This window comes from Rhinolophus hipposideros (assembly GCF_964194185.1).
Source record: "Rhinolophus hipposideros genome assembly, chromosome: 7".
NCBI lineage: Eukaryota > Metazoa > Chordata > Mammalia > Chiroptera > Rhinolophidae > Rhinolophus > Rhinolophus hipposideros.
This window is the reverse complement of record NC_138053.1, coordinates 94,332,893-94,440,671: the sequence shown is the minus strand read 5'-3', so window position 1 is coordinate 94,440,671 and position 107,779 is coordinate 94,332,893. Positions and strand designations below refer to the sequence as shown.

The 107,779-nt window shown below is 46.9% G+C and overlaps 1 protein-coding gene across 5 annotated transcripts; it reads left to right on the top strand.

Annotated features, from left to right (window-relative positions):
* The first annotated feature begins 31,439 nt into the window (after nucleotides 1–31,439).
* ANKRD33B (ankyrin repeat domain 33B) lies at nucleotides 31,440–99,870 on the top strand. Of its 5 annotated transcripts, XM_081054359.1 has the most exons (4): nucleotides 31,453–32,395; nucleotides 70,537–70,666; nucleotides 85,086–85,226; nucleotides 93,038–99,870. In XM_081054359.1, exons 1-4 carry the CDS (start codon nucleotides 32,030–32,032, stop codon nucleotides 93,874–93,876), a joined length of 1,476 nt encoding a protein of 491 aa, XP_080910485.1. In that variant the 5' UTR covers nucleotides 31,453–32,029; the 3' UTR covers nucleotides 93,877–99,870. The 5 variants fall into 5 exon arrangements, 4 of the variants coding, with proteins under 4 accessions (XP_080910485.1, XP_080910486.1, XP_080910488.1 ...); XR_013993690.1 differs by lacking the exon at nucleotides 70,537–70,666 and having other exon boundaries at nucleotides 31,440–32,395; nucleotides 93,038–93,173; XM_081054360.1 differs by lacking the exon at nucleotides 70,537–70,666 and having other exon boundaries at nucleotides 32,256–32,395.
* The last annotated feature ends 7,909 nt before the right edge of the window (nucleotides 99,871–107,779 follow it).

The window sequence follows — 107,779 nt, the reverse complement described above, 5'->3', positions numbered from 1 at the left end:
TTCACACCAAATTGGAAAAAAAGACTGGTTTAGCCAGTTAGTGTTTTAGGAATATCTAAAATATTTAAATGTACTAGCTCAAGCTTTTGTGGCTTCCCATTTAAAAAATGGTGTCGCCAAACTTATTTGAGCATCATTTGGGAGGACATATTGTTCTGCCCAGGACCAGGGAAAGGAAGTTAGAGGGGGTTCTCCTTCTGGGGGGGTCATTTAAAGGCAAGTAGTCTTTTCGGAAATGCTCCAACCCTTTTTTTTGAGTTATTATAAACAATTATAGCCACACAATGAGCCTGCATCTTGGCCCTTCTCCTACCAGCCATCACGAAGGAACACAGTAGCTAAACAAATTGAATGTGCACTTTTTTTCCCAGCACAAACAGCTCCTTGTCCTGGGTCACTCCGCAAGTTACAATCTGGATGCCCACGTTCTTTAGAAAGAGGATGTTGTGTCCAGGAGCCAGTGACAGCATCACTCACCTACTTGACATCTGGAGATGGAAGGTAGTCTAGCCCACTGGTGAGAAAGGTCTTCATCTAAGTTGACTATGCATTGGTGAAAAACACCAATGCTGCCCGGCCCCAAACGAATTCAAGCAGACTCTACGCGTGCAGCCCCGGAAACCATGTTCTCAACAAGCTTCCCAAGCGATGGGCGGAGAATGGGTTTGAGTCAGAAACGCACAAAACTGATAAAAGACAGTGGCATTCGTGTCTCCTGTCATCCCACGACCAGGAAAGACTCCGAGACAACACCAAAAAGAGGCCACTGTCAGGAGCAGTTGGGTCTTCTCCGATGAGGACCCACTTTTGACCCCAGTAGTCCACCAGGAAATGCTCATATGTTACCCAGCACTGGTCATTTCTCATTCACAGGGACAACGAGATAAGAGAAGTGGGAAGTTCATACCTTGGGACCTGACGGTGAACTCTAATGGGGACAAGAAGTTTCTGAAGGAGGAAGGCCTGGGCTAGGCAGGTGTGTGGTAGGTTGTGTTTTCCAAAGATGGCCACAGGGCCCCCTCTCACCCCTCATGTTTTTCTGCAATGTGACCTTGTCACTCCCCTGTCAAGAAGTGGCATCCTGCCCGGCCCGGTGGCTCAGGCGGTTGGAGCTCCATGCTCCTAACTCCGAAGGCTGACGGTTCAATTCCCACATGGGCCAGTGGGCTCTCAACCACAAGGTTGCCAGTTCAATTCCTCGAGTCCCGCAAGGGATGGTGGGCAGCGCCCCCTGCAACTAAGATTGAACACGGCACCTTGAGCTGAGCTGCCGCTGAGCTCCCAGATGGCTCAGTTGGTTGGAGCGCATCCTCTCAACCACAAGGTTGCTGGTTTGACTCCCGCAAGGGATGGTGGGCTGTGCCCCCTGCAACTAGCAATGGCAACTGGACCTGGAGCTGAGCTGTGCCCTCCACAACTAAGATTGAAAGGACAACAACTTGACTTAGAAAAAAAAGAAAAAAGTCCTGGAAGTACACACTGTTCCCCAATAAAGTCCTGTTCCCCTTCCCCAATTAAAAAAAAAAAATCTTAAAAAAAAAGAAAAAAAAAAGAAGTGGCGTCCTCCTTTTCTCCATCCCCTGGAACCTGGGCTGCCTGTGGTTCACTTGTGACTAATAGGATGTGGCAGAAATGGTGCCACATGACTTCAGAGGCTAGATCACAACACATCTGAAGCATCTGCCTGGTTCCCTTGGCATATTTCCTCTCAAGACGCTGCTGCTTGGATCCCAGCGAGAAGCCCAAGCTACATGCAGGTGCTCCCTACACAGTCTAGCTAAACCGGCTTTCAAGCCAACCCAGCCCAGGTGCTGAGACCCGAGAAGCCTCCAGATGACTCCAGCCCCAAGCCATTCATGTCTTCCCAGCTAAGGCTGCAAACCTTTCTCAGTCTGCGTTGCCCAAACCTCAGAGCCACAGAATCCCTGGGCGTGACAAATGGTTCTTGTTTGATGCCATCATGGTGGGGATGGTTGTTACGCAGCATGGATGACTGGAACAGCAAAGCATATCCAGTGTCATGGTGTTTGTTAAGTGATGGAGGAGGCCTGGCGATGAGGACCCTTGGCAAAGTAAGGCCCTCCAGGCTCTGATGAAGAGACCAGGCTGTAGAGCTGTGTGGGTTCGAATCCAGTCTCTGCCACTTACCACCTCTGTGACCTCGGGAAAGTTGCTTAACCTCTCTGTGCCTCGCAGTTCTTCATCTGTATCACGGAGACAATTTTAGTACCCACATGAGTGGGTTATGAGGATTAAATGTGCTAATATAGGGACAACACCTGGTTTCCTGGAGCACTCCGTAGTGTTTGCAATCATTTCCAGTTTGCACAGTCCTCCACCTAGATCTGAAAATAGAGGGTTTAGTTCTGCTCTAGAGGGCACTTATTCTTGGAAAGCAGTCCTGTTTCTTTGTCTCAGAGCCTCCAGGGGGAAGACAGATAGGTTAACTGTCTCTCATTGTCTATGTGTTAGGAATGTGGGGCAAAAAGAAAGACGCTGTATTCAAATACAAAGAGTTGGAGGTTTTCCTAAGAAGAAGCAGGCTGGACTTGAGAATACAGCTAGCAGGACAGAGGCAGGTGAGACAGTTGGAGAGGAAGAGAGCCTGGCCTGGACCAGTGGTTGGTAGTGTTTTGGTGATGTGTCTATGTGGGGGTAGGGGGTGGGGGTAACCCCGGGACAAGGTGGGAGGTTCCTGCGGGGAAGTAAGCAGGTTTAGACAATGAAGGGCTGTGTAGAAGCCACTACACAGGTGTTAGGGATACAGCCTGACGTTTATGTGTAAAGGATTTGGAGCAAGGCTGTGGCAGGGATCATGGTTCAAAGTCTGTCTAGAACGGGTCTCTGGCAGCTGGGTGGAGGGGACAACAGAAAGGGCGCAGAATGAAGCAGAGGCAGGACAAGTGAGGTGCTTCCCAAGAGCGTGGTGACTTCCAGGTCTTCTGGCCACGCTGGGAGAACCCTTTCCGTGTCCTCTGAGACGGAGGGATGGAACCCATTCTCTACACATGAATAGACATGGACACATGACTCAGTTCCCAGGCTAATTTCTCTCGTGGCCTCTCTCTGCCAGGGTGAGTGAGCCGGCTTCACTTTTCCTGGTTACCCAATAATACCTGTCCCCTGTCGCCAGAGTCCCTTTAACACCTGCTCATGGCTGACTGCACTGGGCACCAAGCAAGTGTTATTCAGGCATGAGAACTGCCGGCCCAGGGGGCTGTTATAATAGTTTTAAAGACCTTGAAATTCCTTTGGTGAAAGTGCCACTTATGATAAATTCTTATCCAGCTGCAAATCTGTGTGCACTATCTGTCTTTGTTCAAGGTGATAGATTGATGGTCTTCCCACAAAGGGCCCCAGCTGTACTCTCAGGCTCGGCCAAAGAAAAGATGTATGTTAGAATCACTTTGGTTCCCAAATGGTTAAGTGTCATTTTGCCAGGAGCTGGTAGATAGTGGGTACTTCGTAGATGTTTGTGGGATGAGAGTTAATGAATAATTGAGTAAGAGGCACTGGCAGTTAATGAGGACCAATTAAAATCTTTCTCATTTGACTCCTAGCCTAGAGCAGCTGTGACTTCCATGCGAGGCGTTTGCTTGCCCAGTACCCAGATTTCACAAAAAGGAGGAAACAGACCATAACAAGGGACAGAGGCATGCTGCCTGCCCCCTTAGCAGCTGGACCTGCCACCCTCACCATCATTATGGGCAGGCCCCCATGTGTGGGCCAGGGGCTCCAAAAATCTCAGAATGTGTGGAGTAACAAGAAACTTGTGCTCCTGGGAAAAATCAGAGCGTGGCAGACGTGGCATCTTAGGGACACTACCATGGTTGACCTGATCTGGTCATTGGTCCCATGTGCTGGCAGCTCCCGACACCAAGTGGGCCGTCGTGCCCAGCCCCCGTGCTTGCACAGTGAACTCTCTTTGCTCATCATTTTCCACCTCTGCATCTGGACCCAGCCTGCTGACCAGGCTCACATTTCTTTCAGGTTTCATTTGGGAATTCTTTGAGCCTCAGTCATCGATTCACCCTCTGAATGCCTCACCTGTGGGCACGTGGGCCTCCCCTGCAGGGCCAGCCGCGGGCAGAGCTCCAGTCTCCTCCAGTCGGGACAAGCATTCTGGTTATGCAACAATTCTTCACAGCCTCCAGGACACCTAGGTCCCCGAAAGGAGTCACCTTGTAAAGCGAGTTGCATATTTCAGCGTCCCTAGCACTTTGAAATGCTTTCAAACCTCGTGGCAAATTGTTTTGAATATATTCCCATTTAAAAAAAAATCATAAAAAAACCTTTCCACTCTGGGGGTTGATTTGAATTCTAGAAAAAGCTGAGTCATTCAGAGCTGAGTCTGGGGAGCAAGGTGAATGATCAGATGTGGATAAGTAAGGCATTTTTAGGTGAAAAATGAGAGCTTCCTTTAAAGCAATCAAACTGGTTTTCATATATGATTCTTGGCCTGAATTTTGGAAGCACCACATAGATGTGTTAGGCAAAGACAGCTGTATTATTTAAAAGTATTCTTGCCAAGACAGCCATTATAACCTTCATTTACATGGGCAAAGCTAGGCATGTTCTTTTTTTTGTATTTTTTTAAAGCAAGTACTGGTTTAAAAAAATATGAATATGCCAGAATGACCAAGGTTCTGTCCCCCAAAAGACATCAGACTATTTTGTAAAGATGTCCTGGATTTATAAGGTGATAGATATTGTGTGGGTGTAGGCTGACCATTTCCCACTTTCACGAAGACACCAAATTAGGCTGTTTAGCAGCCTCTCTCCTAAATGGTATACTCGGGTCACTCTGAGTTTCTATGGCAGACCCACCTAACATCCATCCCTTCCCTCTGCCTTGTTAGCAGAAAACCACCATTTGACCCAGTTAAATATGTTCTCCTTGCAGCTGGAGGCCACAGAATGAATGCAGAAATCACCTGGGTTCTGCAAAATCTGTAGCTTTCCTGATAAAAAGCACAGATGTGGACACAGCCTCCTTTTCTCCCCCTTCTTGCTGTCTTGAGGGTATATGTGATGCCTGGAGCTTCAGCAGCCCTTTTGAAACCAAGAAGAAATAAGACTGAGGATGAAGAGCCAGACTGACAAGGGCAGGGATGAGCCTGCACCCCTGGTAGAATCATCCAGCACTGGAAGCAAGGCCAGAGAGCCCAGACTTCTGGGCTTTGAGGCACACAGGAACCACAAGACTGTTTGCTATGGTGGTCAGGTTCTCTGCTCCTAGCAGCGACACAGCGCAGCCTATGAGGTCGGATAATTACATTTACAAACTCGTCCTATAAAAGGTCCTACATACCTCATTACGGAATATCACTATGGTCACCTTCGAAGCACTCCCCTTGGGAAGCTATGCACCAACACCAGTGCCTAGTCCACCCTTCAAAGCAATTTTGGAACTCTTTTTCTGGAATGGCCATTAGAGCTGTTGTTGTATTACCCTTGATGTCCTCAATGTCATCAAAATGTCTTCCTTTAATATTTCCTTAATCTTTGGGTAAAAAAAGAAGTCATTGGGGACCAGATCAGGTGAGTAGGGAGGGTGTTCCAATACAGTTATTTGTTTTCTGGCTAAAGACACCCTCACAGACAGTGCTGTGAGAGCTGGTGCATTGTCGTGATGCAAGAGCCATGAATTGTGGGTGAAAAGTTCAAGTCATCTAACTTTTTCATGCAGCCTTTTCGTCACTTCCAAATAGTCAACTTGGTTAACTGTTTGTCCAGTTGGTACAAATTCATAATGAATAATCTCTCTGATATCAAAAAAAGTTAGCAACATCGTTGCAACAAGTTTACGAACTTAATTGTCAGAACTCATAACACACAGGCCATTCCTTTTTGTTCAGTAAACACATGGCAAGCACAGCCATGCAGCAGGAAGGGTAGAAAGAACCATGGAAGGAACTTTGGGGCTAGTATTTCTTGTCTTGAGAGAATTCTGGAATCAATAGTTGTACAATGTAATTTTTAGTTTCTTATGTAAAATACACTAAAGCAATTGCATATTAATAGTTTAAATTTGCTTGGGAGGCCATAATCTTCTCATGGGTAGTAGGGGAGAGGCTCAGATGCTTGTTAAGACCCCCACTCCGCAGAAGGGTGAAAAGAATCTGGTGTTTAGCCGGTGCCTGCTCTGTGCCCACGCTGTACAAGAGACTCCACCGACACTTCATTTAACTCCCACACCCACCTTGATCAGGATTCTATCCTCTCTCTTTTATACATTTTGAACACGAATCTCAGAGAGGTTGAGTAATTTTCTCAGAGACGCACAGCTGGTAGAGCTGCTCTCTCATACAGCCCCAACCGCATACCTCCTTCATGACTAGACTTGAGTCACTATTTTTTTTTTTTTTTTGGCATCACAATTTCTTGATGGAAATTTATCAGAGAAGAGCCCAGTCCCACGGTTGGAAGCATACGATTTTCTTTTGGGGGAGCAAGGGGCAAAATTCATAACTTTAGAGGCTCCTGGATGTCTCCTTTGATGTATTAGCTGAAGGAAATTGCTGTGTTGCTCTCGGGAATATTTCGGGAGACTGTGGATTAGGAATGGTTGAAAGAGGCATTAATAGATGTGAAATTTTCATCATGATAAAACTAATGCTGTGTTGATAAGAAACAGACTGAAGGGCCCATCTGTTTAATTCTCTCTCCTTGAGAGGCTACAGCAGAAATACGATTAAGTCACGTTAGGACAGTTCCACCACAGTCTTTCTTATGGCAAATGTGTGGAAAGATCACTGAAGGTCAGAGTCTCGGCTGTTGCATATAAATATCCATGAGTCTACGTCTTTCCAGTTAGCTTTACTTCTATTTTTTTTTTAAAAAGATCCTGAAAGCTGTCCTGTGGCTAAGTGAATGGATCTAGGTTGTCTGTAGGACAGTTGGTGAACAGGTAAGAGTGGAGCAAGTCTCAACTGGTATCTTCTTACATTGTTATCTCAAATGGCACATCCCAGAAGCAGCAGCCGAAGCCACAAGACTAGATCACGCCGTGATAAGGGGTGAATTGTATCTCCCCAAATTCATATGTTGAAGTCCAAACCCCCAGTACCTAGCCCCCAGAAAATGACCTTATTTGGAACTAGGGTTATTGTAAATGTCCTCCATTCACATGAGGTCCTATGGGAGTAGGGCGGGGCCCTCACCCAATAAGACAGGTGTCCTTACAAAAGGGAAATTTGCACCGAGCCGCAGACTGGGAGAATGTAATGTGAAGATGAAGACAGAGTTTGGGGTGGAGTGTCCACATGCCGAGGAACATCAGACACAGCCAGGAAAGCCCCAGAAGCTAGGAGAGAACGTGAAGAAATTCTCCCTCACCTCCCTCATGAGGAAAGAGCCCTTTGGAGAGTGTTTTCCGCTTCTTCACAAACCTTCCAATTTGTATGGAAAATGAATCCTTCCTAACCAACATGGCAGGGCGCCCTGATCCGAGGTGATCCTCTCAACTCACTGCACAAAGGAGGAAGAAAAGAAGCCGGAACCGAGAAGTGAGAGGCTGACCCAGCACGTCTTTCCCTGGGACAGGAGGGGCCCAGGTGGGCGGTGCCCACAGCCCCACGGCCATCCTTCCAGGCCTGGCCTTTCTCCCTCCCACTGGCCTCTCTGAGGCTCAGTCCCTCCTCCTCCTGGCTGAGCTCTCTCCCACACTCCAAACTCTTTCCTTCCACTCGCTGCTTGTCAGGGATGATTGGAGCGTTGATGTGAAGTCGTAACCCAGCAGCCTAACCGTCACTTCAGAATGAGACTGGTGGAAGATTAAGGGTTGCTAATTTGGAAGCAGGGACTGACATTCTATAAAAAGCGGAGGCTTTGGGATCTGTTTAGATTTTTAAGAGTAAGCCATTTTAGAAACTCTTCCTACACAAAATGATGAAGTCAGTGGAATTCGTCTGCTCTGCTCACTCATTTCTTCTTTGTGCAGCCTCTTTTCCTGCTTCCCCTCCCACCCCCTCCTCCAGATGCCACTGCCCTGAGCTCGGGGTGCAGAGGAGACAGCCACGTCACTTCCAGGCCCTTCGAAATGGGCTCAACGCCTTTAAGGAGATTGCCCATCCTTGCAGGAGTCTAGAGACCCAGAGAAGGAGGTGGGAGGAGATGACCCACCAGCTGTCAGGGGTGGGGTGCCCAGGGCTCCTGCCCGTGAGGGGTAGATGGTGACAAGAGGGGCATGTGACTGTCCCAAGAGCCCATGTGAGTCACAACGTCCTTGCCAGGAGTGTCTGCATTTCAGAAAATCGCTCCAGGGAGAAGGGCCTGGGGGATGAACTGCTGCTCATGCTGGAATCTGAGCCCAGGTGGAAAACCTATGAGTCAGGAGGCCTTCCTGGGACCCCTCACATTACGCTACGGAGGCCTGTGGAAATCAGGACGTGCATGGGATCTGTGCCCTTCTCCATGCTGGAGTAAGGGAGGCCGGCAGGCATGACAGCCCGGCCTCACTTTGCCTGCAACCAAAATCTGAAGAAGAGGCAGCTGTATGTTGCAAACACTGTGGAAGCTGGTTAGGAAAAGGAACTTTACTGACTTGCATATCTTTATTCACTAGGGAGCAAGTTAGCAAGCGAGGCAACTTGGAAAAGCAGCTGTGTGAACACACAAGCGTGTCTGCACACATACCATCCTAAGAGAAAATATCTGTCCTTCTCAGCTCCAAAGTGAGCAAGTTACGTAGAATCCAGAGCCTGGAGTGAACCAATTTCAGCTCCTCTCTGGTGGCAGAAAATATGTAAAATCATTTTTCTTTGCTTCTTATTTTTGAGATTCACCCGGAACTTGTTTTTCTGCCCCATCATAAGCCAACTAACTCATAAACCAAAACATGCCCCTGTTAAACTCGGCCACTGCGAAGAGGCCTCTGCTTTCTCAGTGCTAAATTCCAGGATGTTCTGCCGTGTAGCTATGGAGAGAAAACTTGAAATTATGAAAAGCCATCCGGGCAGGAGGAAACGAAGACCGAGGAGGAGGGAAACCGAGGCATAGAATTACCAACAGATCTTGGAGGGTTAGTGGTCAGCATCGGAACTAGAAGCAGGGACTCCTGGCTTGGGGTGGGGGCTCTTTGCTCACAGACCTCCTTGTGGTGGAAACACAGCCTCAGGGCAGCCCTGCCTCCTCCCCCCCCCTCCCGCCCCCAGCAGTGACTTGAGGCCACTCCCTCCTCTCTGACACAGGCCTGGAAATGTCCTCATCACAGGGTGGGGATAGGAGGCCACAGAAACAGATCAAGCACAGTGTTGGACTCTGGGAAAAGGCACCACCCTGAGACAATCCATCCTCTGTCTCTGATGTCTTGTTTTTCTAAGTCAGTTCATTGAAGTACAATTTAGGTATTCTTTATATAGTATAATAGAATTTATAGAATTATATGATAGTATAATAGAGTACTGTACGTAGTATAATAATTATATAGTGTAATATAATTTGTAGCATTATATAATTCAAGTCATGCAGTGGCCCATGATTTTTGACCAATGTGTCCAACGATGGAATCACCATCATAATCAGGATACGGAGCAGCTCCCTGCTCAGCCTCCCGACTAGTCACACCCACCCCAATCCCTCCAACCTCCATCCCGTTTGCTGCCCCAGCCCAAAGGCCTTGGGAATCTGGCAGCAAAGTTCCCCGCTGCTGGTGCAGGCACTGAGCGGTTCTGTTGTTGGGCCGCTGGCCTGGGGCTTTCTCAGTGAGCCTGTGCTCCCCTACTGATTTTTTTTAAGTTTGAATATATTATTTATACCCACACCAGATTTTATTTTAATTTTACTTTCCAGGCTTTAAGGGAAGCAAAGTTAGAGACAATATTTGAAAATGTACCTCTTAGCTTATCTCCTTTTCAACTGGGGGCGTTGCCACGTTTGACAATTTGCCATAACCTGGTGATGACCTTACAGAGTTGTTCATTTATTCTGGCTTACTAACATGGGTTTTGCAGGACCTCCTTGTGACTGGTATTGTTAAAACAAAACAAAGACCAAACACACACTGAAGTCCACTTCCAAATTTAGACCAGGTCACACTAAGCAAAATGCCTGAACTTTCTATTGTGTTTCCACCCCGGGCCTGAGGACCATGACCACGTGAGTACATCCATCTCGGTAAAGGTCACCGTTACTGAACAGGCCCCGCTTCCCCGAGAAAAGCCCCTCACCACGCGGCAGATGCCGGATGTCCCGCAGGGAGGAGGGCTGCATTACTGCTAATTAAAGAGTCCCCATGTCACATCAGCAAGGCACACTCATCCCCGCTGATGCTTCTCTCCGTGTCCTTTTTAAGCAAACCCTTATGTAACGCAGCTTGCTCTGCGTCCCGCCCTGCTCCCAGCTTTTCTCAGTTCGCTCATGAGTCCCCCTCAGAGGAGGGTGGCGACAGTTCCCCCGGGGCTCCAGGAGTGACAGAGGGAAGCAAACAGCCCCTGGGATTCTGAGTTTGCTGGGTCTCATACAGGGCCCCAGAGGGCAGGCTCTTAGTCCAGTGACAGTCTCCTGCTGCCCCCAGGCCTGGGAGGGGGCTGCCGGCTGCAGGGTGAAGCCGAGTCCTCCCCTCCCGGAGGGGCCAGACCGAGCCATCCTGGGGGCGCAGCGTGGGCGGTGGGGTGCTGCTGCTCTGGGTGAGGACACCCCCTCGGGGATCCTCGCCCGCGCCCCTCCGGTAGCTCCCCACCCGCAACGTGCCTGCGGGACCGCCTTCCTGCAGGGCCTCCTAGCAGCCTCCGCCTGTCCCCTCCATGCCCGTCCTGGGGCCTTGGGGCTGGGCTGACAGGGGGGTTGAATTTGGGGTGGTGAAGCCTAGAGGGAGAAAATTCCAGGTGGAGGGAATGTCAAACGGAGGGAGGAGGAGAAAAGACATGGAGTGTTCAGATGCTTGTGAGTCAGGACGTTTGGCTGGATGGAGCAGCATCGTGAGGGGAGGAGGAGGGCAGGAGAGGTGAGGGGAGCGGGAGAGACAAGGAAGGGAAGAGAATGAAGGGCAAGGGTGGGGAGGCCGGGGGAGGGAGAGGAGGCCAGTGCTGTGAGCTGGGCCCAGGTGCAGGGAGCTCAGCGGGGGCTGAAGAGAGAGTGTGGACCAGGTCTGACCCTATGGCTGTGCTTCCTTTTAGTCTCCATTGTCTAATGAACTAAGTGATAATTTCAAGAAGGGGAAGGGTTACAGGAGAAAGACCCTAGAAGTCCAGTACAGAAGGGCCCAGACCTGGTGCTGGTCATGAGAATGTTCTGTAAGGAGTAGTAAAGAAGAAGGAAGCTTTGATTGACCTGGTGACTGTCCTGCATAGACGGGTGTCAGCCGTGTGTGTGTGTGTGTGTGTGTGTGTGTGTGTGTGTGTGTGTGTGTGTATGTGTGTGTGAGAGAGAGAGAGAGAGAGAGAGAGAGAGAGAGAGAGAGAGAGAGAACACAGTGGACGGATTGTGAGTGGGGTTTTGGCACCTGGGGCAGGGTTAGGAGTTCTGCTGTCCCCACCTCCACCTGGGCAGGCCGGCTCCTCTCCAGGCACTTTCCACGGGGAGGGAGCAGAACGTGGGCACACTGACACCATCACCACACCCACAATGGTCCCAGTTCTAAGACGGGAATAAATTGCTTGATGGAAGAACAAGCTGTGCAAGGTGGAAAGGAACAAATAGCCACTCCCCCGCCTCCCACACTGCACCAGGGCTTGTGTCAAGGAGGGGGTGACGGAAGGCTCAGGCAGAGGCACAGACGCCCTGCTGAGCAGCCGCTCCACAACTGCACTGCCTGCTATTTAATTAATGTTATTACTTTCTGTGTTGTGCTGCCTCCAAGAAGTCACTGTAAACATTAGCTTCAGGACTGCTTTGTGTTCCTGTGTTCCCCCCGCCCCAACACACACACACATGCAAAACAACTCATTTAAAAATAGTCTGATAAAATCCAGTTTGGAAAGGACACAGTTGACAACTAGCTTCGGTTGATTTTATAAAAGCTTATTCTGGTGAAACAGGTTGACCCAAGTGTAAACTTTTACTGGGAAAACTGAGTGGGGACAGTGGGGCTGTGACTGAAGGTGAGGCATTTGAAAGTAGGACCTTGACAAAGTCCACCATGCTGGTTAGAGATTCGGAAACCTTCCTGGCCATGTTTCAGCTGCAAATTAGGCAAGTATGTTTCCAAGTCTTCGGGTTGTCAGGTAAACCCTGTTGCTGGGCATGCCACCGCCCCATCTCAGGAGCTTGCCTCACTACCAGGCCCTGTTGGCTGCTTTCTGGGCCTCAGCTCAGTTGGCCAGAGGTGGCTGGACGCCCAACCCAAGAGGAATCCATACGATAGTCTGCAAAAGAGACTGGCATGGCGAGTCCTGACCAATATGGAGAGGACTGCGCCAATTTGCCTCCTGGTTTCTAGAATTCATCAGGTAGGAGCAAAAGGTAAAGCTGAACTCGTAGTCAGCAGGCAGAGCAGAGCCATGGCAGTCAGTCACAGGCTCGTCAGAGTCCTGTGAGTGGAGGGTGTGGTGAGTTAGATTAAGGACGGGGTAGAAGTCCAGGTAGCCAGCGTGGGGGTCGGCGACAGAGAGACCGGACAGCGATGGGCTGACCTTCATCAGAGACCCCGCTGTCCAGATCATGATGCCTTACAGCTGTGGGACATCCAGTTCCAGGTTTGCCAGCGCCTGGCCCAGTCACATGTGGTTTTGGACTTTTAGGAGACTGTCACCCTAATACCTCAGTGACAATAAACACCCCGTTACTTGAAGGCCCTGGGAGAACCTCTGCTATATTAAGGGATATAAAAAGAAAAACCCACGTAACTCAGTCAACCTCTGTCAAGTAGGTTTTAAAAACGCGGATTAGGGCAAGGTCAAGATCAAGGGCCCGGTCACTCCTCTGGTGGGTGTTCACCAGCCAAGCCCCTCTGTTCCTGCAGCCCTTGCCCTCACTCTCCTACCAGCATCCCGGGGGGGTTTATTAACTACCAGGTGAAGTCCCATTCTATTCAAAGTCCTTAAAGATTTATCAAGTGCCTACTGTGTGCAGGGCGCTCTGTGGGGCCTGAGGAGGATGCCTACCTTCCATCAGAAGACGCACACACCGGAAGGAGGCAGCAGGGACAGCCAGGAGTCCCTGGGGCTGTGTTAGGGTCGCAGCACACTATTTCTAACAGTTCTCGGATCAGCCACTCTGGAATACAAACCCGGTGGTGCACAGTGGGAAGGCAGACGGGGAAGACTAACATTCCAGTGGAAAAACCTGACAAATGCAACCTCGACCAGACAATCAAGGTCAACATCAGCAGGGATAAACCATGTTGAAAATGTGGATACTTGACAGGATGTGGTGAAAAGAGAATTTACCTCTATGGTCCTCCCCAAACCAGTCGCCCTCATCTAATCATGAGAAAAACATCAGGCAAATTCTGACAGAAGAGCATTCTCCCACACACCTGACATGTCCCTCACCACTGTCAAGGTCATCAAAAACAAGGAGAGTCTGAAAAACTGTCATAGCCAAGAGGAGCCTAAGGGGACAAGACAATTAAATGCGATATGAAAGCCTGGAGGGGATCCTTCAACAGAAAATGAGTATTAGGTAAAAAGTGAAGAAATCTGAATAATCTGTGGGCTTCAGTTAATAACAATGTATCAATTTGGGGGTCATTATTTGTAACAAAGTACTATCTTAATGTTAGATATTAATAATAGGGAAAACTGGGTTCTAGACACATAGAAACTTTCTGTGCTATCTATCTGCTCAATATTTCTATAAGTCTAAAACTGTTCTAAAAATAAAGTCTATTTAGAAAAAGCCTGCAGCAAGGAGGTTTGGGGTAGCCAGCCCGAGAACCAGAATCTTTGGCTTTCCAGGCATTTTGGTGAGCTGTTCTCTATCTTTTAATAAACCCTTTTCCTGCTTAAACTAGCTGCAGGGGCAGTTCTGTTGTTTGCAAGCAAGAAACTAGACTAATGCACCGTATACATATTTACATACAATATTTAAAAACAGAACTGCAGGAGATTTGGTGTCATTTTCCATTTTGAGTTCCATTTTACAAACACAGGATAATGTGTGTAAAATATGTGGGGATAGACTCCAGACTAATGAGACAATCTCTGGAAAGTGCTTTGAGTTCCCTGGGGCCACTGAAAGGCAAGGTATGAGTATTATCATTATTAGAAAAAATACGCTTTGAAAACTATAGCAGGAAAGAGGATATAAGTGGAAAGCAGTTCAATTACTCTTGCCTTTCAACATAGACAAGTTCAATAAAAGTTAAAGTGATTTTTTTTTTTTTCTGTAAATCAAATGCCTCCTTACATCCTCTGTCAAATGATACTGTTCTGTGATCTTTCCATTATTTTCGGTTGGGCTCCCTTTGACAATACACCCCACCAGCTTCCAGATTCTCCAGCAGAATATTCTCAAACTTCAAAATCTATCCCCGTTTTGAGGGGAAAAAAATGATATACTTTCTTTAATGTTATTGGAAATTCAAATCAAATAACATGATTAAAAAAAAACAAACCAACAAATGGTAATACTAGATGAAAACGATATTTTTATCTTTGAAGATACATTTTAAAAAATTGCCAGCTCACAGAAACATTGAGTGAGCTTGGAGTTTATGTCCATTTCCTCCTGAAGAAGAGGCAGCATGGAGCTCACCATTGCCCTTTCAACATCTGGTCTGTTGCGCTGTTTCGTTTTCAAAATCCATAGTAAGGAGAAAATCAAATATATGTGGGTAAACACGGGCTAACAAAAAGAATGCTTTCTCCTTTGTGTTTTAAGGTGAGATATTTTACCTAGAAATTCTCCAAAGTGATTGTGTCAATTAAGACTGTCCTGTTCACAGGGGTTATTGGCGCTGGCCTCTCTTGGGCCACCTTAAACCCCAGTTGTTTTTCTGTTTTTGTTTTTTTTTCCTTTTAAACCCTTACAAAAGACTCTAGAAATTGGCCAACACATTCCAGAACATTTCCTACCACTTTTCCTAATACTGTCTTGGTAGACACATGGCCTGTCCCCTAAGATGTAATTGAAGACAGCTTAACGGTTTTGCAAGCAATGTAACAAGAATTTGCAGTTTCAAAACTGAGCAAAAGATGTCCTCACTGTTGTTCAGGCAGTTCAGCATTTTAGGGGTTTTTAATTTGCCACACCCATTCCTGGCACCAAGTTCAGTCAGCAAAGATTCCTGTGTGGCAAATAATTAGAAATCCAACTTCAGTGACAGAGGGGAGTCAGTGGCTCCCACAATGGAAGTCTGGAGGTGGACAGATTTCCCAGAAGGGAACTAACTCAGTTATGTGATGTAGGAACCTTGGCTGTCTTTTTTGTATGGAGAGTTTTAAGGATAAAACTCTCCATACAAAAAAGACAGGGGAACACAGATCTGTTCCCCTGTGGACTGGCAGAAGTCTAAACCATCTACTCCCTCCTTCACTTCTAGTGGGAGACAGAGAGTGGGTCTGTGTGCCAATCTCCAAGAAGTCTGAGGGTCATTTGACTGGACAGTTTCCATCATGTCACAGTGATGTGACCAGGATTTTGTGCTGTGCTGATGGGCAGAAGTCAACAATGGCCCAGCCCCTGGCCCCTGGAACTGGAGGTGGTATCACCTCCCTCCCCGCCAACACTGGGTTTCCCGAGGGCAGGGGGTATGCACCTCAAAGAAAATCTGCTTACTGTTAAGAAAGGGGAAAGGTCAAAGTCTGCCCCTAGCAGGCTCCCTACAGGGACCTCTGCAGTGATTTTCCGGGAGTTCTTTGGAGAAAGCCTGAACTGTAAAATTTCTTCTTGGAGATGTTTTCTGGCACAGATGGAATATTAGGGGAAAGGGAGTTTCTTGATAAGCTTTGAAATGAGGTTTTTCAGCCATGACATCTAGAAAACAGTTCCTAAATTCAGCCTATCTACACACTGGCTGCACATTTATTTTTTTCCATGAAATTGTTGTCAAAAACTTTGTCTTTGAAAATTTTAAGTTAAAAAATAAAAGATGCCAAAAGGCAATTTTAGCAATGATTTCCCATATCCATGGCTTGATTTGGACTCTGAATGTTTTGCTAAGAGGAAGTTTACAGTCCAACGTTCAAATATAGTTGTTGAACATCATAAGTTTTGCTCTTTTTAAAAAGAGCATTTTAAGAAGTTTATAGTTGTATGTCTTTTCTCTAGTTTCCAAACTAGGACACTTGTCTCTTGCCACAGGTAAAAACTGTTTATTTTCCTTTACCAATTAGCAAATCTCAGAGCAGCAGAACTTGCTGATGGGCGCTCAGATCTTCATACAGAGTCGAACGGGTCATCTGAAGGTTGACGTATAGCTTTGCCTTTTCCTATAATTGATTGCCATTAGTTGAGGTTTTTCTTATCAATGCCTGGACAGAGTTTTGAAAGGTACTGCTAATGAGGCATGAGTATTTTCCTTTGATTTTTCTTTCACTCAGTATCTGCAAAGCCCAGCATTTTGGAGTGCCACCCAGGGCATAATCCCATTGATGCTTTTCTCCTATTTGGCCAATTTACTTTAGAGGATTTTCACCCGGCTTCTAAAATATTGTGAGCTTTTTTGATGATCTCTAAGACCTGAGAAAAACTACATTTCTTTTCTTGGGCCATTGTGCCTAGTAAATTTTTAGGCTCAATCTCTTCAATTGGTTTATTTATCACAAGTAATAGGAAAAGAGGAGCATTAAATCAAAATTTTTTTTTTCAAAATTTGAAGTTTGATGCCCTAAGCTAATTCAGCTAATCACTACTTGTTTGAAAACTCAGACTGGCTTAAGAAAAATCTGATTTTTTTTTTTTTTTTTTTTGGATTCTTCTCCAAAAGAAACTTTGGCAGCTGGCAGAATGTAAATTTTCACATGAGTTTCTCCACCACAAAAGGTTGTCTTTTGTTGATGGTGTTTCACTCTTGGTGAGAGAAAAAGCTGAATCATACAAAACCTTCAGCACTTTGTAGATTTCCGGTATTCTGTCCAATCCTATATGCCCCAGAAAATTCTCCTTTGCAGGAAAAACAAATAAACATACAAAAAGTCCTCTTAAAATATTTTCACTAAAGTATCATTGAAATCAAGAATTTCGTCCTAGTTACATAACATTTTTTGGAACTCCAACATACTGGTAAAAATACTCCTTTTTGTTTGTTTTGCATGAATCCATATATGACATTGTCCAAAATTTTTGATGTCATCTTTAACTGCCCTCCCCAAAAGAAAAAAATAAGTAAAAATGAAAGATTTTGACATAAACACCTGGTCCCACACTTGTAGAATGATGAAGGCTGTGGTGGCTGGTGTAAATACCCACGCAGGTCTGAAACTCAGAAGGCTGAGATCACCTTCGGTTTCTAAGGACTGTGTCCTTGGCTTAATTCCATCACATCTAGTGATACTGTGGGAAGGTTGAAATCATCCATCTCTCTCAACAATAGTCTAATGTCACCCATCCAGGGTCAAGGGCAAATGCTAACCTCCTATACAGACAGAAGATGGTCCCAACTTCTATTTTTATCCTTTATTACAGTACATATAAAATTCAATGTTATTTTAAAAATGTATACATATTTATATTTAAATGGAAAGTTCATATACTGTGCAGTAAGACACAGCAGAACAAAATTCAATTTTACACACCAGGTGAACAAAACACATTTCCTTAACATATGCGTTTTGGCTGCAGGCTTTCTTGCTTTATTTTCTGCCTACCGCTACCATTCAGGAGACTTGTTACTGATCCTCTGTAGTTTGTATTATGAAATAAATACATGTTTTTAATTTTCCAAATATAAAATTAGATTAAGATGACTAATATGTTTCACCAAATTTCACACACCTGCCATCCAGAGTCTGACATCCTCCCCCACCAAATACTTCCATAAGAAGTGCTCAACATGAAGTGACCTAGCAATGAATCTCAGGGAAGCAAGAGTTAGTTTTAAATCTCAACTACGCTGACTTTCTTAAATGAACGTAAAACCAAAATATTGCAATAGGCAGTCCTCAGGTTATAAACGAACATGTGTATTAACATTTGTTAGTCATTTATTTGGAATACAGAATCATGTCTCCGTTAAACAAAATGTAATAAATAAATAGACAAAGGCTCACCAAGGCCCTATATCTATGTCAACTGAATTATAGTGAACTCATCCAGATACAACACGTGTGGGCTCATGTAGATAAAAACCAGCTCATCCTCAAGTCTGGATGCTGGGGGCAGGACAATTTAAATGGGAAAATTTGTGCTTCCGTGGAAAACTATGCATTGTTTACCTACAGGACAACCTTCCAGCTGTCTGATTCTAGTCTTCATTGTCTTTGAGCTGTTTCTATCTCAGTCAGTTGTAGGTAACTTTCCCAGAGCTGCAGTAACAAAGAGCCACAAACTAAGAGGCTGAGAACAGCAGAGGCTTATTCGCACCCAGTTCTGGAGGCCGGAAGGCTGAAATCCAGGTGTCAGCAGGAACATGCCCTTTCTAAAGGCCCAAGAGACAGTCCTTCCCCATCTCTCCCAGCTTCTGGTGGTGGCCAAAAAAGTTGGTGTTCCTTGGCTGATAGACGCATTCGCCTAATCTTTGCCTCCGTCTTCACATGGGGTTGCCTCCGTGTGTCTGTGTCTTTGTGTCCAAATTTCCCACTTCTTCTAGGGACAGCAGTCATATTGGGTTTAGGACCCACCCTAAAGGATGAGCACATCTTACCTTGATTACATCGGCAAAGATCCTATTTCCCTCTGAAGTCCCATTCACAGGTTCTGGGTAGACATGGATTTTTGGTGGACATTCTCCAACCCAGTACAGTAACTGACAGCAATGCAAACCAATTCTTTTTTGTCGATATGCACATTCTGTCCTGTTCGAAGAGGTTCCATTGACTTCTCTCCCTCCCACCTGGAAAAACCAGTGTTGCTTTCATTTAGCACATTCATTTCAATATTCTTGATTTATAAATGTGTCTGCTCTTAAGAGTCTCTTTTAAATGAGTTGGAACATCTGCCTAGTTCTTTCATTTGTTGAATAAAATCTTTAATAAGAATTCAGTTTTAAATCTGAGTCATGATTTTACTTTTCTTTTTTTTTAAACAAATATCATCTTTTAACAGTGAAAAGAGGAGGGGAAAAATGCACAAGGGAATTCCCTTTCCCTTCCATGGGCCCTAGGCCAGCCCTGAGCAAACCACTGAAGGAGGTGCAAGCTGTCTTGAGCAGTCTCTGACTTCCACTCCTCACCACCTACTTCAGACTTCCAGGAGGCGTCTTCTCAGGTTCCCAGTCCTGCACCCTGAGCGGCTGGCCCTCACCTGGGACCTGAGCACCTGATTCAAATGCTGTCTCCTGAATCCATTTCATGGTTCCTGGGGGGCGGGGGGGACAGCTGGGAGTAACTGAACCCCTTCCTTACTGAATGCCTCCACTATCTCCCACCTTTTAAAGAGACAATGCTTAAAAATAACAAAGATAAAAATAAAAAGACAATGCTTGCTAACCCACTTTAACCACTATTTAGTATGATTTCAAGTAATGTAATGAGATTCTGTTCCTACTTTTCCCAGTTTCTTCCTCTTTTATTGGTGAATTCACGGTGTCTAAGTCTTCTTTAAAAAAAAAAAAGTTTCTTCCTATGGCAAAGCAACATGCAGATGGTTAGAAAGTCAGCTCTTATGAATTGGGAAAATTTTCAGATGAAACATGCATTTGTATTCTTAAACTGCTTATTATTTTGGAAATGGGCAATTTATTTGTTTTATATTTTTCTTATTTATACATTTTTCTATTTCAATTTTTGGAAGATCATTTGGTCTAAATTTTCAAGAGCCTTGGAAAGTATACAAATAATTCCACATATAGTAATAATTAAAAGGCTATAAAGAGAGAGTTGGGTCAAGATACACACACACACACACACACACACACACACACACACCCACGGATGCACTTTGGTCTAGAGTAGTGACCACTGGAAATAAATTAAGGGCTCATCAACACCGGGTTGTTTAAATAAATTATGGTGTGATCATACATTTGGTGCAACCACTAAGAAGCATGTAGATTTGTATTTGTTAGCATGTATGGTAGTTTGCGGGGGCTGTGGCAACAAAGTACCACAAACCAAGTAGCTTCAAACAACAGAAATGTGTTGTCTCAGTTCTGGAGGCTGAAAGGCTGAAATCAGGTGTCAGCAGGGCCAGGCTCTCTTTGAAACCTGGAGGGGAGGGGACTTCCATGCCTCTTCCAGCTTCTGGCGATGGCCAAGGATTCTGGGTGTCCCTTGGCTTGCAATGTCATCATGCTACTCTGTCTCTGTCCTCACATAGCCTTCTTGTACATGTCCCTTCTCTTTTTAAAAGGACACCAGTCATATTTGGGTCATACTCCAGTATGACCCCATTTTAACGATTTACATCTGCAATGACACTGTTTCTAAATAAGGTCCCATTCTGAGGCCCTGAGGGTTAGGACTGCAATACGTGCATTTTAAGGGAACACAGTTCAACCCATCCGCATGGAATGGTATCTACAGCATATTTTTCAGTAGAAAGAGCGGGTAAGAAGATAGCATGCGCAGTACTATTGCTCTTAACTATGGGAGAAATCCTGGTGGAATCCCACAGATTGGTGGGGTGTTATGTGTCAACTTCCAAGGATGACCAGAAGGCCCTCTGTACTTGTTAAGAACTGGTTCTGATTGGGGAGGCCTTTTAAGTTAGAGTTTGCATACTTATGGAATTCACCCAAACAGGGCTGAAGTCAGGTAAATGGACTTTGGCTCTGGAAGGTTTCGAAGATATACATACTCTCTTGAGACCAGGGAATGTCCATGGTTGTGCTGTGGGTGGCTCTTCCATCTTAGGGGTTGGAAAGCAGCACCTCTGGCAGGAAAGATTAGGTCTGCACCAGGAAGGGTTTGGAGGAAGGAGTTAGAGGAAGGTCCTAGAGGACCAACTTGCCCCACTAATTGCCAAGGGTAGGCACTCAGTGGGGCTTTCACATGTCATGATGGAAGGGAGCTGGCAACTCCAGATCAGGCCTGTGGTTGGAGAAGTCTGTAAGGTTCTGGAAGCTTTTCTATGTTTGTTATTCCTGTGCTCCTCTGCCAGGCCACAAGGAAAGAAGGCAGGCAGATGGAAGGGGTCCCATTTCCTAGCTGGTGAAGGGCCCCAGGTGTGGAAGGGCTAACAGTGGTTGTGTTAAAGAGGAAGGGGACGTTGCCGCCACAGCTGATGGGAAGCTGGGCAGTGGCCCTGGGCATTCTGGAGGTGGCCCTAGGTGGGTCCACCAAGGCCTCAACTTTGTGGCCCCCTGGTGGCACTGGGGGCTTGGAGAGTATGATGATGACATCCCTGCCTAATCTCTTTACCATCTTTCACTGCTTCAATTTTTAAACTTCCAGAATTACACCTGGGTCTCAGGGACGGGTACTTCCTGATGGAATCTGGCGTGGTTGGAGGCTACACAGAGCAGAGGGAGACGGGAGCTCATCCTTCAGGACAGTTACGCAGGAGAAACAATGTGCCTGTGTTCTAAAGAGCAACAGTAGTCATGCCAGTTCTAACACTTATGTAACACTTATTATGTGCCAGCCGCTGTTTTAAGCATTATACACAAATTAGCTCATTTAATCCTCATTAACCAAACTCCCATAGAAGGCACTATTATTTTCTCTGTTTCAGAGAAGCTGAAACATAAAGAGGTTAAACAGTAGCTGAAGGACTATTCTACTTGCCAGGGGAAGTTCATGTGTTTCCTATGAAACAGGGTGGAGGGGGTTGGGGGGGTGAGGGTTAATAATACCCCCAAAGAGGGCTCACTGGCGATTGAGATCTCCTGGGCACATGCTTCATCATCAATACCGTTCTTCGGGTTAAAATGTGCAGTAATAAGTCTGAGGGACACACTGGGTGGGCATTCCCTATGGGTGACCTGGCTGAGGGGAATTTGGGATACACAATGATATCAGTAGTGGTTAAGCTCCGAGCCCACACGAAATGCCTGAACCATGAGCAGTACTAGAAGCAGTCCTGAATTCCAGATCACCAAGGGATTTGGAACCAGAGGGGCCGCTCCCTCCTCCCACCCCTGGGTGGGTGGAGTCAGGAATTCATTGGCAGTGAGAGGTTGGAGAGGGGGCTGGGCTCTAGCACAGAGGGTTCCCAGGAGGCCTTTGGTACAGGAGGGGCCTCCAGATGCAGGGGTTAAAAGGACTTGTGGGGTAGGGAGAGAGCTGGGCCTCTGCGTTTATCTTTCCTTCTACAAACGTTCCTGAGGGCTAATGAATAATCATAGCTGATATTAACCATGAGCTTGTTCAATTACAGACTCCCAGTTAAACCTTTTCCATGTATGGGTTATTCTCAATCTTCTCTTACAACCTTGTAAGGCAGGTGTTGCTGTCCCTGGAGGTGGATATTTAGCCGTAGAGAGGTTAAGTATCTTACCCAAGCTGAGAAGCTGAGCTTTTTGAACAACGGGCCTCCAGGTGGCGCTCTCCAGGGCACTGGCTGTGCTCTTACGTGGAGCTTCAAGGAACTCAGGAGCCCTTGGTGTGGGGAAGGCCAGGGATGGAATGAGACCGCCTGGAGAGGAAGGACACAGAAGAGCCCTGTGGACCGCTGACACTGGAGTCGGGCTGCCTGCTAAGACCAAATGGGGCGGGTGGGGGTAAAAGAAGGGTGAGAACCAAGAACAGATACCAGAATTTCTGAGTGGGTCTAAGAACTCCCAGTGTGGAGACCACAGCCACATTTTTAGGACCATTCTTTTTTAGCAGGCAAACTTTCCAGGGCAGTTGAGTAGCCTGGGTGATGATGCCAGAAGCAGGGTGTTAGGAGTGACCCCAGGGGAGGGGTTAACTGCCTGTGGCTGGTGGGAGGTCAGGGGTAAGGCCTGGAAGCAGAGAGTCTGATAAGAGAGGAATTTATGTGAGAGCTTGTAGAATTAACCTGCATAAGGGAAAGGAAAACGCAGAAATGAGGATGTGGTGCTGGGTGGTAAAAGGAAGGGTTGGAGGGTTGGGGGATTTGGCAAGGCCTAGGAGCAAAGACAGGTGAGGCACAGATCCACTAAGCGTCCATATCGGTGAGAAATACGTGGTCCATGAAGCTGCCTGAAATGTTTTCAGGTAGACCGAAAACAAAGGCAGTCTTTTCTAAATTCACAGAAAAGTGCCGGATGTGTAGAATTCTCCATCTCTATTTCAAGGGTCATTTTACACCACCATTTTTACTTTGTACCCTGTGGTGCCTGCTATTGTTGAGTGGTACACATTCACAGGTGACCATAAGGGTGAACCAGGGGCAAGTAAACATTGCTGAGTCCTTACAAGGAGACAATCATGCTTCGTGCAAGCGTTCTATGCATTAAATAAATTTTAAATTGTGAATAAATGAGTAAGTACACACAAAAAGAGCTCTATGCACTTGCATATTGGATGTGAGTGGGGGGACACGTGATTTTATGTAGGGATGTCGTCACATTTTCTGCTGGTGAGAGTGATCCTAGTTCATATGGTGAGATGAAATGGATGCTTATCAGCAGTGTCCCCATGAGGGCTCCCTGAAGTCTGGGAAGCCTGAGAAATAAAGACAGGAAGTAGGTAAGGGCATGCTGAGAGGACGCCCAAAGCAGAGCCCTAAGAGGCCTGGTTTGGGGAAAAGAGAAACCAAGTTCACTTTGGGATATTTTAGGGATTTAGAGAAAATGTCTTAAAAAAATAGACTGATAAAGTTTTCAAATCTTCAAAGGGTAGATTTTCTGAGCCATATGGTAAAGTGATTTGGTTTCATTCCTCTAACAATCTAGGGAAGGGCGATATGGGCCCAAGAACCTGGGGCTCAGAGTGGAGAGTGACATGACGAGCAGTGATAAACTGTACGTCAGAGAGAGATAGAGAATATTGTAAGTCAAATCCACTGTGATACTCTGAACTCTGTGGCATGGGACATACTCCTGCCGGTTTGGCACTAAACCTCTTCTGGTTGGTACTGGTGGGTTTCAGGCTGGGAGAGTGGGGACAGGCAGAGCCTGTCAGCCACACGTGTGTAAACCAAAATTAATTTTAGACTGTAACAAAGATTAATAAGCATTCACTTGAGTGAAAGTAGCTACAACCTGAGAGACACAGATCCAAGTAGTAAATTAAATTGTGTTCCTCCAAAGAGGAGGCTGCCTTTTATAGCAAAAGTGCCTACCCAGGTTCCCAATTAGGTCTGTTTATGTAAATGAGGTGTCCAAATTATGCAGTTCTGATTGGATGGGCAGGTCCCAGTCCATCGGTAGAGTCCCGAAACTAGGGTTTCCCTGTAGGGGTTGACTCAGATGGTGTAAACAAGTGGGCGGAGGGAAGCTGGGAGTTCAGTCTGAGGTTCTTTCCCTTTAAAGAGGCCCTGAGGTGCCCTGTCTTCAAATGGCTGCCAGGCTCTTATTTATAAAATGTGGGCCCTCGGTTGACCAGGGGTTGTCCATCTCAGCAGATAAACTCCTTTTTGGGATTCCTGTCAAATGAATCTTTCTTCTTGGGATCCACAGTGACAAGACGATAACAGTGACGTGGGCAACCTTTTCTGCACCCCAGCACCCCAATGCACATGCACTGTTAGGCTTGAATGAGGCTTGAAATGAGGTAAGTATTGACTTTCATATGTTCCTCCAGTTCTACTGCCAACACAATCAGTCTGACACAAAAGCAGCCACCGTCCATTCACAATGCCTCCCATGTTAGGTCATTAAGACCCAGGTTTGGTTGCCTCACAGTTTGGGTCATAACGACTCTGGTCTGGCTGCTCCACTGTCTACATTTGAGACCTTTTATGAGGTCAGTGACATCGTTCAACCTTTCCAACTTGAGTGATTTGTAGTCCCAGTGGTTGGTAGCTCTCAGGGGACACTGACTGCAAATCTTGTGCGCACATAAGCAGGCACAGGAGGAGGAATTGTAAGCTTTTCAGAGCAGGACTGTGTCGACTGCTTTTCTATCCATGGAACCAATACTTAATTCAAAAGTACTGTCGAGGAGACTCTCTCTGAGGGATGGGAGGGGAACAGGTCTGTGCTAAGAAAGAAGAAACCAGAAGGCAGGTCTCAAAGGGGAGATGATGCCTGCAGTCTGGTGAGGGGGCCTCAGGAGTCAGCTGCCATCGCAGCGAGTGTGGGCATGAGTCACTGGAGGGGAGGATTCCATGGAGGAAATCTGTGAGGAAATGTGCATATTGAGACATTGATTGTGCATCTGGGGATATTTTGGGTCCAAGAATAAAATGTCAAAATGTTCTGGTGAGTCGTTGAGAGATCTATACTCTTACAGACATGGAACCAGAGGCAGTCACATTCAAGTACAAAAAACACGCCGATTAAAAGTAATAGCTGTTGGCTCAACCACAGTCTAGGTCCTAAAGGGGTGGATATAGTTCCCGTAAACTCTGGTCTTCAGAACTGATGAGCCAATCGCTTCCAGTCTGGGTAGGATGGGTAGGTTGCTTTAGATTTAGGATCACGAGAAAGCTCAGCCATCTCCTTCATTGATTCATTCTGGAATGTTTCCTGAGCATAGTCTGGGCATGTGCTGCGGTAGGTATCATATAACTCAAAATGGTCCATTCTTGAACGCCACAGATTAGCTCACAGGCCTTCAGCGTGGCCCCTCCGCCGTCTATGTGGACAGAACTCCCACCACCTACCCCTTTCTGGAGCCTCAGGGCCCTGTGGGTATGGAATATGGGGTGGGGGATCCCCACGCCCAGCTGTGCACTGGAGAGCTGGGGTGACTACAGTGTGGGCATCCAGAGTGAGTCCTAGCGATGGTGTCTGTGTGCCCTGTAGATGGTCACTGTTCAGGCAGAGAAGTTGGGCCAGTCAGGGCTGGAGATGTCCAGTGAATGTAATAGAAAAGAAACCCCTGCAGACCCCTGGAGAGGCAGTGGGGTGTGTGCAGAAGTAGATGGCAGTGATTCAAAGAGTAACAGGGAAAACTGAGAGGGGAGACATGGCCTTCTCACTTTACAGATTCAGGGTGTCTGGGGGTTTGTCCAAGAAGTATGTATTACTTTGGTAACTTAAAAAAAAAAGCCCATATATTGTTTAGATGAGTAAACGGAAGATGAAAAATGGAGCTTGGTGAAGGAGATCTTTCTTGCAGGATTTAGCTGTAAAGGCAAGACGGGCTGGGGGAAGGAAGAGGAGGGTGTGGAGGGAAGCAGAGTCTGTTTTAAGGTGGAGATCTGAGTGGGTGTGCCTGTAGGGGTGGGGGGCCTCTTCCACTGGAGACTGAGACATAACAACGGTCAGGATGCCGTGAATCTTAGGTGGGGGCCAGGTGGTGGAATCCGGGGTGCACATTCTGGAGGAGATTGGTCCCATTTTCTGTGCAGAGCAGGAGGCGAGGGCCTTTGAGTAGGCTGGTGGGTTGGGCTAGAGAGGAGTGGGGGAAGAGTTGAGAAGGCCACTCTGGGGACTGGAAAGAGACGGTGGCAGGTATAGCACCCCAAAGCCCACACTGCTGGAGCTGGGGTTGAGGCAGAGAGGAGACGAGAAGCTCACAGCGCCTGGGGCTGGTAGAAGGACTAAGCATATGTAGGTCCATGCGTGACGCCCATCCTTGCTGTTTCACAAACTATGACTCTTGAAGCAGCACCCTCAGGACTGGGTGAGCCCCAGAGTCTCTGTGGTTTGTGCCCCCCGCAGTCTGAATATAGTGGTTACACACCACCAGATAGGGAACCACTGACAGTGGTTTCCATCTTGTACTGGGGTGGGAGACCAGGGTCATGTAGAAGCCTTTGGTTGAGTAGGTCTTTTAATAGCTTTTCACATCATATATAATTCCCTAAACTCCCATCTCTCTCTCTCTCTATGCCCCTCAGAGACCTAGCCTTTTTCCTGGGTAATCAGTGACCCACAAGTCAGCAGAAGACCTGACTAATGGTCACACGTCAGGACCTCTGGCCGGCTAAAGGTAACATCTTGACCTAAGTTAGGTTTCAGTTCCTGAGTCCCCAGGTGGAACGACGTCCGGCTACTTTCCCATGAGACCAGACAGAGGGACTCCAAAAAAGACCTCAGAATTGTCCTCAAGACCTGAAGAAAATATTCATTACCCTTACCTCACCTCCGAGCCATCAGCTCCCGACACGAACCCGAACCCCTAACCATGGTGTCCTGTGATTTTTGCCCTATGTAACCTGTAACTTACACGCCATCGGGCAGCCAGGTTTTTGAGCACTACCTCTCCTGTGTCTCTGGGTTTGGTGTCAATCCCTAAATACACCTTTACTTTCTTTACTGCGAACTCCTGTTTGTATCTTATTTGGCTTTGATGCGTACAGGCAAAGGAATTCCTGTGGTTTGGTAGCAGGGTCTTTCTACCTTTGGTGGTGTGTCTTTTTAAAAAGATTCTTGAAGATCTAAATACTTGAAAGTGTAAGTGGCTAAAGAAAGTTCAGGTTCCTGCTCTGTGCTTGATCTTGTATAAATTGACAGATGGGGCCTGGTCCAGCAAGCCATGACTTCTCTTTTCTTTAACAGGGATTTGTTGGGATCTGTCCAGCATTAACCAAGATGGTGACATACCCTCTTAGATGCTGGGGATTAGAAGACCCTAATAAGGCCTGGTCCTTGTAGTTGGTGAATTCTCAGGTTATAAGAAGGAAGATAGTTTTGCAAAAAATTATTGGAAAACGGTAATAAGAGCTATTATAGGGGAATGAACAAAGGGGCAGTGATGGGGGGAAAATGGTGCCTTGTACTGGGGTGGGAGACCAGGGTCATGTAGAAGCCTTTGGTTGAGTAGGTCTTTTAGTAGCTTTTCACATCACATATAATTCCCTAAATTAAATTCCAACCACTTTTATTAAGATGAGGACCCAAGGAGTTTTGTCCTTCAAGTAAACATGGCTTCTCTAGACCCCATTACTGCGAATTCCAGTCAAGAGCTGGACAAAGGCAGAAGAACTGGCAGTTAGGTGCACACATGCATATACTTCTTCCAAATATTTAACCACAAAGGCAGAAATCCTGCCTAAAAGAAAATGAAGTTCTTAAATGGTCACACCAGCTGCTGTCAACTGAATTGAGTTAGGGCCAAACAACAGCTAATCTCTTTAATAGGGAGATCCAAAAATACACACAGAGACTTTTCTTTGTATTTCTAAGCGGATCAGAAAGGTAGCCTAACTACTAGCTAGCAGTTCTGTAGATTGATCTCAGGATACTCTAGATTGCTTCCACTTTTTGCAGTCAACTCAGGGAAATTTGCAGAAACTCCAAGCCAAATAAGTTTGGTTTACTTAAAATGTTTTTAAAAAACCGGTGACTAAGAGACGTCCCATCCCCCACTCACTTCTAATTTTTCACATAGGGATCAGAGTTGCTGAAGGGGCCTGCTGCAAACCTGAGGGGACTGAGCTTCTCCAAACTCCATCCTTGAAAATAATTCTCTGAGAGGAAGTGGAAGTGAGAAAGTAGAGCATCTCAGCCTTCATGAAGCCAAGCCTAGGGTCTCCTCCCTGGGTCCCAGACCCACTCTCTAGGCTCCGCCCCCAGTTTTTTCTTTTCTTTCTTTTTTTTTTTTTTGGACACCAACCCTAGGCACTGGCCTGTTTTCTTTTATCTGTGGCCAGCACTCAGTCCAGAACTGAAGAAAGCAAGATTCAAGCCTGCCTAGCGTGCTCTTCCGAAGCCACCAAAGGCAAGCACACAGATTTTATTCTCATGTTAACAAACTTTATTGCCACTATTCACGGGACAATAGGGTTAACAAAATGGATAAAAGTGCTCAGTTTTTTCTTCTCCATTTGCAAACACTCTCTATATTCTGGCCGTGCAGCACTCAACACAGGCAGCATAACTAATGTGTTTTCTTCATTTGGCCTTTTACAAAGTACCGTCAAGGTGAATGGATACTTTACTTTTAATAATAATGAAAGTTAACACTTATTGGGTGCTAAATTCCAGACAATAAGCAAAGGTTTAAAATTACTCTCCCATTCAATCCTCATCCAGCCTGGAGGTGTGACCCCATTTATTTTGTGAACAGTGGGTGGGTTTGTCCCACCCTTAGGTAACCCCCTCCCCACTTTGCATTCCAGACAAAGTTTGGGGATGGTGGCCACTACAGGGACTTTCCCTTTTCAGTCTTTAAACACTGTAATTTTGAAAGATCTTCCTATTGTAGGTATTACAGTTAGGCGGCCTGTTCCAGAAATATAACTGAAGCAGTGGATTTTTTTCTAATGGCCCAAAGACAAATTTTTCAACTAAAGCAAAAAATTGTGTAATTGATGTATATGAGACTTTAAGAAGTCATAAATTAAAATAGTTCACTGTAACTAAAAATTCTTGGATAAAATACAATTTCTCAAAATGTTATTGATTTTAAAAGTCATCCTGAGTGCATTGGCGATTTCGATAAGCTACTTTCTCCTTCCTATGTAGATTTGTACACATAATAAATAAATGTGGACTTCCCAAAAAAATACATATGCTTAATTCTGTGTTATTTTAGCAATGTTAAAAATTGCTTCTCTTTGTGGTTAATATCGATGGTGGGTCAGGGGGTGACCAGGTCCAGCTGTGAACTGCCTGGCCTCTGCAGCCCCAGGTGGTGTCACCAGGTGACACCATTTCTAATGGAGGAAAATGATCAGCTTGGGTTTGGAGTCTGAGCACTCACGCACCACTACCTCTTATTTGGTGCGGCCAGTTCCAAAAGCTTATCTTTAAAGGGAAAACCACTGGAGTGCCATTGGGACTCAAATTTCTAAGAAGGAAAAGAGGAAGTAGTGTGCTCTGAAGATAGAGCCTGAATTCCGTTGCTTGGTGACCAGGCAGACGAGGACAGAGGGAGAGGGCCCTGCTCCACTCTAGGGCTGCTGCAGCCTTCGGAAGGACCCAGGGCCCCATCCACCCGGACCGGTCACAGCCCGCTGAGCTTCTTACTTTAATACCACAGAGCCACTAGCAAGCCCGACCTGGCCATGGGAGTGTGGAGGCTTCAACTTGTAAATCCCCTACTTCATTTAACAAGCCTCTGGAAATGCTAAAACAGCTGTCAACCGTGAAAAGGGGAAATTCCCGGTGGGAATTTATGTAAATGTGGCCAGTGACAGAAAAAAGTATAAAATGCAACCCATGATTTGGGGTATTTTTGGCTTCGGAAAGAAAGCCCCGAGCGCAGGAGGAGAGTTCACGGTTAGCTCTGGGTGCGCTCAGGCGTGGACGGGTCCTCCAGGTGCCGCGGCCGCGGTTCTGGGCCAGCGCGAAGGACACTGAAGGCCCTGGTGACGACCAGGGCGGGCTGGCCCAGAGCCGTGTGTCGCAGGGGCTCAAGAGGCCTCACAGCTCACGCCTCTCTCTCCTCACCTCCCACCCGTCCCGAGTGTTTCTGACCGTGTTCCCCACTATACCTCTCCGCTCGCCGGCCCAGACCTGGGGTCAAGCTCGTGGCTGCGTCCGCCCCGTTTCGTTCACCTCTGAGCTCCGAGGGCCGGCAGCTGGTGGGCACGTTGTCAGGAGCCGTGGAAGAAAGGGAAGGAAAGGAAGGGAAGGGGACAGAGAGGGAGGCGCTTCCCCTGTAATCTCCGCATCACCCCTGAACCCGCGATGCTGCCTGTCAAACATGCAGCACCCCAATCCAGGCTCGGGGTGCATCTTGACCACTGCGTCCCCATGCACAGCCTTCCCACGAGGATTTGGCCCACGGTTCACCTTCTTCCCGGAGGTTAGGGGCTCCCCGCGGCGAATCCCCACCCCCAGCACCGGGATAGACCGGCAGAGGCCAAGCGCCAGCCCGGAGGGCGCTGACAGTGGACCGCGGCGGTGGCCTGCGGCCTTGCTCCCTGCACTTGGCGGCCAGCCGCGTGGCAGCGCCCCGTGGAAGCCTCACTGTGTTTCCCGCACGGTGACTTTGGCCAGGGGTGGGGAGGCGAAAGCCTTCAGCGCTCTGGCCTGGAGCAGCCTTCTCCCACCCAAACATCCCCTCTGGAGCCTCCCGGTCGCCCCCACCCCCCCGCCCGCCCGCGTCGGTCTTTCAGGAGCAAAGTGAAAGCCACAGGTGGCCTGGCTTCTGCTGGGTCTGGGGACCGCGGATTCTCCCCTCCGAGGTGGAACTTGGCAGCCCGGGGTTCCCGGCTCCCAACCCAAGGTCCGCAGCGCCGCCTGGGTCCCGGACCCCCCCGGTGGACCACACCTCCCTCGGTGCCGGGTGCACCGCGGGTTCTCCAGTACCTAGGTGTGTATATATGTATATACGTACATATGTATGTGTTATTTTGCTTCCCCTCCTTTTTTTGCTTTCTCTCCCCCCCCCCCCACTTTTCTCTCTGTCTCTTTTGTTTAGAGATTTTCCGGTCTTAAGCCTGGAGTGGAGATAGCCGCGGCGCCCAGACTTCTGGGGAGGTGACAAATGGGTTCGGTGCCACCGACGCCGAGAAACTCCCCCGCCCCCGCCGCAGGCCACACGCCCCGCGCAGCCAGCGCGGGGGCTCCCGGGTTTGGATGTTCCCGACGCGCCACGCGGGCTCAGCCGGCGGCGTCCCTCGACCTCCAGAGGGGAGGTCGTCCTAATCCTGGAGGCCGCCCGAGGGGAGGGCGGGGCCACTTGCCGCCCGCGACACTGACGTTCGGGTTCTTATAGCTTCCAGCTCTCCCGCGCCAGCACTTCTCAGCTCCGAGGCAAAGCAGCGGGGGCCGTGTCCGCGCGGCGCCTAGAAGCCCCGCGACGGTTTTAAGTTTTGCCGGGAACGCGCCGCGGGGCAGGGCACGTGGGGCGGGCCCCTCCCCCCACCCCTCCCCCCGCCGCCCCGCCCGCCCGCGCTCCGCAGGTCCCCGCCCCGCCCGCCCGCCCGCCGCGCTCGGGAAGCCCCCGCGGCTCCTCCTCCCGGCGGGGGGCTCGCTCCTGCCTCCCGCGACTCGAGTTCTCTCGCTCGGCCGCCGGGCGCTCGTTCCCGCGGGCCTGGAGCGCAGAGCACGGCCTTTCTGGGGCCGCGGGGACGAGGGGCGGTGACCTCTGTGCGCTCCCCGCGTCCCAGGCGCCCGGCCCGCGCCCCGGCCGCCAGCATGGTGCTGCTGGCGGGGCCCGGGCCGGAGAGCGGCGGGGCGCTCTGCGTGTCTCCGCAGCCTCCATCCTCCCCTCGGGACGCGCAGGCCGGGGAAGACCCCGCCGAGTACGAAGAGTACGAGGACTTCTCGCGTCTGCCCGACACCAGCAGTTACGCCTCGGATGACTCCTTCTACCCGCCCGTAAGCGAAGAGGAGTGCGGCGCCGTGAGCTCCTGGAGCGTCCGGGAGGGAGTTCCGGAGGACGTCCCGGAGGCGGCGACCCTCCTGCGCGCCGCCTGCTCTAACGACGTGGGGCTGCTGAAGGCGCTGGTGCGGAGGGGGCCGCGCGTCGAGGAGGTGCGGGAGACGGATCCCAACGGCCGGGTAAGCCTGCAACCCCACGGGGTTCGGGTCCTCTCTGCCTGTCCTCCCATTCCCCGCGCCACGCCACGCCACGCCACGCCACGCGGATCCCGACTCTGTCCAGGTCCCGCGGTGACTTTGCTATTGCAAAGAGAGGCTTTTCCTCGCTCTTGGGCGTGAGGCGCGCGTGGAGCCTTGAGTGGCTTCCCCGTCCCAGGCTGGGGGAGGGATTTGATTTGTCGGAGGTCACAGTCCCCGGGAGAAGCCCATCGTTCCGTGTCCTCTTCTCGTCCCTCCACTCCCCACCCCGGTCCTCTGGTCCCTGAATCTCCTCTGGGGCCGGCTGGAAGCCTCTGGGTTGGAAACCTCTCGTTGGGTGTCTTCAACCTGGGCCCCCGCTGACTGTTATCTTCCTCGCCTGCAGGGGTCAACCCCTTGCTCCCAGAGCCCCAATTGCCCCCCTGGGACCCTCGCGCTCTCCTTTCCGTTACACGTCCCAGCGTGGGTTGGCTCTTGGCCTGACCAGTGTTTGGGGTTTCCTCCCAGATGGTCTGCTTACCACCCCCCACCCCACGCCTGGCTGTGCCTGGTGACCCTTGCGGCGACCAGCCAGCGTGATCTCCCACTTGATGTCCCCACGGTCACCGCCGCGAGCCAGTGCCACTGCCCTCCCTTGTTCTGGCCTGGGGAACCCAGCGGAGAGGTGGGCACCCTCCGGGTAGGGCAAGCGGGGTGGGGAAAGGCACGGCAAAGTACATTTAGAAAAGGAAAGAAAATGTTGGCTTGTAAAGACTTGAGATGGGCTGGCTCACCAAAAACAACCCACTAAGCACTTGGGGGGAAAAACCACGGAGTGACAACTGCAGTCAAGTGCTGAGTAGTCTGTGCTGTGTGGACAAGTAGCGGTCTCACCTGATTGTCACATTCCCCAGGTCCTTAGGGATCTGCGGCCTCAGCCCAGCACAAATCAGGAGTGCAAGCGCATTTCCTTGGCTTTTACTTGGAAACTTGTGTGACCCTGTGCTTTTGGTTTATCAAGGGCCCGGTAGTTTGTCTCTGACTGGTCTGCGCTGGACTTAAACATGCAGGAGCTGGGAGTGTCACGCCTGTGTCTAACTTGACATTTGAATTTGGGGAAGGGCCAGTGCTTGTTGTAATGTGTCAGGCAATGCTGGCCCTGAGTCCCTTAGGACTAAGAGAGCCAGCGTGGGGCCCTCATGGGCAGCATCACCTTGGTCTTGTTGGGTGGCAGTGACTGCTCACACCCTGCCCTCCTCTGGCCTTGCTGGGGTAATGGGTTTTGAGCTTCCTGAGGCACTAGGGGCTGTTTCTCCAGGTGTACTTTCACTTTTCCTAGGTGAGTTTTCTCACACAGATATTTATATCAGAGACCTCTTTTTCCTGAATTCCACAGGGATCTGGAAGAACACGGGTGGCGTAGGTGTCACCCGAGTCCTGGGCAGCCCTAGGTATCCAATGGGCTGGGGTGGGCACGGGCAGGGCCTCGCTTGCTGAGCCCCCACACTTAGGCTCCACTGGGCTCAGATTTGTTATTTCCATTGGGGATAAAAATTTAAGTTTGAAAACAGCTGCATCAGAGCCAACCAAGAACAGTGGGACCCATCCCCAGGGGGCTTGGGCCTGACACACTGGGTGCTGGGTGCTTTTGAAAGCCCCTCCTTTAGCATAGTTAGGGGAGTGGCTCTCTGCCTCAGTTTCCTCATTGTAAAGTGAGGGCTAAGGACAGCTCGTACCTCTGGGGACTGTGAGCATGAGATGCCCTGACACACAGCACTCTGATGTGGCCCTTGTTTCCTTTGCCATCTTGTCCTGTTTCTCACTCTCCTGCCTTCTCCTTGCTCGGAAAAGTGCATCCTCCAGCTTTTTTTTTCCTTCTGCCAGGCAAAGCTATTTTTTCTATCTGCTTTTCCTTTTGATTGAGAGCCTCCCTTTGTTTCTCTGCTTTAAGTCTCCTCCTCTCTGCTTCCCATGAAATCGTGATGGAGAAATGGCAGATGGGCTGCAAACCGGAAGACCCCTGGGCTCTTTCATCTTCTGATCAGAAGGAGCAAGTCCTGTGTTCTGTGCTCTGAGGAAGGAAGGCGAGAGCTTCTGTTCTTCCCATGACTTCTAGATGCTATTGATCAAACGGTCTCTGTGTTCCCGGAAAACAGAAAGAATATGATGTCCCAACGTGCAAATGCACAACCCCGTGGCAAATGGAGTGCAGTGACTCACTGTATAAGTGTTCTTTGCAGACCTACTGTGTGCAAGGAACGGGTTAGGGACTCTAGGAGATCAAAGATGAACCGAACAGTCTCTGCCTTGGAGAGTCGTAATCTTTAATTAGGTTGGTACAAAAGGAACTGCGGTTTAAGAGGTTAATAATTGCAAAAACCGCAGTTACTTTTGCATCAAATTAATAAGGTAGTTGAGACGAGAACTCAGAGCGATAATGCCTGGTGATGATGGCCAGAAGCGGGATGTCAGAAGCTAAGTGGGGTAAGTGTCTTGGATGCAGGGAGCTGAGGACAGTCCTGGAAGCCCCAGGAGGGGAGACCTTTGGAGGTGGTGGCAGGAGGATATTCTAGTCAGGCAGACGGAGCCAAGAGAGCGATGGCAGGTACAGTGTGGTTGGTCGTGGCATGGCACAGGGGCGAATGTGGGAGCTAAAGCAAGAGGGACTGACCTGGGCCACGTGATAAGAGACTGTTCAGGAGAAGCTGGCTAAAACATAGGAAATTGGGAATCAAACTGATTTCACCTTGTCCAGCTTCGGGGCCACACAACTCGCTCACTGCCTTACCTTAGGGGCACCTTCTCTGGGAAGCCTTTCTTCCTACTCTGCCTATGCCAGCAGCACCCGGAGCTGAGTAAGGGCCATCCAGGGGTTCAGGGATTGAGGATGGTTATTTGAGAGAGTAGGTAATGTTTGAATAAAGATGTAGAGAAGGTATGGGGTGGAGGGGGAGCACTCCCGGCAGAGGAAACAGCAAGCACAGAGGCTTGGAGGCAAGAGCCCTTTGGGCCTGGTCTACATGCTCATCACAATTACTGTGTTTCCCCGAAAATAAGACCTAGCCGGACCATCAGCTCTAATGTGTCTTTTGGAGCAAAAATTAATGTAAGACTTATAGTAAAGTAAGACCGGGTCTTATATACTATAATACCAGGTATAATTATATAATATAATATAATTAATATAATATAATGTAATAATATAATATCGGGTCTTATATTAATTTTTGCTCCAGAAGACGCATTAGAGCTGATGGTCTGGCTATGTCTGATTTTCGGGGAGACATGGTAGAAGCAGTTAAAAACCTCCCAGAAAGCCCTAGAGCTTTGGTTGTAGTAGAGGGGTAATTGCATTAACTGCGGAATGAACAGCTCACAGTTGCAGCCCCCAGTCAGCTTCTTCCAGTGTAGAAGAGAAATGGAAAGGCTTTGAAAAGTTTTCTGGGCTGTGTTTGTTGAGCTGCTGCTCTCTGGTCAGTTAAGAAGAGAGTTCTGTCTGAGCTGACAGATGCTTGATTGGATTTGAGTAACGAAGGATCTACTTGGTTTGTTTAAGAAAATTTGTTCTTCCCTGGTTCCTGAGATTGGGAGAATACTGGCTGCAGCTCAACGCACAATTTTCCTTCTAAAATATTTATTGTTCTAAAAGGATCACATAATTTAATACGCAACATGTAAATATTTGTCAAATAATTCTCCGGTAACATTCAAAGTGTGCTCTTGCTGTCTTTCAGATTTATGTTCCCTCTGACACAGGGACAGTGAAAACTGCCGTATTCTTGTTCTAATTCTTCTGCTTAAGGTGGCTCTGGAGACAGACCTCAACCAAAGGAAGTGTTTGTGCTGTCTTCATTGTTACAGGGCAGTTTGAGTGTCAGATAGCTCTTGAACCCAATAGGCCCAATTATGCTAAATTTAAAGTGCTGCACTTTTTTCTTGATGTAATTCTTCTGATGCCTTTTAAATTCCAGAGTCTCTGATGAAGTTTTTCAGAGGCCACTCCACCCATTTTTTTCTATTGGCTCAGCAAAGCCCATCACACACCCAGTATGGGGTGTGAGGGTGTGTGTCTTCCTTGATTCTTGAGGGACTTAAGTGTTTTTTAGATTTGTAGTGGTGATCAGGACCTTCATCTTGACACGTACATGAGAAATTTTGTGGTTGGTTTTTCCAAGGCCATACAAGATGCATCAACTTTGGAATCATCTTCCCCTAAAATGAGAACCAAGTTGTTTGCAGTTCACAGCTCACCTTTCCGAATTGACCAGGCCTCAGTATTCATGGCCTGTGTGTGTGTAGCATGGGCTAGTTAGTGAGCACAGAAAGTGAATTCTGGCCTCACTCCTTCCCACATGTAAGTTGAGGGCCATTAAGCCCAGGGAAAGTGGGGGAGAAGGGAGAACGAGCAGTTTAGACTAGGGGCCCACAGGGCTGGAGCAGAGAAGGTGTCAGCTAAAGTGAGCCTTGGCAGGCCTGGGCTTGTGGTGGACAGCCGGCTGCCTCTTCCTCCTTCAATGACCACGGCGGGGGCCGCTGTGGGCCCAGTAGCAGTTGAAAGGCTGATGTGGTGGGTTTTTTTTAAAGGACTTAATTGTTTTTAGAGCAGTTTTAGACTCATAGCAAAATTGAGGAGAAGGTACAAAGATTTCCTGTACACCACTGGCCCCCACACATACAGGGCTGCCCCATTATCAATGGTCCCCTCCAGAGAGGGACATCTGTTACAAATGATGAACCTACATTGTTGACACATAGTCACCCAAAGTCCATAGTTTACATGGTGGTTCATTCTCGGTGTTGTGCATTCCATGGTTTGGGCAAATGCATAATGACATGTACCCAGCATTATGTCCTAAAAAGTACCCCATGTGTTTACACACAAGTACATCAGTTACCTGTGGCCAGAACAATTCCGCCTAACAAATAACTATGAAACCTCACGCATGTATACAACAGTACACATTTTGCTAAGGGTGGCCCACCTCAGCTGATCTTGCTGGTTTTGCCTTCACCTGGGGTTGGCCATAGATGGCAGGGAGGACCAGGAAAGTCTTGGCTGGGTGACTGCTTCGTGTGGTCTCATCCTCCAGGAAGCTGGCCTGGGCTTGTTCTCCATGGCAGGAGCAGGATTCCAAGACAGCAAGCAGAGCCACTAAGGTTTAATGTCACTTCTGCTGAAGCAAGTGACAAGGCCAAGCCCAGACTTAGCCTCTTACGTGTGAATTTGCTTTTGTTTGTGTAGCATGTTATTCACTAACCTGAAGGGTTTCTTAGTTTATTTTAAATTTATTTGTATTAAGGAAGATTTCAGATTACTACCCAACTAGAAGATACCAAGGTCCTTCATGTCCTACCCATCCAGCATCAACAAGCATCACCTCCTGAGGGCCCATTTTAATTACGATGGGAAGGGTTACCTTTAACGCTGCTTTTGTGTATATTTGTGTGGACAAAGTTTTCAGAAGTTTAGAAGGACCACCGTCACGAGATTTTGGAGCTGGAAGGGATTATTGGCCCCTATCATTTTGTAGTTGAAGAAAGGAAAGTGGGGCTCAGAGAAGAGGGTTCCTACAGGCGTCAGGAGTGCTGGGTTCTAGAAGGACCCCGAAGCTGCTCGTGATGCCCATTTAAACCCCCATGGGTCTCTCCAAGGGGCTTCTGAGCTTTCCACCTTTGCCTCCTGGCTGCTCCTGAGAAATGGGCCAGCTAGAAATTTGGTGGGGTGGTTGGGTGATTTTGAACATGCGATTTCCATCCTGTACTTGTGAAGAAAGACTAAGGGAGAGGTGTTATAAAAATCTAAAATAATAGGGTATATGAACTCTTTTGGAATCTCATTGATTCATCTCCAATTCTTATCAATATAATAAGCAAGCTATTATTCAGAACCATTTTGAATGACAAGTTCTGGTAGATACAGTTACAATATAGGAAAAGCTGCATTATTTAGCTAATTATAAGTTACTAAAATTCAAGCTCTCCTATCAGACCCTTAGGTCAGTAATTTTTGAATGGTTATAGGAGTATTCAGATTTTCTCTTTCTTCCTGAGTCTGTTATGGTAACTTTTATTTTTCTAGGAAATTGCCATTTTTCCTAAGTTTTAGAGGTTCATAGTATGACTTTTTTTAGAGTTCTCTTTTTAATCTCTGCTATAACTGTATTACATCCTGTTTTTCTATATCTTTCAACTTGTGCAGTTTCTCTTTTGTGATAAATATTGTCAAAAATATCTACTTTATTAGCCTTTTCACAGAATCAATCTTGGCTCTAGATCTTTCTTCACTATGTCATCAATTTCTCCTTTTCTTTTTATTATTCCTTCAGGTTAAATTCTACCTATAACTGTCTCTCAAAGAATCACTTTGGCTTTTCCCACAAGTTTTGGTCGATAGTATTTTATTATTGTTCTGTTCTCATTTACATTATGATTTCCTCTCTTTTTTGACTTAGAAGTTATTTAGAATTGTGTTTAAATTTTTAAATATATATTTTAAAGCTTTATTAAAAGGTTTAAAATATTATAAAGCTTTCAATTTTGTTTTAATATTATAAATTATAAAGCTTTTATAATTATTTAACCTAATTCAGAGAATACGGTCTGTATGATACTTCTTTGAAATGTCCTGAGACTGACTTTACATACAGCCTGTTGGGCCAGTGAGTGTAAATCATCACCACGTGACATTCTATGGTTTCTCCAAATTAAGTCAAAACAGTTACATATGTAAAACAATATGTGCTTCCCTTTAATTAAAAGAAATAAGGATGTAAAGAAGTAGTTAAAATATGTGAAAAAAGAAAACATGTTTCATTGAAGACAATTGGGAAGTATTATAATCCATTTAGACAGTCTGGTAGACTGATGGTGTGTGTGTGTGTGTGTGTGTGTGTGTGTGTGTGTGTGTGTGTGTGTGTGTGAGGGAGAGAGAGAGAGATCAGCTTTTAAGATGAAGCAGGATGTTGAGAATCCTTGATGTCATTCAGTGAGTATACATAAAAGAATTTGGAAGAGACTGTTTTTAAATGGTGTTCCTGAATTTGAAAGACATTGAAGGTGGATTTCACTTATTTCTGCTAACTCAGAAATAAGGAAATTAGGGTAGACGTGAAATCCCAAGTGATTTGGTGGCAAAATTGGATTGGAGTGGTGGGATTTGGGAGCAACTTCAAAGTAACGTAACAACAAATGTGTGCTTCTCGAGGCATGTAAACGTCAGCTCTGAATGAGTTCAGATCCCAGGTGGGCATGTGACGGGCTGGGGAGTCTCCTCTGGCTTCTGTTTCTGAGCTTTAACTGACTTGAACAAGACCACACCTCGCGAGGGAGGCACAGGTAGGAGGTGTGGAGGTGAGGCCCAGGAAGAGGTAGGAACTGTGCTCGTGCGAGGTGCCCAGGAAAGGCTGTTAAATAATCGTACAGTAGCACATTTTCTGAGACAAGGCAGGGCACATGAATTTGGTTTAAAAATAAAGGAAGATGGAAATTAGGCTGAGTGGGAAAAGTCCATCTCAGCGGATTATATGCTGTCTGATTCCTTTTATGTAACATTCTTGAAATGATGCAGTTGTAGAGATGGAGACCAGATTAGAGGTGGCCTGGGTTAGGGGTTTGGGGGAGGACGTGTGGTGCTACTGTAACAGGGTAGCAGGAAGGAGGGGGCCCTGCGATGGCACAGCCCTGCATCTAGAATGTGGTGGTGGTTACGGGGAACTACACATGGGTTAAAATGCCATAGAACTAAACATACACACATGTGCTTGTGTGACTGGTGGCATCTGAACAAGCTCTGTGGGTTTCAGCCATGTCCATTTCATGGCGGTGCTCTCGTACTGTAATTAATTAGGCAAGATTGACGTTGGGGAGGATGGCAGAAGACGGCAACTTCCTGTGGGCCTATCCCTATTTAAAAATCAAAAGTTTAATAAAAATGAAGGAAAGCAACCCTTAAAAATGGTTAAGATGATAAATTGTATGTTGTGTGTATTTTACCACACACACACACACACACACACACACACAAACGAAAAATAATGGATGAAGATATGCGTTACCTTTTTATCTGTAGCCTTTCCACTTTTGGAAACTAAAGCAGGGTCAGACCTGGTGAATCTGTAGGACTGGGACCCACCGGGAATATTGGCTGTTTGAACCATTGCTACTAAAGTGGTAACAAAGGGACCCCATGGTGCAACGCTGGCATCACCTGGGGGCTTTTCCCAAATGTGAGGTCCCAGCCCCCTCCCTAGATCCATCGACTGGACCAGAATCAGCACTTTACTCAGGTCTTGAGGTGATTGGCATGTACACTTGTTTGAAGAGCTCCAGAACCTTTCTTAGAATAGAAAACAGGTTTGGTGGCCAAAGATGGAAGGCTTCGGTTGGTTGCATGAGCCTCGACGAGTCCCATGGTCTTTTGATTCGTAGCTTCTCCTGGCTCTCCCTACTCACAGGAGGGAGAGTCACTGCGTATCTCTTAGTTCTACACCTTCCAGCTTTTGTATTTGAAAACAGGATCGACCAGAGTCATGTGCTAAAAATAGTGACACAGCTCCTGGGCTCTGAGTTAGGTTTTTCCTTTGGTGTTAGGTAATGAGTGGGTTTCCGGGAAATTAAATCCGTTTACAGTAGCACCAGGCGACGGCTGGACGCTGGCTGAGGAGACTCTGAGGCCAGTTGCGGCACGTGCGTTCTCTTTGTTACTGGGAAACGCATCTCCCTCCTCTGAGCTACATCCCTCCGAGGATCCAGATGGCTGAGGGAACTGTTTCATCCACCGTGAAAAGGGACATGATAGGCTCCGTGGAGCAGGGGGAGGGGCTACTCTGGTGCATCTTGTCTCTTGCACATTGTCCTCTGTTGAAGGGTCGGTTGGAACAGGCCACCTCCGCAGTCCCCAGGCTCAACTCCATGTGCAATGATGGGAGGCGAGGCCTTTTCTGCAGGCATGTATTGGCCCTATCCGGGGGAACTGCTCAGTCCGCCCTGCTCAGGACTTTCCCATTTTGGCACTGAGACTCCCACATCCTGGGAAATCCCTGTGGCCCCCAGCAAACTGGATGGTTGGTTGCCCTTCCTGTGAAGGCGACCTTTGTGTTGGGAACCACACACCAAATGTCACCTAAGTGAGGCTGAAAGATCCACAGACCACGGAATTCCTCCGTTAGCAGAACTTGGAACTCCTACTTTTGAGGAAACCTGTTAAGTTGTTCTATTTGGAGCATATCCACTGAGACAGAGCATTTGCCTAAACTTGGATGGTTAGACTAGGCTCTTTTATCACATGAGAGAGCCGCCACCCAGGCAGACTCAGGACAGATGCATCTTGGGGGGTGGCTTTTGGGAGACAGAGGAGCCCCTGATCAGGGAGGGCCCACGGAGGGAGGGCTGGCAGTGGGGGCTTAAGTCTCCACTGTCATATGTGAAAAGAAGGATAAATACATTTCTCTAAAAAAATTCAGTTACTCAAAATGCACCAGGGAAGCTGTGGATTTGTTTTTAACAGAAATCATTAAAATTTTTCCTTTGGTGTAAACAAATCTAAAACCATTGGGTTGCTTTAGAATAAGGCACAAATGTACTGAGTTAATTTAAAAAACAGCAACACCTTATCTCATTTGTTACAGGCGGTGACTTATAATGACTCTACTGATAATTTTATTGGATCCAAATTACTTGAGATACTATCAACTTAAAAATATTTCCTAAAGCTAATTCAACGGAAGGGACTTTGAAAATAACTAAAAACATATCAACGTTTTGTTTCTGTCTGGCAAGTTCTATCTACCAATTTGCAAATGGCTTGATTTCAACATAAGAGTTTTTGGCAAACATGGAGGCCGTGTTCTTTATCAATAACATGGTACTTTAGAAAAATGTCTCTGTAAAAAGAAAAAAGGCTTCCCTGTCCCCTCAAAGGAATGGATATTCCTGAATGTCTGCTGTTAAAACGTGTCTTAGTTCCTTCAGGCGGCTATGACGGGCGGCTATAAGCGGTGGCTTACAAACAACAGACATGTATTGCTTACAGTGCTGGAAGTCCGAGTTCAGGAGCTGGCAGATGTGTTATCTGGTGAGGGCAGGCTTCCTGGTCATAGATGGCTGGCTTCTCGCAGTGTCCTCACATGGCACAGGGGTGAGGGAGTGCTCTGGGGTCTCTTATAAGAAGAACGTGAATCCCATCGTGGGGGCTCCACCTTGGTGACCAATCACGCCCCCCCCCCAGACACCATCACACTGGGGGTTAGTATTTCAACGTAAGACTTGTGGGGGAGACACAAGCATTCCGTCTATAGCAAAACAGTATCAAATGCTGAAGGAATACTAAAAAAATTAAAAACTTAATGTATTTTAAATATTTTTTTCCAGTTGCAGAAGAGGCATGTCATTTTTGAGTATCGGAATAGAACTACGTGTGTATGACTTGAACTCAAAAGATCCCAGGGTCTCTACCTGGAAAATTGGATGGACTCACATATAGAGAGATGATCTCCATCTCTAAAATATGGAATTCTCCTGTTGTGTGATTTTCAAAAACATGTTTAAATGAATAAAGTTTAATAATTAAAGTTAAATAGTCATAGGAAGCCTAGAAATAGAAAAAAAAATTTTTTTAAAGAAAGCTAACTTAAGCCTTTAGCATTCTGAGTGATGGGAAATGCCCCCAAATGCAGAATAAAAGGAAGTAATTTGAAAAGGAAAGTGAAGAAGAAAATGACTGTTTTAAGAACAGCTGCATTGATATCTAATTTACATCCCATACAATCCACCCATTGAAGGTGTAACTTGAATGGCTTTTAACGTATGCACAGGTGTGTGCAAGCATCACCAGTCAGTTTTAGAGCACTTCCATCACCTCAGAAACCTTGTGCCCTTCCGCTGTCGCCCCCTGTCGCCCAGCTTCTCCAGCCCTAAGCAACCACTCATTTACTTTCCGTACATTATTTATAACACGATTTTTATTTTTTATTTTTTTATAACACGATTTTTATGAAAGAAGAACCTAGATCCCTGTAACTTCATGTCAACTTGTCTTGTCATTTACTCAATAAATGAATATAACATTCACTTTACCACGACCAAGTGCAGGACGTGACATGTGCTGGTTCTACCACCAAGTGTCTCACCATAAATTTCCTATAAATTACACTGTGTGATAAGCAATTATGTTTTCTAAAAATATGCGAAGCCCCAAGCCTGACCCATTGCACGTTGAGCATTGAGCACTGGGCCAAGTGGTCTTGTATTCATCTCTCCTTGGGCACCTGGGAACCCACTCCAGACCTTGAATCTGAAACCCCGGGGTGAGGCCAGCGCTCTGTTCCATACACCCTGCAGGGGTTCCGGCCCTGCCCTCCTTGGAGAACCTCTGGTGGACTGCATTTACATCTTCTGGTTGCTTTCAGCTCAACCTGGGAGGTTTTCTCTTCTGCCTAGGGTGCCCTGGCTTTTCATTTTGAAGATAAGGTGGAGCCCTCCAGCTTGTCTGACCCCTCAGTACCTACCTGGCGGGGTAGCTGTGTTGAGAGCAGGGCCCAGCTGGTTTTGCCCTTGACTCGGTCTTGGGAGTTGGGGGTTTGGGAAGAGCCCAGTAAGAGCTCTTCATGTCTGTGTCTCCTGTTGGTTCTGTCTCTCTGGAGAACCCCGAGTCACACATTTCCTTGGGAATATTACCTGCTGGCAAAGCCCCCAGGCCTGTACAGCTGATGCCAGCCCTTGGCCCTGTAGCACTTCCCTGGAAGTCAGACTTCCATTCGAGATCACGTGCAGGATTTTCCCCACTCACCTCCCAGCATCTGGTACTTCACGTGTTTGAAGCCCCACTCATCACCTCCCCCAGCCCCCACTACGCATTCTTTCTGTTGTCTCCAGGGCCCGCTCTGTGGTGTGCACTCTGTGCAGTCCCAGGTCCCTGTGCTTGAAAGGACCCAGGTTTCGGCGTGATGCTCTGCTGTTACTGCCTTGAAATGCATGCTTTTGAACTGGGCACCCTGTGTTTTCATTTTGCATGGGGGCTGCAAATTACACAACTGGCAACGCTGCAGTTGGCCCAGCCTTCCTCATCTCCCACATCCAGTTACTTTGCACTTTTCAAGCACTAGACAGTGTCCCGTTGAGGGTCCCTCACTTGTGATTGGGATCTCACTGCCTCTAACTTGGGGTTTAAACAAATGCTGTACTTCCTTTTTGGTCTCCCCACTGCATCTGGCTACTTTCCAGTCTGTTCTGCTACCACTTCTGCTTTAATTTTTCTGTGTGGCTTGTGTTATAACAGCTGCATCTCTCCCCACTCTTCCTTGAAGGCCCCCCAAAATAGTGCTCAAAGTACCTGTTTTCCCCTGCTTCTCTTTGTGTCACAGTAGCCAGTGACTTGCTGTCCCCACAGCCTTGGCAGATCCTTATTCTCCCTGGAACACATGCCATCCCCTCTCTCTACTGCAAGATAGTCTCAGATGTCACCTTCCCCATGAACTTCTGCCGTGCCCGTCTCTGGATGGCTTCTTCCTGACTCTGGAGTCCCATCCCAGTTTGTGACTGGTCGACATTTTCTCTCTCTCAGCCTGACAAGCTCCATGAAAGAAGATGCTCAGATCATTCAATGTATGTCCTCTGTAGTCTAGAAGAGTTCTTTGCACATAGTAGGTGATTTTATTGTTGAATAAAATTGGGTTGTGTCTTGCTGCCAGTTATGTACCCTTGATTTTAAAAATACTTAAAAATACAGTTTTAGGTCTTACATTTAGGTCTTTAATTATCTCAAATTGATTTTTGTGGTGTACGATAGGGGTCCAATTTCATCGTTTTGTGTATGGAGGTACAGTTTTCCCAGCACCATTTTACTGAAGGTGCTATCCTTTCTCTATTGTGTATTCTTGGTGTCTTTGTCGCAAATTAGTTGACCGTATATGCTCAGGTGTATTTCCCGGCTCTCTGTTCCAGGCTCTCTATTCTGTTCCATTGATCTGTTTTTGTGTCTATGCTGTACTGTTTTGATTACTATAGCTTTGAAATATAATTTGAAATCAGCAAGTGTGATGCCATCAACTGGGTTCTTCTTTCTCAAGATTGTTTTGAGTAGTTGGGGTCTTTTGTGGTTTCATACACGTGTTAGGATTGTTTTTTTCTATTATGAAAAAAGCCATTGGAATTTTGATAGAGGTTTTGAATCTGTTTATCATTTTGGGTAACACAGACATTTTAACAATATTAGGTCTTCTAATTCATGATTGCAATGAATCTAGCATATCTTCCCATTTATTTGTGTCTGCTTCAATTTCTTTCACCAGAGTTTTATAGTTTTTCAGGGTACACATCTTGATCTCCTTGGTTAAATTTATCCCTAGGTATTTAATTTATTTTTGAATGCTGTTGTAAATGGGATTGTTTTCTTGGTTTTCTTTTTTGGATAGATCTTGGTTGGTGCAAAGAAATTCAACTGACTTTTGCATGTTGATTTTGTATCCTGCAACTTGACTGAACTTGTTTGTTAGTTCTATTAATAAGTAGTTTTTCATGGAGTCTTTAGGAATTTTGTATATGGGGTAATGTCATCTGTGAGCAGAGATAATTTTACTTTTTCCTTCTGATTTGGATACCTTTTATTTCTTTTTCTCTTCTGATTTCTCTGGCTAGGACTTCTAGTGCTATGTTGGATGGCAATGGTGATAGTGGACATCCTTGCCTTGTACCCGATGTTAGAGAAAAAGGCTTTCAATTTTCCCCCATTGATCATGATGTTAAGCTGTGGGCTTCTCATAAACGGCCTTTGTTGTGTTGAGACGTCTCGCTCTTGGTGCTCCTCACACTTACGGCCGCACAATTCTGTGTTGTGGGGTCTGTGCTGTCCCGTGTCAGATGCAGCGTCCCGAGCCTCCACTTTCCAGATGCCAGTAGCATTTTCCCCGTCCCCCAAGACGTGATAACCAGCAATGTCTTCAGACGTTGCCAAATGTCCCCTCGTGGCGAAAATCACTTCCTGATTGAAAATCACTGAAATAGAGAATAAAAGCAGCAAAATTGTTTGAGTTATGGATAAGCATGCCTTTTTACATGGAGAAATTCCCAAAGTAGTAGAAGAATCTAGAATATTCAGCATGCCTGGTTGCTCCCTTCTGCCTTTTCTCACTCAGTTTGGTAGGTGTTTTTTAAAGTTAAAGAATTTACGTGGCTTTGTAGGAAATTTGATCTACCATCTCCTCTGCGATGCTCCTATTCCATAAAATGAGAAGAGCCTATAATTAGAGTTCCCAGCACTGTAAACACTTCTCATTTTCTCATTTGGAGTATTTGTTAGAATCTTAACATTTGACTGTATTTTTCTTATAAAGAGCACAAATTGTGCTTTTAAAAAATGTAACATGAGATTAGCCCCAAAAGGCATGACACATCTACTCCGAATTTCATAGAATTTGACTCTTTTGGTTTTCATTCCATCTTCATGCAGTGCCAGGAGGACACGTGGAGGGGCCATCACACGTTCACGGACGTTTAATTGGTAATAAAGCTGGTGAGAAGTCAGGGATGACCCCTTCATTCTGAGCAAGACTGCGCAATGCACAGTCTTCCAAGAAAAGTGCATCTGGTTTTGATTTTAAAGGGATTTTTATTAACTAATAACATGCAAGCAGTGTGCTGGCTGCAGTTCTTCCTTTAGAAAGAAAAAACACAGAAAAAAATTTGCATTGAATACGCTTCTTGATTCTGCATGAAGTTGCCTCCTTTTCAGTTTAATGGATTCATTTATTTAGTAAATATTTGTTGAATGCGTGTGCCCCACACCCAGTAGAGCGCCAAGCGCAGAGCAAGGACAGAAACTCCTACTCACATGGAGCTCCCAATGCTTTTGGAGGAGAGAAACAATACACAAGATGATTAAGTAAAATGTATGACATTCTTAGCGTGTGAGGGAGTGCTCAGCTGGCCAGGCAGGAGTTCTTAGAGCTGGGCTGGTGCTGACATTTCCTCTCCTCACTGAGCAAGTGGTTGTCCAGGGGAAGAGCAGTCTCGATGGAGCAGCAAAGACCAAAGGGCCATGAGGTGGGAATGCCTGGAATATTCTGGAATAGCCAGGAAGCCAGAGGGGCTAGAGCAGAATGAAGGGGGAAAGATGGCAGAAGAGATCAGAAGTGTTTTGTGACAGCACTTCAAGAGGGAAGGACAGACTTAGGTAACAGGAGTTGGAGGGAAAGAAAAAAGACCCAATTTCCACTCAGAAGTGAAAGTTTTAGTATGTCTTGCTGCAATTGAGTGCTTTTTCAAGTGACACTCTTCAAGGCCAGAGGTTCTTAAGGACTGGTTACGTTAAATTTAGTGGGGTTCATGTTTTCAGTATTCATGTAACTGAATCATCAAGTATTTCATGGATGCGTATCGCATTGGAAACTGAGGTCTCCAGACTGTGCCCTTGACTGACAAATCATATCTGGGCTGCTGCTCATCTAGTGTCCTTAAGCTTCAGTTTTTTAGATCTGACTTCGAGTGTGGATGGTCATGTCCATTTGATACAGGAAATTGAAGAATGTGATCTTGTGAGTCTGTGGAGCTTGAGGCTTTGTTCCTGTGAAAGGAAATCCCGAGAGAAGCCCCTAGAAATAGAAAGTACTTCCTGGGGTGCTTGTGACTTCCTCTGGCTGCCCAGAGGCCTGCCTGCCTAATTAATAATACCTGTTTTAATAGGTGTGCTGGGCGTCCCCCAATGCAAGAGAGGCGCTGGGCTGTGGTGTTTGATGGTCATCCACGTGGCGCTGAGGGCACCATGTGGCACATTCATGAAGCAGAGCGGTAGTTCTGGGGTCAGGTACAGGGCAGCACCTCGGAGCTTCACTGCGATGGCCGGCCCCTCCTCTCCTGCCTCACCTGGAACAGGTGCACCCATCAATCCACCTCCAGATCTTCAAAGAAGGCTCCTCCATGCCAGGCCTTCTGTGGGAGAAGCCCTGGGGGACAAGCCCTGAGGCTCTGTTCGCAAAGAACCCACAGATGGTCATGTAGCCTGATAATGACCCTGAATTCTGGGTTAATGTGGGTCTTGAGAATTTCTCCATCAGCTATGCTCCAGACCAGGTTGAGTGGTAGCTCTTTGTTCCATCATCTGACAGTAATATAGTCATGCCACCATCTGTGAAGGAGAAAGAAAGGGCTGGTGTTGGTGCCTCAGCCAGCGGCTCTTTTTATCTGGTTGGAAATCACTGTTTGAATCTGATACACCACAGTGTATCAATGTGTGTGGGGACCCTGTAATTCAGGGTGTGTGTGTGTGTGTGTGTGTGTGTGTGTGTGTGTATACACTACTGTCTTTATTTTAAGATTTTTATTAAAAGTATAGCTAACATACAATATTATATTAGTTTTAGGGGTACACCACAGTTTTTCAACATTTATATACCTTAAGAAGTGATCACCATGATAAGTCCAGCAACCATCTGACACCATACCACACTATCGCAATATTATTGACTATATTCCCATGCTGTACATTACATCCCCATGACTTATTTGTTTTATACCTGAAAATTGGGACCTAATACTCCCCTTCACCTTTGACCCCTTTTTAAAATTTTTAATTACGGTTGATATTCAGTATTATTTTGTATTAATTTCAGGTGTACAGCATATGGTTAGACATTTGTATAATTTACGAAGTGATCCCTTGACTGGTCTGGTACCCACCTACCACTATACATAGTTATTACCATATCATTAACTATATTCCCTATTTACTTTACATCCTCATGACTATTTTCTAGCTACAAATTTGTACTTCTTAACCCCTTCACCTTTTTCATGCCACCCCCAACTCCCTCCCATCTATCGCCCCAACAAATGTAGTACCCACCTGACATACATACATAGTTATTACAATATTACTGACTATATTCTGTATGCTGTACTCTACATTGCAATGACTACTGCGTAACAACAAATTTGTACTTCTTAGTCCCTTCTCCTTTTGTCACCCATATCCCCAACCCCCCACCCATCAGCCAACCATCAAAATCTTTTCTATATCTATAAGTGTGTTACTATTTTTTTTATTATGTTCTTTAAATTACACGTATGTAAGCAAAATCACATTGCATCTGTTTTTCTCTGACACTGCACTCAGCACAACGCCCTCCAGATCCATTCATGCCACTGCAGATGGCAGGAACCCATTCCCTTCCCTGGCTGAGCAATAGTCCACTGTATATAGTGTGTACCCCCTCCTCTTTACCCATTCATCCATCGAGGGACACCCAGGCTGCCTCCACATCTTGGCCATCGTAAACAATGCTGCAATGAACATATGCATGCACATGTCCCCTTGAAATAGTGTTTTGGGTTTCTTTGAATAAATACTCAGAAGTGGGATTATTGGGTCCTTCTTTGTCTCTCATTATAGACTTTGTTTTTTAAACTTACTTTGTCTGGTATAAGTATTGCTGCATCAGCTTTTGTTTGTTTTTTACTTGTGTTTCCATTTTCATGAAATATCTTTTTCCACCTCTTTACTTTCTGTCTGTATGTGTCTTTCAACTTAAGTGAGTCTCTTGTAGTCAGCATATGTAAGGGTTTTGTTTTTTTATTCGTCCGGCACTTCTATGTCTTTTGATTAGAGTATGCAATCTATTTACATTGAAAGTAATTGTTGATAGATATGTAGTTATTGCCATTTCATTATTCATAATTTTAATTTTTTTTCTGTCTTAACGAAGTCCCTCTAACATTCCTTGTAACACTGGTTTGGTGGTGATGAATTCCTTTAGCTTTTTCTTGTCTGGGAAGCCCTTTATCTGTCCATCGATTTTAAATGATAGCCACTCTGGGTACATTATCCTTGGTAGCAGGTCCTTGCTTTTCATCATATTGAATATTTTGTGCCAGATCCCTTCTGGCCTGCAAAGCTTCTGTTGAGAAATCAGTTGACAATCTTATGGGGGCTCCCTTATAAGTTACCAGTTGCCTTTCCTTGCTGCTTTTAGGATTCTCTTTGTCTTTAACCTTTGCTATTTTAATTATAATGTGTCTTGGTGTGGGCCTGTTTGGGTTCATCTTGTTTGGAACTCTCTGCACTTCTGGGGCTTGTGTATTTATTTCCTTCTCCATGTTAGGAAAGTTTTCAGTCATTATTTCTTCAGATAGGTTCTCAATCCCTTCCTTTATCTCTTCTTCTTCTGGTACACCTTTGATGTGAATGTTGTTATGCTTGATGTTGTCCCAGAGGTCTCTTAAACTAGCCTCGTTATTTTGGATTCTTTTTTCTTTTTGCTGTTCTGATTGGGTGTTTTTTGCTACTTTGTCTCCCAAATTGCTGATTTGATCCTCTACTTTGTTTAGTCTGCTGGTGACTCCTTTTAGTGCATTCTTCATTTCAGTTATTGTATTCTTCGGTTCTTTACTGTGGTTTCTATGTCCTTTTCTTTGCTTGCTATCTCTTTGTTGATTTTCTCACTGAGATCCTTGAGCATCTTTATAACCATTATTTTAAACTCTGTATTTGGTAGGTTGCTTGTCTCCATTTCGTTTAGTTCTTTTTCTGGAGTTTTCTCCTGTTTTTTCATTTGGGATGCATTTCTTTGTTTCCTCATTTTGGCTTCCTCTCTGTGTTTGTTTCTATGTATTAGGTAGATCTGCTATGTCACCCAGTCTTGACTAGATGGCCTTATGTAGTAGGTGCCCTGTGGGTTCCTGGCACAGTTTCCCTGGTCACCTGCTCTGGGTGCTCCAGGAGTGTCCCTGGTGTGGGTTGTGTGTGCCCTTTTGTTATAATTGAGCCTGATTGCCCCAGGTTGATTGGCTGTGGGTTTGGCTACATCCACAGCTTATGGGCTGCTGTGTATGGGGGGCTTACTCCACTGACTGGCAATTGCCTCAGCAGGCTCTGGTGCCTGTTGAGACTGCCCTTTGTGTGTTGCTTGTGGGGCTAATTGGGTGGTGCTTTGCTGTGGTCTGAAGCCAACCTCCAAGTATGTTGGTTCTGTGGCCTCTTGGGAGGAACTCCAGGTCACCCTCTGCCTGTGAGCAGCCAGGGACTTACCTGGTAGGAGCTACACAATGATCCACAGTTGTTTGCTGACTGTGCTAAATCTGTAGGTGCGTGGGAGAGGCCACCCTGTGAACCAAGGACATCTGTCACCAGTACCAGGCCTGGGGTAGCTCCACAAAAAGCCAGGACACCACGAGGCCTGCTGCCACTTGCCGGCTCCCTAAAGGTTCAGCCTCTGATAAAGCCTTCTACAGTAGGCTTGTTGGGTGAATCAGGGTTTCAGGGAGTCACTACATGGGAAGAGTTGTGATCACCAGATTAATGTAACATTTTTTTTGGTACTACTGCTGAGCCGAGACAGACTCAGCAAAAGTCTCAGAGCACACCTAGGCCAGTCGCAGTCTGCCCAGTTGCCGTCTGCCTGGGGCCTGCCGGACTCCGCTAAGAGTGTAATGTGGGTGGGGCTGGCTGCTAGTGGAGAAAGTGCCTCTGGCTTTGGGGGAGTTGGGTTGGGCAGGGTCCAAGTGGAGCTCACCAGACCAATCAGATTCAGATTTGATGTATGGGGGAGGGCTCAACACAGGAAAGATGGAGCCCATCTGTGGGCTGCATGACACAAGGACTCCTTACAGGGAAAATGGCGACTGTGTTCCATCCCTCACTATGAAAGCACACACATCAGTCTGCCTCCGTATTCCTCTGACACCCCCTGAGTCACCCTCCCTCCACCAGAGCTCAGGGTCAGTGCCTGCGAGTGAGTGAATCTGTATGTGGGTCGTTTAAAGGATTTCTGAGTTTCCCGAAGCCTTCTGTTCCACCTGCACTGTTGGAATCCCCACTACTTTTCACAGCCAGATGTTGTGGGGGCTCCTGTTTCCAGCATGAGTACTCTGTGGATTCTTATGTGGGGCTGGGGTCCCTCACTCCTCCAGGGGGAACCTCCATGACCGAAATATCCCTTCTGGTTCTCACCCACCATTGAGGTTTGGGCCTGTTCCATATCTCTACCCCACTTATCAGTCTCGACGTGGCTTCTTTATATTTTTAGTTATAGGACTTCCGTTTGGCTAGACTTCAGATGGTTCTCCAGGTTGATTGTTCTGTAATTTAGTTTTAATTTGAATATGTTCATGGAAGGATACAGGCACAGTGTTTATCTACTCTGCTATCTTGGATTTCTTGTACACTACTTTCTTCTCTCTCTTTTCCATACACTTCATAGCAACATTTTGACCAACTGAATGGTTCTCATCTTCAGTCTTTTCATGTGTAATTTTTCTTATGCATTATCTTAATGCATAATTTATGAAATTGTCATTAGTCTCCTGTAGTCAGAGCAGATTCAAATAGGGAAAGATCTTTCCAGTGCAAATGTGGCCCTTTTCCAATACATTTTCATGTCCCAGGTCATTACTCATTGGTTTCCCAGCTTTTAACTTAACAGCAGTGCAAATGTGAGCCTTTTGCAATATGTTTCCATTACCAGGACATTATTCATGTGTTTCTGGCTCTTGGCAGCAGTGTGTGCTTGGCTAAGAGTTTGGGAGAATCTCTTACTGAATTTCATAAGGCAATGATGTTGGGGTACATGAAGTGATTGCTGTGGCAGAATGTTTCTGATTTTCGTGATTTGTGAAAACCCTTCTGCATAGAGCTTGATTTTTCCCTGTGAATGATCACACCATCCTCTGATCCGTACTCCTTTATTCTGACATTGAACAGTAATATGTAGTAGATATTTTTATTTTTTTCCAATGGAAATATTTAGATGTCGAAAAAGAAAAAAAAAAGACTAAGTATAAAGAAGAAAATAAAAACAAGACACCTACACTATTGGTAATCAGAAATAACCAAGTTAACATTTGATATCATCTGTCAGACTGTTTATCTATCTCTGACGTTTTACCCTGTGAATAGTTTTGGATCCTGCTTTTTTTCATTTACAAGCATACTTTGAGCTCATTCTATGTTAAACGTACTTTAGAATCTTGATTTTCGAAACCCGTTTCTGTATACGTCATCATTTATTTAATTATTTATTGGACATTTTGGTTGTTTCTGAAATTTTGCTCTAGACATAATGCCCTGATGAATGGGTGCCTTCGTATATTGGAAGTTTCCTTTTTAAATCACTTCTTAGAAAGTCTATTGTTGGGCTTAAGAGAGGAGACTTGTAAAGGCCATCTTGCTTTATAGGAAGATTGTACTAATTTCTCTTTCCACCAGCAGGCTATGAAATTGCCTGTTTTGCTGTATCCTTATCAGGTTGCATACTAATTATTAAAAATATTGAAATGGCTTTGTTGGCCTTTGAAACATTAAAAGTCACATCTGTTTACTGTAAAATACTAAGGTACCATAGAAAGGCAAAACATCAAAGATGAAAATCACTGATCTTAGAGATAATTAAATTTTTAAGTATAACTTCAGAATCATTGAATATAACACGATACATGTAACCTGCTTTTTTCCTTAGCAACTTATTGAGGACATCTCTCCATGTCAGCAAGTACACAATCACTATTTTTTTTTTTAAAGATTTTATTGGGGAAGGGGAACGGGACCCCATTGCAGAACAGTGTGTACTTCCAGAACTTTTCCAAGTCAAGTTGTTGTCCCTTCAATCTTATTTGTGGAGGGTGCCGTTCAGCTTCAAGTTGTTGTCCTTTCAATCTTAGTTGTGGAGGGCGCAGCTCAGCTCCAGGTCCAGTTGCCATTGTTACTTGCAGGGGGCACAGCCCACCATCCTCTGCGGGAGTCAAACAGACAACCTTGTGGTTGAGAGCCCACTGACCCATGTGGGAATCAAACCGGCAGCCCTCAGTGTCAGGAGCACGGAACTCCAACCACCAGAGCTACCGGGCCGGCCCCATAATCACTATTTTTAATTACTGCAATGTATTCTATTTTCTAGGGTTTTAAAAATTTATTTATTTAACTAAAGAGTTTCTGGTAGTTACTGAGATTATTTCTAGTTTAAGTAATCCAGCAATTCACATGTATTTTTGCACATTGATCTAATGATTAGGAAATTGTTGGGTCTTGAGTTTGGATCTGGGTTCTGCTACTTTCACATGTAATTCTGCCTCTTCCTGGAGCAGGAGGAGTAACATCACACTTCTCCATAACCTCTCCATAACATCACACTTGGCCATGCCACTCGATCCGTGGAATTCAGTGTGAGAAGTGACTTGTGTAACTCTGGCCATAAGTTTTAAGATGCAGCATACAAGTCGCCATCTCCTTTTCCCTCTGTGATGAGACTCACAATATTCCAGGTATTGGTTCCTCTATCAGCCTGAATCCTAGCCCCCATGGAAAAGAGTGGCAGCCCACCTGCAGTGGACATACCATGTGAGCAAGGAGACATTTGTCAGAAGCCATGGAACTTTGGGGATTGCTTGTTATTGCTGCACAACTTAACTTATCCTGACATAATACGTAACAAATAACCCTCTAAAAGAGCGAACCTACTTATGCTTACTAGCAAGATACTAGAGTGTTTTTCCTTCCATACTTTGCCAACATGAGTTATTTACACTCTTTTTATTCTTTTCTAACTCCTGGCCAAAAAGTGATACCTCACTTTAATATGCGTATCTTTGATGATTAGTGATGGTAAAGCTTTAGCTATTAGCCCTTTATACTCTTTAAAATGAAACACTGTTGAAAATTGAATATAGCATAGGTCTTTCTTTGCTCTGGACATCGTTTCAAGCATTAAAACTTTGCAGATGGGGAAATATCTGTACCTTACATTCCATTTTTCTGTGAATGTAAACTGCTCTCAAAAATAAAGTCTTATTAAAACAACAACAGTAATAAAATTTTGCAGGTGAATGTTTGGGGCCTTTGATCAACTTACGTGCAGCTGATTTTGGAAAGACCAAGATGCATAGTAACTAAATAACAAACCAGAAACCAGAATGAATTGGAGGCAGCAGAGAGTTGTTCATAAGTCTGTGACTTACAGGTACACTGCGTGCCATGGTACCTCTTCCTGTGGGTAAATGAATCGTGAATGTAAAACTCTTTAATAGGGAATTAGGGACTTGGAGTGACGAGTGGATGGAATGCTGACAGGCCCTGCTCAGAAGTGGTGTTTCAGAGGATCGTAGGCTTAGGAGCGTGGTGGGTGGGTTTTCCCCGGTTACTGATGTGGGTGCCCATTGAAGGCTTCAGTTGCCCGCAGGATTTGTTTCTTTTGCATTTGCATTTAGCTACTTTAAGAAACATTTATATCGCAGGGTTCTGTCTGTGGAGTATTCATTGTGTTCATTTCCCCGATCAGCTATCTTTTTCCATTTATTAAAAGTTGAGGTTACGGGTGCCTGGAAGAATGAAAGCTAAGCAAATTAGCAGGTATTTTGAATATTTTAGTGCATGACTCAGTTGGATCTTATTTTTGCAAATGTATCAAACAATAGCTACTACTAGCACCACAGGTGTCAATGACATGATGCTCACCGAGCCTGGGGATGGGAGCAGGGGCCTCCCAGGGCTTTTCTTCCTGAGGGTAACTAGGGAGTTGCAGGAACTGACATTTTTAAGCAGAGAGAACACATGCATGTGGAGGATGGAGGGGAATCAGGCCGTGAGGCAGGCGATCCGATGGGGGCTTTTGCTGCCATTGCAGGTGAGTGAGGGCCAGACCCAAGGGTGGCTTCCTGAGCAGGAGAGGCGGGAGAAGGTCAAGTGGAGGAGATGCTGTGGGGACACAGAGCGAGTGTGTCGATGTGTTAGTTTCCCAGGCTGTTGTAACCAATTAGCGTAAGTTTGGTGGCTTATACAATAGAAATTTATCCTCTCACAGTTCTAAAGGCTGAAAATCCCAAGTCAAGGGGACAGCAGGTTGGTGCTCCCTCTGAAGATTGTACGGAAGGACCTTTCCTTGGCTCTTCCAGCCTTTGGTGGCCCCAGCCGTTCTTGGTTTGTGATTGCATCACTCCCATCTCTGCCTCCATCTTCACATGGCCTTTCTCTTCTCTGTGTCTGTATCTCAAATCTCCAGGATGACCTCATCTCAAGATCGTTAACTTAGTTCTATCTGCACATACTATTTTCCGATATCACATTCACAGATACAAAGGGTTAAGACTTGGACATACCATTTTTGGGGGGCACAGTTCTACCCGCAACAGGCGGTAGGTGAGGAAGAAAGGGTCATAGGTGAGATGCCAGAATGGACGGAGCCTTCTCAGCGGAGGGCTCTGGGGAGCAGGGTATACAGAGGGGAGGCCCTGAGCGTCCCTCCAGAGATGAAATCATTCTTCAGAAGGTCATCATTATCTGCAGTGCCATCTTTCTGGACTCATTCCTGTACTCCAATTGGACATTTCGCCCCATCTTCTGATTGCCTCCATCTGGGTGATTTTGACTGGATTTTCGTCCATTGTCCATTTCTTGCCTTCTTAATGAACGTGCAGGTGTGATGGCATGAACTGAAGACAGAGGGAGGTGGTGTAGCCTGTCAGGGCAGGAGAGTCCCTTCCCCTAATTCTGTTACTCTCCTCAAAACACACAGTATTCTCTGGCTCACTAAAGAATTCGTCTTGCGTGTCTCTGGGGGATGTAATGTTTTTGGCTGAGGCCTGGCAAGCTGTTCCCAGCCAGAAAAAAAGCAAACCACACCAAAACAACCCAACAACTTAAATATGCACCAGTACCCTTAAAAATGAACCGCACTTTCCACTGTGAGTCTCTGGTTCAAGTCGAATCTGTCGTGTGTACAGGTGACTCTTTTAATTGGTTTTAGATTTCCAGGCCTACATTTGTTTACCAAGAATACTGGATTTTTTTTCTTGGCAGATGAGTTGGCTATATTCCTAGGGTCCCAAGTCAAGCCTGTTCCATCTTCTGACCTCACCCTGCACATCCCCGGATCTGTTCAGCCTGATCACTTCTGGGAAGCACCTTGCTCAGTGGCGTTATCTCTACCCAGTGACTGGTCTGATCCCAATCTGCTAATTGGTTTCCTGCCTGCCACCCTGCTCTTTCCACGCCCTTCATAGCACTATCGACACCTAGTTGCTTTTTAACTTTTTTTTTTTTCCCCTGACTGCATGTTTATTTGCCACACACCGTTACCGGGTGACAGGAAGCCTTGTGTGTGGCTTGGGTAGTTAAGAGCGAGGCTCTCTCAAGTTCCTTTTTGGTGTTTTGCTGTTTTGATAAAGAAGAACCCAACTGCTTCTGCTTTCTGCCGCCAGCCTAGTCTGTGGGGTACAGGGGCGTGGGGGGATGGAGGGAGGGGCTCCAAAGAGTCTAGCGCCTCTGGAAGTCTGGTGGCTGGTGGTAGCCACTCAGGGTGGGGCCTGGCCTTGGCTTTGCTGGCTGGCCACCAGACTGCATCCTTGTGGCTGCTGGAGCCAGGTCCCAGGGGATAATGCTGCCGGAGGCCTCGGGAGATTGCCAGTGCTCTGGGGACTCCATCACTGTGGCCATGAACGGGAGAGTGGACGTGCTGAAAGAGAAGCTCGCCCTCAGTGGTCGGTGAGCCTTGGGGAGACCGGGGTGGTGGAGGATGGCCTCCCCAGGGTACTCGGCACTTCCACAGGAGCCGTTACTGGCAGTGGAGCCAGGTGGCGCTGGTGGTAGTCCTGGCATGGCTGCCATGCTCTTGCTTATTGGCCGGTGGAAACCTTGGCAGTGACCCCTCATGGGCCTTGGTACACGATCCCAGGTGGTGGTGGGGGCCGGGACACCAGGCTGCGGAGCCCATTGGCAGGGGGAGGCTGCCCCACCACGGAGACGCGCGGGGTGGCTTTTTACCCATATTTTACGGTAATAGTTTCTTGTGGAATAATATAATATAGTAAAGTGCACAAATTCTAAATGAGCAGCTGGATAACTTTTAACAAATTCATGCACCTGTGCCGTCATCCCCCTGCTCAAGATGCACACCATTTCCATCACAGTGATTTTTCTCTTAACTCCTTTCTACTTAGGCCCCACCCATCAGAGGGCACTGTTGCTCAGCTTTCTGTCCCTGTGGGTTAGTTTAGTAATTTTTCCATTTCAGGTATAGAGCTCAATGGTTTGGGGCATATTCCATTATGATTTTTTTAATGGGGTAAAATATATACAACAGAATTTCCCATTTTAACCAGCGTACATTCAGTGGCGTGAATTACATTCACAGTGTTGTACAGATGTCACTGCTGTCTGTGTATAAAACTTTTTCATTACCTCAGTACAGAAACTTAAACCATTAAGCAGTGACTTCCCGTTGTCTCCTCCCCTTGTTCCCTCTAATCGACTTTCTCTCTCTGTGCTTCTGCCTATTGTAAATATTTTACGTAAGTGGAATCATACAGTGTTTGTCCACTTGTGTCTGGCTTCTGCACTCAACATAACATCTTCAAGGTTCATCCGTGTTGTAGCATGCATCAGAATTTCATTCCCTAATTTAAAGGATTGATATTCCATTGTATGCATATACCCACTTTGTTTAACCATTCATCTGGTAATGGACACGTGGGTTGTTTGTTCCTTTTGGCTATTGTGAATAATGCTGCTATGAACATGGGTATGCAAATGTCTGTTTGAGTTCCTGCTTTAAATGCCTTTGGGTATGTACTTTTTTGTGGAGTTGCTGGATCGTATGGTAATTTTATGTTTAGGTTTTTGAGGAACCGCCAAACTGTTTTCCATAGTGGCTGCACCATTTCTCATTCTCACCACAGTACCCAAGGGATCCAATTTCTCCACATCCTGGCCAACACTTTATTATGTTTTGTCGTGTGTCTGTTTTTAAGTAACCATCCTAGTCGGTGTGAAGAGGTTTCTCGCTGTGGTTTCGATTTGGGTTTCCCTCATGAGCGTCTTTTCATGTGCTTATTGGTCATTTGTATGTCTTTGGCCAAGTTGTTTTTTATGCGCTCATTACTTCATTGAAATATAATTTACACTTGGGTGAAAGGCATAACTCTTAAGAGTCAGGCTCAATGAATTTTGACAAATGAATTTGCACATGTAAATATCACCCAGATCATTACCCTAGAAAATTGCTCTCGTACCCCTTTCCAATAATCCCCTTCACTGTTTTTTTTTTTATCACCATAGATTAATTTTGCCTTTCCTTGAATTTCATTAAATGGAATCAAACAGCACGTTCTTTTTTGTATCTGGCTTATTGTGCTCGATATAATGTCTTTGAGATCTGTTGGTATTGTTGCGTGTTATCAGGATTTTGTTCTTTTTGGTTGCTGAGTAGGTAGTGTTCCTAAGTTTGGGTCTAGCAGACTCATCCAGTCTTTTGATGAGTATTTGGGTTGTTTGTAATTTTTGGCTGCCCTAAACATTCTTGTGCACGTATCGATGTAGACATCGACTTTATTTCTCTTGGGAATATACCTGTGAGTGGAATTGCTGGGTAGGCAGGGGCAGAACTTTATTAGACGCTGCCAGTTTTCCAGTGTGGTGGTTCCATTTCACACTCCCACGGGGGGGGGGGGCACATGCAAGTCCCACCCCCTCATCATTATTAGGTATTGTCAGTCTTTTTAATTTTTGTCATTCTGGTGGGTGTTGGTGGTATCTCAGTGTGGGTTTAATTTGCATTTCCCTGATGACTAATGATATAAAGAAACTTCACATTTGGAAAAGGTTGTAATTTTAAGTTTCAGATTAAAAAAACAATCAAGTTAAAAGACATTAATGAACATCTGGAGGACGGACACCCTGGAGCCTAAAATATTATGTTGAAGCCGCCCAGCCTGACGGCTGTGAGTCAGACAGATATCAGTTTCAGTTACGTCTTAAATCATAAAGGGGTTGCCAAATCAGTTTTAAAAGTAGGGAGGGCGGGGGGGCACATAGTTAACGAATATTTTTAAAAGAGAAAGAAGAAAATAGCAAGGCGCTCTTTCCTTTCACCTGAACTCCCACCTGAGAGGCAGGTTTCTCAGTGTGGTTTAGATTTGGTTTCTGATCATGACTTTTTAAGACCTTCAGTGGTTCTTCACTGCCTTCCTTAGCTCTCCATGTCACCCCTTTGTGACTTCATGACCCATCGCTTTCCTCTGTGGGCAGCTGGGTGAATGTCCTTCCTCACAAGTTGCCAGCTCTCAGCCTCTGCACATGCTTGTCTGACTTGGGGCTCTGTCCCACCCTCCCTGGCAACACTGGGATTCCTGCTTTTGTTAGGCTGAAGAGGCTCAGCTGGGTCAGTGCCAGCCCTCCCCAGCCTGGACCAGTTTCCAGTCCTCTGTCCTCGAGTCCCCTGGGACAGGGCTGCTTGTATAGTTTACTTCCTTCCCTGTCTCCTTCCCCAGACTGAAGGGAAGGGCTGTCTGGTTTCAAAGTGTCTTCTCAACCCCCAGCCCAGGTGCATGTAGACCATCAGCACCAGCTTGTTGGATGGTGACCGAATGCTCATGGGTTGATGAAGAGAGCGTTCTGAAAGCAGTGTGACCCTCCCTCTTTGGGAGTCTGCTTTCCACTGCGTTTGTTTTGTCACACACATTGTAGGGCTAATATTCTTACATCTGTAAGGCAGATACAAACCACAAAGTCTTGCCCTCTCACCTACTCTTTGTGACCCCTCCATCTCAACCTGTGATCACCAAAGGCTGGTGTTTGCGCAGGGGGACAGGGAAAACTTGGGGGTGAAGGATTCGGGAGTGCTGGGTGGCAAATGAGACCCATTAGTTGTCATTTGAGGGGGTGCTGGGCCAGGACTAGGTAAGAACTTCATACTTGCATGACAGAGATTGGGCCTGCTAAGAAAGAACATGCCTCCCCATTCAAAGAAAAACCAATCAAAGTAAAAATTAATGGGAAAAGCAAGCTGAGCTCTGTTTCTGGCATCCCTGAGGGGTGACTGAGAAGTTTGTACCCTGGCTCCCAGATGCAATGTTGGCCACTGATAGTCACTGTCCACCCCTCACACTTGACGTCTTATAGACCATATTTCCTGGGGTTTGGGACAGAGCAGCTCTGATTCAACAGGTCTGGGCAGGGTTCTGCAGCCCTGACGTGCCCCGTGGTGGTGGAGCTGCTGCTGGTCCCCGGTCCCCACTTTGGGTGGGCAGGGTGAAACCTGAACCAATCAGAACACAGGAAATAGGTTGTTTGGAGGAGTAATGTTTATTTTCCATCCACTGGATTGTATTGTACTGAATTATGCTGTACTACATGACACAAACCAGTACTTGTGCATTGCAGACCCAATACTTGCGAAAAAAATTGCCCTGAAAATAGTTTCAGAGTTTGATTTATCGTGAGAGGAACACGCTGTTGTCAGAGAGACTGCAGCAGACCAGCTGGGTGGGTGCTCTGGTCTGAGAAACACTCAGCAGCGTGGTGGACTGGACATCCAACAAGGGTTTCAACCCTGGAGGCCGACAAAATGGACAACTTGGATGCCTTTCTCGAAACTTTACAGAGCATTTTTGTAACAAATTCAGAAAGCTGATCATAATCTACAGATCCTGAAAGGTCCAATTTGTTTATTCATTTATTAATAGCATAGTTACTTGGAAATTTATAACCCCCCCAACTGTTTCCAGAAAAGGACAAACATAGCTTTATCTTTTTTTATACTGTTTCCACCCCCTAAACTCTGAACGTGTAATCTGTTGCTTCTGCAGTTGAACAAGCAAGAGATTGAGAAGCTTTGTCTGCATTTATCTCCCTTAAACATTTTAAAATTTCTGTTTATTAAATAGAAGTAAGTGTTCACAGTAGGGAATAAAAGGGACTTTTAATTTATTACAGAAGAGTATAAAGAAAAAGAAGTCACCCATAACACCATCATCCAGATTCAATCAGTATTAAAATCTTGGTGCATTTCTTTCTAGTTTTTTTTTTCGTGCATTGTTGATAGATTATTTTATTAACTTGTTTTTTAAAGTGTATATGTGTTTTCATTTTATATTATAATTTAAGCCTTTCCTCATGACTAAATTCTTCATATACCTTTTTTTCTAATATTTTTGATAACATATAAGATTATATAGTAGAAAATGTTCTTAAACTTTTCTTTCTAATTTCAAAAGAACATTTTGGAAAAAAGGAAACAAAATAGCATTGTTCTCATGTCTTCTGAGAATGTAGTGAGTCTGATTTAAGCCCAAAGGGGAAATTTTCTTCACTGTTTGTGGCATTAATTATATATATCTCACTATACCTAGCGTATTATCTACTAGGTCACAATGGTGCGTTATTAATGAAATGCTATTATAGTACATTTTACTTAATTGTGTATTTTTTTGTATACACATATATTCAAACTTAATCCAAGGATCTAGATTTTAAGACAAAAACGTAAATTGTTAATATTTATAGTCATCAGAAGATTGTGATTGGGTGCTGTCAGTAGTCTAGCTTTATGACTTATTGTTCATATTGGTTAATGCTGCATGACGTCGCCCCAAAGGATACTGGCTTAAACGAACAATCAGCATTTGTTTTGTCTCACAGTTTCTGTGGCTCAGGGATTCATTCAGGAGCAGCTTGGCTGGGCAGTTCTGACGCAGGGTCCCTCGTTAGATGGCCACCAGCTGTCTGTGTGGTCTGAGGGCTTGACTGGGGCTGGAGGGCCTGCGTCTGGGTGTGAGGACAGCCTCCGTGCCCCTGCTGTGTGGCAGCGCTCTGCATGTGGCTGGGGGGTTCTGTTCTGTTTGCCTTTTCTGAATTTTGCTCTGCCAGCTGTTCTCTTTCAAGTTCTCTGTTGACCTTTGTATATCCATCTAAAAGTCCCAAGCACTGCTTCAGAAAGATTAAGTAAGTGGTGAGAGGAACAAGCCATTATTGTGGGCAATCGCTGCCTGCACGTCACTTGTTAGTTAACAGGTGTGGTTTTCTATCACGGAATGCTGGTAAGATGACTACGTGAAAACCGTTGTTGGTGTCGGAAAAATTAGACAAGGCTCTGGTGCATACAAACATACACACAGCCCTCCACCCACCGCTGGATTGGAAGAGAGACGGCAGTTGAACAAAGTAGTTTCTTAAAATGACAATCTAAAATCATAAATCCAAATGGCAGGTTTGCAGTGATAATAAAATTTACATTTTATGCAAAATTTAATCTAAACGGAAGTTGTTCTGAATTATGACAACCTTGAATTTATCGACTCCTTATCCAAAGGTTGCTAGGTGGGCCCTGCCTCTGAAAGACTTCTCCTGACATATTTTACACATTTTATCTTTTGTAATGCTTGTTTTTTAAATTTAAAACAATTTATTACACATCTCTTTATTTGATGCAGAAAAGCATGAATCAAAATACAAATATCACCCATAACCCCGTTGCCAAAATAACTTTACTTGTATAATTGACAAAGTGTGTGTGCCTTGAAAAGACACTGAGACAGATCCAAAATACATAATAAAACCTTAAAGTCTCCTTTTATGTGCCTTGAAGGTATAGCCAGTTAAAATGTTTATATCTGCTTTTAGAAAAGTAAAAGCTCTTTTACGAACGATAGCCCTTGCAGGAGCCATGCACACATTTTAGCAGTTCACACAAAAAGAGGTGATCTCATGCTTGTATAGACTGTTGTGACCTGTGGCTATTGTTGTTGTTGTTGTTGTGATTATTATTATTACTTAATCTAACCCCACGGAGATCTGTTCACATCAACACCTGCATTCTAGCCTCCTTGCTGTTGGGGGCGACATAGAGTCCTGTCATGTGTTTAGCCAGTCAGTTCTTGATGTATATATATTTGGGTTGTTCTCAGGCTTTTCCAACTACAGATCTTTATATAGACCTCTTGACATACTTTTGATGTCCCTAAAGTGAATTCCTCGGGGTGGAATTCTTGGGGCTGCTTCCGTTTTCTTTGCATTTGGCTGTTGCTTTCACACCTATATTATTCAGCCCCAGATTTGGCTGCACCAGCCTATGGGGACACCACACGAAAGGCAACTGACTTCTTTGAGGTTTCCGTGGGACCTTAAGTCATTTTCTTACTTGGACGTGGAAGTCAGATGAAAAGCCCAGCACTCACGTTACACATGTCAGCTCCTCAGTTTAGGGTAAGCTGAGTACTGTGCTAGGTGAGTGGTACTGAAACATGTCAGGGGCGGTTCATTCATTCAACAAATGCTCTCGAGTGTCTTGTAGATGTCAGGAACCAGGGAAACAAAATTAAAAAGATGTGCTCCTTCTCCACTTGGAGCCCGCCTTCCGGCGGGGAGTGGTGTGCACAAGGCACTCCCGTGAGCCCATCAGAAAATGGGTGTAAAGGGGTTTGAACCAAGAGTTGGCAGGAGGATCAGACGTGTGCCAGGCAGACAAGGCCAGGGGGCTGTGGGTGGGAGGAAGGGTGCTCCAGGTGGAAGGCATTGCACAAGCAAAGCCATGGAACCGAGCCTGGGTAGCACTGAGGACGGGCGCTGGGGAGAACCCAAACCACAGAGACGGAGCAGCCATGTAGGAGGGATCAAAGTCCAGTCCTGGGTTTTGCTTTCTCATCGTGGTGATTAATCATATGAGATTATTGAAACTATACCGAACACAACACACGTTACCCAACAAATTATGCCCATACTAGTGGTACACACGGCTGTCTCTTACAAATATATCTTAAGAGGACCAGAATTCCTAAATTCTGTCATAAAGCTGCATAAACATTTTCCCCTTCCTGTTGGTAGTATTTTTATGGAGAAAGATGTTTTATAGAAATGGATTTTCAAGTAACTGAAGTGTACTCTCTTGGTCTCGAACTTTAAAAAAAAACTATGTTACAAATGACGGACTTTTCCTCACATTTGAGCATGGCTAGTACCCTCTGTCTGGATGGTCAGGATTAGCTCCTCTGTTGGACCATCTGGCTGTGGCTTTGTGTGCTTCTTGGTGTCTCAGTCTCGTCCCTTGGCTGTTTGTCAGCTCCCGTTTCTTCTGCCCACTGCCCCACTTCCCCTCTCCGGAGACGGATCTTTTTTCAGTTGTTTACAGTGGTTATAAAGCTGTATTTCCTAATGAGAATGTTATTAATGTAAACATCGTGTTTCCATTCTTCCCCGCCTTTCTACTGCCTCCCCCCCTTCCCCGCCCACTTCGGTTCAGGCTGCTGTTTCTCAGTCTGGTTGTGTAGGACACAGCTCCCTGGCCCATGCTGGTGTTATGAGCACTGGGGGGAGAGAGGGGCGGCGGCGTTGGCGCTGTCCCCCTGCTGCTCCTGGGTTGGCCGTTCACAGCAGGTGTTTCCTTTCTTGTTCTTTATTGTAAATTAAAATCATGTAAGTGCCTTATAAAAAGCTTTGTTTTAAAGAATTCTAACTGTACAGAAGCATACAGAGTAAAAAGTGAAAATAGTTCTTCCAGAGTGTTCCTTCCACACCTACCCTGTATTAATCAGGGGTCTCCAGGGAAATACAACCAATACAATATGTGTGGGTGTATATATCTGACTATATATAAGTGTGTGTGTATATACATATGTTATATATTATATATTTCCATATACATTATATATATATCTCCATATATATGGGGAGAGAGCGAAAGAGATACACGCAGATTTATTATATTGTAAAGAATTGGTTCGCACACTTGTGGAGGCTTTGTTAAGTCCAAATTCTTCCGGGTAGGCTGGCATGCTGGAGACCCAGGGAGGAGCTGTAGTTCAAGGCAGAAGATAGAATTAGTTCTTGCTCAAGGGAGGTCAGTCTTTGATCGATTCAGGTCTTTAACTGGTTGGATAAGGCTCACCCCATCATGGAGAAGAATCTGCTTCACTTGGCGTGTATTGGTTTAAATGTTAATCTTATCTTAAAAATACCTTCACAGAACCATTTAGAATAATGTTTGACCAAATATCTGGGTACATGTAAAATTAAGGCACATAAAATGAACCATCACACACCTCCTGTTGCCACACCTCTGCAGAGGTTATTATTCTTAATATTTTGGTGTAATCGTTCTAGGTGTTTTCTATGCATTCTCTCTCTCTCTCTCTCTCTCTCTCTCTCTCTCTCTCTCTCTCTCTCTCTCTTTCTCTCTGTGTGTGTGTGTTGAGAGCTCTAACCCACTTAGATGATGATCACCTTTCTTCCTTCCCCCCCATCCCTTTAATCTGTTAATATAATAAGTGATCTTATTAGAATCTTGGTGTTAGTTCATCCTTCCTGCAAGGAATGGGGTTTTGGTTTGTTTATTTTTTGATGTACATGGCCTTACAATTTTTTTTTTGTTGCATTTTACAATTTAATAAATGACCTAAAATACAGTATAAGTAAATTCACATTGGAAATTTAATAACATTTGGTTAGAACTGTAGGCTGATAATTCTCAAAGAAAAAGAACTATGATGATCTTGTTATTCACACAGAAAAAAAATGCAGGTGGGAGAAAAACCTCTCCCAGTGGAATTGACGGGTTAATATAAGCATTTTGTTTCAAGAAGGCAAACCCTTACAATTTTTTAAGCAGAAATATCTCAGCTCATTTTGTTGTTGTTGCTCTGTCCTTTCTATGGTGTGTAGAACTTGAAAACTAGGCTTGTGTTTTGAGGGCCTAGAATTTCTAGTTAACCTCTAAATAGGAACTTCCACTTGCAGGTAACTTATTTTTTCTTAATAATATTATTTTATTTTCATGAATGTTTTGCTGGTAGTTTAAAAAGCAAACTATTTGCGGCTTCTGCAAGGGAGCCATCTGCAAGTGGGCTACTGTTGATGCAGAAAGTGGACGATATTTGGCTTTGTGATTTTTTTTTTTTTTGATGGCGTAGGTGCATTTTATTGGTTTTCTTTCAGAAGACAAGTCTTTCGTTACCGTGTTTTTTGAGACCATGGTCAGGGGTTGCCAAAGTTACCTCCCCTTCCACCTTCCTGTTGGGGAGCACCAAGACACTCCAGCTAAAACAGAGTTTAAGCTATAGCTAAACATTAGTTTTAACTATGGCAATGAAAGTCCGACTTTTGGAGCAGACCCCAGGAGGTAGGGCGTAAAGGTGATGATTTTTCGTGGTAAGTCTCTGTGGGAAGACTAGAAGTTTCCAGTTCTGGGTCTGATACTATTTTATCCTGAGCCCTCAAATTTAGTATCTTTTTTTTTTTTTTTTGATAATCTTCATTTCTGACTTAAGTTTATGCTAAGATTTCCAAGGCACTATCAGTACAGGCCTGCTGCGCATTTGGGGGTCTTACCATAGGTGGTCGGGAGGGGCTGTGGTTCCACAACAGATCCCCTCAGTGGGTTGGGGTAGCAGGGAGCTTAGGTGAGGGGGATCCCCAAAGAGAGAGCCCAGGCTGAGTCCAGGACCCGGTCCTGTCTGCTGGTGGAAATTCTTCCTTCTAAAAACCCGCCGTCTATAAGTAAAGGTTGGATGCCCTTTGAGATGTGTTTCAAGGACAGGTTTGCAATATGTGTTCAAAGCTTTCGAAATATCTCTTTTAATCCAGAAATACTGCTTCAGAGAATGTGTCCTGAGAAAATAAGGAGTGATATGCACAAAGCATTAGATCTAGGGGTTTTTTTATTGGAGGTGTTACTCATAATAGAGAAAAAGGGAAACAATCCCAGTGTCCAACAGTCCAAGGGATTCATTAAATAACTATAATTCTGCATGTGTAGATTACAACCCTCTACCTATGGAACTATTAATGTAGAAGTATTTTTATTGACGTGAAAAAATGATGCTGATACATTCCTCACTGAAACTTATAGCCAATAATCCTATTCTGTGGTTTAAAGAAAATGTGTGTGTGTGTGTGTGTGTGTGTGTGTGTGTGTGTTGGTGTTTTTTTTCTCTGTTTTCAGATTGTTTTCTGTAATAAATTAAGAGCTTGTGTAATTATGTAAAAAGGAAGAGTTTACATTGTGTTCAACATGCCTTATTTTTGTCAGGAAATTATAGAATACTTAAGAAATACTTCATCTAGAGAAGTTCAAAATGAGATTTTCGTGCTTACTGGGTGCAATCTCAAGTGTCCAGACCATTTATGCAGCAGGTTAGCTGGGAGAACGAAGTGATGCTAGAGGCAGTGAGCTCTAGTTATCCGAGAGACTGAAAGCCTGAGCAGCTTATAAATAGAATCGGCCTGCCTGCGCTTACTTTATGCCCTTTTCTCTTTAAAATTTAATTATTGTGAGACATTTCCCTCTATACATGGAATGACCTATTTCAAAGAATGCATAAATTGGAGCATATTAAAGAGCCTTGACTATAGGCACAAAATTATAGAGTTCATTACACTGCACCGTGACTGTCGTGTTAAAAAAAAGTTGGTATTCTCTGAAACTTTTAAAACTCTAATATTTATGATTTAATACTCTTTTGGGAAAGCAACTAGGAGCCTTATTGAGATAAGCAGGTGGGGTTGCCCCTGCCATCTCCTTGTTCCATGAAAAATTACAGCCTTATTAAAAATATGGTAAAAATAGGGCTGGGCCACGTGGAATTGCTCTGAACTGAAGTGTGGGCGTGGCCGGCAGTGCTCAGAGTCACGTGACAATTAACCGCTGGATCTGAGCGTCTTCCCCAGGTTGAATTTTAGCATCTCGCTGAGTCCATGTGTGGGAGGATGTGAACCTGAGCTGTAGATTATTGTCGTTCGTGACAAGGTGTCTTAGATGAGGCAGCTGTAACAAAATGCAGTGAAATGGTAGCTTATCAACTACAGAAATTTAGTTCTCCCCGTTCTGGAGGCTGGAAGTCTGCGGTCAGAGTGCCAGCAAGGACGGTGGGAGGGGGTTCCAGTGAGGGCCTGCTACCCGCTTTATAGCCGACTTGTCATCGCCACCTGCGTGGCATGGGCAGGAGTCTCCTGTGGTGTCTCTCTTTCTGACACCAAATCCATGTCATTTCCCACATCAGCTCCCGGGAATCAGCACAGACCCCGCAGGTTAAGGGCTCAGTCCCACAAGACTGCCCCCGCTGCAGACGCCAGTCTCAGCCCAGGGACCACCTTCTGACCAGCTGGCTGTGAAGTCGGGGGGCTTCCCACAGCCCCACCTCAGGGTGGGTAATGTGCTCGAGTGACTCACAGAACTCAGGAAAGCACTTTACTTACTATTACTGGTTTATTACAGAGGCTGCAGCTCAGGAAGAGCCACATGGAAGAGATACCTAGGGCAAGCTATGGGAGGGGTTCCGAGCTCCCACCTTTCTGGGTCCACTACCCCCCCAGCGTCCTGATACGGCCACCAACCCAGAAGCTCCCTCGACCCCGTTGTTTAGGGTTTTTTTTGTGGCATTTTCACTAGGTAGGCATGATCTGCTCTACCTACCGTGTTTCCCCGAAAATACGACCTAGCCAGACCATCAGTTCTAATGTGTCTTTTGCAGTAAAAATTAATATTAGACCCGGTATTATATTATATTATATTATATTACATTATACCTGGTCTTATATTAAAATAAGACTGGGTTTTATATATTGATTTTTGCTCCAAAAGACACATCAGAACCGATGGTCCGGCTAGGTCTTATTTTTGAGGAAACACAGTATTAAATCATTGGCCATTGCTGACTGAACTCAATCTCAAGCCCCATTCTCCTGGAAGAACTAACCCTTTAATCACATGGTACTTTTTCTAGATACTAGTCCCGCTGCCTCATTAGCATATAAAAACAGTGCATTCCAAGGGTTTGAGTTGCTCTGTGCCTGGAACTGGGGACAAAGACCAGATACTTTTCATGATGTCGCACCCCCAACTGGTCCGTCTGCTTGCACCCTGGTCTCCTGGAATCTATTTCCCATCCAGCAGCCAGTCACGTAGACAACTGGCACCCTGGCCTCCAGGGTCTATTGCTCGCCATCCTCCTGGTCCCTGGGTGGCCAGACATGTCCTCCGCCTGGGCGTCCCCTCCTTGTCCTCTTGGCTTCTGCCCTCACCTCCTTCCCGTCTTCCCACTGTCTCCTCGGCGAGCCCACCAGCACCCTATTCGAGTGCCCTGCCCTCCACCACCTCCCTTACCCAGCCACTTTGTCAGCGTCACTTCCTTACCTGTCGGGCCTGCAGTCCACGCTCCGCTCGCAGGAGGCGAGCGCCTGAAGCCAGGGGTCTTGCTTCCCTGGTCTTTCCTGGGCACAGCGCCTCACTGGCGGTCAGCGCCCCAGGAACGTTTGAGCATGAACAGACAGCTGGCTAGCTCTCAGCTGCTTCTGAGACCCGGGACTCAGCGTCCTCTGTGCACACCCCCGGGGCAGTGGGTGCTCCTGGCTCTGCAGTGACCACGTTGGGCTCTGCCCTCTGACCCGCTTCCCTCTCTCTTTCTAGACTGCCCTTATTGTCGCCTGCTACCATGGCTTTGTGGATACTGTGGTGGTTTTAGCAGAGTGCCCCCACGTTGACGTCAACTGGCAGGACAGCGAGGGGAACACGGCCCTAATCACAGCTGCGCAGGCAGGTAAGAGCCGGCTTTTCCTCCCCTCCCAGAGCTGGGGCCAGAGAGCAGCTGCCAGGCAGTGTGTGTGTGTGGGGGAAGCTGGGGGGGGGCAGGGGTCACATGATCTCAGTTTGTGACATTAATGCAAGGACGGAAATTGATCAGAAATCTTGTTCTGCTGCTAAGAGGTTCAAGAAAAAGCTCGTGGGTGTGCTTGCACATTCTCTGTGCATTTGGGACAGTTTACCCACTCGTGCAGAAGTCAGTATTGGGCAGGTCTAACTCTAGAACTGCTCCAGAAATCTGGCCTTGTCATCATTTCACCTAGAGCATCGCAGCCCCCCCAACCCCCGTTCCAGAGATGGGAACAGAAAGGTCCTGGGAAACTCATGGCAGAAGACATGACTGTGTATTAGTGAGAGATAAAGTATAAAAGTAGACACGTTTGCAAGGCCACCGTGCACTTTGCCTGTAGATGTCAAGAAGAGCCAGGAGCTCCTTGCTGGGAGTGTCCGTGGAACGAGGTGGGACTGTTTGTGAGAGAGCCTGAATGTGTGTCCCACTCAGTGTCCTTCTGCCCAGGTGTGCATTGAAAGAGGTGGTACTTCCTCCAACAACGCCAATTGCATTGTGGCTGTTCTCTTCCAGAGTTGCCTTTGGACATTGAGACAAACATGACACCCACGCTTGTCCCTTTGGGACCACCCTTGATTTGTTACTGTGGTATTAACTGGTTTTTAACTGACCACTTTCAAAATTCTTGGCTTCCAAAAGGACATCCGTTGCATAACTCAGGTTCTCCGTTGCAAAGGAGCTGCATCTGGCTGAGTTGGGAAGGACAGGCGTTGGTTTGTTGAAGGAATGCAGCACCTCACGTTGTTGGGAGTGGTTGACCATCTGACTTGGTCGAGCAGGGAGGCTGGAGAAGACACCCCCAACCACCTTGCATGTTGATTCTGGAAAGCTGACGTCCGCCACTGCCCCCCGAGAAAGACCTGCCTGTTCTGTCTTGCATGACAAGCCCCTGTGCCAAAGCCAGCGTGACTGACTCTGAGCCGGGGAAGGCTGGGGAAGCCAGCGTCCAGCGATTTCATTCCCTGTCATGGGAAGAAGCAGTCTTGTGCACTGCTTTTCCATCAAGACGCACAAGTGGGGAACCCCCCTACCCTAGAGAGGGGTTGGGGCTGTGTTAACACATATTCACTTTATCACGTTTCAGGGCGTGTAGTTTTTCCTCCAGGAGATTTGCCAGGCTTTGAAAGCAGGGCGCACAGCTTCCTGAGCTGCAACACTGTAAAAGGAAGGATATGAGGCGGGCATTGCGTGATCATGGGCTCACCATACGTCACCTCCCACTGCCAGGAATGCGGTCAAGGGTGTGAAAGTAAAGGGCAGTCCTGCCCTTGCATAATTCTCCAGCTAACGAGCTCTCTGATGGAGGGTGGTGCCCTGGGTGCCGTGGAATGACAACACCCTACCTAGCCTGGTGGTGTAAGACGGGTTGTGGAAGAGGGGGTTTGAGCAGGGTGGTTAAGAAGTCAGAGGCGGGCTGGTCCAACCGATGTATCGCAAAGCCACGGGGCTAAGAGGGAGCCTGGTGCGTCTTAGCAATGGCATAGCTTAGTGTGGCTGTAGGTCTGGTGTGCCTGGGAGAGGTGAGAGGTGGCCCCATGCGGAGGCAGGGACTAGATTATTAAGGGTCTAGATACCAAGTGAGAGAACGCGTTGGAGTGGCATGTGGATGGGTGCTGGCAAGGTCCAATGACCCTGGTGGGCCCAGGGGCAGTTTCAGGGGCAGAGAAGGAGCCAAGTGCAGCCTGGCAGACAGCTCAGGTCTCGGAGTTGTGATGTGGATGATGGAGGACAGGTGGGGTCTGGCACGGCTTTCTGCCTTCCTGATGAGGGTGATGCTAAGTGGAAAAGTTTCCATTTGTGCTCAGGCCTTTGACATACGGAGACAGCTAAGAGGGCTCGATGGCGGGTGGCGAGTGTGGAGCTCCAAGCTCGAGTCTGTGCTAGAGTACAGACGGGGGGGTGGGGTGGGGGGGTGGGGTCGTGCTAGAGTACAGACAGGGGGAGGGGACCGTGCTAGAGTACAGATGGGGGGGACCGTGCTAGAGTACAGACGAGGGGGGGTCCGTGCCAGAGTACAGACGGGGGGTGGGATGGGGGGGTGGGGTCGTGCTAGAGTACAGATGGGGGGTCCGTGCTAGAGTACAGATGGGGGGTCCGTGCTAGAGTACAGATGGGGGGGTCCGTGCTAGAGTACAGACGGAGGTCCGTGCTAGAGTACAGATGGGGGGGGGGACCGTGCTAGAGTACAGATGGGGGGGGATCGTGCTAGAGTACAGATGGGGGGTCCGTGCTAGAGTACAGACGGGGGGGTCCGTGCTAGAGTACAGACGGGGGGTCCATGCTAGAGTACAGATGGGGGGGTCCATGCTAGAGTACAGACGGGGGGTCCGTGCTAGAGTACAGACGGGAGGTCCGTGCTAGAGTACAGACGGGGGGTCCGTGCTAGAGTACAGACGGGGGGTCCGTGCTAGAGTACAGACGGGGGGTCCGTGCTAGAGTACAGACGGGAGGTCCGTGCTAGAGTACAGACGGGGGGTCCGTGCTAGAGTACAGATGGGGGGGTCCGTGCTAGAGTACAGACGGGGGGTCCGTGCTAGAGTACAGACGGGGGTCCGTGCTAGAGTACAGACGGGGGGTCCGTGCTAGAGTACAGACGGGGGGGTCCGTGCTAGAGTACAGACGGGGGGTCCGTGCTAGAGTACAGATGGGGGGGTCCGTGCTAGAGTACAGACGGGGGGTCCGTGCTAGAGTACAGACGGGGGGGTCCATGCTAGAGTACAGACGGGGGGTCCGTGCTAGAGTACAGACGGGAGGTCCGTGCTAGAGTACAGACGGGGGGTCCGTGCTAGAGTACAGACGGGAGGTCCGTGCTAGAGTACAGACGGGGGGTCCGTGCTAGAGTACAGACGGGAGGTCCGTGCTAGAGTACAGACGGGGGGTCCGTGCTAGAGTACAGACGGGGGGTCCGTGCTAGAGTACAGACGGGGGGTCCGTGCTAGAGTACAGACGGGGGGTCCGTGCTAGAGTACAGACGGGGGTCTGTGCTAGAGTACAGACGGGGGGTCCGTGCTAGAGTACAGACGGGGGGGTCCGTGCTAGAGTACAGACGGGGGGTCCGTGCTAGAGTACAGATGGGGGGGTCCGTGCTAGAGTACAGACGGGGGGTCCGTGCTAGAGTACAGACGGGGGGTCCGTGCTAGAGTACAGACGGGGGGTCCGTGCTAGAGTACAGACGGGGGGTCCGTGCTAGAGTACAGACGGGGGGTCCGTGCTAGAGTACAGACGGGGGCTCCGTGCTAGAGTACAGACGGGGGGTCCGTGCTAGAGTACAGACGGGAGGTCCGTGCTAGAGTACAGACGGGGGGTCCGTGCTAGAGTACAGATGGGGGGGTCCGTGCTAGAGTACAGACGGGGGGTCCGTGCTAGAGTACAGACGGGGGTCTGTGCTAGAGTACAGACGGGGGGTCCGTGCTAGAGTACAGACGGGGGGTCCGTGCTAGAGTACAGATGGGGGGGTCCGTGCTAGAGTACAGACGGGGGGTCCGTGCTAGAGTACAGACGGGAGGTCCGTGCTAGAGTACAGACGGGGGGTCCGTGCTAGAGTACAGACGGGAGGTCCGTGCTAGAGTACAGACGGGGGGTCCGTGCTAGAGTACAGACGGGGGGTCCGTGCTAGAGTACAGACGGGGGGTCCGTGCTAGAGTACAGACGGGGGGTCCGTGCTAGAGTACAGACGGGGGGTCCGTGCTAGAGTACAGACGGGGGGTCCGTGCTAGAGTACAGACGGGGGGTCCATGCTAGAGTACAGATGGGGGGACCAGGAGCCCTGAGAGCGGGGTCCGTGGACATGGCCCTGAGCGTGAACAGGATACTGGATGGGAAGGAGATGTTTTCGTATTGATTGATAAGCGCTCTTCATGTGGTTCGGGCAGTCGTTGTGGTTTAATACCCACAGGTACTTTCTGAAGTGTTTGTTTCTTTGAAAATGTTTTCATTTTGTGTTCACAGAGGAATTACAATTTGTGTGTTTTTTTCATTTACTGTTGCAGACGAATAGTCTGTGTCCTGCCTGCTTTTTGTGTCTTTGTTGACACTCTGATCTTCCTTAGACTTGGAAATCTCCTGCCTCCATCCTTGACATTGAAAACCAACAAAAGCACAGAGGACCCAAGAGACCTCACTGTCGTGTAGTCAGGTCCCTCTCTCTGTGTTTGTTAGACTTTATGTTCTCACCTTAGGAACACTGTTCTGTTACCTCTTTGAATGCCGTCTGCCTTCTTTGTTCTGTCTTCCCAGGGTTCCTCATAGGTGTAGATTAGATCAACTGCTCCCCATTTTATAACTTCCTTTCATCATTTTTTTTCTTTTCTATCCCTTTGTCCCAAGATCTGGGGACTTTTTTTTTTCAATTCATCAATTTTTTTTTATGCCCCTCGCTGATTCTCACTAGATCTGTTACGACATTATTGGGTGCGATTTACTGACTATCCAACAAAACAGGACTTCTGACTATCCAACAAAACAGGACTTCAGCAATGAGGCCTTTTGCAACATGACATGTCTGAGGGCGATATGTGGAGGGTTGCTTCATTGGGCGGCCTCCTGATGTCAGGACCTGCCGCCAGCTTCTCAGAAACACTCTGGACCTTTCCCTTCCATCCAAGCTCATGGCAGCTCCACTCATGGCTTTGCAGTGCCACACGTAGGCCTCAGGAAGGAGGAGCAAACCCCTATCTTGTTTTATTCTCTAAGATGGATCAACATTTCCAGAAGCCTCTAGCAGGGTTTCGTTTACATCTCATGGCCAGATCACGTGCCCCATGCCAAAATAAGTGGCTGGCAAACCAGGTGGAACGACCTCATCTGACATTAGCCCCCGAATCTGTGTGGTTAAAGAGAATGCTAAAGCACCCACATATTAATATAATTAGCGACTGCAACTGCGTTGGATGTTTGAGAGTTGCAAGTTCTGACTTTCTGCAGGACTCACTCAGCACTTGTGAGAATAAACTAGAATGCAAAGGCCTTTATATGACTGTCACGTGTTCTCTACAGAGTCTTAACTTCCTTGGCTACTTAATGCATCATAAAAATATGGCCAAATCTGTATTAGGCCTTGCAACGGAGAGAATATATGACAATAAATCCTCAAATAATCCCTAAATCTCATTCAGCTAGTAATTTTAATTTCTACCATCCCTCTCTAAACAAATAAAATAGAAAATAAGATAGCCAAAACAATGAAGACTAAGTCCCAGGGATGGAGTTATGCGTTTCCTTTCTCTGGTCCTTGTTCCTCTTTAACAGAGTGGCCAGAGTGTGGTGCAGTGAGAAAACCGAAGGGCTCTTTTTTCTAACTGGTGAGAATACTAAGTCGCTTGGGTATAAGTAACCTCTAGTGCATCATTAAAACTTGTTATTCCTCGAACTTACTTTAAAAATTCTGAAGGTGGTCCGGCCCGGTGTCTCAGGCAGTTGGAGCTCCGTGCTCCTAACTCTGAAGGCTGTTGGTTCGATTCCCACATGGGCCAGTGGGCTCTCAACCACAAGGTTGCCAGTTGAATTCCTTGAGTCCCACAAGGGATGGTGGGCTGTGCCCCCTGCAACTAGCAACGGCAACTGGCCCTGGAGCTGAGCTGCGCCCTCCACAGCTAAGATTGAAAAGACAACAACTTGAAGCGGAACAGCATCCTCCACAACTAAGACTGAAAGGACAACAACTTGACTTGGAAACAAAGTCCTAGAAGTCCTGTTCCCCTTCCCCAACAAAATATTAAAAAAAAAAAAAAATTCTGAAGGAAATGCATTGAGAGCCAGCCAGCCTGGCTCTATTTACGGCCCGCTGCTGGAGACGTAGTGGCAGTGAGGCTCCCAGGGGTGGCCATGGTGGGCGCTGTCTGTCCATGCGAGACCCAGCTCTGACCTGGATTTGGGGACAGTATCACTTTAGAGGAGAATTTGCCACCTGGCCATGCTTCTTCATGTTATTTATCTTATCTTCTTATCACCAGCCATAATCATGATTTCCGTCTGACTTCATTGTGATTTTTATGGTTTTTGGAAGTGATTTCCTTTTTCTTGGTTTCTACTCTTTCACTTCAGAAATTAGAACTTGGTAAATCTCTGGGGTTTCCTCACATTCCCTTGCCTTTTCCCGTAAACGCCAGTTTTCAGAGCCCTTCTGGCTTACCACAGCGTTATTCTCTCGCAGTGCTGTTGGGATGTGATTTCCCAAGTCAACACTTCCCTCTGCTGGCCTGGTTTGGAAAACTCCATTTTGAGTACCTGGCTTCAAACCAGTCAAATCTTCAGACAACCCAAATTCTGTTAACATTGTTCCATTTTCAGAGCAGTACGGATTTATTGTGTTTCCTTTCTTTGAATAAAGGAGGAAACAATAAAGAGTCTTAGCCCAGAATTGCTACTCAATAAAATGTTAAATGAATCAACAGTTAACAATTGCGTTGGCCGTTTAGTCTTAGATAATGTGGGTTATAGCTTGATAATGAGCAACCTTTTTGATAAGTGTACTTTTTCCAAGAGAGAAGCAGGAATCCTTTAGCCTTTTCATTGACTAAATATTTATTGAACTTGCAGTGAATTGGACTCATGAGCAGAGTCACGAGGGTGGTGGCTGTCACATGGGAGTGTGGACCGTGGGACTTCATGGCTCTGGTGCCCAATCCACTCTTAGGGACTAGGGAAGAGCTTGCATCAGAAGGGATGGCTCATCAGGTAACTGTAAAAGGGAAAGGAGAGTGTCCAGGTAGGAACTAGCATGTGCAAAGCCACTAGATTAGCAAAAGCATGACACACAGGTGAGTTAAAAGGAGAGGTGAGTGATTGCAAAGTAGAGTGGAAGGGCTTTGGGGTAAGAGCTGAGGGTGAAGAGGGAATGTAGGGGAGGAAAAATAATCTTCCCCCTATCCTTCTGAGTTCCTGACTGAGACCCCTGCAATAAAAGACAGATTAGCAAGAGAAAACCAGGCCTTTGTAAACACCTCTACCTGTCCTGAGGGAAAAATGAGTAACTCAGGGAGGGGGCTTAGAACTCCAGCTTACATGGCATCTTCCACAAAGAACAATACATTTGTGGAGAAATAACAGGACAAATGAAAACAGTTCTAAGCTTCCATGGGTGGTAAACTAGGAGAGGGTAAACTAATGGCAGATAAGGACTAGTTAGTGAAGTTTGTTATGTAGATTGCTCCAGTGCCATCTCCAGGCTGATAATGTCTAAAGTTGTCTCCAGTGATTAACTCTTGTCCTTGGTAGAGCGGGAAGGAGAGAGAGCTTTGAAAATTTAATGTTTTGAGAGAGTAGATCCTAAGAAGTCTCACCACAGGGGGGAACAAAAACCCTTACATTTTTTTTCTCTTCTTTTTTTGGTACCTATATGAGATCATGGATGTTACCTAAACTTATTGTGGTAATCATTTCACAATATATGTGAGTCAAATCATGATGTGTATACGTTAAACATGTACAGTGCTGTATGTTAATTATATCTCAATAAAACGGGGGAAATTTTTAAAAATTAAGTAAAATAAATTATGTCCTGCTTTTAGACAAATGGGGGAGGGCAGGGAGCTTTTATTGTATCTGTTTTTCCTCAGTTCCCTTCTGCATAACATACTCCTTATGCCAAAGCTGCACATTTTGGGGTAGCATATTCTGCTGTCCTGCAGAGAGCAGGCCCAGATAAAAAGGAGCTAGCTCATTGAAGAGTTTATCTAAAGAGTTGAAACCATTAAGGGTTTTAAGTGGTAGTTGTGTTGGTCAGAAGAGTTTCTTTAAGTTATTGTGGTGGTCATGTGGAGAATGGATGGAGGGGCAGAAATGGGATAGGGGACAGATAGGAGAGGTGCTGTACCCCAGTTGGGATGTGGTGGCCCGGATTGGGGAGTAGAGGTTGGGAAGGAGAAACAGGACAGGTTTGGAAGATATTTAAGAGGTGGGGTTGGCAAAACTCCATGATAGCTTGGATGGGGAAAGTGGTGGGGGGAGAGCTGGAGACAAAGCCCAGATTTCTGGTTTGGGCACCGAGGTAATTGTTGGTGTTCATCACTGTATCAGGAACGTGGGAGGAGGAGCAGGTTTGGGAGAAACGTGTGTTGAGTTTGTTTGTGGGATTCCTAAGATGAAACATCTAGTAGACAGATATTTAGTTACGAAACTCAGGAAGAGAGAGACCAAGTTAGAGATAAGTGATGTGGGAGTTTTAAGGTCAGACTGGATCCATGAGAGTGGATGGGATCACCAAGGGACAGTGTACGGGGTGACCAGCAGGCTTAGCCATGCACCCGGGGAATAGCAGCATTTCAGGAAGGAGAGAACACTCATAACAAAACTGAGAAGGAGTGGCCAGACGGACAGGAGGGAAATCAGAAGGGACAGCTTTCAGGATATCTGCGGAAAGAGTGTGTTTTAAAAAGGATGGAAGAGACAAGTGGTAAATGCTGTGAAGATGTCAAGTAAGATGAAAACTGACTAGTAACCACTGGGTGTTGCTACGAGATGGTCATTGGGGACTGTTGGAAGTAGTTTCAGGGGAGTTAGGGGAATGTAAGTAGCAAGAAAGAGAGTAGATGACTTTCTGAGTTAGACTGAAAAGGAGTCACATGATTGATGCGGGTGGCTGGAGGGCAATGACAGGTCAACAGGTGTTATTATTGGTCACTGCAGTGGACTGGATATTTATACCCCCCTTCAAACTCATAGGTTGAATACGAATCCCCAAGTGATGGTATTAGGAGGTGGGGCTTTTCCAAGGTGATTAGGTCATGAGGGTAGAGCCCTCATGAATGGAGTTAGTGCCCTTATAAGACATCCCAGAGAGCTCCCTCACCCTTTTTACCATGTGAGGACCCAGCGAGCAGATGGCCATTTATGAACCAAGAAACCGACCTTCACTGAATCTGCTGGCGTGGATTTCCCAGCCTCCAGAAAGAACTGTGAGCAATGTTTGTTGTTTAAGACACCCAGTCTGCGGTAGTTCGTTATGGCAACGTGAATGGATAGTCATATATATATTAAGATGGGAGACCCTTGAGCATGCATATCATTATGGTGCTGCATAGCAAACAAACCCCAGACTCTAAAATATGTTTATCGTCCATGCGTCTGTGTGTGGGCTGGGGATCTACTCATCTGGACGACCTTTGCTTATGTTTGGTGGTGAGATGGACCCTGTTCTGAGGTGTGCTTGGGTTCTTCAGCTGGGGTAGCTCTTCTCCATGCACTTCTCATCCTGGGACCATTGAGTTAGCCTGGGCATGTTCCTAGGCAGATAGCTGAGACATAAGCATGAGTGGGAGTCCAGTCCAGTTAGTGCATTTCAAACTTCTGCTTGCATCCCGCCAGCAAATGTCCCAGTTCTTGATGGAAGAACTTTGAAATCACATTGTAAAGAGCAAGGTGAAGACGTTGTGCCATTAATGCAATGTGATGGAAGGGCAGGGAGGGAGAGGTTGAAGAGAAAGAGGAGGTAATTGGGAGCACAAGTACTAGATGGTAGAGATTGGCATCTTGACCCTTCCTTTTCAATAGGAGGGAAGGAAGAGAGACTGCTTGTGGATGGGAAGTTTATGGGGTGATGGAGGAAAGTTGAGGGGGTTCCTTTCTGTGGTTTCTGTTCCCTCTGTGAAGTAAGATGTGTGTCATCTCCTGGGAGAAAGGTTTGCTGTGAGGCAGGTGACTTAAGAGTGGGAAAGTTTAAAATTTCCCATGTGGGGCTTGTGGGAGAGTCAAGGGGAAACACAGAAGTGTTGTTGGGCTGGGTTGAGAATCCAGTCAAGCTTGGGTGCCATGGATTTCTACCCCATATACTCAATGACGTTGCCATCAGCCATCCAAAACGGAACCAGACACTGAGGCTGTGGTGGTAGCAGGGGTCATCTTTGGCTTTTCTCTTTTGGTTACTTGGCTCAGCCAATCACCGAGGCCTGTCCATTCACTTCTTCCGGAGTGCCTGAGTCAGCCACTCCCATCCACCTGTGCTCCTGGGGGACCTGGCCACCATCTTCTGTCCATTGCATGAGCTCCCCCAACCACTGGTAAGGCTTGGGGACAGTGTGGAGAGGCTCTACACCCGGTAGCCAGCCAAGAGTCATTGTCCCTACCTTGCACTCTTGTCGAGTGGCCCTAAGTTAGATCCCCCTTTTGTAAACTATACTTTGATTTTAGAATCGTTTAGAGTTATAGAAAAACTGCAAAGATTCTCCAGAGAATCCCGGTACATTCCGCACCCAGTTTTCCCTCTTAGTAGGATCTTACATTCGCGTGATACAGTCGGCACAATGAGTGAATCAATATTGATGCATTTTTATTATTAACTCAAGTCCATTTTTTATTCTGACTGCCTCAGTTTTTTCTTAATGCTCTTTTTCGGTTGCAGGATCCCACATTCCAGTTAGTTGTCATGTCCCCTTAGGCTCCTTGGCTGTGACAGTTGCTCAGACTTTATGACTTTGACAGTTGGGGGGATGTCAGGTAGTTTGTAGAACGTCCCTCAACTGGGGTTTGTCTGATGTTTTTCTCATGATTTGACTGGAATTACAGGATTTTGGGAGGAGGACCACCGAGGAAAGTGCCATTCTCATCACATCATATCAAGGGTACAGTTAAAGAAAAAATACACGATGACCTTTGTTACAGATATGAACGTAGACATTATTCAGGAGCGTTTCGATACGTTGTAGGGACCACTGCACAGGGGTATTGCAGTGGGAGAGCGAGAGTGGATTCAATTCCAAATGCAACAAGGAAAAGTGGGGACCTATGGCCCAGGAGCAGGGTGGGGTCCATATATGACAATGCTTTGTCAGTCCAGGCTATCTGTGGGGCTTGTCACTTGATGTTGACCTTGAGCACCTGGCTGAGGCTGTGCCTGCCAGCCAGGTTTCTCTGTTGTGAAGTTACTCTCCCCTCCCTCCTACTCTGTGCCTGTTACTTTCTAGGCACAATCCACACAGTATCTCCTATAATTTTCACACTTGTAAGGTTGACGGTATCTCCCACTTTCCAAATGCAACAGAGACTCAGTGAAGGTGACTCATCTTCCCAGGGTCTCCCAGATTTTAAGTGGCAAGTCGGGAACTTGAACGTGGGTGTTCCAGAGCTCCCTCTCTTAAGTACTAAGCTCTCTATCTACACTGTTGTTTAATCACCCCACTGAAGCTATTTCATCCGGAATTCTTATTCCTTGGGTCCCTCATGTCTCTCTTAGGCAGGTAAAGCTCATTGGACGGGACGGTGTTCTTGGGGTCTGCGTGATGAGCTCACCCTTTAAAAGGGCTTCCTCTGAGGACTTGAGGAAATCCTATTCGGTAAGGTCTAATCTAAGTTGGACTGGGCTTAAACTAGATTTCAATATGGTGCATGCTTGGGTGCTGTTATGCATGGAAGACTGTGTTCTATCTATCTGTATCTGTCTATCTGTGTATCATCTATCTATCTATCTATCTATCTATCTATCTATCTATCTATCTATCATCTATCTATCATCTATCTATCATCTATCTCACTAGAAAAGGAAAGCTCCTTTTGGTTAATTGTCTTGGTTTCTAAGAAGAAAGGTTAATAATATCTACACATTCTTGGAAGCATCTGGTCCACCCTGATTTCCTTGAATGAGGTCCCCTGTGTGGTCAGAGGTATTATTCTGCTATCCTGGGAAAGTCGGTGTGGAGCCAGGAGTGATTTAATGAGTCATTGGAAGCTCATGCCTGTAGTCAGAATGAGTTGACCACGTGTTGGTTTTCTGAGCTCAACATAATATGCAGAACAGATTTGTATGTGTAATGGGCCATTTGCTTTGTGGGTTTTCAATTTTTCCTCTCCTCGCCTGTTCAAAACGTTCAGAATATATCAGTGCTGAGGACATCGTGCTGAAAATTGAGACAGATACACTCTTTCACGTTTTTAAAGAAATGGCCCTAAATGAATTGCAATTTGTTTCACTAACTCTAACTGACAGGTGCCACAGAGCATTTAGCTGGACAACAAACCTAAGACCAAAGGACCCTGTCCCCGCATCATTTAGAGCAATTAAGCTGTTTTGGGCACTGACTGCTAGCATTATGCCCTCCCCCGCACTGTAAGTGACATCAGAGGGCCAAGTGGTGTACATGAGGCAAAAGCATCAGCTGCTGGTTAGAAGCTGTGAGTCAGGGCTGAAGGCTCACAACCATTTGTTTCTGGCTTGTTAACCTCATAACACAGGCATATTAGTCTGTGTTTCTCTCCCAGAAAAGCTACGGTTCACCTTTTAATTTTTGCAGTGAGTTCAAGAGATGGGCTGAAGTCAATGGTAAGCAGACAACAATGCTTCTAGAAGAGTCCGCACTCTCATGTTTGTTGCTTGTTTGTTTCTAACCTGGAAGTTGATGAGAAAGATTTGATATTGCTTGGGCAGCAGCCCACAGTGTCTGTGCACCCCTCAAGGAAGGAAACTGGGTCCCAGCCTCTGTCTGGGTGGAGGTATGAAGGGAGGACAGCGTCTGCGGGCTGCCATGGGAGGAGTTAATGTTGGGTGGCACTGGCCAGGCTGGGTGAGCCGAGGTGCAAGAGAGCTCGCTGCCATTGCAGGGACGTGGGTATTCTCCCCATGCCGTTGTGCTGTGGGTCTCAGCTCACTCCGCCTCCTCAGCAGACGAGAGAGCCTCGGGAAGCACCTGTGTCTGCAGGCTGTCCACCCAAGGAAGAGGCCTCACATCCTGACACTTCCCAAATCTCACCCAGTGCCCTTCCTGAAATCAACCAGGAAGGAGCCTCGAGGTCGTGGCTTCTCCGTGTGCAGAGGCCTCCCTGGGGGAGGGAGTGGTACCCGGTTAAGGACAGAGAGGGCACTGCAATGCCCAGGAGGCCCCACACCTGCAACTCTGACAGTGGGGTTCCAAAGGCACATGCTTGTCGGGGGATGAAGGGGGGTATTTCAGAGAGCTGGATCTTCGGTGTACAAGGATAGAGACCGGGCACCCAGAATGGCCACCTGGGCCTAGGAGGGGCTTCCGCAGCCTGCTCCCACTCCTCAGGGTAGGTTAGCTACCACCAGCAGGGCCACGATGGAGATGGCAGCTGAGGGGGGCCTGCCGGGTGTGGGGTTGGGGCAGGGTGAAGGTGAGGAAGAGAGGAGGCTGTCTTGGTGTGGTTGGTCCTGAAATGAAGTCTAGCCTCCGGGGCAGTGCTTCTCAAAGGGGCGATTTGGGCACCGTAGGGACACATTTTTGGTTGTCACACTTGGGCAGGAGGAGGGTGGTTGCTACTGGCATCTAGTAGTTGGAGACCAGGGGTGCTGCTAACACCCTACAGTGCACAGGACGCCCCACCACGGAGAACAATCCTGCCCCAACGTCACTAGTGCCAAGGCTGGGACCCTGCTCTAGGGGACGGAAGTGGGGGAGGGCGGTGTGTCATTTCACACAAGGACATAGGAAGTATGGCCAGTGGGCAACAGGCTGCACAGACATTTGATCCAAGAGCGTGTCTTTGTGGCCCAGCTCTGTTTGAGTAACTCTCCCTCTGCATTTTGGTTTCCTGGAGGTGAGCCCGGAGAACCCTGGGAATACTGCTTTTTACATGTTCTCCTTTCTCACCCTATCTGCGAGGGTCAGAATGAGCAGAAAACTAGTGTACATTTGGAAGTGCAATGTGACAAAGGGGAGAAATCTATATTCTCAAATGAATATTCTCACCTGCTTGGGTTTCTGGCTGATGGTGCTGGTAGCAACACTGTGTGCATGAGAGAAGGAGGGAGGGAGAGAGGGAGAGAAGCAGGGAGGGAGGGAGGGAGGGACGGAGTGAGGGAGGAAGGGAGAGAGAGAGAGGCACTTCTGAGCCATGGCAGAGGGTGGCAGTGTACACTGGCATATCCTGTTGCTGCAATGATGACTTTTCTCCCTGAAGCCCGGGAGCCCTGGGAAATGGCCCTGAGCCTCATTTTCAATGTTGCCTCTGTTTGCACCAGCATCTCCTCTTGGGGGCTGACAGCATCTAGGACCTTCCCCTGACCAGCAGTATCTGCTGAGACTGGCCCAGGAGTTCCACATGCCACCGTGCAGCGTCCTGGCTACTCATGTTCCCTCCTTTACAGTGTGACAGGGCAGCTGAGCTCCCAAGTGAGTCGGCTGAACGGACTAAGAATGAACCAGAAAAAGCAATGCAATGGCCAGGCAGGGCCTGGTATCTTCCCATTTCCTGGAGTCTGAGAATTTTTTCTTGGGGTCTGAGAGGCAAACTCACACACCCTGTGGATGGGCTGGTCCTGGAGGGCGGCCTTGCCGTGTTTCTCTCTCGAGGGAGGCCTCACTGGAATAAGCTCTCTCTGTGGAGTGCGGTCAGCTCACACGTGCAATTCTCTTTGCAGGGCACGCCACCATCACCAACTACTTGTTAAACTACTTCCCTGGTCTTGACCTTGAAAGGAGGAACGTGTTCGGGTTCACGGCTCTCATGAAAGCTGCCATGCAGGGCCGAACGGAGTGCATCCGAGCCCTGATGCTAGCAGGTAGGTCACCACTTGTCCTGTGAGGGCCCAGGAACCCGGGAAATGCGGATTTTGCTCCCTTAAAGAATATGCGTTGAAGGGATGTAATCAGTGCTGTAGGAAAAACATGTAGTGGATGCGGCAAAGAATAGCTTCTTTGAGGTGCATGGCTATGACCATTCCCGGGGACACAAACTCAACACAGGCAGCAACCTTCAGGCTCCACCCACCTTGCTCCCTGCCGAGCTCATCCCTCGCTCTTCAGCCTCCTCCTGCCCATACCTGTTCTTCAGAAATGTGTGTTCTGGTCTTGGTCCTGAGAGGCAAGCGCGTCCTGCTGAAGGTGGGCATGGGCATGGCGGAGCTGGCGCGGCTCGCTGTGGTTGGAGTCATGGTGACCTGGTGTACAGCAGCTTCCTTTTTAATGATGAGTCACCGTGTGGAAAGCTCTCGGGCTGTAGCTTCGGATCAACAGGACACCCCCTTTGCCCTTCATGACCTTGGCATCTTGGAGGAAGCACTTCCTTCTCGGAGCCTCCCTGTCTCGTCTCTGAAACAGGATGATGACTTCTTTCTCGCCCCCTGAGGCTGGACTGTGACCATACTTTGTGAACTTTCAATGGCTGTGCAGATTTAATGAAGCACTAAGCTAAATTCCACGCGACTGAGCTCCAGTCCTTTCCTCGCTGTATCCTGGAATCCCGACCATCTGGGGCACCACCTCATTGGATTCTTTTGAGAATTCAATGAGCAAATGTGTGTAAAACACACACACATCCAGAGTCTGGGTCAGGGCCAGCCCCTAACGTCTCAATCAGTGTGAGATGCTCCTGTTGCCATTGTTTAATGTCATTATTTTAATTTTTAGGTTTTTTTTTTTTTTTACTTTTTCTGTTCCTGGCACTGTGTTCAGCCAATCCCGCTTGGCACTGCGAGTTCCAGAGAGTGGTCTCTCCCCTCCCGTCGTAGTGTCCTGAGGACAGCAGCAGAATTCTAAGCATCAGCCGAGGCTAGGAGTTCTGTTGAGACAACATTTTTTGAAAAATAAAGTTTTAGTTTGGAATAATTTCAGATGTATGGAAAAGTGACAAAGACAGGGCAGAGAGTTCCCACACAGTGGTCAGTTGTCTCCCCGTGTTCAGATCTTCCTGAGAAGCTGATATCGGTGCATTACTATTCACCAAACTCCACACTTTATTCAGATTTTACCAGTCTTCCATGATTACCCCCTTTCTGTTCCAGGGTCCCATCCAGGCGCTCACATGTAGTTGTCACGTGTCCCCGACCTCCCCTGGTCTGTGACAGTTTTACAGTATTTTGTCCTTGTCTGTGACTTGGCTGTCTGCGTACTGGCCAGTAGTATACAAGGTCCTGCAGTCTGAGCCTGTTGTCATTTTCCTTGTGATTATACTGGGGTTACCAGAATGTACAGCCTGCTTTGGGTTTTTCCCCTGCTGCTTTTCCCTCCTGAGGGTTTTAGGGGATGCTATAAAAACAATAAATAAATTCAGTAAATGAAGACAAAGGCTTCAAAGACGACAGCTTTCTTGGAAATAAAAAAGATCATAATTAAAATTAATCCCAATGGTTGTGGTTTTGACTCAGCGACAGTTTCAAAAGTGAGACATCCGTTTGAACAGAGTTTAGGGTCTGCCTGACCTGTACTGGTGAGAGATGGCGCGTCCTGATGAAACGTTTGGTGGTGATGACGCTTTTGTGTTTGGAGGAAACCTCAACGGCTTTTACTCTGGATTTGGTTACAGTTGAGTATAGAACTTCAGGAATTTACTTTTCAACCAAAAACGTATGGTGTCAGTCACATCTGTGCATGCTTCCCGTGAATTAATTTCAGTTACAAAGCTTTTTGTTTGTAGGTCAGTTGCCTTCCAGCCACTCTGGCAAAGGCACAGGGTCTCCCTGGGTCTGGTGGAGGCTTCAAGTGATGGCTACATTCATTCACAGGATGACAGAAACACCTTTCGCGTCTCTTGAGAGGTGGGCCTCCTGAGGCGCAGTGTGTTGAATGCTAATGCTGTTTTTCCCCCACTCAGTTATTTGGATCACTCATGTGTACCCCTCCCTCCTCCATGAGCCCCGCCCCCTCAAAGCCTAAATTAATCCTCATGCAGACCTCGAGTGTATCCATCCTTGATAGGTGGCCAGAGCAGAGTGCTCAACAGATGTGGCTTGGAAGCCAGGACCCCTGGTTTCAACCTTCAGCTCCTCCACTTACCGGTTGTACCCAGGCCCAGCCACTTAACACTCTGTCTGGGCCTCAGTTTCCTCTTCTGTAAAATGAGGGAATGACAGCAGCTACTGGCAGGAAGTTGTGATAAGGATCGAACTAGCTGTCCTGTGGAAAGCCATTGAACACACGTGGCGTGGGGAATGCCCTCGGTCAGTGTTGGTTGTTTTGTTATGGGTGAATCTATGTATTCAATAATTATCTGTTACGTGAACAAAAAAATATATGGTATATTTTTCCCTTTGAAAAGTATCCTTGTGATGAGATTCTAAACTTTCTTGTTGAGGTTAGTTAAAAAGCATGTGACTTGGGGTTTCTGAATCTTGAGCCTACTGACATTTGGAGCCAGGTAATTCTTTGCGGTTGGGGCCATCTTGGGAATTGAGGGATGTTCAGCAGCCTTCCTGGCCTTTGACAAAAGGTGACATGACAGCCCCACCCCCAGGCGTGACAACCAAAATTGTCTCCAGATATTGCCAAAGGTCCCCTAGGGGTACAGTCACTTCCCAATGAGAACCACTGATGTAACTAATGTAGATACAAAAATGGAAAATACGAAAAGAATCTTTTCCCTCTTATATGCATTCTTCTTTCCAGCTTGTTTTATATTCCTTCTTAAATTAAAAATCCGACACCTTTTCAGGGAAGTTTTGATCTGCCCTGTAAGGCTTTTGTTGTCATGTCTAACTTCTGGAATATTTCCATTTTCTTTTGTTAATACTAAGTTAGTTTATAGTTCTTTTTCTCAGGAAAGTGAGTTTTATTTTTCTTTTAACAGTAGATGTGTGTGTATGGTTTAAAAGAAAAAATGTCATCGAATGTCCTCGCTGGGGTTGGTGGACAGCAATAAGGATATTTATTGAGGTATTTAAAAAAATTGCACAAATATTTCTGTGTTATTTCCATTTAAATATATCAATATTAAGAAAATGCCTTTAAAGGTACGATTACTTGAATGTTTCCTTTGGACTGGCGTTTATGTATAGCAGTGGAAGGTATTTTGAGAGCTCATCACAGGATGGTTATCCTGAGGTCATTCTAAAAGCAAAATGCATCAGTATTAACACATATTAATGGATGGGGTGCAAATGTGTATCTCATTCTCATTTTTCAACTGCAGTATTCTGAGCGTATTTTTGCACCTGAGTCAAATTTCCAAGTGGCAATTTCATTATATTCAATAGGAACCATTTCCTTTTAGAAATGATGAATCATTGAACTGGGTGCCCCCTCCTAAACTCTTTACATTTTCCAGTAGTTCATAACATACAGACACATATCCGCTCTTATCTTACCTTTCAGGCAGAACAAAATAATGTTAAAATTATCATAACTTTGGATTTTAATAAATATAACTAGGTTTTGAGAAGCTGATCTGTTGGCCCTTTGGTTTTTGACTTCCCGAGGAATGTCAGCTCTGCTGCTGAGAATCACAGGAGGGCTGTGGAACCTGTTCATTGAGTGGAATATTAATGCCCCCAAGTGACAGGTCTATTTAAATAAGTGGCTCTGGGAAGCCGTTCAGAGGACGTGATTTTCTCTGAAGAGAGACAGCTGGCAGGTTCCAGACCTGCTTAAGAGAGCTGGCTGTATACCTGCAGAGTGCTGTAACAACTGCAGCATTTGGGGAGCAAAGCCAAGCAAACGAAAACCTTGAATCCTCCTGGGATTCCAGAGAACAAAGCACAAGGTGTGGGGGGCTGTTTGGGGAGGAGCAGAGAACACAGGCTCTGGCGTTGTGTTACTGGCCATGGTCTTTCTGTCCTAGGCAAACCCTGACCATGTGCTTCTGGAAAGCCAAAGAGCATACTAGCACGACAGAGGTTCTTTCTGTTTATAAGGAAAACGTAAATGCCCCGTGAACTGAGAATTTGCCACTTTGCAATAGTTTCAAGTTACTAAGCAGAAAATGGGCTAAAAACCAGGCATTCCATACCCTGGAGGGCAGCGTCTTAGCTTGGGTAGCATGAAAGCAAACCCCGAGGCAAGGACTTGGGGACAAGTAGTTTTTCTGGAAGGTGATCCCAGGAAATGCTGTGAGGGATGAGGAAGTGAGACCCAGACGACAGGAAAGCTAATCAATGTATGCTGATGACCTGGTTACCCTTTGTGGGCAATCGGAAGCCCTGCCCAGACCATCTGAAAGACACAGCCCAAGACATGTCAGAAATGCCTTGTGCGGGTAAGGCAGGGGAGCCAGGGTGTTTCTCCTCCAAGGCGGGCCCCTCGGGGCTGGGGAGCTGTGGGGCACACTCACTCTTTGGCATGTTTGGCAATCCGCTGTCTCCTCCCTCCCCACCCCACGCAGTGGGCTGGAGTGTCGATGGTCTGATGCCCCATGAGGGGCTTTTTCCTGTGACCTTGTACCCTGACTTGTCATACTCCCAAGTGCCCAAGATACAGCCCAGAGGTGGAGGAGGAGGAAGCCTGCCAGGACTCATCCACAGTGGCCCTGTGTGACTGGAAAGGCCTCTGGGCAGGAGGGAGACAGAGCTGGGCTTTGGAGGGTACGTAACATGGGTGTGGGATGCTGGCGGAGAACGAGGAAAGGCAGTGACGCGTCCTGGGCTCTGCCTGCCTCCTGCTGGCCCATGGAACTGGCCACGACTCCGGGAGGAAAGCACCCTGAGAGTGAGTCACGGAGGGAGCTCGTTTTTCTTCAGCACCTGTTTCGAATGCTTTCTGCCGCAAGTAACGGAAATCCTGACTTGACAGTGGCCTAAAGAAGACAAGTGTCTATTTTCATTACCTCATTAGAAATCTTGAGGTAGGCAGGCACCATGCAGAGCTGGCTCTGGACTCCCTGAGGACATCCCGGCCCAGGTGGCTCCCTCCTGTCCACCTAGCACCGCACCCCCAGACTTGACTGGCGACCTCATGACTGCACGATGGTCATTAGAGCTCTGGGCTGCAGATCCGTGCTGCTGACGGAAGCACCCTGGTCCCTTTCAGCAGGATGCCTTCTCTCTGGGGCCCGTCTGTCAGCCGACAGGGAAGCTGGGGAAATGGGGAACAGGGTTGCAGTCACGAGGTTGGACATAATTCTCACTGTGAGAGGGTGGTGGGGTTTGGGCCTCAGGGGACATTTGGCAACATCTGGGGACATTTTTGGTTTCTACAACTGGTGGAATGCTACTGGAATTCTAGTAGCAGAGATTCTAGTGGGTAGAGACCAGAGATGCTATTAAAAGTCTTACAAGGCACAGGTTATCTGGCCCAAATGCAGAGAGTGCTGAGGTTGTGAAGCCCTGGGCTAGACCAGTCAGAGTGCGTTGCTTAGAGTATGTTGCTCCCTTGACTAAAATAGAGGATTTTGTGTAGACAACTCACAGCGCTCAGCACGACAGCAAACAGACCCTGTGGCAGACGCCCAACCATTGCATGACTGGAGCCCTGGGCGGAACAACATGGGGTAGTAGGTGGGGCTGGGAGGTGAGGGGGCCAATCATCTCCTGGGGAGAAGGTGGATACAGTGGCCTTTGGGAAGTTTTCCGTGTTTTTTGAAAGGTGTATGTATGAAGTGTTCATCATCGGTAGTTGTCTTTTATGTTTTAATCACTCACCCGGGCAGTTATATTACCCTTAAATAGTAATTTCTTAAGGAAGTGAATCTCTGACTTACAGCATGACTTAGATCCTCGCGCTGTATTACATTCAGCATGGCCTTTGTTGTTTAGAATGTATTTTCCAAGTTCTTCTTGAAAAGGTGTAAGAAGAACCGAAAGAGGCATGATAAACTTTGGACAGCTGTTCCTTTAGTTTTCCATTAACATTTGAAAAATGTCTCTTTTCAAGCAGCGTTCATTAAGATTTTAATTTTGCAGTTTGTTCCTTTTTAAGTGACATGCAATTAATTAAGGTTTAATGTGTCATCTATTTTTTGCAGTGACACTTTTACTGCCCCCTTTTCATTTCAGTCCGTTTATAAATTGTACTCTAGCTAATGAGTTCCATCCAGATTTCCAGTTCCAAATAATTACCACTCTGCTAATATGGCTATTCTTTAATGTGTCACAGAATTAGGAGCCTCACCAGCTGAAATCAGGTGGGCTGGATGTGCCTGGGTCATGGGGCCCCTGGGGGCTGCTGGGGCTCCCCTCTCTTCTCAGTTCAGCACTTATTGACCAGATATCACATTTCAGACACCTGAGGCTGTGTGGCATATAAATGCAGGAGCCTCTGCCAGGCCTGCTCCCCGGGGAGCTCGCAGACCAGATAATTGCCCCACTTCTCCACATTGCTTTGCCAGGAGATATATGACTAATGAGACTTGAAATCCTGAATGATTTTTAACTGTATATGGAGCTGAGATTGAACCAAGATGAACTGAACAGCAATTTCTTATTAATTCTCATTTTACTACCAAGTTGAGATTTATGAAATATTAGGGGGGGGTAGAAGGTGGGATGGGGGAGATTTATGAAGGAAGAGACTAGTGTAAGGGTGGCTTGGAGGATGTAGGAGTCGGGGTTCTCCAGAGAAACAGAACCAATGGGTGATATATACTAAAAGTTTCCTTCTACGAAGACATTTACTATAAGGAATTGTTTTACGTGCTTTTGGGAGTTGGCAAGCCCGAGATCTGCAGGTCAGTGGGCTGGACACTTGGGTAGAAGCTGATGATGCAGTCTTGAAGGTGAATTCCTTCTCCAGAAAATTCGGCTTTTGCTTTTGTGGCCTGCAGCTCATTGGAGGAGGCCCACCCACATTACACATTGCAGGTAATCCCCTTGCCTTAAAGTCAGCTGATTGTGGATGTGAACCATGTCTACAAAATACCTTCACAGCACACCTAGATTCGTGCTTGGTTAAATCCCTGAGTACTAGAGCCTGGCCATGTTGTCCCAGAAAACTGTCACGAGGAAGGGTGGGCAGTGCCTGGGGCTGCGAGGCAGGAGACCGTCTCTTGTCAGCTCCCAGGCCTCGGGCAGGCCCTTTGGCTTCCGCGACTCCCATGTGACCACCATCCATGCAGTAAGAAACCTGTATTAGATGCATGCCTCCTTCCAGGCAGGGCAGTAGGGTGTTGAGGAAACAAGCGAGATGCAGCCTGTCCTGGAGAAGCCCACAGTCTGGTAAAGACTACAGACCCATGACCAACTAACCACCCCGCATAGAAACTTTTCCGAGAAATAAGAACCGTAGTGGTCCTCACGAGACATCTGTGAGGAAAAAGTAAGATGATCAATAAATGGGACACAAAATGCTTTGCACGTGACCATTACTGTTAGTATTTTTAGAACATTCTAGTAGCATCAGTTAGGTGTTCACAAAGCACCTTTGTTGTCAAGTAATCTCTCCATTGCTGGCAAGCCAAGAAATCTTATTTCTTTAAAAATTCCGTGATTTAGGTGCTGAGTTCATGCAGGTTTATTTAGGAAAGACGAGCCATTCAACGGTGAGTTGTGTTCTCACAGGAATCATGGTAGGTGACTGTCAGATGCAGGTTCCTCCAGCGGGCTGGGGGTGGGGTCTGTTATTAGGTTTTGGAATTTTGACGGTTGCTTCATTCCACTGTCCTGTGTTTTCTGCCCACGGAAGGTAAAAGCCCTTGTGGCCTCTCCTCATTCCCGTTTGTGTGTTTCAGGGGCAGATGTGCACGCCAGGGACCCCCGCCGCGGGATGTCTCCCCAGGAGTGGGCCACTTACACGGGGCGCGCGGAGGCGGTGCGCCTCATCCAGAGGTTGCTGGAGCGCCCCTGCCCGGAGCAGTTTGGGGTCAAGTACAAGCCGGAGCTGCCGCTGGCCCCCGAGGGGGTTCTGAAGCCCGCGAACTCCAAAAACTGCTTGCAGAGGCTCAGTGCGTTTGTGCGGTCCACGGTGACCTCCCGGCCCCGCCCCCGCCAGGGCCTGGAGGACGGCGGGGTCTTGGACCACATGGTCAGGATGACCACTAGCCTCTACAGCCCCGTGGTGGCCATTGCGTGCCAGACCGTGTGCCCTGAGAACTCGCCCCGGGTGGGGAAAAGGCGGCTGGCCGTGCAGGAAATCCTGGAAGCTCCTGCGAACCCGGACGCGCGCGCCCAGCAGAGACCCAAGGCGGAGGGCGCGGAGCAGCCGCCCGGGGCCTCCCAGGTCGTGGGGGTCTCCAAGGAGGGGGCCCCGCGAGCCAGCCCCCCGCGTGTCCAGCCGCCGGGGGCCCCGCGGAAGGCCAGCCTCCTGCCCCTGCCGCTGCCGAGGCGCAGCAGCGGGCGGCCGGGCGCCGTGGTTCCCCGGGTGCGCGTCAGCAAGGCGCCCGCGCCCACCTTCCAGCCCGAGCGAGCGCCCGCGAAGGGCAGCGCCAAGGACAGCGCCCACCTGCAGCTCCCCAAGTGGCGGTACAAGGAGGCCAAGGAGGAAAAGAGGAGGGCGGAGGAGGCCGAGAGGCAGCGGGCGGCCGCGGCGCACAAGGAAAGGCGCGCGGTGCGCTGGCGGAAAAGGACGTGAGGAGGCGCGGCCGCAGGGGAGGGGGCGCCGGGCCGCGGGGAAGGACGCCCCGCCTCCCGCTCCCGCCCCTCCCCCTCCCGCCCCCCTCCCCCCGCGCCCCTCCCCCTCCCCGCCCGCGCCCCTAGGAAAGGCGCGCGGTGCGCTGGCGGAAAAGGACGTGAGGAGGGGAGGGGGCGCCGGGCCGCGGGGAAGGACGCCCCGCCTCCCGCCCCCGCCCCTCCCCCCGCCCTCCCCCTCCCGCCCTCCCGCCCCTCCCCCCGCGGCCCTCCCCCTCCCCCCGCCCTCCTCCACCCGCGCCCCTCCCCCCCCGCCCCTCCCCCGGACTCTCAAAACAGCCCGTGTCCGGCTGCTGACTTGGGCACAGCACACAGCGATTTGCCTACGACCGAGTTCCCCTAACAATTAATGCATCTAGTGGGCAATACGCCGAAAAGGCTACCTTGAGAACCTCAGTGAAGAAATTTTTAAGATCAATTTATCAAAGGGCAATTTCGGTATAATTTTGTATTTTAGTTATGGTCACATTGGCAGCATTTTACCGGTTATGGGGCTCTTTGTATTGCAGACAGTTTTAATGCGTTTGTCTGGAGACCCTTTGTTTAAAATACTGTTTCTAGCAATAATCATTTGCTAGCTCTATGATTTCATACAGAATTGGTGAAAAACGCTTTTCACAGTCTGTTTTGGTCTTGCCTTCTCATTGTGGCTGTGCAGACCCCTGTGTGTGCTTATTAATTAGATTAAGTGAGGCCACATATATGTTTCTATTTCATGGAGACATTGTTACAGCAAAATGATCAAGTGAGACACAGGAATAGGATTTCCTTGTATCTTATTTTTTAAGCTCTCCTATCTGTTCAGTAATAATGAAGAAAAACCTTTTGTCAGAGTATGCTACACCAAACTCATTTTAAGTGAGGGATTTTTGATAAGTTGGATACAAAAGCTTTAACATATTCAAAAACAGATACAAGAGGAAACACTATTTTTAATAAAATGGAGGCAAACCTAATAAATTATTACTAGAAATACAAAATTAAGTCCTCTGTACTCTTCGATAAATTGGATTCAGATATCCTTCAAAATGTAAAGAAGATGCAAAAATAAGGAACCCAGAGTGAAAACCACTGAAATAGATGGAGGTAATTTTTAGAGGAACGGCTATTGGAATGGACTATTTATTAAGCAAACTTGTTTTGGGCAAACTCTCCTGGAGTGGTTTTGGCGGCTCCCTCCTCCCGACTCAGTTCCAAAGATTCCTCGGTGTGGAATTAACTTTTATTTCTCCTTTGACAACTGCCCAGTGTTCAGTTCATCCTCACTCTGACTTTGTAGAAATTTCCACAATGTGGGGACTCTGGCAGAGCATGGATGTGACTTGCCCTGGCCCCGAGCTCTCAGCGGGCGTTTTCTGTCCGTACTTTTTATCTGCAAAGCACTGAGAAATTCTAAGGACTCTGTGGCCATCTGGGCTGCAGAGTATCTGTCAATTATGCACTACTGACAGCACTTTATTTAAATAGTGTCCTACTTGGAAGCTATAGATTAAACATGTTACAGATTTGGAAGCTCTTTATTGTAACCATGGATGTGCAGGTCAAACCCTGCTCCCTGGTTTTCGTGACAAGCACCCCGCTGACTCATGGTGCATGTGTGTGGGCAGGGTGGCCCTGGTCACTCCCTGTTCCCTCCCACTCACACCATCTGGGATTGTGAGAATCTGGGATCTCATACTCACCTCTCCAAACACTCAATGTCGTATATTGCGAGATAGGTGTGATAGTAATTCAGCTTTTAAAGTAGTATTGTACTGAGTTTTCCCCTCATTCCAGAAGTCCTAAGAAGACGAGAACAGAGGTCTGGACCCACTTTGAGGACCACTGGTATTGGTTGGTGGCAGGTCACCTTGGTGCCTAAGAGATGGGATTGGCCAGATCCCCTTGGATGAGATGAGGGCTGGTTCCCGAGGTGGAAACACCCCTAGTCTCCTGATGGTCTGATCTGGCCTCTTTTAAGATCATTTTTCATGTTTATGTATTTTTGTTGCTTTGAATGGCTGGCTACATTTTCTCATTCAGGGAGGGGTCACTCCTTGTCCCTCTCCTCCAGTCTCAGTCAGGGGCATTGATGGGCTCCTGCTCTCCACGTCGCCCCTCAGCTTTGTCACCACATTTTTTCCCTGCCATCCCTTTCTCCTCCTCTCTTCTCCCTCCATTGCCTTTTCTTCCTTTGCTCGTTTTCTTCTCTACGTTAGACTACATGCTGGCCCCACTACTCGGAGGTCTGAAAAGGGCAGCAAAGCAAGGCCATCAGGAACAGCAAGGTGGGGTCCTAGCTGAGTGATCATGTCATGGCTTCTAAGAGTGAGTGAATGCTGGATTTCTCCAGCATCTGTGCAGGTGGTTTCGAATTTTGGCTCAAAGCCCTCCTCCTGCCCCCCTGATTTTTTTTTAGGGAGGGAGCCCTAGTGTGTTCTCCTGACAGATGACAGCACCCCCATGCTGAGTGGGGTGGGGGGTGGGGAATCTGGTGTCTGCTTGAACCCCTGATGTTTATTAACTGTAAATAGTGAATTTCAAGTTGACAGGTACCTTCTCAGGGATTTATATATAAACATAGTTAGAGGGAAAGTTGAAGTATATTTTAATACTTTTTAGTGTTTGCGTGAATTATGGTTAAACTAGACAGAAGACACGTTGCTAAGATGACGTCAGTGCTGCTGTTTTAGAGGGCGATGTCTGGGAATCGCCTTTCAGTTGAGATTTCCTGGTTATGGAAACCCCAGACCCTGGTACCTGAACTGGCTCTGGTGTGGACGTGAAGTCACTTCTGTGCCTCTCAGTTGCCTCCTGTGCATGTGAACTCTTGTATTTCATAAAAAATAAATTCACCCTGTATGTGAGTCGTGGTGGCTATGATAACACAGATGGGCCATTCGTCGCGTTTACCTCTAGAACTGGCTCCTTGCTGTCTGATATTGGGGTGTGTGGTGTGAAATGACAGCTTTTCTGCTTATGTCAATCAAGTGTGCTTACGCTTAGCTCACCGCTGGGTAGAAGGAAGGAAAAGCTGAGAAAGAGAGTTCATCTGGATTGGCTTCAGTGTTCAGAGGCCACGCTTGCCACATCTTTGGCTACACTAGAGGAAATGCAGCACATAACATCAGGGACCTATACTTTTCCAAAGCAACTCCCAACAGGCTCCCAGCAGCATGAGCTTCCTCCAGAATATGAAGATGGGACATTGCAATACCTTTGTCACCTCAACTGCTGGCACTCCTAAGACTCGAGGCTCATTCTGTGGAAAAGGATAGATTTCATGATGTCAGTTGGAAAATGGGACTTGTGGGTGCAGAGGGCCCATTCCAGGCCGCCGCTGCTCACTTCCTTCTGTGGTCAGGGAGTGACCAGGCTCCGGAAGTCCAGCGTGAGTGGAGACGAAGCTGTGTTCTGTGAAACTGAACCCCACGAGGTGGGGCCAGACCCCAGTCCTGCAATGGAGGCAAAGCCTGCTGTCCCCACGGAAGATTCATGGGCACCAAGCTATGAAGAAAAGCATCCCTGAGAGGTAAATAAATGCGCCAAGACTAAGCAGTGGGTATGATTTGTCTCTTGTAGCCTCTGACGAGAGCACTCTATTTTCCCTCTTGTCCACACTACATTCAGAGAGAAGACCTTTTCATCATTTCACTAAGTTTGCTCTATGAAATGAGTTATGGCACTACTATGAGTCAGGTGTTGGTCTTTCCCCAGGGTTCACCTGGAGATTCACGCTCCCTCATTTTCCATTCTAATATAATACAGTTGTTCCCTGTAGCGTTAGAATTTATCACAAACTCTTGTAAGCTCCCAGTCAGTCAGTTTTTTACGTGATAAAGTGCCAGCACTTTTTCTTGTTTACAGTATTTGGGGAAATCCTAACATGCTACCCAAATGTTCCCTCAGTCCCTTTCCACCCATGGTGGGAACTGCTTGGATTCTGCACTCGGCTGTGTGGAGGTGGCACGCAGACGCCCTGCAGGGCCTGTTCCTGTGGGCCTGGGCCTCGGTTTCCCCTGCAGCAGACTCCCGTCAGCCCCCTCTCATCCAGGCAGCTGCCTGGAGGGCCAGGGCCTTCTGGGAAAGGAAAGGTGGAAGGTTGGTCACAGTTGCTCCTCATACAACAACAAAGTCATGTTTGTGACAAGAAGCGTAATTGGGAAAAAGATCATCACAGCAGGTCTGTTAGCCACAAAGCACTTGCAACAGACACGGTTCTTCTTAGAACGCTGAGTACTGTCTTCTCCATCTCACACCTCGAGGCATCGAGAACTTGATTTATCCGTTTGTGTAGTTCTATAGTCTGGTACTCACGTGTTTCTTCACTAAGATTTAAAATAAGGGGCTGAAAAATTCCTCTGGAAGTTATTTTTGGAAAGAAATAGAAAACCCCACCCCTACCTGGAACACAGCTTCCTCGCTCTGACCCTGCCTGACTAAGATGAGCGGGACAGGCGGGGCCGTTGCTGTGCAAGCACAGCCCTCAGCAGCAAGCTGTGCCAGAGTGGACAGTGTGTGCGAAGGTGTGTGTGCGTGTGCACAAACACACGTGACCTGAAAGGAGACCAGGCTTTGTGCTCGCAAAGGTGACTCCCAGGGCTGTCAGGTGTGATCTGCGTGGACGGTGTGTATTTGGGAGGACTGGACAGGCCAAGGCCCACTGCGAGCACTTTGGCCAACGTGACCTGGGACATAGCCAGCATGTCCTAAGCCAGGTGTTTTTGTTGAGAGGTGGTGTTGGCCCAGGTGACTGATATAGGAGCCCCTTGGTGAGGTCCTAGAGCCAGGTCTGGGTCATTGCTAGTCATGGAGATGTGAGCGCGGCTAGGCTTCCAGCCTGTGGCCATGGGGAGGGGCTGAATCCCCTGAAATTTGGCACCAAATTAACCGTAGAATCCTGAGGAAGTCCGGGGATTTTCCTGAATCTGCCTAAGTATTAGGTACTCTAATCAAAAGGAACAACTTGTGTTTTGAGAGACATTGTTTTATCCTCATGTGGCACCTTCATGTTGTTTTTAAGGGAAATGTAGGAGAGACAAGAATAAACCTGGCCGTTCCAGGTAGAGCCGTGGCGTGTGTTGGCCTGATGCTTTCTCAAGTTTTGGGAGGTTGTATTGAAGCACTTTAACACCAGTTTTGGAGCAGAAGTTCTAGAAGCTGGTTGGGAATTGCACAGCTGTGTAGAGTTTGAGGAAAACCATAAAAGGGTGCTCCACACCCAGAAATGTTGTCAGCAACCCGTGGAGCCCTTGGAACATTGTGAGGGATTTGAATAATGCGCCCCATTTAAATAAACAGCGAATCTCATTTCAGTTCTCTTCCTTCGAATCATTGTTCTGCATGGCAGTTAGCAGGTGTCTGAGGGTACGCACGGGCTTGCACTGGGTGCCAGGTTCCAAGGTACGTTTCATCGTGGTATAAGCTGTTTTCTGAATGTAAAGCTATTTTCCTTGTCATTTCTAAAAATCTGGTAGGTTTCTGGATATTGTAAAAACATTGACTACAGATATAATTCTGTACATTCCATAGCGTTTTATTTTGAAGTGAGAGTTTTGTTAGTTTATAAGAGATATTTTCCTATTTAGACCTCAGGGCTATTTTGGGACCTACAAATAAATGTGACCCCAGCAGCTTCAGTTCTTGATATCCAAAAGGTTAATAAATCTTTAAGTTAAATATGATATATTGTTCAGCAGAAAGAATGTGTCTTTCCCTTTTCAATGTTTAACAAATTCTGTACTTAATGCTTTAAAGTATAGAAAAAATGTGATAATGTAAAAATGTGGGGAAATTGTGGCAACAGAATTAAAAACCACTCATGAAATAAACATTCTTATGGTACAATCGTGTGATATTTGAATAAACCTAAGTGTGTATAAATTAGAAAATGAAACCATGTATGCCAGTATTTTTAATGTCACTTGGATTGAAATAAATGCACACTTTCTTCTTCTGATACACTTTTACTTGATTTTTCAATGGTAACATTTTAAAAGTCATGAGTTACCCATGAATACTTCCTCATACATTTAAGTAATGTCTTTATAGTCCACCTCTTCTCAGAAGTATACATTAACAGGTAGGAATCCTTCAGCCATGTTTCCATGTATTTACATACATAAGAGGAAACAAAGATAGTTTTGTTTATGTGTGTATTCTTTTACCTAAATGACACAAAGTAAATGTTCTTTGGTTTCATGTCTTTATTTAAAACATGTCCCTGGAGAGCTTTTTAAAGAATTTAAAAATTAATTTTCTTTTCTTTTAACAGCTAAGTTAGTAACGCTCAAATATGAGAAATCAATCCAACACTGTAAAAGGGTCTCAGGTGACAAGGGACTCAGCCTCCCACTGGGCAGTCCCTCAGACCGATTATGTATTCATCCTTCTTGAAATACATCTTTCATGTTTCCTTACCTTGATGTGTTATATAAATGAGATCCCACGGTCCGTACAGTTTTTTTCACTCATGTTGGGGAGAGTATGTGTCCATCCCTTCTTGCCTGTCGATTGCTGTGTTTGACCATTTCTATATGTTGGACTATTAACTGTCTTACCTCTTAGAAGTGATGAAGAGCCTCGAACTACCTATTTGTACACGCAAGTGAATGTTTCTCCAAGACAAGTGTAGAAGTGGAATTTTCCAGGTAGGAGGGAAGACATCTTTTCATGTCAATCATCGTTGCCAAGTTGCCCTTTCCACAGGCTGCTGAGTACTGGCCCACTGGCAAAAGAGGTTATTTCTCATCCACAGCAACATTTGTTGTTCATCCGACTCTCAACATTTTTTTCTTCTATATGTTCTTCTGATTTCTATAGTACTTCGTTTTTTCTTTTTAGCTCCCAAAAATGACATTCACACCCAATTCCTCATTGAGGTTTTATGTAATGGGGCTGAAAACAAGCAGCTCCTGTTTATTCAGAAAGTTCTAGTCCGCATTTACGAAATCTGAAGTCTGATGCACTAAAAATCATAATTCTGCTCATCAAAAATCATCATTGTTAAGAGAGGACCTAAATAGGAAGTCAGGTTTTAAATAAAACGTTGTTCTAGGTCAAGATTGTTATTAGAGATTATTTGCATTTGTGAAAGAGCAAATGATGTGTGTGTGTGACGGGTGGAAATATTAGTAAATAGGAAGGTAACATACACGGGATACTAGACCTCTTTAAAAAGTCTGACACTGGGGCATGAAAAGTGAAGGGGGTGCAGGGGAGGTGGTCTCTGTATTTCTCCGACTGAAACTGCATGAGCTCAGTGAGACTGGAAGTTCCCCCTGTGGAAGCTGGGGTGAGGGTGGTGTGGGCCTGAAGCGTTCCCTGGGGGTGCCCGTGTCTGAGGGCTTCTGGAGCAGCCTGTCCTCACCGGACAGTTGTGTGGACTTCTGCATGCAGCCCTTGCCCTTCACGTGGTCACTGGCTCCCTGAGGGTCACTCCTGCTGCCTCTGTTGGCGGTGACCGGGCTGGTTTCCATCAGGGACATGAAAGGTGGCCTGGAAACCTCCAGCCTGCTGACAGCACAGGCTTTGATGTGCTGGTGGTTATGGTGCATTGTCAGCTGCCTGTAGCATCCCATCCCAGGTCACGCTGTCCCTGCAAGAGTCGTCAGAGACAGGTCTCAGATCACTCTTCCTCCCATTTTCCTGGCTGAAAAAATTTAAATTATATAAGTCACACTCAAATCCACCTTAGTACTTCAAAAGCATTATTCAAAAAGCAAGACAATCAAAAAGTCGGCTGCAAAGATAGGATTTCAACTTTCCATTAGCTCTTCTTGCAAAAGCTTTATTTAGTGCCAGGAGCCTAGTTTGGAAGCTGGACGGAGGGTCCCTCTCTGGACCTCCAGGCAGGAGGGTTCAGGGACCTGGACTGTGGTGGGGAGACTGTCACCTGGTAGTGAAAAAGGTTATAAAATGTCCTCACTCCTGGGCAAAGGATCCCTGAGCCATCCCATTGCCCCTCACCCCTGTCCCTAGGCCACCCCCTTCGGGAGGGGGGCCCAGCTTTTACCTGCTAACTCTCCTCAGTGGACATTGGAAGGTGCAGACTACGTCCTTCCTGGCCAAACCCCATCAGAATGGGCTTCCCAGGCCCACGTCTCATCAGAAATACACCTGCTCGGGCCCCACCTGTGTTAGTTTCCTGTGATGGCAGTAACACCCGTGTTTCCCCGAAAATAAGACCTAGCCGGACCATCAGCTCTAGTGTGTCATTTGGAGCAAAAATTAACATAAGACCCGGTATTTTATATTATATTACATTATATTACGTTATGTTACGTTATATTACATTATATTACATTATATTATATTATACCTGGTCTTATATAAGGGTCTTATATTAATTTTTGTTTCAAAAGATGCATTAGAGCTGATGGTCCAGCTAGGTCTTATTTTCAGGGAAACATGGAATTTATCACAAATGTAGATGGCTTCACAACATGAATGTGTTCCCTCACACTTCTGGAAGCCGGAAGTTTGAAATCACAGTGTCTGCTGGGCCACGTTCCCTCTGATGGCTCCGGGGGAGGAGCCTTCCTGCCTCTCCCAGCTTCTGGTGGTCGCCACAATCTTGGTGTTGGTCAGCTTGTGGGTGCCTGTCTTCCTCTGTCACCACATGGCCACCTTCCCTCTGTGTGTGTCTGTGTCCACATTTTCCTCTTTTTATAAGGACACCAGTCATTGGATTAGCACCCATCCGAATCCAGTATGACCTTGTCTTAATTACATGTGCAAAGATCCTATTTCTAAACGAGGTCACATTCACAGGTACCTGGGGTTAGGACTCCAACGTATCTTTTTGGGGGGATATAATTCAACCTGCAACACCATGCCAGACAGCTGAGATGCAGGGGGCCTGGGTGTGCCTGTCTCCCCAAAGTGCACCCCTCGGGGCCCCCTTCTCAAGGCTCACTCTCCAGCACTCTCCTACCTCTCTCCTACCCGATGGCTGGAAGCCAGTTTCTTCGTCTTCTCTGGGCCACCTCTTTGCCTGGGCCACCTCAACAGCCAGGTGTCTTGAAACGCTAACTAGGAGCGGTTGACCAATTTAGGTCTTTAGCTGTGACCTTGCCGACGAGTTGTAGGTCAGGAGCCTACAGCCCATGAGTTCAAATCCAGCCACTGCTTGTTTCTGTGAATCTAGTCGTACTGGAATATGGCCAGCTCACTCACTGCCATATTGTCTATGATGATTTTTACTCTCCACGGCACAGGTGAGTAGTTGTGACAGAGGCTGTTGGCCCACAATGCTTAAAATATTTGCTCTCTGAGCCTTTACAGAAAAAGCTTGCTGACCGCTGCCTAGGTTCCCATCACACAGGGGATGAAGATGTCCATTTGGGCGTGGGGTAGGCGCCCCGTCCTGACATGTGCCAAGGACAGCTCTTCTTTCAAATTAAGATAGAATTGACATAAAACATTATAGTGGTTTCAGGTGGACAGCATAGAGACTCAATATTTGGACATACTGTGAAAGAATTACCACAGTAAGTCCAGTTAACATCTGTTACTCTACATAGTCACAAAATTCTTTTTCTTGAGATGAGAACTTTTAAGATTTACTCTCTTAGAAACATTCCAATGTGCAATACAGTGTTATTAACTATAGTTGCCATGCTGTACATTCCATACCCCTGACTTATTTATTTATTTGTTATTGTTATTTTTCATAATGGAGGTCCACATGCCTAGCTTGGGTCATATGCCTTCTGTCTCACATATTTATTTCGTAACTGGAAGTGTGGACCTTTTGACCTGCTTCAGTGATGTCACTTGTCCCTAACCCACCTCTGTGAACCACCAGTCTGTGCTCTATATCTATGAGCTGGTTTTTGGTTTTTATTGGTTTGTTTTTGTTTTTAGATTCCATATGTCAGTGAGATCATATGGTATTTGTCTTTCTCTGTCTGACCTAGTTTACTTAGCATAACGCTGTCAAGGTCCATCCATGCTGTTGTATGTGGCAGGATGTCTTTTTGTGGCTGAATAATATTCCATTGTATCTATACCACGTCCTCGCTCTCCATTCATCCATCGAGAGACGCTTAGGTTGTTTCCATATCTTGGTTATTGTAAAAAATGCTGCAATGAACATAGCCGTTCAGATACCTTTTTGAGTTAGTGTTTTCACTTTCTTCAGATAAATACCCAGAAGTAGGATTCCTGGATCATACGGTAGTTCTATTTTTGATTTTTTGAGGAGCTTCCATGCTGTTTTCCAGACAGCTCTTGATTTCCTCCTCAACTTGTTTCTTCTTCAGCCCCCCCGTCACGGCGCCTGGCCTCACCTTCTAGCCAGGTGTTCAAGCCAAAATCTCTGCTTTCATCACCCTGCCTTCCGGCTCTTTCCCACTACCCCATCTACCGCAAATACTATTGCCTGCGTTGTTTTGAAGGCATCCTACAGGTATTTGCCTCATTGGTGAGGGAGGGATTCTTGCCCTAGGGTTATGGGGATGGCCCAACAGCCGGCACTGGACAGTTGGGATGCCAGCAGGTCATGCCTGGGGTGGAGCTCTGTTCCTGAAGATGAGCAGGAGCTGGAGGAGCCCCAAGCACGTCCAGGGCTGACTCCTCACTTCGTCTGCCCAACAGTCAGAAAACCGACCTGCCACCGTCTGCTTCCTGCTGGCTGAGGGGGTAGTGGTGGCTGGCCTGCTACCAAATGCCTCTCAAGATGTTGCCGATGAGGCCATGTTGATGAAGGTGTTGGTGTTAGAGTAGGAGGACGTTACATGACAATGGAAACCAGCTAAATCAGCTCGTTGGAAACAGTGGTGTGGAAGTACTCAGGCTTTATTAGACTCAGCCTGGCTCTTCTCCCAGAAAAGCATACGGGGAAGAAGTGGCTTGGCTTGCTTAATGAAACCAAACAACACTGTGCATATTGTAAGCTGTGTGGAGAAAGGTCTTTGGAGACAGACAGGTCCAGTCCTGGCTTTGCTACATGTTTCCTTTGTGGTCCTGGCAATGTTAGTCATTTCCTTGAAGAAGAATGAATCTCTGAATAAATGCACACCCTGCCTGGGGCCAGGACATGGAGACACTGGGGGCCACTGAGCACGGGGGCCACTGAGCTCAGGCTCCATGCTCTTTACCTCGATTGACCGTCCTCGGGGTTCTCCATCTCCTCTCTGTCTCCATGCCCTCCAGGTGACCCGGTATGTCTCAAGAGCCCCAGCAATTCTCCTGGGAGGTAGATCAGCATAACATGGCCGGCAGTGGGGATGAGGACAGAAGTGTGTTTTAAAGGCCTTCGGAGCTGTAGTATCCTCTACTATGAAGTGTTCCCACAGACAGAGTCAGGCCAGAGCCCTTCAGCCCCAGGTCCTGTGTGAGCCCCAGTGCTGGCAAGCTGCCTTGGACCACACATGGTCCAAGGTGTCCAAGGTATGGAAAGGTGTCCTTGTTCTTTGCTCTGGGTCTGCAATGCAAGCATGGCCTAGTGGACTCTGTCATTTGTGCTTGGCTTAGCTGCTGTGGTTTTCTCAGTGCCAGGAGCAGCGCCTCAGGCTGACTGGGTCAAGATCTTTCCAACCGCGATGAGAAGGAGGAAGGGAAGCCCCCTGGAGAGGTCCATCACTTCTCCCTAGAGTCTAAAGTGGAGCTTGGCTAAGAGGCCCATCCTCAGGCCTTCTGAGAAGGGGGGGGCCCTATGAGGTGGATGGTAGCTGATAACCTGCCCTCCGGCCATCCAGACACTTAGAAGTTAGAAAAGTAGGCAAAGAAGGAAAGTGGACCTTCCATGAATGTGACTTGGTGTGAGCCTGTTTGGGTGCCTCTTGTTTGGGACTCTCTGTACTTCCTGAACTTGTATGGCTATTTCCTTCTCCAGATTAGGAAAGTTTTCAAGTAGTTCCCAATCCCTTGCTTTCTCTCTTCTCCTTTTGGTACCCCTATGAATGTTATGCTTGATGTTGTCCCAGAGGTCTCTTAAAGTATCCTCATTTTGGTGGATTCTTTTTTCTTTTTGCTGTTCTAATTGGGTGTTTTCTGCTACCTTTTCTTCCAAATCACTAATTCAATTCTGCTTCATCTAGTCTGCTGGTGATTCCTTCTAGTGCATTCTTCATTTCAGTTATTGTACTCTTCACTTCTGACCAGTTCTGTTTTATGGTTTCTATGTCCTTTTTTATGCTTGCCACCTCTCTGTTGAAGTTCTCACTAAGTTCCTTGAGCATCCTCATAATCATTGTTTAGGACTCTGTATCTGGTAGGTGGCTTTTTTCCATTTCGTCTTCCAGTTCTTTTTCTGGAGTTTTCTCCTGTTCTTTCATTCGAGACATATTTCTTTGTTTCCTCATTTTGGCTGCCTTTGTGTTTGTTTCTATGTATTAGGTAAATCTGCTATGTCTCCCAGTCTTGGCCAGGTGGCCTTATGTAGTAGGTGCCCTGTGGGGCCCTGGCACAGTCTCCCTTGTCACCAGCTCCAGGTGCTCCAGGAGTGTCCCTGGTGTGGATTGTGTGTTACAGTTGAGCTTTTAAAACAAAAATTTTTTTATTGAGGAATATTGGGGAACAGTGTGTTTTTCCAGGACCCATCAGCTCCATGTCAAGTCGTCGTTTTTAAATCAAGTTGTGGAGGGCGCAGCTCACTGGCCCATGTGGGAATCGAACTGGCAACCTTGTTGTTAAGAGCTCGTGCTCTAACCAACTGAGCCATCTGGCCACCCATAGTTGAGCTTTGATTGCTATTGACACATCAGTGGGTGGGATTGGCTCTCAGGCTGATTGGCTGTGGGGTTTGGCCATGTCCACAGCTTACAGGCTGCAGTGTGAGGGGCTTACCCTGCTGAGTGGGATTTGCCCCAGCAAGTTCTGGTGCCTGTTGGGACTACCCTTTGTGTGTTCCACTTGTGGAGCTAATTGGGTGGTTCTGTGCTGTGGTCTGAAGCCAACCTCCAAATATGTTCATTCTGGGGCCTCTTGGGAGGGGCTCCAGATCACTTACTGCCTGTGATCAGTTGGGTACTACCTGGTAGGAGCTACACAATGATCCGCAGTAATTCCCTGCCTGTGCTAAACCTGGAGGTGCATGGGAGAGGCCATGCTATGAACCAAAGATGTCTGCCATTAGTACTGAGCCTGGGGTAGCTCTGCGAAAAACCAAGATACCCCGAGACCAGCTGCTGCCTGTTTACGCCCTTAAGGTTCAGCTGCTGATAAAACCTTGTTTGGGTATGCAAGTTGGATGAGGCAGAGTCTCAGGGAGTTACTAGAGTGGGACAAATTGTGGTAACCAGGTTAATGTAAATTCTGCTTGGGTGCCAGTGCTGAGCCTGGAGGTATCAGCAAAAGTCTCAGAGCATACCCAGACCAGTTGCTGTCCGCATGGGGCCTGAGGAGTCTTATAGTTTTCCTGGAAAGATTGCAGTTTGGGGGTGGGGCTGGCTGCTTGTGAGAAACTACCTGCGTCATTGAGGGAGTTGGGTGGGTGGGGGTCGCAGTGAATCAGCAGGATGGAGCAGCAGAGCTCACCAGGCCAATCAGATTCAGATTTGGCTGGAAGTGTAGGGGGCGGGCTCAACACAGGAAAGATGGCGCCTGCCTGCTGGCTGCATGGGAGCAGGACCCCACACTGGGAAAATGGCGACCATCCTCCAGCCTTTGCTTTGCAGCCACATACTTCAGTCTGTGCCTATATGTCTCCAATGCCCTCCGAGCCACCGTCCCACCGCTGGAGACCAAGGTAAGTGCCTGCAAACGAATGAGTCTGTGCATGGCTGTTTAAGAGGACGCAGCCTTCCATCCCATCCAGACTATCAGAATCTGCCCTGTTTTTCACAGCCAAATGTTGTGTGGGCTCTTCTTCTCAGCACCAGTAGTCTGGGCTACGGAAGTCAGTGTGGGTATGGGGTCTCTTG

What these genes read in the sequence shown, in the direction of transcription:
- ANKRD33B (XM_081054359.1), top strand. Translation starts at nt 32,030, where the DNA reads ATGGTGCTGCTGGCGGGGCCCGGGCCGGAGAGCGGCGGGGCGCTCTGC. An exon ending in AGACGGATCCCAACGGCCGG is followed by an intron (nt 32,396 to 70,536) that starts GTAAGCCTGCAA and finishes CTCTCTTTCTAG; the next exon opens with ACTGCCCTTATTGTCGCCTG. An exon ending in CCGAGCCCTGATGCTAGCAG is followed by an intron (nt 85,227 to 93,037) that starts GTAGGTCACCAC and finishes TGTGTGTTTCAG; the next exon opens with GGGCAGATGTGCACGCCAGG.